This window comes from Theropithecus gelada, chromosome 2, assembly GCF_003255815.1.
Source record: "Theropithecus gelada isolate Dixy chromosome 2, Tgel_1.0, whole genome shotgun sequence".
Lineage (NCBI taxonomy): Eukaryota > Metazoa > Chordata > Mammalia > Primates > Cercopithecidae > Theropithecus > Theropithecus gelada.
In genome coordinates, this window is record NC_037669.1 from 186,584,727 (window position 1) to 186,728,905 (window position 144,179).

The following is a 144,179-nucleotide window of genomic DNA, read 5'->3' on the forward strand; positions in this document are numbered from 1 at the left end:
AGTTTCCTCATGCTGTTCTGGTGACGGTGAGTGAGTTCTGACAAGATCTGATGGTTTTATAAGCATCTGGCATTTCCCCTGCTGGCACTCATTCTCTCTTCTGCTGCCCTGTGAAGAGGTGCCTTCTGCCATGATTGTAAGTTTCGTGAGGCCTCCACAGCCATGCAGAACTATGAGTCTATTAAACCTTTTTTCTTTATTAAAAAAGAAAAGAAAAAGAAAAAGAAAAAGAAAAAAATCATGTTTTTGTAGATAAAGCTCATTTTTTTTAAGAATGACCTTATCAAGATTGAGATTTAAAACTCTTCCTTGCTGATTTAATGAAAACCATAGTTAAACTGCATGTGGAGTCCTTAGATGCTCTTTAGAGTCTCTGAGGCTTTTTGGAACCCCTGCTCCCACTTTGGCCAGAGCTCTTTGATTTTATTTGCATATAATGTATTAGAAAAATAATAAGATACTGCTACTTCACACTTTGGAAAATCTTAGCTTCAGAAAAGCCACGCATACTGCCAACACACCCCATAAACTCCAGGCAGGATCTGTGAAGAAGACATTTTTGAGGACAAAGAAAACAAACAAGATTTATCAAGGGCTCAGAGTTGAAAACATCAATGTTGTTCAACTGCACAAGAGTTTAGAAGTTGCTTTTACTTTTACTTTCCATTGCATTTCTGGTGTGTTTTTCTCCATTTCCATGGAGAAGAATATTATCAGTTACTTCTAGGTTATAGGTCAAGATGACCAAGAAAGCAAATCAGGCAACTGTGATCCAGCAGCAGAGTAGGAAGATGGATCTAAACACAATGGGGATTCAATGAAGGATCAGGGATAAACTCTGAACAGTAATGTTAAATCCAAGAGGCAAGTTGAAGAAACTTGGAAAAACGAAGGCAGAACCACTGGTCAATCAAACACATTAATCTTGGAACACTAGAGAAATAAGAAGGTGTCTTTATTTTGTGCCCTTCCCCTTAATCTCATCTATTCTTTTATAGTCTTTTCCATATCATTAAATCTCTCAACATACACCGAGTTGCTCAAACAACAACAAAAACCCTTAAAATTATTGTTGAGATCTATTTTTCCTCATACTCAATAGCTAATCCCTCAGCCTTGTCCACCGAAAATTTTTAAAATATCTCACTAAACCAATTTCTTTCTTTCTAATGTAGGCCACTACTCCACAACAAACAACCAATATCTCTCACTTGGTAAACTGCAATAGCTTCTTACCAGTCTCCCAGCTTCTATTCTTGTCCCCTGAAAATTTTTCTCCATACAACAAACAAAAAACTCTATTATTAAAAACGTCTTGGAGCTAATAAATAATTATAGTAGTTTGCAGGATCCAAAGTTACTACACAAAAGTCAGCTGCTTTTCTATGTACTAGCAATGAACAAGTGGACTTGAAACTTAAAATAAAATGCCATTTACATTAGCAGTCCCTAAAATGAAATACTTAGGTATCAATGTATCAAAATATGTACAAAATCTATATGAGAAAAACTACAAAACTCTGTTGAAAGAAATCAAAGAAGAACTAAATAGGTAGAATGATGGTCAATGTTCATGGATAAGAAGACTCAATAGTGTCAAAATGTCAGTTCTTCCCATTTTGATCTACAAATTTAAAGCAATCCCAATAAAACTTCCAGCAAGTTGCTTTGTGAATATTGACAAACTGATTTAAAAGTTTATATAAATAGATGAAAGACCCAGGATAGCCAACAAAATATTAAAGGAGAAGAACAAAGTTGGGGGACAACCACTAGTCAATGTCAATACTTACTATACAGGTACAGTAATCAAGACTGTGTGGTATGGGTAAAAGAATAGACAAATAAATATGTGGAACAGAATAGAGAGCCCAGAAATAGACTTATATAGATATATTCAATTCATCTTTGACAGTGGAGCAAAGGCAGTACAATGGAGAAAAGATTCTTTTCAACAAATGGTGCTGGAACAACTGGATAGTCATATGCAAAACATAATAACAAATCTAGACACAGACTTTACAGCCTTCTAAAAAGTTAACTCAAAATGGATTACAGACCTAAATGTAAAATGCAGAACTATTAAACTTTAAGAAGATAACATAACAGAAAATCCAAATGACCTTCAGTTTAGTGATAACTTTTTCAATACAACACCAACAGTACAATTCACGAGGAAAAAGAATTAATAAACATAACTTTATTAAGATTTAACTTTTCTGCTCTGTGAAAGGCACTTTCAAGATAATAAAAAAAGAAGCTACACTGGGAGAAAATACTTTTGAAAGACATATCTTGTGAAGAATTGTTATCCAAAATATACTAAAAAAATCCTTATTGGCCGGTCACATTGGTTCATGTCTATCATCCCAGCACTGTGGGAGGCCAAGGCGGGAAGATCACCTGAGGTCAGGAGTTTGAGACCAGCCTGGCTAACATGGTGAAACCCTGTCTCTACTAAAAATACAAAAATTAACTGGGCATGGTGGGGCGTGCACCTGTAATCCCAGCTACTCAGGAGGCCAAGGCAGGAGAATCACTTGAACCTGGGGGGTGGAAGTTGCAGTGAGCTGAGATGATGCCACTGCACTCCAGCCTGGGTGACAGGGCAAGGTCCTTCTGAAAAAAAAAAAAAGAAAGAAAAAAAAAAACCTAAACTAAACAAACTTAAAATTCAGCAACAAGAAAAAACAAAATAGCAGTGATTAAAAAGTGGTCCAGGCCGGGCATGATGGCTCACGCCTGTAATCCCAGCACTTTGGGAGGCCAAGGCACGTGAATTACCTGAGGTCAGGAGTTTGAGACCAGCCTGGCCAACATGGTGAAACCCCATCTCAACTAAAAATACAAAAATTAGCCAGATGTGGTGGTGCATGCCTGTATTCCCAGCTACTCAAGAGGCAGGAGAATCTCTTGAACCCGGGAGGCAGAGGTTGCAGTGAGCTGAGACTGCGCCATTACACTCCAGCCTGGGCAACAAGAGAGAAACTCTGTCTCAAAACAAAAAAAAAGTCCAAAGACCTTGACAGACATCTCACCAAAGAAGTTATACAGATAGAAAATAAGTACAAGCATAAGGAAAGATACTCCATGTCATATGTCATCAAGGAAATCCAAATTTGAATAACGAGATACCACTACACACCCATTAGAATGGCGAAAACCCAGAACACTGGCAATACTAAATATTGTCAAAGAAGTGGAGCAACAGGAACACTCATTCATTGCCAGTAGGAGTGCAAAATTGTACAGCTGCTTTGGACAAAATTTGGCAATTTATGACAGAACGAAACATAGGCTTATCATGTGAGTCAACAGTTTTGTGTTTCCTGATATCAACACAAAAAAGTTGAAATATTATTGTCCACACAGAAACGTGTATACAAATGTTGATAGCAGTTTTATTTATAATTGCCAAAGTTAAGCAGGGTGTTCTTCAGTAGGTGAATAGGTAATAAACTGTGGTATGTCCAAACAATGAAACATTATTTGGTGCAAAAATAAAAAAGTTATAAAGCCACAAAAAATAGAAGCTTAAATGTATCTCATTAATTGAAAGAAACCAATCAGAAAACGATACATACAGTATGATTCCAACTATGTGAAATTCTGGAAAAAATAAAACTATGGAAACAGTACAACCAGTAGTTGCCAAAGGTTAGCAAGAACACAGGGTTTTTAAGGCAGTGAAATTACTCTATGATACTATAATGGTGAACAGATGTCATTATGTATTTGTCTGAACATAGTCTATACAGTATCAATAGCAAACTTAAATGTAAACTATGGACTTTGGATGATAACAATGTGTCAACGTAGGTCCATCAATTGTAACAAATATGGCACTTCCTTAGGAGATGTTGATAATGGGGGAGGCTATGCCTGTGTGTGGGCAGGGAGTATTTGAGAAATCTTCATATCCTCCTCTCAATTTTGTTGTGAATCTGAAACTAACCTAAAAATAAAATGAAATATAAAAATATAGTATCTTAGAACAGAAAAGATATAGAAAGCCTACAGTTTTACAGGATTAATATGGCAAAACATTCAAAATAGTTAACTTATTTGAAAAATGTTGTTTTAAATACTAGTTGTTAGATATTGCTGAAATATAATGTGATTAAAACAAAAAGACACTATGAAAATAATTAGATAGTATTATGTACATATTTTTATATTAAAGGCAGTCAGAATTAAAAATATCTTTGGTAGAATTTGCCATGAACTTATCAAAAACTTCAGCATCAATTAACTGATCACTTTCTGACTTAAAAATATAGTTTCTAGAGAAGAGTCAATTGAAGTCAATAATTTCAAGTTAATTAATTATAAAAAAAAGTTTGGAAGAATGTTACCAGTAATTTTATAAAGTTAAAAATATAAATCCCTTGTGATAATGTTTGCACAACCCTGGAAATTTATTTTAAAATATTAAATTGTACACTTAAAACGGGTGAACTTTATGGTATATAAATTACACCTCAATAAATCTGTTAAACATTAAAAATAAAAGAAACCGCATTGAAAATCAGCATATATTCTAGGAAACAAAATTAGAAATATAATAGTAGAAGTAAAATAAGAAGACATTAAAATTTGTGAAAATGTATCAAAATAACTATTTTATTGTGTTTCTTCATATTTAATAAACAATTTAAATAATTATATTTTAATATATATGAATATATGTTATGTTGTTTTTTAAGAAAGAGGTTAATTTTAAAAAATAATATTTGAATTAACTGTCATCGTTCATTTATGAGGAAACCATTTACTGTGATCAATAAATAGAAATTTAAAAAATTTAAATACAAATATGATTATGTCATTGTCCAGCTTAATATTCTTCAATGATTTTTCACTGCAATTGAGCTAAAATATGAAATCTTCCATTTTTCTACAAAATCACGCATGATCTACCCAATGTTAAACTCATCCTACTTACTAGTCTATTTCTATTGGACAACTCTCCTTTTTTTTTTTTTTTTTGAGACGGAGTCTTGCTCTGTCACCCAGGCTGGAGTGCAGTGGCCGGATCTCGGCTCACTGCAAGCTCCGCCTCCCGGGTTCACGCCATTCTCCTGCCTCAGCCTCCCGAGTAGCTGGGACTACAGGCACCCGCCATCTCGCCCGGCTAGTTTTTTGTAATTTTTAGTAGAGATGGGGTTTCACCGTGTTAGCCAGGATGGTCTCGATCTCCTGACCTCGTGATCCGCCCGTCTCGGCCTCCCAAAGTGCTGGGATTACAGGCTTGAGCCACCGCGCCCGGCCAACTCTCCTTTTTTTTTTAACTTGCCCAAATATTTCCCATCTCAGATCCTTTCTATAGTCTCATTTTTTAGAAATTTCCCCTATCAATATTGTCAATTGACTAATTAATTGAAAAAAATGATGAATAAATACAGAACTAAAGAGAAAAGTAACAAATACTCAGCTGATATACAGCCTAAAAAACACAGGAAAAGCTTCCTTTTTAACCTCCATGCCTGATGCAACTTCTATCAATTTGCTTTCACTATCCCCTGGGAGAACAGTAGAAAAAACTGAAGTCCATTTATTTGATATCTCCTCACATATTTGAAAATAAGACTTTATCATTAGTAAGATTCTTAATAATTGAATTAATTTACTATATATCCCTTATGTGTCTGTTATGTGCAAGGGACTTACTTAATTCAGTGGAGAATGCATCAGATACCACACCCTTTACTCAAAGAAGACAATCGAGGGGACATAGAAACAAAAACAATTCAAAGAGAAAGGTGGCTTGTGTTATAAGAGACTTCAAAAGAACATATTATACTAATTCTAGCTAGTGGCCAGAAAATTCGTGGAAGAGTTAATATTTGAGTTCACTATGTAGGACAGGTGAGATTTCAACAGAATGAAGTTAGGAGAGAAACAACAGCACTCCAGAGAAAGAAAAAGAGTATGACATGATGTGCACATTTAGAAATACAGGACACAGTTGAGAAACAGAAAGGAGCCCAGTTTTCCTGCAACATATGTTATGAAAAGCAGTAAGACATAGACTGAAAGGAGAGATGAAAGCAATTTTTCAAGGCCAATGATTCCCAAGCTTTAGGTTCTATTTATTTACAGAGAATGGCAATCTGTTAAAGCTCTTTTGCACATGGTAGTAGCACATTCACAAGACTGGGACATATACATCAATTATATTAAGTAGGTACTCTGGACCCCTTGACCAGGAGCTTTTCAGTAAGATGGTTACTGCAATTGTCTTGGAAAATAGTACTATAAACCCAAAGTAGGATGTGGTATAGGTAATGGAGATAGTAAAGTTAGACCTCAGTTGTGATAAATGAGACATGTTCTATATTCTGTGAGGTTTCTCTGGTATAACTGAGCCTCGATTGCCTATAGTATTAACACGTTCCATAATACAATGTTCGCCCGCTTCCTTCCATTCTCTCTCTCATTTCACCACTTTCCTTACAGTTCTTCCTGGGATCGTCTTTCAACTATGCTGCTTGCACTCATATACTTGATTCAGGGATATGAGTGCAAGTAGCGCTTGATTCTGAAAACAATACCACCACCACCAACAAAAACTAACCTCAGTCAAATAACATTAATAGTAACAAATACAAAAATAAGAACAACTTGAGGGTGGAGGTTGGAAGGAGAGGATTAGCAATGATTTTTGACATTTCAGCAGAGTTGTAATTTTTATTATCTATACTTAGCTGAATCAAATCAACATAAAATATAAAGTATAATTTGAATTCATAAGATATGCAAATATGTATAAATGATGATGAATTGTAAAGATTTTACATATGTAAATATTGTACATCTCTGTTTTCACATTTTTAATTAAACATTATTTTTCTATCAAACTGATCATAAATCAAAGCAGATGAAGGCTGTGGTTCACACACATACCAATATAGCCCCAAACTGAATTCCAAAGGTCCTCTGAAATAACTCCACTTGTAATAGGGAAAGCTGAAGTATAAATTGCTCCCTTTTATTAAACATATACCAAATACAATCTCAATAGAATCTAAGTTCAATATAAAATCTGTAGTTATAAAGGGATAGGTAAAAATGAAAGTCACTGCTTCATCTGTAAGTGGGGAAGTAACTTCTGAACATAAAAGCAAATGAATAAATTACAAAATAAGACACTTAAATACTTAGCAACATAGATAAATTTCAAATATTAAAATTAAATATAAGTAATGAACTTTGAAAGTATGAAAACACATACAGTATTATTATTAATATAAAGAATTCTGACAAATTAATAAGATAATTTGAAGATAAATGCTTCAACTATGAAAGAAAAAAGGCATAATAGGGATTCTGAATGAAAAAATATAAATAAGTGTTAAACGTTAAAATGTTTAAATATTCCTATTTTAGCTTATCAAATTGGTAAAATCTAAAAATAATCCTGGCTGAAAATTCTATGAATCACCATTCTCATCTACTCTGAGAAGGAGTGTAAATTTATATGGATTCACAATCCCTCATCCACACTTCCAAAGTGCAAAGGTTTTTTCATAGCTCATTTGCCACTAAACACTGACTTGAATTCATATGATGCTACTCATAGTTTTTATTGCTTCTACTTTATGAAACTATCAATATATTTTGCTAAGGAGAGCACTTCCCTAGACTCCAAATAGGATGCTACTTAATAGATGTTAAAGGCAACACATTACCTTTCTAAAATCCAAAAGTTGGAGATCCTCAGGACCTTAATCTAAGGAAAAATAGTAGCATATAGAAATACTTATAAATAATGAGGTTGCTGAGTGTTATACATAATAGTAAAAAACCGAAAATAATCCATTCATCAACAAGAGAGTGTAAGACAAACAATGGTATCAATGAATGCTACAATATCATAGTAAAAACACACTTTCAAAAAAATTTGATGACCTGAGTCAGAACTGAGGTAATAATAAAATACCTATGCATACATGAAACAATAATCCCAACTACATATTTATAGAAAAAAGCATTTGAAGAAAAAGATTATCTTTGGGAAGTAGAATTATGAGTTGTTTTGATTTTTTAAAACCTTAACCCTTGTGTTCCATAAATATTCCACAAATTACATATTACTCCAAAAAGAAAAAAAAAACCCTTTCTTACGTTTAAATTTTGAGATGTTTTCACTTATTTGAGCTCAGAATGAGCTCTAGAAAATAGAGCCCAAGTTCAGAAATTTGGACTAATATTTGCATGGTTCAGACTCTCAGACTTGATGAAATTAAAGGCCATATGTTACCCTTTGTAGTTAAAAGAAAATATGTCTCTTTTCTTTATAATTTCATCTTTTACTTTAGATTCGGGGGGTACATGTGCAGGTTTGTTACCTGAGTATATTGCATGATGTTGAGGTTTGGAGTATGATTGATCCCATCACTCATAGTACTTAACAGTTCATTTTTCAACACTTGCTCCCTTACTCCTTGCTCCTTCAAGTTGTCCACTATTGTTGCTATCTTTATGTCCACGAATACTCAATGTTTAGCTCCCACTTATAAATGAAAATATATAGTATTTGACTTTTCATTCCTTCATTAATTCACTTAGGATGATGGCCTCTGGCTGCATCCATGTTGATGCAAATAACATAATTTTGTTCTATTTTTATGGCTGCATAGTATTCCATAGTATATATGTACCACATTTTCTTATTCAATTCACTGTTGACAGGCACCTAGATTGATTCCATGTCTTTGCTATTGTGAATAGTGCTGCAATGAACATACAAGTGCATGTGTCTTTTTGGTAAAATAATTTGTTTCCTTTTGGATATATAGCTAGTAATGGGATTGCTGGATTAAAGGTTAATTCTGAGTTCTTTCAGAAATCTTCCAACTGCTTTCCACAGTAGCTGAGCTAATTTATATTCCCATCAAGAGTCTATAAGCATATAAGCATTCCCATTTCCCCACAGCTTTGTCAGCATCTGTTTTTCTTTTTTTTTTTTTTTGAGACAGAGTCTCACTCTGTTGCCCAGGCTGTAGTGCAGTGGCACAATTTCAGCTCACGGCAAGGCTGCCTCCCTGGTTCACACCATTCTCCTGCCTCAGCCTCCTGAGTAGCTGGGACTACAGGTGCCTGCCACTACGCCTGGCTAATTTTTTTTTTTTTTTTTTTTTTTTGTATTTTTAGTAGAGACAGGGTTTCACTGTGTTAGCCAGGATGGTCTCGATATCCTGACCTTGTGATCCACCACTTCACTCTCCCAAAGTGCTGGGATTACAGGCATGAGTCACCGCACCCAGCCCAGCATCTGTTGTTTTTGACTGTTTAATAATAGTCATTCTGAGTGTGAGATGGTATCTCATTGTGGTTTTGATTTGTAAGAAAATACTTTTCATTTACCAATTGTTGACTCAGGGTATTTGTTATTCTTTGTTATTTATCAAAAAGGAATGTATAAAGAGCTTGAACACAGTTTAAACCGCAAGATTAAAAGTTTTAATATGTTAGAATATTATTATATAATGTTTATGTAACATTTGTTTGCAGTTTGTATACCACTAGAACATCTATTTTCTAATTATTTATGTGTGTGTATGTGTTTCTGGGTTTATAAAAATGGAGTTTAAAAAACACAAACACATACAAAGAATAACACATTTCTGAGTTCTCACACCCAGTATTAGTATCTATTAACATTCTGCCAATTTTTTTTTTTTTTTTTTAAAGGAACACCTTCTACTTAAAATTGAAGTCTTCTGGGCCGGGCGTGGTGGCTCATGCCTGTAATTCCAGCAGACTTGGGAGGCCAAGGCGTGCGGATCAAGATGTAAGGAGTTCAAGAACAGCCTGGCCAACATAGTGAAACCCCGTCTCTACTAAAAATACACAAATCTACTAAAAATACACAAATTAGCCAGGTGTGGTGGTACGTGCCTATAGTCCCAGCTACTCCGGAGGCTGAGGTGGGAGAATCACTTGAACCAGGAAGTGGAAGTTGCAGTGAGTTGAGACCACACCATTGCACTCTAGCCTGGGTGACAGAGTGAGACTCTGTCTAAAAAACAAACAAAAAAATAAAATTGAAGTTTTCTGTGACTTCCACCTTTTGCATTCACACACATATCTCACATGCAAGTATATGTATATACACACATATATCTTTATGAATAATATATAGTATTCTTTTGTATTGTGTGTGTGAGGGGTATTTAAACTCTATGTAACTTTCATTGTATATATTGTTTTTCCCCTTATTTTTGAATTCAACATTATATTCTTTTATCCATGTTGGGAAGAAATACACACACACACAAGTTTGTTATTTATTGCGTAAACTACAAAATTTTCTTGTTATTTGTTCTTTGAAATAACCCTCCCACACCCACTTTACAAATAGGATATTAAATGAGTCGCCAGGATTTATAAAAGAGACTTAAGTAGAATGGTTGTAAACTTAGTTAGGTGTCTGATATTCTCTCTCTCTCTTTTTTTCTTTTTGTTTTTTAGATAGAAAAGCCAGATTTACAGAAACATAGAAATTCATCACTGATTATCAATTTTTGTCATCCTGGAGAACATTTGGAGATTTGTATATTTTTGAGGGATGAGTTAGAAATGATGGCTTTAGCATTTACTAGTATAATTTGTATGTGAAACTTCTGGCATAAATGAAATATAACCGCATATATGTCTCCCACTGCCCTCCAAAGTTTCATCAGTGGAGCGAGTCCCCAGGGGCGTTGGATGACGCTCCCGCAAGCCTGTGGCTTGAACTCTTGGGTTACGGTCTTCTGGTGACTGTAAGTGTAAACACAGTCCGAATTTGGAAACTATAATGTGCTGTCCAAGATACCAGACAAAATCCTGGGCCTGATGTACCTGCTAATTGTCTCCCTGGTGGAGTGCGGGTCCACTTTAGACTGGAGGCCTTGAATGAGTCAAGGGTGAGCTGCAAGGGGCAAGGTCTTTTCTCCGTTTGCCCCCTCTCGGCTTGCTGTTTCACAAACTCGCTAGTTGTTTTCAGGTTTTATTCTCTGGAGGAATCTTATTAGGAAAAGGAGGAAAGACAAAAGGATAGGATATTTCATACTTGGTGGGGGGTTTTCTTTTCTATGGACCTGACAGACAAGTAAAGGTGCTGCTCCTAAGTGGGCTGGCAGATAAGAGTCAGATCTTTTCTCTTAGTGAAGCTTATTATTATTATTATTATTATTAGTAGTAGTAGTAGTATTTGAGATGGAGTCTCGCTCTGTCTCCCAGGCTGGAGTGCAGTGGCGCGATCTCGGCTCACTACGGAGCTCCACTTCCCAGGTTCACGCCATTCTCTTGCCTCAGCCTCCCGAGGAGCTGGGACTACAGGCGCCGCCACCCCGCTGAGCTAATTTTTTGTATTTTTAGTGGAGACGGGGTTTCACCGTGTTAACCAGGATGGTCTCGATCTCCTGACCTCATGATCCGCCTGCCTTGGCCTCCCAGAGTGCTGGGATGACAGGCGTGAGTCACTGCGCCCGGCCTTAGTGAAGCTTTTGTGACTTCTGTGGAGATTCCTTCCTGGGTCTCTGTCTTAAATCACCTTGAAGCCTCCTTTTCAGGCAGCTGTTTGTAATTCCTTTATCAGCACCTGGCTATCTGCAGTTACATATGCAGCGGTTTTTCACTGAGGTCTCCTTGCCCCTCCAGGCAACACCATCAGACCAGAGCAAGAAGGCCCTTTGTGGGCTTTCTCTCATGTGACCTTTATCTGACATTGGAAAGCCTCAGCTGCCCTACTTAGTGTGAGGTGACAGATTCCAATGCGGAAGCCCTCTTCAGGCTCTATCACCACAGCCAGGCCTGCTTTACCCTTCAGATTTTCTAGTGACAACTTGATAAAGCTTTCTCAAAACTGAGGCAAGCAAAGTGCTTTATATCTCCCGAATTACCGGAAGCAAATTTCTGAGGTCTTTCAGTCATTTCCTTGAAACCCCTCTGGCTATATTTAAAGTGAGAGGTTAGCCTTCCACCATAAATGGCTAGGGTGGAGATTTAGAGCATAACAACCTATTCCCCAAAAGAAGGCTCTGCAGACCCCCTGATCGTACCCTCTTATAGACTAGGCATCATTTTATGTATAAAACTGCACTGATGGGAAGGGGTCTGATTTATGTTTGGGTAACTGATGTTATTTTATCAACCCCTCAGTCAAAAATAAGATAGGAAAAATGTCTTTCTTATTTCCTGTATTACCTGACCAAGTGTCACAGGCACAATGTTTTAATGACTCTACAATTTCCCCACACTTAAAACAAGGATTAAGTGAGGTAGTAGCATACTAATAGTACTTAATTCAGATGGTTGTTGTGAGGATTAAAGGAATTAAAACAGTAGAGGCTGAACACATGTCTGGCTTGTCGCAGAACTCAGTAAGTATTAGTTGTATTGAGTTATCTTTCAAAATTCAACTCAACTCACATTTTCCTAATGAGCTTTTCTTAATTTTTCCTTTCAGTGTTACGCATACTCTCCTCAGTGTTCTCAAAGAATACCAGGTGAGTTCTTTTTTGCTTTTAACATTTATGTATCAAATTCCTACAAATTTGAGTGTGTATGTCTGTCTTCCCCCTTTAACCTCTCAAGCCAGGGACTTTAATCTATGTATTTTTGTTTCTCAAGCATTTATCGTGTTTGAGGAGTGAACAAATGGACAGGTCTGATTAGATGGCTAGACACTCGAGAACAGATAAATCAATTTGCTTAAGAGTGTCCATAAGGTTGAGCCAGAAGAATCACTTAAACCCGGGACGCGCAGGTTGCAGTGAGCCGAGATCACGCCACTGCACTCCAGCCTGAGTGACAGAGGGAGACTCCATCTCAAAAAAAAAAAAAAAAAAAAAAAAGAGTGTCCATAGATGGTCAACTTTGCTGAGGTAGATGAATGAATGAGTAAAGCTTGCAGAGCAAACAAATCTCTGAAAGCTTTCAAAAAGCACAGAAATATGCACAGTTTACACATAGCTGTGCCAATGTTTTCCTATTAAAGCCATAAGTATTTGTAACAAAAACAAACTAAGAAAGCATTGGATTCTGCTAGCTGTTTAATGATACTGGGCTGTGTTCAGAAAAAAAAAGCAAATATCTTTATAATTATTCCATTTGAGTAATTTACTGAAGGAATATTGTTCTAAAAAAATGATGGCCAGTGGCTTCCTATTGCTAGTAGATAATTCTAGCTGTTCATCATTCTTTAGGCCTCAAAGAGAAAAAATAGATATTTATAACTGATTAAATTAGTTAGATGATGAAACTGTTGAGTATCAACACTGAAAAGTATAATAAAATTAGAAATAATTCTTATTTATATATAGTTAAATATAGTATTACATTATTTTTTTCTTTTTATTTATATGTTTTAGTAGTAAATACATTCTTTAAAAATAATATTATGTTGATTGGGACTAAAAGGCACCCATACAGAAAGAAAATGGATTTCTTTGGCATTTTAAAACTATTAAGTTATTTTTCAAATGGAAACTTTCAATAGTTATAGAAGATAGCAGATGAAAGTCATTAGTAATCATCAAGAGAAAATAATAGCGAAGTTTTTTGCTTTTTTGTTTTCCCCTTTTAAGCCAAAATCTTCCATTTGTTTAGTTACATAAAATCTGAAGCATTGGGAATTTTTTTTTTTTGAGCCATGAAAAATAAAATTACCTTAGCCATCATAATTCTCCTTGGATTCCTCTTCAGAGTGTAGTTTAACAACAGATGTGGAAATTATGCTGGACCTTTGGATATGTCATCATTTTCCTGCCTACTTCAGTCCTCGTAAGATAAGCTGCCCTGCAAAAGTTTAGATGGTACAATGGGGAATGAAGACCTGGATTTGACTCATTCTTCTTTCAATGTGCTATTGAACTTTGGGCAAGTTATTCAACCTCAGCTTTAGTTGTAAAATGGTACCTCTGTTTAGCTATTAGTAAATTGGAGATGAGTACATTTACTTTCCAGGGTTATTTTGAAGCTCAACAAAGTCAACTTTTATTAAATGCCTTAGAAGTTTCTACATGCCCTATTTTTTCTTGCAAAGAACAGAAACTATTTTAAATAAGGGGATACTATTTTAAACAAAGGATAATACTCTTCATGGTTGGATGGGGGTGGGCCTACTGTCTTCTGTTCTCAACTTGGGACATACTAGCATTGTCTAGTCCAGCTTAGAGGGAATTAGCTCTTAATTCACCAGGTAACACCATACTTATTTTGGTCTATGCAAACTTGAAGCGTAGAGAATGTATTTAATTCATTCACAGTTTGGCTAGATGTTTAATTCTGAAGTACATGCAGAACAATGTTCCTCTTTATACAAAAGCAGCTTTTCCTAAGGAATCAGCAACTGGCCAAGGTACTGAGTCAGTTCTATTGAACACAGCTCTGGGCCCTTGAATGGTCCTTGTCAAGGTCCTCAGACCCTGGTGGTTTATGTGACGCAGACCATCAATGGTCCACTTTAACGAATGGTGTCTATAAGGCATCATTGCTCCCTTTGTGCTATCTTGACGCATCTTCCGTAGGCTTTCTTCTTCAAAACTGCTGTTCAGTTTCTTGTCCTTCATGGGCTTAATGACTAATCGTAAAGAATTTAATGGCCCAGTCACATGGAAATGCATGACTTAGCAACATAAAATACACTTTATGCCCTCATTCAATGTGTGGGGGTTAAATTCATAGAAACACAACTGCTGCACTTTTCTAGCTGGAGGAAAGGGAGAGTGATTTACTTCCTTCTTGGTACATGATCAGTTGGCAAGTAGGCTTCTTGGTAAAGCAGCATAAAGAAATAAGTATACAAATTCCCCAAACACAAGAGAGTTTCTCTGCCTTATGACACCACCAGCATTTGCCTGAATTTCTGAATTGGGAAATAAGGTACTATACTCAGGCCTCACAGAGAACAGAGCTGGAATACCGGATATGGAAGAGTTTAACTCTCAGAGGCCACACCATTTTTCCCATTGCTTCTCTTTGCCTAAGTTTGCTCCATTCCCCTCTCTTTGCACTCCAGCTTCCTCTGCATGTTCATCTTGCGCTTAACCCAGTATGACTGTGATCCCTTGCTATACATCATGACATCTTAGGTGACAGTCTCTGGGTCTCTTAGATCAGAGAGGCAATCGGCTTGGCCCAGATTAGTGGTTCTATCTATTTCCCACTCCCTGAAAATTCCATTAAGATAACTTGTTGGTCACCAAAATAATCTCTTGATAAAGCAAATCAGAGTTTATTGCTTGCTGTAATAAAGGAGTACAATGTCTTGACCATCTCAATAGCATCTTACAAAGGTGTGATGGATTTCAGGCATGGATTTGAGGATTCGGAGGTCTATTTTAAGGTGAGTCTTTCAATGCTGCAACCAACTTTGGATTGGGCAAGTTAGTTAAAGAAAAGTTTAGGGCTGGTCAACACAAGAAAGTGAGGGTTTCTCAGAGTCTTAAAGAGTAAACAGTCTTATGATGAGCCTACTAAAGTGACCTATTGTCCTATGAACAGGTAAGGAGAGCTAGTGGAGTATCTATTGTTCAGAGAAATGGTTTCTGGAGGAAGTTCTTAAAACAGACAATAAAGTCAGTTGGAACTTCTTCTTCCTGGGCTAGAGTTTTCTAAACTTCTGTTAATTTACTCAGTGAGCTATATGTTTTAGATTGTTTCTTTTCTCAATTCGCAATGCCATCTCTTATTAAAATTGTGTGGCAGAGGGAGGGCACATATTGTGATTTACCCCATTTCAAGACATGAAATTTTTATCTTTAGGGGAGGTGCTTGGCCATTGGTAAATTTTTTTTTTTTTTTGAGATGGAGTCTTGCTCTGTCGCCAGGCTGGAGTGCAGTTGCCCAGTTTTGGCTCACTGCAACCTCCGCCTCCTGGGTTCAAGCCGTTCTCCTGCCTCAGCCTCCCCAGTAGCTGGGATTACAGGCGTGCCCCACTATGCCCAGCTAATTTTTGTACTTTTAGTAGAGATGGCGTTTCACCATGTTGTCCAGGCTGCTCTCAAACTCCCGACCTCATGATCTGCCTGCCTCAGCCTCCCAAAGTGCTGGGATTACAGGCGTGAACCACCGTGCCCAGCCGACCGTTGGTAAATTTTTATAAAGCTTCCCAGGTGACTCTAACATTCAGACAGGGCAGCAACCCAATGGCCTAGATCAACAGTTAAAGCCAGGCCACATAACCCAATGGTTTTTGTGTGTGTGTTTGATCAGTTATCCATCTGTAATGGTGGTGGTAAGGGTCAGGTAAGGCACATAACATATAAGATCACTCCTTCTAGGGACTGTGGAAGTGGCAGGAAACTGAAAATGTGTCTATCACAGGTATTCATCGTCTCTAGGGAGTGCCTGGTCTGGGATGAATCACAGTATGTGCACTCCACCCACATTTTTAATACAGGTGTTAAAAGGCCAACACCCTTTGGAAATCATAGGGGTTTAAATTGCCAGTACGTGAGTACTTTGTCTAGAGCCTGTGTAGGCTGAATACACCAGGTGCCACTACTGTTGATGACTAGAAGTGGGTGGAGGCAGCAAACGGGATCTTGTTGTTCCTGGGCCATGGTCCAGAGGCTCCAAAGAGCAGACAGTGAAAAGATTATGAATCAGCTAATTGGTGTGGCAGTGTCAAATTATGGTCAGGAAAAGGCTGTTGGAAATATCAGGGAAATGCAGACGTGGGAAGAGGCTGGAGGCTTGTTGGTGCAGAGAAGGGACTGGCAGGAATTTAAACTAGTATACTACAGCGTTCTTGGTTGAGGAGGGAAAGCCCAGTAGGAACTGAAAGTGAGGCCCTAGGGAGAACACAAGGAATAATCTAGCCACATATTGTCAGAGAAGAAAAGGATCCAGTCCAGGTACAGCTGTTGGTGGTGCTTTGGTCTCAGGCTACTTGAAAAAAGCAGAACTGTAAGTGTTATATACAATGACCAACCACCACAAGCAGAGAATTCAGGATTAGTAGCATAAAGGGCATGGAGACAACCTCCCAGTGTTTCCCCAATGACAACGAGCCAAAACAGGAAAATAAAAATTAAGTCAGGAAGGGCGTGGTTGCTCACACTTGTAATCCTAGCTCTTCGGGAGACTCAGAAGGGCAGATTACCTGAGGTCAGAAGTGTGAGACCAGCCTGGGCAACATGGTGAAACCCCATCTCTACTTAAAAAAAAAAAAAAAACAAAAATTAGCCAGGTGTGGTGGTGGGTGCCTGTAATCCCAACTACTCGGGAGGCTGAAACAGGAGAATCGCTTGAACCCGGGAGGCAGAGGTTGCCGTAAGCCAAGATGGTGCCACTACACTCCAGCCTGGGCGACAGAGTGAGACTCCATCTCAAAAAAAAAAAAGTTAAGTCAAATGAAAAAGACAGACCTAGAGAAACATTGTTCTCAAGGAGGAATCTAAGGGGACCAAATCCATGGATTTAGTACTTATGGGCTAGGAGGAAAATTAGAACGAAAGATGAGCAGCCATAGATCGACCCTTCCAAAAACATTATGCAAATACTAGTGTGTCAAGATCATGGACACACAACGATTTAACATACTGCCAGTTTATAAAATGCCCTTCAAGAGGAATATATCCTAATTTACTAAATCAGAAAATGACCCAGCAATTTCACTTCTAGGTGTAACTTCCAGATAAATGTTTCCATGTGTATGTAAGAGGACATTTGCAAGTATGCTCATTGAAATGTTGATTGGAAACCAAAAATTTAGAAATAGTTATATTAGTTACAGAATAACTAAATTTATTGTGTTTTATTTCAGTAAGATAATACCATATGTCCATTAAATAAATAACTATAAGAATGGACATTTATAGATAATAAGTGAAAAAGCAAGTCAAAAAAGGATACTTTCAGTATGGCAAAATTCATATATACACATACACAAATATATAGAATGTAGCTGGGTGTCATGGCTGGGTATCAAACCTGTATTTCCAGCTATTTTGGAGAACTACTTGAGACCAGGAGTTCAATGCTGTGGTGTGTTATGATCATGCCAGCGAATAAGCCACAGCATACCATGACCTTGACTCTAAAAAGTAATGACAGTAATATAATTCATTTATTTTTACATACATATTTAGAAAAGGAATAAAAATATAGATTGCATATGCACCAAATCAATAAAAACAATTCCCTCTGAAGAGGGAATTGGGGTTTGGGATGGTATCACACAACACTATGTATAATATTTTATTTTTTAAAACACGAAGTACATTTGTTATAATATCATCATTTATAATTTCAGTATAGTGGGCTTGTAGGTGTTGTTTATATTTTTGCTGGTCTTAAACCAACCAAAAGTAAATATACAAACATTAACAGAAAAAAAAATCACATGGTGCTTTTTACAATATTTAATCAATGGTATTAATTCAATGTATCTAATGCTGTATAGGGTATTAATGATGTCAAGGATAACATTTAGTCCATGCTTCCAAGGAGCATCCGATATCTAAAGACAGACACACACACACACACTCACACACACACACTCACACACACGCAATTACAAGAGTAAGTATAAACTTTTATGAAAACACGTATGAAGAAGATATTACTTTTTGTTAGAAAAGGGAAGTCAAGAAAAACTACAAAGAAGAAAAACATTTTCGATTGGCCACTCAGAAAGAGTAGGATGTTCAGGAGTAGGGGACAGCAGGAATAAAGGCATAGAAGTATAAAACAAGTAGACATTTTATATAACAACACAATGTATTGTGTGATTGGATTATAAATTGGGTATCGATTATAAAGGTAAATGACAGAAAATAGACCTGGAAATTGGGGATAGTTAATAAAAGGCCCAGAATGTCCTATTAAGGAGTTTGGGCTACAGATGTACATCTCAGTAAAATAATACTGTTGCTGATATGGAGGATGATTGAACTGATGTGAGTCTGGAGAAAGGAACACAAGAATCTAGGTAAGAGAAACCCATCATTCATTACTAGATGATGGTCAATATCTAGTGAGTCACTTCTATATCACGTACTACAAATATAGTCTCAACAATTCAGAAATGAACTGAAGGTCAGAACTGGAATTATTACCCTGATGGTGGCTGGTGGCAACCTCAGAGAGAAGCTAATATGAGCCTCAAAACAATCAGAAAAGTTGAGTACAAAACTGCTCTTTACCCAATAGAGAAAGCTTTCTGTTGACCATCTATTACTCATATAAAGAATAAATATATAATCCACACTCTCCAGGCAAAGAAGGTTTATTTGTGAAGAAAAACCAGCTTTCTTGGATGGTTGTACTGTAAACAAGAGCCCCTTTTCACTACATGCTTAAGAGTCTGTTGAACCTGCCAAAGGGTGGTTCACCTTGGCTGCAGTAATAATGCAGACTGGCTCCTCCACAGGAAAATTAGGGATTTGCAATAAACCACCAAAGACCCTGAAAGCATTTGTGTGAGTGACCTACATATTTGCTGGAGTGACATTCTGAATGGAGACAGAGTTTTTTCTTTGCTCTCATTCTCACCCCACTCTCCCTACCCTGTGGAGATAACATTGGTCTGAATATCAGAGGCCTTTGAGTTAGTCTTACTTATACCTTTTCATCCCATGAGATTTTTAGAAAATTGCTTCTCCTCTCAGGATTCCAGGGCCCTCATCTGAGAGTAAATTTTTTTTTTTTTTTAATTTCTCTCAACTGACTACATCTTGACCTTGGAGCAGAGAATATGATAACTACATTACTCAGTCATTTTATTCAGCATGCTGATTCAGTGGCCTTTCAAATCCTTTCCACTAATTCACGCAAAGGAAGCACAATTCTGAAAAATATGTGTCTGAAAAACACGGCTGTTTACCTTCTAGCATTTCAGGGGAAAGATGATCTAAACATGGCCACTGATCTTCAGAGTGTCAGGGAAAGAGCAAGAGTTCAAGGCCCAGTTAGATGAAGATGAGTGCAACTCAGCTGACCCCAGAGGTCTGAGATCTTGAGTCCCAGTGACTCTCCCTGGCTTTTTCTACACTGCTCGGGGCAGAGGCTTCCTGTAGAATTCCTTCAGGGACAAATTAGGTGCTTGGCTACCACCTTGAACTATTTTTATGGTTCTTGTTCTATTTCTAACATCTGGTCCAATCAGATAATCTTCTCTCATTTGATGATGTTGGAGGCTTTACCCATCTTACATCTCAGAGGTTTGTGAGTCAATTCAAAGTAAGGTCTGTGCTTCTCTTTAAAGAAATAATTTGGAAAGCATAATGTAAAGGTCTTTTCAAGATCCACATTGTCACTCTTGCCAAAGGCTTTCATCTCTATGCTTGGGAGATGGAAAGCAATGTGGAAAATGTTGATAAAGGTCTTTTATTAACTGTGAAACCAGGGGTGAATTATTTACTTTACAGGATCCTCAATTTATTTGTAACTAAAATCAGAGACAAAATGCTCACTTACAAAATTGTTACGATCATCACTTGAAGGATAAAATTTGTGTAAGAGCTCTTGAAGTAAAGGAGATGTTCAGTACACAGTAGTTCATGTCACTAGGCTACTCAGGATAATCAACCAAGAAAAAAGTGCTATTGCATTTTAGTATTAATAGCAAATTAATTTCAAATTTCAAATTTCAAACTTCAGATTTCAAAACTGAATTTTTGTAAGTCATTTTTCTTTCAGTTTTCTTTTGAAGACAAGGAGTAACATTGTTGTGAATAGGTTATAGTAGGTGAGAACGGGGTAGAAGTGGGAGGTGGGATGGAGAGCTTACTTTCTTATTTACTGATCTCCTCATCTAACTACACCATGATGGACTACTGTCATGCATCACAAACTTATGCTTTGTACCTTTCTCTTTCCATTAATCTCATTTACAAAAAGATAACTTTGTTATTACTCTGTGTTCACACCTGAGTAGCCAAACATGGCTGAAGGAAAACATGGACTCACTTTATGTTTACAATTCACTTTAGATTTATAACCTCAGGGCTTCTAAGCAATTCACCTAGGTCTCATGATTTAACCTATTCTCCTCTCTGTAGACACCTATTTAGTATTTTCCCCATATCTGAAAACCTTGCTTACCTTCTCACTGACAGCATAGGACTTTGTTTTACGTAAATATTCGCTTGAAAAAAATAGAAGTGATTAGAACAGAGTTTCATCATCTTCCCTCCAGCAAACTGTAGCTGAGCTACATCAGAATTCATATTCTGTGCTGTACTTTCTGTTAAAATGATGAGCTATATCCCTTTTCCGAATTAAGATAAGAATTTTCACTTGTGCTCTGAAATCTACTTCTTGGCCAGGTGCGGTGGCTCACGCTTGTATTCCTATAACTTTGGAAGGCCAAGGTGGCTGGATCGCTTGAGGTCAGGAGTTTGAGAGCAGCCTGGCCAACATAGTGAAACCTCATCGCTACTAAAAATGCAAAAATTAACCAGGCATGGTGGTATGTGCCGGTAGTCCCAATCACTCAGGAGGCTGAGGCAGGAGAATTGCTTGAACCCTGGAGGCGACCTGAGATCATGCTACTGCACACCAGCCTGGGCGACAGAGTGAGACAAAAGAAAGAGAGAGAGAGAGAGAGAGAGAGAGAAAGAAAGAGAAGGGAGGGAGGGAGGGAAGGAAGGAAGAAGGAAGGAAGGAAGGAAGGAAGGAAGGAAGGAAGGAAGGAAGGAAGGAGAAAGAAAGAAAAAGAAAGAAGAAAGAAAGAGAGAGAAAGAAATCTACTTCTTATTATCTTCTCAAGAACTTTACTCTTACATCATAAATGTTATATTTTCTCTAAAATAATTTCTATCAGCGTAAATGTGCTGTAATATATTTTACCTTTAACAAACCCTTATGGATTTGATGTTTTCTGCTCTTCAGAAAGTAGTCCATACATTCTACCTTCACCTTTTTCCTCCTGTTAACTCCAAACACACTCTAATCAGGAATCCCTTCCGCTCTACACTGAATCCACTTACCAAAGTTACCAACAAACCTCATGAACCAAATCCAGTCATCAGTTCCCCGTCTTTATATTATTTAACTCAGAACAGAAGCAGCATTACCAGAGTGCATTATTCCTGCTTTGATAAGCTTCCTTTTTTTTTTTTTTTTTTTTGGTTTTCAATGCCTTGTCAGTTAGGCCAAAGATTCTAAGTTCCTAAGGGGCATCATTTCATAGTTGTTTTACATGTACATTTCCAGAGAGTAAGATCTTTCTCAAAAAAATTATTGACGTGGCTTTTTTTGTGGGTAAGTAGTGATATCGAATCTGTTTTCTGGGAAATAAACAAAATTTAAGATAGTTGAGGCCGGGCATGGTGACTCACTCTTGTAATTTTAGCACTTTGGGAGGCCAAGGCGAGAGGATCACTTGAGGTCAGGAGTTTGAGATCAGCCTGGCCAACATGGTGAAACCCTGTCGCTACTAAAAATACAAAAATTAGCCAGGCGTGGTTGTGCACACCTGTAATCCCAGCTACGCAGGAGGCTGAGGCACAAGAATTGCTTGAACCCAGGAAGTGGAGGTTACAGTGAGCCGAGATCATGCCACTGCACTCCAGCCTGAGGGACAGTGAGACTCTGTCTCAAAAAAAAAAAAAAAAAAAAATTAAGAGAGCTGTACTGACAAAAATACTACCAGCTTTTTAAACTTTATTTATTTGTTTATTTATTAGAGGGAGTCTTGCTCTGTTGCCCAGACTGGAGTGCAGTGATGCCATCTTGGCTCATTACAACCTCCACCTCCTGGGTTCAAGTGATTCTTTTGCTTCAGCCTCCTGAGTAGCTGGGATTACAGGCATGTGCCACCACACCTGGCTAATTTTTGTATTTTTAGTAGAGACAGGGTTTTGCCATGTTGGTCAGGCTTGTCTTGAACTCCTGGCCTCAAGTTATCCATCTGCTTCGGCCTCCCAAAGTGTTGGGATTATAGGCAAGAGCCACGGCACCTGGCCCATGTAAGTCTTTAATCCATCTTAAGTAGATTTTTGTATATGGTGTAAGAAAGGGGCTTTCTAGTTCTTTAAGATGCATCACTAAGTTATCGGTTGGAAGTTTTTCTACTTTTTTGATGTAGGTGCTTATGACTATACATTTACCTCTTAGTATTGCTTTCACTGTATTCCATAGGTTTTGATATGTTGTATTTCCATTTTCATTTGTTTCAAGAAATATTTAAATTTTCTTCTTAGTTTCTTCATCAATCCACTGGTCATTCAGGAACATATTGTTTAATTTCCATGTATTTGTAGAGTTTCCAAAATTCCTCTTGTTTTATTCCATTGTAGTCAGAGAAGATACTTGATATTATTTCAAGTTTTTTGAATTTTTAAAGACTCATTTCGTGGCTTAACATATGGTCTTTCCTTTAGAGTGATCTACCTGCTGAGGAGAAGAATGAGTATGCTGCAACTATTGGATGAAATGATCTACAAATATCTATTATATCCCATATTAGTCAGGGTTTGCTAGAGAAACAGAACTAATAGGATATATATGTGTGTGTGTATATATATATATATATATATGTTTACTAAGTGTTGTTTTGTTTTGTTTTGCTTTGTTTTTGATGGAGTCTTGCTCTATTGCCCAGGCTGGAGTGCAGTGGCACAATCTTGGCTCACTGCAACCTCCACTCCCAGGTTCAAGTAATTCTCCTGACTCAGCCTCTTGAGTAGCTGAGATTACAGACATGCATCACCACACCCGGCTAATTTTTGTATTTTTAGTAGAGATAGGGTTTTACCATGTTGGCCAGGCTGCTCTTGAGCTCCCGACCTCAAGTAATCTGCCCACCTCAGCCTCCCAAAGTGCTGGGATTACAAGTGTGAGCCACTGCACCTGGCCTATTAAATATTAACTTACATGATCACAAGGTCCCACAATAGGTTGTCTGCAAGCTTGAGGAGCAAGGAGGGCCAGTCCAAGTCCCAAAACTGAAGAACTTGGAGTCTGATATTCAAGGGCAGGAAGCATCCAGCATGGGAGAAAGATGTAGGCTGGGAGGCTAGGCCTGTCTTGTCTTTTCACGTTTTTCTGCCTGTTTTATATTCAGTGGAAGCTGATTAGATGATGTCCACCAGATTAAGGGCAGATCTGCCTCAGCCCACTGACTCAAAGGTGAATCTCTTTTGGCAACACCCACACAGATAGACCCAGAATTAATACTCTGTATCTTTCAATCCAATCAAGTTGACACTCAGTATTGACCATCACAGGTCCATTTGGTCTATCATGCAGATTAAGTCTGATGTTTCTTTACTGATTTTCTGGCTATATTATTTGTTAAATGCTCAAAGTGGGATGTTGACATTTCCAGCTATTATTGCATTGGGGATATCTCTCTTTAGCTCTAATAATATTTGCTTTATATATCTGGATGCTCCGGTGTTGAGTGCATATATATTTATAATTGTTATATCCTGTGGCTAAGTTGATCCTTTTGTTATTATATAATGACCTTCTTTGTTTTTTAATAGTTTTCATTTGTTTCAAGAAATATTTAAATTTTCTTCTTAGTTTCTTCATCAATCCACTGGTATTCCTGCTCTTTCTTGACTTCTATTTTCATGGAATATCTTTTTCCATCTCTTTATTTTCAGTCTATGTGTGTCTTTATAGGTGGAGAGTGTTTCTTGTAGGCCACAGATTATTATTCTTTAAATCCATTTAACCATTCTATGCCTTTTAATTGGAGAGTTTATTCTGTTTATATTTAATGTTACTGATAATTAAGGACCCCTGCCATTTTGTTATTTTTCTTACTGTTTCGTGACCTTTTCTTTCTTCGTTCTTTCCTTCCTGTCTTCCTTTTTAGTGAAGATGATTTTCTCAGTAGGTTTACTTCAATTTCTTGCTTTTTATTTTCTGTGTGTGTGTTTGTTTTTTATTTGAGGTTATCATGAGGCTTGCAAATAATATCTTATAACTCATGATATTAAAGTGAAGAAAACCTAGCACTGATTATATAAACAAACAACTAGCAAAGACTCAAAGAGAAAACTAATAAAAACTCTACACTTTAAAAATATGGACTACTTCACATAATTGCATGTTATTCTTTGACAGGGGCCATGGTAATCATCTCTGTATGATTCTACTTTTATTATATGTGCTGCCAAAGTAAACACTTTATTATTTATGTGAATAAATTAAATTCTCCAATCAAAAGACATAGGGTGGCTGAATGGATTAAATAACAATATACAACAATATAATTCCTGCAAGAGACTCACTTTAGCCTCAAGGAAAAACATAGCCTGAAAGTGAAGGGATGGCATAAGATATTCCATGCAAATAGCAACCAAAAGAGAGCAGAAGTGGCTGTACTTACATTAGACAAAATAGACTTTCAGTCAAGAGATGAAGAAGGTCACTATATAGTGATAAAGAGGTCAATTCATCAAGAGCATATAACTATTGTAAATATATAAGCATCCAACTTCAGAGCACCTACATACATAAAGCAAATATTAACAGAACTTAAGGGAGAAGGAGATAGCAATACAATAGTAGAAGACTTCAGTACCCCACTGTCAACAATGGATAAGTTATTCACTCAGAAAATCAGCAATGCAACAGCAGACTTGAATAACACAATAGATCAACTGTCCTAACTGACAAATACAAAACATCACATCCAATAGCAGCAGAGTAAACATTCTTCTCAAGTTTACATGGAACATTCTCCAGGATAGATAATATGTTAGGCCACAAAACAAGTCTTAACAAATTTAGGAAGATTGAAATCATATCAAGTATCTTTTCCAACCGCAATGTTATGAAACTAAAAATCAATAACAGGAGGAACTTTGGAAAATTAAAACATATGTGGAAATTAAACATACTCCTCAATAACCAAATTACTTATTCTGGTTCAGAGAAGAAATCAAAAGACAGTGAAAACAGACACACAACACATCAAAACTTATGGAATGCAGCAAAAAACTTCATTCCCTATGGGGGAAATTTATGGTGATAAATGTCTATGTCACGAAAAAGAAAGGTAGAAAGAAAGAAAGAAAGAAAGGAACAACCTTACTTTATATTCAAGAAACTAGAAAAATAGGGAAAATGTGAATCTAAAATTGACAAGAAGAAAGAAGTAAAAATTAGAGCAGAAATAAAGGAAACAGAGATTAGAAAAACAACTTAGTCTCCAGGAACACTCGGGCTGGTGGGCAATGAGGGTGTTAATCACATTTTCCTAGTCCACCTTAGAGAAGACTGTTGCCGCACTAGTTGAAATGGTTCCAATAGCCTCCCTTGCAAGACACTTCAGATTCAAAGAATTTTCTTTGTAAAAGCAGCAAGGGAGGTGTCACAGTTTTCCATTCAGAGCAACAACTTTAAATTTTTGCCATGGAAAATTCGGAGAAGACAGAAGTGGTTCTCTTTGCTTGTGGTTCCTTTAATTCTATCACCAACATGCACCTCAGGTTGTTGGAGCTGGCCAAGGACTACATGATGGAATAGGAAGATATAGAGTTGTCAAAGGCATAATCTCTCTTGTTGGTGATGCATACAAGAAGAAAGGACTCATTCCTGCCCATCACCAGGTCATCATGGCAGAACTTGCCACTCAGAATTCCAAATGGGTAGAAGTTGATACAAGGGAAAGTCTTCAGAAGGAGTGGATAGAGACTGTTAAGGTGCTAAGGCACCATCAAGAGAAACTGAAGGCCAGTAACCGTGATCACCAGCAGAACTCACCTGCGCTAGGAAGGCCTGGATGAAAGAGGAAGTGGACTGAACAAAGACAAGATTCTGATCAAAAGGAATCCCCTAGAGGCAAAGATGAAAGGTGCGCCAAAGGTCCATCTGCTGTGTGAGGATAGATTTCTTGGAGTCTTTGGTGTTCCCAGTTTGTGAAGAGTGAAGATATCATCCAAATCATGGCAGATTATGAGCTCATATGTATTACTTGATATATATTACCACGGGAAATTCAGATTAAATTGGAAATGATGCTCAGAAATTCATCTATGAATCTGATGTGTTGTGGAAACACCAGAGCAACATTCATATGGTAAATGAATGAATGACTAAGGACATCTCATTCACAAATCTGGAGAGTCCTCAGAAGGGACCAGAGCATTTACTAGTTGGCACCAGATCTTGTCCAATAATACACTGAAAAGCACAATTTGTACAGCTCTGAGAGTGAAGACAGGAATGTTGGGATCATCCTGCCCCTTTGCAGAGAAACACTGCAGAAGCTAAGGCATAGGAATTCTACAGCATGATGTTTTGGACTTCCCTTTTGGGGATTTGAAACAATCTGAGTATTGGTAACGGGGGCAAGAAATTGTGATCCGTAGCATAAAATAAAGCTTAAAAGTTTAGTAAAAATCAGTGGTAAGTTAAAATCAGGATTTATTTTTATTAGAAGTTGCTAAGATGAATGTTTTCCACATGTTTTGGTTTTTTTTTTTTTTAGAATGTACGAATCTCTTTATCTTTAAGCCAAGAGATTAGCAGCACACTAAAACCAGAAGAATTTTCAGTGAAACTAGCTAGAAATAAGAAGTAGAAAAGTACATTGAACTCTACCACATAAAAGACACAGAGTGTGAAAAGTAAAAGTTCATTTAAAATTCTAACTTTGGTTATGAAGGGAATTGACATTTTCTGGCTGCCTGTTGCTGGGTAATCAAGAGCCAGGATAGACAAAGGAAGGAACTCTTAGAGTGGTGATCTTGTAAAATGCACCATTGAGAAATCATCCCCAGTTATGCAAAATAATGATTGTGAATTTGCCTGGCAGAAACGTTGCACCAATAGTGAGTTTTCTGTGGCACACATCAGAATGGTCGAATAAACTTTGGCAAGACTTAACTGCCCAGAGCTCCACCTTTGGAGGCAGGGAGTGGGGTCCAAGCCCTTGTATGTTTAGAAAGGTATGTAGATATTTCTGATGCCCACCAGAGATAGAGAGTTGCTGCCTTACAGGTTACACACATTCACTTAGCCTTTTGTGAATCATGTTCTGGCCCTGGCCATCTGCCACCTCTTTATCTTCAGAAACAACTTCAGAGATAACATCATGCTGCCTTGAAATGAGAAAATTACAGAGAATGAGGGGTCTCATTCCAGGAATTTCTAAGTCTGAATGCTCTCAGCCTTTATTGATAGTTTAATCAAAAGATCTGAGTGGGGCACGGTGGCACATGCTCTGTAATCCCATGTACTTGAGATGCTGTGGCTGGAGGGTCTCTTGAGCCCAGAACTTTGAGACCAGCTTGGGAGAAACAGGGAGAGTTCGTCTTAAAAAAACTCGGGAGTTTCTGAAGAGCCCTGCTCTTTCTCTGTTCCAGCCCACTGTGAATCTGCCATTTGTGAATTTAAGCAGAAAAGGGGTCTGTTTTCTTATACTTTTCCTCTTCTTGCCCTTTTGTATGAAGTTTAACTAATAGTAGTACTCTCAAATCATTAGCCATAGCTGTATGATAAAAACTGGGTAAAATTTCATGGAAGTTCTACCAATTGGGAAAATGAAAGACTAGAAATAGCTTTTTGTAAAATAGTTTCAGGGTTTGTGAAAATAGTTCTGCGATAGAAACAGGACTAAAATTAAATTTCTAATGAAAATAGAATAATTTGCTTTTTTGTAATTTCTATTTCTTACCTATACCACCCCAGATTAAGGGTTTGAATTGCAGAAGAAAAACATAGAATTGTGCAATTGCATAGTCAGACCTGAATCTACAGTTTAAAAAAGGAAAATGTTAAATAAGGTTAAGCAAATGTTTATGCTATAGCTCCCAGCTTATTCCCACTAAAGCCATTGGGCCAACTCCCAAAGACAGGGAAGGCGAAAAGCCCCACACCTAGCAGGTTTCATTATCCATCTGCTGAGTGAATGAAAGATTGGAATCTCAAATTCTAGAGATGCAAGTCATTTTTCTACTCCTTAGCCTTTTGGAGTTTAAGAGTTGAAGCAGCACTGAAAAATAACAATTGAGCAAGATGAAGCTATTATAACGGAGCTTTAGTTTCTTCTGGGCAACTTCTAGTTCATCTGAAACTTCTCTCATGCTGTCATGCCTTCCTAGTTAGAAGTGCCCAGGCCCTGCTCACCTGTGACAGCACTGACCTCAGAACCTCACTGGATGAGGCACGTGCAGGAGGCCTGGTAATGGGGAAATGGAGCAACAACGTTATACAAAGGACAAACTGCTTGGCTTTTTCTCCCAGTTCTGAGGATGCTGCTGATGCTGCCACATAATAGTATAATTTTGGGTGTCCTCCTGAACAGAACTTCCCCTTTGAATAATGGAAATAAGAGCAATGAACTTCGTAGGAGAATAAATATTGATAACTGTTGTGACTTTCTTTAGGAAGAAGAAAATATGTCATTGTTTATTCCCTACTTCATCATCTACGTAATTTGCTTTTGCAATGTGAATTTAGAGGAAATATGTGATGCTGGTATTGTGTTTTGTTTGTTTTTTTGATGCTGGGGGTTTTATTTGTTGTATACTTTACTCTGTATATTGTGTAATTTGAATGCAACAAAGATGCAGGAAAAGTCCTTTATTGGCATCTTCAAAGACAATTTAAAGATCAACAAAACTGAGTTGGTTTCTTTTGAAATAAACAAAATTACCAAACCTTTAGCTAGACTAACCAAGAAAGAAGAGAGAAGCCTTGAATAAATGAAACTGAAAATGAAAGAGATGTTACAACTGATACCTCAGAAATACAAAGGATCATAAGTGACTATTGTGAACAATTATACTCCTAGTTTCTGGAACGCAAAGTAGCAGCGATGTCTTTATTAACTAGGACTAAATGTTCAATTACCCCATATGGTAATATACTTGTAAAAAGGATCATTGTGTGTTAATTGTTCTTGGCCAGAATATCAGGTGATGGAGAATAGTAATATCATCTTAAGAGAGTTGACGGCACTAAGAAAAAGATATTAACAAATGTTATTAAGATAAGATTATAATTTTTGATTTTATATTTATATCATTAAACTATAAATGATTTTACATTTATAGTTTCAACGGCTGTCATTTTAAAAATGTTTTTGTATCTACAGCTGAGGCAGCATATGTATTTTGGAAAGCAGAATACCATGCTTAGAAGTTAATAATGCAAACTTAGTCACTTACTAGCTCAGTGACATCTGATGACTCAATTAACCTCATTGTGCCTTGGTTTTCTCATGCATAAAGGGGAAAATAATAATAGTGCCTTTATCTTATGGAGATAAAGTAATGTTTTATGGAGTTAATACCAATAAAAATCTTAGAAGTGTGCCTGGCGTATAGTAAATGTTACACATACATTAGTTCTAATTATTTGTAGAGAGAACATTAGTATTCTGGTCTTAGCTCTGCTGCTCTCTGATTATCTGTCATCTTGGGCAATATATTCTGATCTCTGAGTAGCCTCCATTTTCTTCTGTAATAGGTGCATAATATTTCTTTATAATGTTTTAATGAGAAAATGGATACAAAACTATACATAAAAAATTCCACGATTTAAAAATTTATTTATTGCATAGTATAAAAAGAATATGTGATCTCCGGTTCCATCCATGTTGTTTCATATGACTGGATCTCATTCTTTTTTATGGCTAAATAGCACTCCACTGTGTATATATAACACATTTTCTTCATCCAGTCATTTGTTGATGGACACATAGGTTGCTTCCAAATCTTGACTATTGTAAACAGTGCTGCAACAAACATAAGAGTGCAGATATCTCTTTGATATACTGATACCGATTTCCTTTCTTTTGAGGATATATGTACCTAGTGGTGGGATTGCTGCATTGTATTTATGCTAAGTGAAATAAGCCAGGCACAGAAAGGCAAACACTTCATGTTCTCACTTATTTGTAGGAGCTAAAAATCAAAACAATTGAACTCGACATAGAGAGTGGAAGGATGATTATCAGAGGTTGGGAAGGGTAATGGGGGTCGGGGGGAGGTGGGAATGGTTAATGAATAAATAAAATAGAAAAACTGAATAAGACCTAGTATTTGATAGCACTACAGGATGACTATAGTCAGTAATCACTTAATTGTATACTTTTAAGAGCATAATTGGATTGTTTTTAACTCAAAGGATAAATGCTTGAGGGGGTGGCTACCCCATTCTCCATGCTGTGCTTATTTCACATTTCTTACCTGTAACAAAACATCTCAGGTACCCCATAAATATATGTACATCTACTGTGTACCTACAAAAACTAAAAAAAAATAAATAAAAAGAATGGGTGAAAATTATGGAGAAGAACAACAAAAAGAACGCTCTAACATATAGAGAACAGATCAAAGATGATATAGTCTTGATTGATAGTTTGAGATAGTTTTTAATTCCATTCCACCAACCATTTTTTAGTTCCTTCCTTCTTTCTTTCCTCTCTTCCTTCTTTCCTCCCTCCCTTCTTTCTCTCCTTCCTCTTTTCTTCCTCAGTAGATATTCAATAATTTATCACACATCTGCTGAGAAACTATACTCTAACAGGCCCAGTGCTAGCTACAAAAGCATTCTCCACACGTGGGAGAGTTCAGGCAGATAGTAAAGAACCAGTCACACTGAACATCCATGGAGGAGTGGGTAACACAGATAATTTAATCTTCAGGTTTGAAGTTTCACAAATTAGTGGCCTCAGGATAATTTGTGTGGCTTTTAAAAAATACAAATTTCTAGACCCCACTTCTTGATTCTACCAACGGGAATTCTGAAAATGAGGGAAGGGAAATTGCAGAGAGAAATGGTCTATACTTTCTAACGTTTCACCAAAGAATTCTGATGCGGCAGGTCCACAGACCTTGGCCAGTTTGAAAATTTATTGAAATATCTTATAGTTCATTCCAATGTAAGTATATGATTAATCATTTTTAAAAGATAATTTTATATAAACCAAAAAATACTGTCATTATTGCTTTCTTAATTTCAGCATGTGGGTATTGTGATATGGGTTCCTTTCATGATTTTCCAAATACAATGTCATCACTTAAAATGTAGCAATACTAATCACAATAGTAGAAAAAGAAACACATTCCAGCACCTTCTATACCTAGATCCAGAATTTTTGTCCAGTGATATCAATCACCTTGTTCCACAAATCTAAATTTGAGATAAATCCTCTTTTTTTGCTTAGGTGGTTTTGTTTCATTTTTATTCCACATCTGAATTAGTCCAAACTGTTGATAACAAAGGAAAGAGGTGAAGAAGTATAACTTGATTAGCCTAAATCCATTCCCACTATGAAAAAGAGCATGGAGCCAGCCTGTGAGCAATGGTGAGTAACATCATCGTTACTAACAAATGTGGGCCATTTTTAGGTATTCTAATCTTGGGCTTCAAAGTCTAAAACATTAAAAAATAAAAGAATAAAATTTTTTTGTTTAAAGCAATGCTGGTTTTCTAATGGCTCAAAGGTCAATCATCGGCTTATGTCTAGTAAAAATGAGGATTACATGTTATCTCTTTTAGAACCAGAAAACAAGGTAATATTGGAATGCAGATTGTTAGAAATGAGGCATTTTTGATGTGTCTGATTATTCTCTCATTCAACATATGTCTAACCTGTGTGATTCTTCTGTTAAATAATATCTAGGCCAACTAGAAATCTACACAATATTCCTAGGAATGATTATTTTCTACGGGTTTCAGAGCAAGTACCAAAAATGTATAAATATCTAACATTTATTTTTCATTTCTTGAATGCTAAAGCATGTGAGCATCTTGGTCTATTATATTTAGTCAAGAATATCTTTCCACTATTTCTGCATTAAACATTAATGAGTAGATTCCTTCGGAAATTTGGCATTTTGTCCTGCACTAGAATTAGAAAAAGTTTTCTCCTCAAATAACTGGAAACAGCGTGTGTTCTGTTTATTGCTTCACTTCAAAGCCAGCCTTATAATTCCTTTCTGATTTTGTCTGGACAAGTTCAAATTAGCTACTACATGACTAGCCCAGACAGCCTTTCATAATCAAAATTGGTTGGCAAATGGTAAGACCTTTGGCTACAACTGTGTTTTCCTGTGCTGTTATTAATTGTCTAGCTTAGAGGAAACGGAGAGTTGTACAACTGCTCGTTTTCTAATGAAGTTTCTTAAAATCATAAAATGGTATAGTAGAACAACAAAAAAAGGCGCTCTGAGGATAAATTTCATCCTGTGTTTCTGTGGAAATAACTAGATTTTGGTTGTATTTTTCCCCAATCTGTGAGACATCAATGCTTTTGAAAAAAAAAAATGAGTTACTAGATTTAAAGATACTAAAAATTAAGCTCCATGTTTTATTAAATTCAGCAGAAATAAAATTACTCTGTCAGAATGCTGTGAAAGGTTTTTAAACATTTGCTCTCACTTTCTGTACTCATTTAATCTCATATTAGTAACAAAAATTTTCAAAACTGGCATCATTCTGCGGGTCATATGTTGCATAATAGTAATACAGTTGGTTTCCCTCATTTAATATATGGTGTCTCTGAGACTCCTGGAGGAGTCTCAAAATCACAGAGACAATTGCTGGCAGAAATAGGGCTTGATTTTATGATCTTCAATGCATAGGCCAAAGTACTTTGTAGTAGAGTGAGCTGCTTCAACTACTAACTCTTAATGAAGATGTAAGGAGAGCCTAGAAGACTCAAATTCAGGCACCTGTGCAAGTCACTGCCAGAGTTCAAATTGATTTTCAGTCTTGTATAAATTCCAAAACATGTAGGTGTTGAGTTCCTGGACACTTCCCTCAGAAACTTTTGACAGATAAAAAAGTACTTTGAGCATTTTTAATATAAATTTTATACTTTATTTTAAAATTAGAAGCATTAACTTTGTAAAATAATTAATTTGGATGACTGTATAATCATTTCAAATTTTGACTTTGCCTGGAAATTCAAAGGATAGCAAGTTCATGTGATTTATGCATTTCTTTTTCTTCTTTCTTTGTCTTTTTTCTTTTCTTTTCTCTTCTCTTCTCTTTCCTTTCCTTCCTTCCTTCCTTCCTTCTTTTGTCTCTCTCCTTCCTTCCTTCCTTCCTTCCTTCCTTCCTTCCTTCCTTCCTTCCTTCCTTCCTTCCTTCCTTCCTTCCTTTTCTCTCTCTCTCTCCCTTCCTTTCCCTTCCCTTACTTCTTTTCTCTCTTTCTTTCTTCTTCTTTTTTTGATGGAGTCTCACTCTGTCACCCAGGCTACAGTGCAGTGGCACGATCTCAGCTCACTGCAACCTCTGCCTCGTGGGTTCAAGAGATTCTCCTGCCTCAGCCTCTCAAGTAGTGCACACCACCATGCCCTGCTCATTTTTGTATTTTTCGTAGAGACAGGGTTTGCCGTGTTGGTCAGGCTGGTCTCAAACTCTTGACCTCAGGTGATCCACCCGCTTTGGACTCTTAAAATGCTAGGATTACAGGCAAAGGACTGTGCCCAGGACTTTCTTTTAAAGAAAATTTCTGGATACAGACTGATATTCAAACTGACAGCACTGGTTTTGTCTTTTTAATTAAATCTTCCTTGGGAAATAGACTAACTGACACTGTTAATTTTTATAAATGTCGTTAACTATCAGAAGATTTTTGAAAAATGAAACAGCTCCACAGATAAGTCTGCATGCAGAAAATGTCTGAACTCTTAGATTACCCAGTCAAGCTCTAGTTCTCATCTTGATCTGCATGTTACTGATTGTCAAATTAGAAGAATTAAGTTAATTATGTTGTCTACCTTCTAGCATATACTCATAAAAGTATGTATAAGTATTTAGTTTCTAACTTACCAATACATTCATATATTAATGTTCTAAATGTTAGTTTCTGAGTAGTATATTTCTAACTTACTTTGTAATTTTCCAAAGGAAAAAAATTCTATAAATGGTTTCAAAGTACCCAAATTATTAAATAGACATATTTTATATATAAGATACCTCAATTATAATACATAGAGCATGATGGAAATTTACCATCATGCTTAGCAGTGTGTGAATGTTTACAACATGCACAGAATTCCAGGAAAGCAAAGATAAGCCTGACTCATTCTTAATTGAACCAGGGATTACTTCATCCCAATGGGCAATGCCTTTCTGTTAAAGTAGAATGAATTCTCTTTCAGTTCTATAACAATAGCAAATCTTATCACTTTGAAGGCTGTAGAGGGCAAATAGATGGATATCTTAGGCACACTAGGCTTCAGACCAATTAGTTGTAGTCATTTAATAATTATTCAAAGGCCTGTTAATCCCAAAGTCTGTGCTCTTGTCACCAGAAACACCAGAAAAACAATTTTTTAATAGTTGATTTGATAAGCAATAATTGCAAATCATTTACCTTATTTTATTAATTTTGAATACACAGTAGTCAATAAGAAGTTAGAATAAATAGTGGCCCATTGGGAAAAGTCACGATAATGGATGCTAAGAACCTGATCAAGAGCTTAAATAAACCAACAAGCGTGGAATCAAAAACTTCCATAAGAAAATCCTAGTTGATGAACCTATTTAGTTGATTTGCAAGGGTTATCGTCATTGATACCTCTCCCTCAATATGACAAAGGGTCTGTAGAATGGCATCAACTTTTCAGCAGATCAGTGCAGATTTATCGTGGAGCTGATGGAGGCAAATTTCTACAGACTCTTCCTAAGGCCTGGGAGGATCCCTTTTGCAACCATGTGGTCTTATGTTGTTATAAAGTTTACAAACTATTCTTATCCTTTAAACTTCTTTTTTGTTATTCTTCTGTTAATGAAATGTGCCCTTGGAGTGGCCATAGGGAAAACGAGTTGGGAACACATTTAGTTTGAGTTTACTGCAACATGTTTATGTAGGTTGCATTTAGTGGAAACAAAAGTATTTGAGTGCTATACACCAGTGGCAATGAGCATGCAGATCCAGCACACAGAAACCATCTCTGCCTAAAGGAATCAGGGTTTTTTGGACTTATGGATGGTATCAGGGTTGGGGCAGATATAAAGTAAGCCTGCTGAATAACTTTTTAATCAAGAACATAAAGTGCTAAAAAATATAGGAACATATACAGAGACTCGGGAGCCAGCTTGAAGGGGCTCCCAATGGCCATGTATGAGATAATTTGATGACCAAAAAATTAAATACAGTAATGAATTATAAATCATTGAATAAATATAAATTTATGAATCTACATGATAATAAATGAATAAGCTAGTAAGTAACTGGAGGAAAAGAAACATGCGCAATAATAAGGCAAGTGGATTAAAATATTAGCTGTGGGTAAATCTGGATAAGGGTCTCTACAGTTATTCTTTTACTGTGTTTATTTCAAAACAACTCTCTGTAAGTTGGAGGCTATTTTCAAATTAAAAGTTTTTTTTTTTTTTTTTCTAAGTAGGTTACTGCTAATTTCTCCTGTGCAGGAGTGATTTTCAGGAATACGCCTATGGCCACTGTGTCCACTCATCCAGCGATGTGACCTCATAGTGTGATAAAAATGGGTCCTGTATGACTCAGCACACAAAATATAGGCTAGTAGAAAGAAAAAAACATGGTTTAAAATGCATTAATTCAGAAGATAATGTGTAGGAACTTTTTCTATCAGCTGTAACAACTGACATTTAAGTTCTTATTAGTTCCTAATGCATAAGAAGATCTCTCCTTATAGAAATATAATTGGTATTGCGGGGTATGCAAGTATAAACATAATCTTTATTTCAAAGTTTGGTTAGAAACTATGCAAAATAGAATGTACTGTAATATCTGTGTTTGATGGGGTCAAATGTGAAGTAATGCTATAATAGTGAGTACATCTGTGAGTGAAAATGTATATCTTATATATCCTAACATATGGGATCATGTCTGCACATATCTCCTTTTACCTTGCCCTGACAAGTCTGGAACTTTCAGATAAAACAGCATGCAAAATTGCTTTTGACACAGAGAAATGGTCTGAAGAAAAAAAGTGTTCCTACATTTTGTATCAATGATTCAATTCATATAATATAGTTATTACTTGATCATACAATTAGGTAACCCAATACATCATGTCAGACAATTTCAAAAGCATTTGAGTTGCTCCTGTCTATGGCATATGGAATAGTGAGTTATAAAATTGAAAGAAACTCTTTTAAACTCAAGAATGAAAAAGCTTTGATCAATCACGCTAAAACAAATACTGAATTTTCCTTATATTTGGATTTTTTTTTTCCACACTTGTGCTGTTGGTCAGCTTTAAAAAATTGGCCAGGCATGGTAATCCCAGCACTTTAGGAGGCTGGAGTTGGAGGATCACCTGAGTCCAGGAGTTTGAGACCAGCCTGGGCAATGTAGTAAAACCTCTCATCTGTGAAAAATAAAACTAGCTGGGTATGGTGATGCACATCTGTAGTCCCAGCTATTTGGGAGGCGGAGGTGGGAGGATTGCTTGAGCTTGGGAGTTTGAGGCTGTAGTGAGCCGAGATCTCACTACTGTACCCTAGGTGACAGAGAGAGACTGTATCTCAAAATAAATGAATAAATATTTGGTAACTAGTAATTATTTCCTGATTCTAATAAATATTGTTTTCCTCTATCGGCAGACATAGAATGTGTCATTGTGACTCTTTTTGTGATATTGACAGTCGTTAATGATCAATGCCAGGGTACTTTAATTTGTTAGAGGGTGCAAGATTAGAGGATTTTAATTCACGTACACCTTAATATAATAGTACAAATCCTTCCATAAAGAAAAATTTCCCTCTAGCTATGGTTACACAGTAGTATACTTTTCAAAGGGAAAGTATGAGGGGTAATGAAGCTCATTTCATAATGATAAAGGGTTCAATTAATCAAGAGGACCTAACAATGCTACTAATGTATGCACCTAACAACAGAGTGTCAAAATAAAAAAAAAGAAAAACTAAAAAAACTGATATAAATGCAAGTAGAAATAGATAAACTCACAATTAGCTGGAAATTTTAATAACCCTCTCAATAACTGATCAAACAAGTAGACAGAGAATCAGCGACTATGCAACAGACTTGAACAATACTAATAACCAAATTCAACCAACTGACATTTATGTAACCGTGTACTTAATGAGGAGAGAATGCACATTCTTTGTAAGTGTACATAGAAAATTTACCAAGATATACCATATTCTGTGCCATAAAGCAAGTCTCAACAAATTTTAAAGGATTTAATTATACAGTGTATGTTATGTAACCACAATGGACTTAAATTAGATATTAATCAGTGACGGACATCTGAAAAAGTCCCTCATATTTGGAAACTAAATGATACACTTCTGAATAGGCTATGAGTCAAAGGAAATTTCAGAAAGTAAATTAGAAAGTATTTTGAACTAACTTAAATAAATACATACTCAAAATTAATAGGATGCCACATAAGCAATCTTTAAAGGGAATTTTATAGCACTAAACCTACATTCTAAAAGTCTTAAATCAATGACTTCCACTTTAACCCTTAGAAACTAAAATTAAGTACAGTACTTTTAACCCAAATTGAGCAGAAAAGATAAAATAATAAAGAGAACAGAAATTAACAAAATAAAAAGCACTTACAACTGTAATGAAAGTTAATGAAAGAAAAGCTATTTATTTTAGATGATTAATAAAATTTATAAACATCTAGCCTGACTGATCAGAGAGAAAAAAAAGATGAACAAAATTACCAGTATTAGCGGTGAGAGAGATGATATCACTACAGATTTTATAAAGAATAAAATAATGAAAAGAGAATGTATAACTCTACAATAACTTAGTTAACATAGTTGAAACAGAAAAATTCCTTGAGGATAGAATTATCCTGATACCAGATCTTGACAAAAACAATACAAGGAAAAATATATCTATTATATACACATTTACATTTATTTATTTTAAGGTAAAGCACCTCATGAGTTCATATTCATACTTCCAAAATAAAATTCAGAGCTATAGGTTGGGCGCAGTGGCTCACGCCTGTAATCCCAGCACTTTGGGAGGTCATCTGAGGTCAGTGTTCAAGACCAGCCTGGCCAACATGGTGAAACCTCGCCTCTACAAAAAAACAAAAATTAGCCGGCCATGGTGGGGGACGCCTGTAATCCCAGCTACTTGGGAGGCTGAGGCCGGAGAATTGCTTGAATCCTGGAGGCAGAGGTTGCAGTGAGCTGAGATGGCATCACTGCACACCAGCCTAGGTGACAGAGTGAGACTCTGTCTCAAAAAAAAAATAAAAAGTAAAAATAAAAAAGTACATAAAAATAAATAAATAAAATTCAGAACTATAGGATTTTTAGTGATTCCCTTATAACATCTTTATCTTCTTTCTTTAACATGTCAAATATCTTGGTTCTCAAGAACATTTAAGATATGTAATTAGAATGACACATCATTATGCCTTTGTTTTGTTCCATATTATACATTTTATTGTCTCAGAAAGCCATACCAACACTATCCTTGATATTATGATAATTGAAAATATTTAAATATTTTAGTGTGTTATTTCTTTATGTCTCCCAGATAATGCAGTAAATTTGTTCTCTCCTTGGAAAAATTAAAACGCCCACATTTTTCTGACCTGAAATAAAATGTAAGGTTTAAGCTGACACGCATGTGATATAAGAAAGATATTAGACTTTATAATTAGATACACTGTGATTGAATTTCTGCACTACCATTTCTAAGCTTTTGCATTTGAGCAAGGTCATTTATCTTTTTTGTTTTTGAGACAGAGTCTCCCTCTATCACTCAGGCTGGAGTGCAGTGGCAGCGATCTCTGCTCACTGCAAGCTCCGCCTCCCAGGTTCACGCCATTGTCCTGTCTCAGCCTCCCCAGTAGCTGGGACTACAGATGCCCACCACCACGCCCGGCTAATTTTTTGTATTTTTAGTAGAGACGGCGTTTCACCGTGTTAACCAGGATGGTCTCAATCTCCTGACCTCGTGATCGCCCGCCTCGGCCTCCCAAAGTGCTGGGATTACAGGCGTGAGCCACCACACCCCTCTGGTCATTTATCTCTTGAAACTGTTTTCTTCATCCGTGGAATGGAGATCATCTCTACATTTCATAACTGTTAAGTATTAACATTCATGTGTTACACTTAAAGTGCCTAGCATATGGTAAGTGCTCAATAAATAAAATTATTGTATCTGAAAGAAATATAAAGATAGACATGATGGCCGGAAATCACCTTGGATATATTACTGAGAAGTATCTTTCACATTCCTACTCTACAATGTGGCTATAGTTATACACAGGAATGACTCAGGTGAACATTTATTATTCTTAGTATGTGTTTACACACACGGCTATGTCAGAAATCCTGAGTCCTTTCACATACATTTACTCTCTAAATGCTGTCAATGAATCAGTAAGGTATTAATGTCTTCTTTTACATTTGAAGAAGAGTTGAAGTGGCTTTGAGGTCACAGTAATATATTCTTGCCCGGAGACAAGAAAGAGCACGGAGGTATAATGCCAAAGTGACCAACATCATGACTTTGGAATTAAAACTCAGCGCTCTGTCTTGTCTCCGGCACAAGAAGCTCTATATTCCTATGAAGTATGTATACAACCAAGGCATTACACAGACGGAGCAGTGCAAATGGTAGGAGCCTGTCTAATTTCCCTTTAGAAGTTCTAGTACTACTGCTCTCTTCCTCTTTATTTTTTCCGGAGCACACATTCTGAGGCCAAGACAATGTGTTTACAGAGGGACGTTATTGGGGACACATTCAGGAACATTTCAGTAGAGAGGTCTGGCCAAGAGGTGCTGGTATATTTTCCATGTGATCCATTTTTCAGCTGAAGATGTGATTGGAGGATTATCTCCCAGCAGTTACTGCTTGTTAAACTGTTTTAGTTTCTTCATTTGAAAGGCTTGTGGAATTAAGCTGTGATCCACTTGTAGTGGAATACAGAGTAGAGACAAACCAACCACTAGAAATGGGATACAGACTAGAGGAAAACACACTTGATTGTCTTAGTCAAGGATGCCGTTGGCTGGAAGAAGACTTAAATGAGTTGCTATCTGCCAGACCACAGCATGTGGCAGATAAACAGAAAACAATGAGGTCACGCAGAAGTAGCCCATTACGCTGAACACAAAAATAGAAGCCTGACAACCCAGCTTGGTGTGATGTTAAAAAGCACTGGACTGGCAGTCAGGACATGTGGGTTCCAGTCCTAGTGTTAGTGGCAACTTGATGTATGGTTTTAGTCAGTTCCTCCTGTTTTTGGCCTCAGTTTCTCTGCTTATGAACAAATAATGAAGGAATAAGATTAGATAACACCTATGGCCTTTCCTGGTGTGGCAATCAATAAATATACATTTATTTAACACCCACTATGTGCCAGGAATTTTATTATGTCCTGGGAAAACATTAGTAAACAAAACAGACTTGATGCCTGCCTTCATTTCAACATGAAGAAAGAGCCAACAAATGGATTGATCTGGCCTTCAGAGGCCTCAAATATCACCTAGGGAGTAAGAACACTCCAGGAGTTCTTTTGCTAGGCTTGAAAGGGGATATGTATTTGCATTAAAATTGCAACTTTACTGCCATTCTCTAGCTTATACTCTCATTACTTCTTGCTGCAATGGTAACAGTCACCTCCTCACCAGTCTCCTTGTTCCCACTGTCGGTCTTCATATAACCATGCAAATTGCTATCAGAAATTGTTTTCAGTGTTTTCAGAAACTGTCAATATCATTCCCCTTTTCAAAAGTCTTATTTTCCCTGGAACACAAAAATAAGTACAAATTTCTTAAGTCTAAATTCAAGGGCTCTTGTAGTCAGCCGGAAATCCCCTCTCTTATTTTCATCCATTACATGTATACATGTATTAGTCTATGCTTTGTTGTTTTTCCTTTTTTGAGACAGAGTCTTGCTCTGTTGCCCAGGCTGGAGTACCATGGCATGATCTTGGCTCACTGCAGCCTCCACCTCTTGAGTTCAGGTGATTCTTGTGCCTCAGCCTCCCTACTTGTGCCTACACCTGTAGTCTTAGGTACACGCCAGGCTAATTTTTGTATCTTTAGTAGAGACAAAGTTTTGCCATGTTGGCCAGGCTGGTCTCGAACTCTTGGCCTGAAGTGATGTCCCCTCCTCAGCTTCCCAAAGTGCTGGGATTACAGGCATGAGCCACTGCACTAGGCCTAGTCTGTGTTTTAAAGGAGACAAGCAACTTAACAGCTACAATCCCTATCACTACAATGTGAGTTGTCAGTTTCTGTCACTACACCAAGAGCTCTTGGAGAGCAGAGATGGCTCCTTATATGTCTCTGAGTCCCGGTGGTGAACCTGCCCTTGGTGGCACAGTAGGCACTGTAAGTGTTTGTGGAATTGATTGGTTGCTCTTTTAGCAGGATCTCTCCTACCTGTTTTGTCTCTCACAAGGCAAGCTCTCAATAAATAACTGCTGATTGTTGTCTAAACTAGTATGATCTTTGAACTGCTAGCATTGGCTTGATCTAGGAACTTGTTAGAAATGCAAATTCTTGAGACTTGATCCAAGCTTTTTTTTTTTCTTATTTTTTTTGGCAGGGTCTTGCTCTGTCACTCAGGCTGGAGTGCTGGAGTACAGTGGTGTCATCATACCTCACTGTAACCTCAACCTCCTGGGCTCAAGAGATCCTCCTGCCTCAGCCTCCCGAGTAGCAAGGACTGCCAGGTGCACACCACCACACTCAACTAATTATTTTATTATTCTATTTTGGAGACGGAGTTTCACTTTTGTTGTCCAGGGTGGAATGCAATGGCCTAGTCTTGGCTTACTGCAACCTCCACCTCCCAGGCTCAAGCGATTCTCCTGTCTCAGCCTCCAGAGTAGCTGGGATTACAGGTGTGCACCATCACGCCCAGCTGATTTTTGTATTTTTAGTCGAGACGGGGTTTCTCCATGTTGGTCAGGCTGGTCTTGAACTCCTGACCTCGGGTGACCCACCCGCCTCAGCCTCCCAAAGTGCTGGGATTACAGGCGTGAACCACCATGCCCAGCCTAATTATGTTATTTTTTTGTAGAGATGGAGGTCTAGCTATGAGGCCCAGGATGCCAAGTATCTTCGAGAGTGGGAATAAGGAAATCTCCAAAAGTCATCAGAATTGTTATGCATGCTAAAGTTTGAGAAGCACATTCCTAAACCATTACCAGGAACTAACTTATAGATTCTGGGAAGATGCTGACTCATGTTTCATTTAATAAAAACGTGGTTATTTAGCCAGTGCCAAAACACCAAGGCTGGGAATTCCATTAGTTGGTAGAATCTTAAGACATAGCCAAGATAAAGCCTGAGTATTGGCAAAGGTGGGACAAAAGCCAAGAATTTTTTAAAGTCGCTTTGCTTACGATGGCTCCAGCTGTAGGGTTCTGCTCCACTCCCAATGAAAAGTAGCAAAAATCAACACTTGCTAAGTTCACACAACTTAGTGAAACTCCCCTGTAGTGTAGTATTGATGTGTGTTAGGCAAGAGCTAGGGAGGTGTTGATATGCTAAGCCTCACAGAAAGTACAATTTTATTTTATAGGAACCTTTATAATATCAATCTTTTATTCACTAATTAGATCATTTATTATTTCCACTAATATTTATTGAGAGCCAATGATGTGTAATCTGTGTGCAAACTATTGTGGAGTTACAAAAATAAGTAAAAGGCACAGTCTTCATAGTTAAATCGCTGACAGTATAATGGAGGTAACACACAATGAATATGCAATTTTAAAACAATGCCATTTGTGTTAACTAGGAGTAAATAGCAGCTGTCAAACCACCCGGCACATGAACACTAACCCAGTTTAGAAGGCTCAGAGAGGCTTCCTGGAAAAATTAGTAGGTTAGTTGAGGCCAGCAGCATCAGTAGGAATTATTTAGGCGATGGGTGCAAGGAGAAGGAATGAAGTGGGGAATGGGGCGAAAGGATGTTGCAAGTAAAAGATATTACATTAATATAAGCCAGAAAACAGGGTGGGAACCGCGGCAAGGTGCCTTCATGGGACTGTAGGTTGTTCATACTGGACAAAACAGAGAGTACAAAATGGAGTGAGGAGAAATGAGGGTGGTGAGATACAGGACCAAATTGTGAAAGTCTCCCAAACCACAATAAAGTCTTCTAAACCATATTTGTCCTGGAGAAGGAGTGAAGGAGATTAGAGTGGGTGGGTGGCAATCAGCCAGAAACAACTGAAAGGTTTTAAAGCGGTGAAATAGCTACAGTCTATTTCTGCTGTAGAAGTAGTGTGGCTACAATGTGTGTAACATTGGAATGGGAGAAGACTGGAGGCAGGGAGGCCACATAGAAGAATGGTGACTTGAATTAAGTTGCAATGGAGAAGGAAGAGAGGTGGACTCAAGAGGGTAAGTACTAAGAAGCAACAGCTTGATGGTATACTGGATGTGGAATATAAGGTGGTGCCTAGGTTCAGCCTTGGGGAAAACAGTGGGTATGGGTTCACTGACGTAGGGAATTCAAGAGTTGTAGTGCAGTGGGGATCCAGGGTTGAAGCGGACAGAAGTTTCGAGACAGTGATGACTAAGTGACCTGCTTTAATTCCAAAGTGAGAGCATATTTGAAAGCTGTAAGCCTGTTGCTCTTCAAAAGCACACTGTGGGCCTGGTGTGTTGGCTCATGCCTATAATCTTAGCACTTTGGGAGGCCGAGGCAGGCAGAGCACTTGAGGTCAGGAGTTCGAAACCAGCCTGGCCAACATGGTGAAACCCCTTCTCTACTGAAAATACACAAAAAGTAGCTGGACGTGGTGGCAGGTGCCTGTAATCCCAGCTACTCGGGAGGCTGAGGCAAGAGAATCGCTTGAACCTGGAAGGCGGAGGTTGCAGTGAGCCGAGATTGCGCCAGCGCACTACAGCCTGGGCAACAGAGAGAGATTCTGTCCCAAAAGACAACAACAACAACAACAAAACAAAAACACACACACACACTGTGAAACTACCAGTTCTCCTCTGAATTTCCATGCTATTTCTGAATGAATATGCTTCATTGCACAGAGCAAGGGCGTGCTGGGCACGCTGGATCAAAGGTGAGGCTTAGCAATAACATCGCTTTTTGTCCCACTATCCCGTTCAGTGAGCCAAGGAAAAGATTGAAGACCAAAGACTCTGCTCTTGTGTTGCTCTATAACCTGCATTTTAATTTTTTAGTTTGTGAAGTGGGAGAAATATTAACTTATTTTTCACAGCTGACCTAAAAACTTTTTAATTAAATATAAAACATCCTAAAAATTGAATTTGATTATAAATGCCTAACAGCAAACTTGCACAACTTAATTTTTTTAAAAAATCCTAATCTGCAAAACTTAATCATTCTGGAACTGTTTTGAAGCCACAAGCCTTGAATTTTACTAACTTTTGTTTGTTTGTTTATATTTTTTGATATAGGGTCTTGCCCTGTCACCCAGGCTGGAGTGCAGTGGTGCAGTCACAACTCACTACAGCCCTGAGTTCCTAGGCTCAAGCATTCCTCCTACCTCAGCTTCCTGAGTAGCTGGGTCTATAGGCACATGACATGCCATCTAGCTAATTTAAAAAAAAAAAAAAAATTGTAGAGGTGGAGTCTCACTGTGTTGCCCAGGTTTGTCTCAAACTCCTGGGCTCAAGCAATCCTCCTATCTCAGCTTCTCAGAGTGCTGGGATTACAGCCGCGAGCCACTGTACCCAGCAAAATTTACACAATTTTGTAAACTGTGTGTTTGCCATGCCATCTCAAGCTCAGGGAGAATATAATATTCCATCTACATATTTAAAAACAGGTAATATGTTAACCTAAGAAAACCTTGCTTTGGGATTAGAAATGCAGAATACTTTTCATACATTGCTGCTGCATATCTAAGCTTTTGGCCACTGGTTCTACATACTCTTCTGTTTAATGATCTATTTTCCTACTTTGATTTGAAGATGATGTTTTGAAGGGGAAAAAAAAAAAAATCCCATGATTTGTTTCAGGGAATTGAGACTTGAATCTTGGCTTTATTATTGCCTAGCTGGGTGACTATGGGGTGGGTTTCTTTGTTGTTTATACCTCAACTATTTCATCTGGGCCTGTAAAAGTATTCCCTTCAGACACTCTTGATTCATAATCACTTTCTCAAGATCATCACTGGCATTCAACTTGGTCCTGTGCTACATTAGTGCAATCTCCTCAAGCCCGCATTTTTGTCCTGGTAACATCTCTGTTTTTCTTGACTGCTTTTTCCTCTATCCGCTCATGCACACACAAGCTGTTTAGTTGGATAATTGAAACTAAAAATTATAAATTCTGGAAAATCCTAAGATACTTCTAAATGGAACCTATTTTTTTTTTCCTCTTTCTGTACCCTACATCTGCTAAATAGCTTTCTGGAGCCCAACTTCAAATTAAGCATCTTGGAAATAGCAGAAATGTTTAAATTGCCTCTGAATTAGTTGTGAAAACAATAAGACATAAGATACAGGTATTTATAAAGGCTTCATTGATACTGCCAGTTCCTATAGAGTTCCCCGAATATATTGGCTCTTGCTCCAGTATAAAGAAATGAATAGTAGTAATTTACAATGAGATGAAATGACTATTACATTTATTAAATTCAGCAGGAATTTCTCCCTCTGGATTTAAGACCCACTTACCACGCAGCTCAAACTCTGTCATTAGTTCCATCTTCTATTAAACCCCAAGGCGCTGTGAGATAATATTGATTATGTGCTTCATTTGAATATGCCTTTGCATTCTCATTTCATGTCTATTCTCATGTTGATCCTTTGACTTGGCAGAATAATAGCCTGATTATTAACAAGAGTCTACATTTGCACAGGCATCTCCATGGCCTTTACAATAGCTGATTCCCATTTTGCAAAAGAAAAAAGTGAAAACTCAGGACAGAAATGCCACATTGCTAGAAAGTTACAGATCTGAGATTAGAAACTAGGTTTCACAGCTTCACCATGGTCATATTGCCTCTCCTGGTATGACTGAAACACAAGGAAAGGTACTTTTAATAAATGCAGCCACATATTATGTTGTTTAATAAATTATATAGGAACAAATATACACATATTCTGACCCAATATGTCAACAGTGCTGAGGCTGAGATTTATTGGTCTACACTGAGGGTACAGCAAACTTTTGAACTGGCATTCTAAGCACTGGTCTTTGAAATTACTAGCAGTACTATGTAATTTGCTGATGGAAGAAAGGACTGACTCCTCCACAAAGTGCTTTAATTGCTTCAAATTTTAGTAGAATTGTGACAAATTTGCTCATGAGATTTGAGGTTGAATTTTTTAGAATGAATTATATAGATTCTCAACTTTACTCTAGAACAGCAGTCTCAAAGACATCCACGCACCCTTAGAGAATCCTGAAACGCTTTTAGGCAGTATTAAAAACTAAAACATTTTTGTAATAATATTAGAATGCTGTTTCACTTTTATTTTCTTATGAGATTAGAACAAAGTTTTCCAGAGTCGACATGATTTGCAATATTGCAGCAAATTAAATTCAGAAGCCTATATGAGCATCCAGCTGCTTTCTATTAAGCCAGACATAAAAGAGATTTGCAAAGATGTATAACAACGTCACTCTTCTCGCAATTTTTTATTTTATAAAAATATAATTATATTACTAAAAAAATACATAAAACTAGCCGGGCGAGGTGGCGGGTGCCTGTAGTCCCAGCTACTCGAGAAGCTGAGGCAGGAGAATGGCGTAAACCCGGGAGGCGGAGCTTGCAGTGAGCTGAGATCGGCCACTGCACTCCAGCCTGGGCGACAAAGGGATACTGCGTCTCAAAAAAAAAAAAAATATATATATATATATACACACACACACACACACACACACACATATATATATATATATATATAAAAAATTATTTTTTGGCCAGGCACAGTGGCTCATGCCTGTAATCACAGCATTCTGGGAGGCCAAGGCAGGTGGATCACATGAGGTCAGGAGTTAAAAATCAGCTTGACCAACATGGTGAAACCCTGTCTCTACTAAAAATACAAAAAATTAGCCGGTCACAGTGTGCGCCTGTAATTCTAGTCATTCAGGAGGCTGAGGCAGGAGAATCGCTTGAATCCGGGAGGCAGAGGTTGCAGTAAGCTGAGATCGCACCACTGCACTTCAGCCTGGGCAACAGAATGAGACTTGACCTCAAAAAAAAAAAGTTATTGTTTATAAAAATGTGATTTATGTTAACATATAATGGGTTTATTCAATAAATAAATAAATAAATAAATACTTTGAAAAGTCCCCAGTTTTCATTTCTAATATAGGAAATAGCAATAGATGTAACCCACAATAACAGAAGCACTTTGGAATCCTGAATATTTTCAAGAGTTTAAGGAGGTCAAGAGACCAAAATGTTTGAGAATAGTTATTATAGTGCAGTGCTTCTTAAACTTTAGTATGTGTATTAAATTTCTGCATATGTATAATACGTCAAACCACATGCTGATTCTCTAGGTGTGATGGTTCATTTTATGTCAACTTGATTAGCACACTGGGGTGCCCAGATATTTGATCAACCATTATTTTGGGTGTGTCCATGAGGGTGCTTTTACCATTTGAATAATTGAACTGAATAAAGCATGTTGCCCTCTAACATGAATGAGGCACATTCAATCGGTCAAAGACCTCAATAGAACAAAAAGGCTGAACCTTTCACGAGTAGAAGTGAATTTCCTCCTGCCTGACTGTCTTGAGCTGGCATATCAATTGATGTATTCCTTTGAACTAAAACTGAATGAAGCATCTTGGGTCTTGAGCCTGTAGGCCTCACACTGAAACTATACCATTGGCTCTCTTGGGTCCCCAGCCTGCTGACAGCATGTTTTGGGACGTGTCAGACTACATAATTTTGTGAGCCAATTCTTCGGAGAACCCTGATTAATCCAGTACTTCTGGGGTGGTACCTGAGATTCTGCTTTCTATCTACCTCCCACATGATCTTGGTCCATGGACCACACTTCTAGGAGCAGAGGTCAGAGCATCAACGTAACCTGGGAGTTTATTACAAATACAGAACCTCAGACCCTGAGTTCAGACCCACTGAATCAGAATCTTCATTTTAACAAGATTCTTAGCTGGCCCATTTGCACACAAAAATTTAAGAAGCACTGTTCTAGAGTGGTGGTAATCAGTCCTGAGTATGGAGTAGAATCGCCTGAATAGCATTAAAAAACAAACAAATGCTGTCTAGACTCCACTCCAATTAAATCAGAATCTCAGAGAATAGAGCCTGGATGGGTTTTAAAAGCTGCACAGATGACATTAATGTGCAGTCATGAATGAAAACTATTGGTCAAAAATAAAGACTGAAGGCCAACAATGACCGTCTTTGAGGCTTTTAATGAAAGAAAATTAATTATCTAGACGCTAGGATGCAAGTCAAAGATCTCAAATAAATATAGTATTTCTGGAAATTGAATCAATAGTTAACCAGGCAGCCAAACCCTTGACTGAAACACCAAAGGAAATATAGCACTGCTGTGTATAAGAAAAAGACTGTACAATTTATTTTTTATATTTATTTATTTATTTTTTGAGACAGCATTTCGCTCTTGTTGCCCAGGCTAGAGTGCAATGGCGCAATATCAGCTCACTGCAACCTCCGCCTCCTGGGTCCAAGCGATTCTCCTGCCTCAGCCTCCTGAGTAGCTGGAATTATAGGCACATGCCACCACACCCAGCTAATTTTTTTGTATTTTTAGTAGAGACAGGGTTTCTCCATGTTGGTCAGGCTGGTCTCGAACTCCCGACCTCAGCTGATCCACCCGCCTTGGCCTCTGAAAGTGCTGGGATTACAGGCGTGAGTCGCTGCACTTGGCCATACAATTTATGTGTCTGATATTGTCTTCCTGGCATGAGGACTTAGCTTTGAATGTTAACTGAAAATTCTAAGTCTAGGGTTCTTAAGTTGTTCTGTGCTGTACTATACAAGTAAACCTACAGAGATGGAAGTGTTCTTAGAGATTATCTAGTCCAAGCACTTCATTTATAGGTAGAGAAACTGGTGCTCAGAGAGGGCGATTCACTCACAATAGCAGGCAGCATAATGTAGTAGCAGCAACAGACCTGAGTTAACTAACTCACAGCCCTTGTATTTCCCCTGGAGTCAACCCTTTGTTCCAACAACAAGTTACACACTTTCATCCGTACTGCCTGCAGCCTTTAAGTACAGTGATCACAATGCCTCCTTGAAATTCTGCTCACTGTTCATTGACTATTATATATACTACGCATTTATTTATTTATAATTGTTTTCCTAGTCATTCATTCAACAGCTGTTTATGGAGCCTCCACCACACAGCACCAGGAAACTAGTACACATGATTGAAAGTACTTATTTCATCACATTACCATTATTTGTAGAATTGTTTAATAGATTTCAGGTCTTCTGATTTCCACTGCAGTGTTCATTTAACTGCATGTCCTGCTGTCCTCCTTGGCACAGGAAGATGGCTGAAAAAATCGAACTGTTCACCCAACTGGGCAAGTAGGACTAGGACCTAGATTTCGGGACCCGTTACATTGTCCTCTCTACAAACGAACTATGACTTTAAGAGCAAACATTGATGCTGGAAATAATTAGTAACTGAAAGCTCCTCCCAGCTTTTCCTCTTTTCTCTGAAAATAGAAGTATTTAAAAAGAGAGAGAGGGAATATGAGAGAAGAAGGAAAGAAAAGAAAAGGCACACTGTTTGATGTACTGTATGTTGGAAAGCTTTGGAAAAATTTATAATGTGCTCTGTACTCAGAGACAAAATTTTCCAAGAGGACATTTATACAATTTCTTCCAAGAGTCTGCATCCTGTTATACTCTGGAAGAAGTGACCTCATGGTGTTTGTATTTGTCTCTCTCACAAAACCTCTTTTATAGTATTAATGCATGTGCAGATCTTAGGATATGTAATCCATGAGGCCCTGACTTGGGCAGGTCATTCTGAGAACATACTGCTACTTTCATAATGGCATCATCTTGTTTTATAGTGGCAGAGGGGATGGGCGGAGGAGAGCCGGCTAGGAGAAAGTTCTATGCCAAGTCATTTGGAAAATATAAGCTACAAGCAATTGAGGGAACCTAATAAAACTTGAAGGATATTAAAACGCGATACACGTTACTAGTCTCAGAAGAATTAACAGTAATCACTATAACCCCTTACAGCATATTAGAATTACAGTAGCTCCCTCTTACCTGGGGTTTTGCTTTCCATGCTTTCAGTTACCCACAGTCCAGAAATAATAATAAAAAAAATTCTAGAAATAAACAATGCATAAGTTTAAAATTGCAAGCTGTTCTGAGTAGCATGACAAAAATCTCACAGCATCCCACCCAGGGCGTGAGTCATCCTTTTGTCAAGGGTATCCGTGCTGTGTATGCTACGCACTCGCTAGTCACTTCACCCTTTTGGTTATCAGATTGCTATAGTGTCAAGTGCTTGTATTCAAATGACCCTAATTTTACTTAAAATGGTTCCAAAGCACAAGAGTAGTGATGCTGGCATATTGTTATAATTGTTCCATTTTATTACTGTTGGGTTTACCTAGTTTATAAAGTAACTTTTATCGTAGGTTTGTATGTGTAGGAAGAAAACAATATACAAAGGGCTTGGTGCTGAGGTTTCAGGCACCGACTGGGGGTCTTGGAACATATTCACTGTGGATAAGGGGGGCTGCTATCCACGGTGATTGTGTGCATCCTACCTCATTTGTACATCAAGTTTCCAGTTTATAGAGTGGTCATCCCTAGAGGATCTTGATTGTTTCTTCCAACATCCATGTGAGCTATTCAGGACCAGCATTATCCCAAATTTATAAGTGAGAAAATGGAGGCTCTGAAAGAAATACAAATAGTAATTAAATTTTACATAGTATAGGGCATTAAAAGCTCTTATATATATGAATTCCTTTGATTTCTACTGAAAATCCCTGTAGTAAACAAAATGATTATAAATCCCATTTTGCATATAAGCAAGTCAGTAGACAGAGATTAAATGACAATGCAGATTTCACAGCAAATAAGTGGCAGAGAAAGAAGTTAGATCCAGATTATCTGACTCCTCAAACAGTGCTCTTTTCATTACATAAAACCGCCTGTTTATAGAGTGCAGGCTTTGGAGTCAGCCAGATTTTGATATAAAACTTGGTTCTTACACAGGTGGACTGTAGGTGAAGCCTGGGAAACCACTTAGCCTCACTACTACACCTTTCTAATTGGTAAAATAGGAAAAGTAATTCCTACCTCAAGGAGTGAGCTAATGTTTGTATAATACAATGTTTAGCATAGTGCTTGACATACTCGAAAGGGCACAATCACTGTTATTGTAATACATTTTATCTCTGTTCCCCATTAGTACACAAGCCCATTAGAAAATGGCATTTGTTTTTTCTAGGTGAAGCTGTAGACTTCTATTGGAACAGTGCAGAAAGATCTGCATTAATCTCTGGAATAGACGCAAATATTTGAAGTGCCATCACTTTCATCTTCCTTCTTTCATGTCTCCTAGAACCCAGGCAATGCACGCGCTCTCCTTTCCAGCCTCCATAGCCAGCTGTAGCAGTCAGTGACTGGAATGAAGCGAAAGTACACTCAAAGGGAAAACAAACTGGGGCTCTGTCAAAACATATGGTTGAAATTCCAGAGCCCAGGACCCCACACGAAGAGGCTCCTCCCTGTCCTGCATCTGGGGCATCTCAGTTAGCCTCAGCTGTCTCTACTGTACCTCTACTCTAAGAAGTCAACCACTCAATTCTTAAAGCAGTTTTAAGACCAAACCCAGCACTTGTAGATAAGGAATAATTAAAGTTTGCAACTATCAGCCTAGGTCACTTAGTTGTTAAACACATGGCTAATTCTCCTAGGAGACAGAAATGACTAGGTAGATACTACTATTAGAGATAATACTTCTCGAGCCTTTCCCCATCTTCCATGTTGAGGCAGGGTGGTGTTTGTGACCTGGCTCCTGCTGGGCTTTGCAGCCTCAGGCTCTAACGTTACCTCATATACACCTTACAGCCCACTTGTCCTAAAATACTTTGAGTCCTTGAAACGCACCTTGCTGTCATATTTTAGTACTTTTGCACAGTTGTTCTTTTTTTTTTTTTAGACAAAGTCTCGCTCTTGTCACCCAGGCTGGAGGGCAGTGGCGTGATCTTGGCTCTCTGCAACCTCCACCTCCTGAGCTCAAGCAATCCTTCTGCCTCAGCCTCCCTAGTAGCTGGGATTACAGGTGCCTGCCACCACGCCCAGCTAATATTTTATATTTTTAGTTGAGACAGGGTTTTGCCATTTTGGCCAGGCTGGTCTCAAACTCCTGACCTCAAGTGATCCTCCCGCCTCGGCCTCCCAAAGTGCTGGGATGACAGGTGTGAGCCACTGTGCCCAGCCCACTTTGTTCTTTTTACCAAGAATTCTCCTTTATTACTTGAACTATGTTTGCAAGGTGAGTTCCTGTTCTTCTTAAAGATGTAGGCCAGGCAACTCTTCTTTTCAGAAATGACTCCTGCTTGCTCCTATTCCTGAGGAGTTGTCTGAGGTAACATTGGTACACTGGTAATTTTCTCCTTTGTCGCACCTCCTCTTCTATGGCCTTTAAATGCTGTATTTATATTTGATATTCACACATCTATTTCTTCCAGAAGTCTCTGATCTCACTAAGGGTAATTTTTTCTTTTAAAGTATAAACCCCCAGTGCCAGGCACGTCGTAAGGATTTAATGTTTCTTTAAGGCAGTAAAGAGTTTAGGAGTTTTTGAATTTTAAATATTTTTATGCCGGGCGCGGTGGCTCAAGCCTGTAATCCCATCACTTTGGGAGGCCGAGACAGGCGGATCATGAGGTCAGGAGATCAAGACCATCCAGGCTAACACGGTGAAACCCCGTCTCTACTAAAAATACAAAAACTAGCCGGGTGAGATGGCGGCGCCTGTAGTCCCAGCTACTCGGGAGGCTGAGGCAGGAGAATGGCGTGAACCCGGGAGGCGGAGCTTGCAGTGAGCTGAGATCCGGCCACTGCACTGCAGCCTGGGCGGCAGAGCGAGACTCTGTCTCAAAAAAAAAAAAAGTAAAAAAAAAAAAAAATAAAAAATAAATATTTTTATATGCTGGTCACCTTTGGCTGCCTTGGACCTCCAGTACTACTGTGATTTTTTGTCATCATTCATAGGTAAAGAAAATGCTAAATTTTAGTTAAGTATTAGCATAAAGTAATACTTCTTTTTTTCCTGATCCAGGTTAGTGGAGTAGAATTCTTTCCTCATGTCTCTGAAAGTTTGGGATTTTAAAATCAAACTGATTGAGATTCAAGTATCAACATCCTTCTACACTGCATTAATATAAGCTTTCCGAAATTCTGTTTCAGATTGTTGTAATACCTACCTGTGTGAGTTGGCACGAGAACAGACAATATCTGTAATAATATCTAGCCGAAGGTCACTGCTAAATAAATATAACATATTGTTAGTTTATTCAGACTTTATGGACAATGCAAGATGCAATGCAACCCAACGCCCTGCATTTGAATCCCAGCATTGCTTCTTCTTATGAGACCTAAGCCACTTTAAATCTCAGTTAACGCATCTGGAATACGAGGGTGATAATATTAATACCTACTCTTCAGCCTTTTTGTAACAAGTACACAGTCAGAAATGGGCTAGCATGACCTGGAAAACAGGAAATACTCAATAAACAATTAATTGAATGAATGAGTGACTTACATCTCTAAATAAAATCAATTCTACTTCGACTCTCGCAAATTTCAGTTCCAGTTGAAACTAAAAATTATCCAAAACATGACATGTATTTTATCTACTCATTCAAAATCAATGAAAGATAAATAATATATTGATTATTTTAAAACAAAAAGTTAGCATCTGAAGACAATGTTAATTCTTAAGTTAATAAACTCCTTCTGCAATATTTTTACAAACATCTTTTTACCAGATGCCATACTTTTTCTGAAATAATCTGAAGAAGTTGGTTAAATAAGCAGAGCATATTTCAAATGAGAGATCAATGCAATTACAAGAAAAAAATCTTTTAAATGAACAGATGTAATTACTTGTTTCTTAGTAAATTCTATTTTTATGTATCAAAAAATGCAAGTTTCAACATATTAGCTGAGGATGCATAGTTTAAAAATAAACTTAAACAAAAATAAATAAAAAGTTTGGGGAAAAAAACACCTAAAGAAATGCTAAGTGCTTAATGAATGCGAGGACTAAATATTTATTAAACAGAGGTCCCAGTGATACACAACGTAGTGGGACCAGCTAGATTTCACCATCTGATTGTTCAGGAGAGAGACCCAATTGCTCAAGCATACCCCAAATCTGCCCTTCAATTAAGTGCTGACTATTGGATTTCTTTCTCGCTTGCCTGTTAGTGCCCCCAGAGTCTGAAAGGCCAGCGTGGATGAAATGTGTTGCACATGTGTGGCACAAGTCTGGCCACCCCAGAGAGCTCTTCCTCAGTCTCTAGCTGATGTTTAACAGGAGAAGAAAACATTAACAGATGCTGTGTCTTAGCTTTGCCTGCTGTCTTACTGTCTTCTCTAATGGGTCTCTGTTGGCCAATGATCATCTAACTTTTAACTTTGGAAAGCTTCCTGGTAGCGTCAAAGGAGGGAGAGCAGGAGAGACAAAAAGAGAGAGAAAGGGAGGGAGAGAGGGGGATTAGAAATAGGAAAGAGAGCAGAGATAAAGAAAGGGAGAAAGAAGGGGAAAGAGAGCGAGATAGAAAACTATGTGGTGTCATGCTGAGAATTAAGACAATTGGAATGTAGTTCAATTGCAGCCTCTAATTTGCTGTGAAAAATTGAGCAAGTTACTATTCTCTATGCCTCGGTTTTCTGATCTATAAAATGAAAGTCCAGGGAATTAGGCAGCTTCAGATCCTATCTAGGGCTAACATAGTGGTGTGCAATGCTTAAAAGGCAGTCTTTAATTACAATCTATCCTGCACAGTTACGACCTTCCCAAAACAATAAAACCTCTCATAATAAGTCTAGTCTAGGCATTTAGAAAGATGTTTTATTATAGCATCAATAATATGCAGAAGGAAATTAATAACAAGTTTGCTATCTGCCATAGATTTTCCTACAGTTCTGCTTTTACATGATGACAGACCTAGAAAGTAGCCTATTTCCGTTTAAGGAAAGGTAAAATTAAGTTCACAGGTAAATAACTTGACTAGGGTCAGAATATTAATTAGCAAAGTGAGGATTTGATTCTTTCAATTCATTTGTTCCTTCCCTCAATAAATGTTGCTGAACACCATGTCAGGTAGTGCTCTAGGAGAACAGATAGAGCAGGGAACAAAGTATTTCAAAGATCATATTTCTTTTTCTACTACACTGAAGATATGTTCCTGCCAGAATTTCTTGAGAATGTCAAGAAATCAGATAATTTAAATTTTCTAAAACACATCAAATATTTGGGAAAAGAGACCTCCAATTCTCTATTATGGTAGTTTTGTGACATTTAGGCTCTAATTTTATATTTCAAATGTGAATTTCATCATGAGAAAAAGTGGATTTTATTAATCTCTTCTCTATACAAGCAAAGCATACATACACTTTTCTCTCCTTTTTTTAAGGGAGCAAAACTAATACCTTACAATTTTTACTATGAAATGATGGAGCATAAATATAATTTTTGGAAAAAAAATTAATTATTTCATGTAAAAAGGCAAACAGAAGGCCAATATTATTAACAGATTAGTAAAATTATTAAAATGAGCAATTAGAGAACATTAAGATAGACAGTTTACCACATCTACATCCTATTATTCTGTGCACTACACGTTAAGCCAAGTACAATGGAGGTTAAAAAGCTCAGAAGAATCCAGATCGTACCAAAAGACTTGGCAAGTTCCCTTGACTTGTTTCAAGATTGCTACTACTATTGAAAACAATGATTACTGTTTATTGTGTTCTTAGTATTTGCCTGACACTGTGTTAAGTGTTCGAAAGTATTGTAGCATTCATCTTGATAACTCTGTCATGTAGACATGATCATAAATTCATTTTATAAATGACAAAGTCTGAGAATTAGAGATACTGAGTTACCTGCATAAAGGCAGAGAAAAAAATGTGGTAAGGCAGATATTCGAAGCCAGATTCTTCTGAGTCCAAAGTGAATCTCCCAGCATCTAATGTAATACTTATTTTGAGATTTCAATTCTAAGTAATTAACAGAAAGATTATATTGTTAATATAACATACCTTACATACCTATTCTGCTTTTTATTGTGCTTTGCTTTATTGTGTTTTGCAGATATTGCTTTTTTTTTTTTTTTTAAATAAATTGAAGGTTTGTGGCAACCTTGCATCGAGCAAGTTTACTGGTACCATTTTTTTTAAAGCATTCACTTCATTTTTCTGTGTCACATTTTAGTTATTATTGCAATTTTTCAAACTTTTTAATTGTTATTATATCTGTTAGGGTGACCAATCCTCCATTACATTAGGCAAGATAGTATGAGAGATTCTAGAATATTTCTTTCTTCTTCTTCAAACTTTTTTGAGTGTGACCTGCAGTATGAAACACATTTTTATCGCAACCTAGTATACATATAGATGCACATATTTAGCTGAAACAATATCTCACAGAAGTAATATTTGCCTTTACTATATTGTTAAACTCTGACATTTTACTACCATATAGTATTTTTTTTTTCGCTGAATGCAATGAACTAAATTGGTTTCACAACTCAGTAATAGGCCATAACTTACTATTTCAAAAGTATTGGCTGAAAAAACATTAAGAGAGCGAAATGCTGATAATCTATGTGCCCTAGAGGAAGGACTCAGGTAAAGTACAGGCCATGTTAGATGATTGTTAAAAATATGAGGTTTGGGCCAGACATGGTGGCTCACACTTGTAATTCCAGCACTTTGGGAGGCCGAGGTGGGTGGATCACCTGAGATCAGGGGTTCCAGACCAGCCTGGCCAACATGGTGAAACCCCATCTCTATTAAAAATACAAAAATTAGACATGCGTGGTGGGGCACACCTGTAATCCCAGCTACTTGGGAGGCTGAGGCAGGAGAATCACTTGAACCTGGGAGGCAGAGGGTGCAGTGAGCCACAACTGTGCCACTGCACTCCAGCTCCAGCCTGGGCAACAAGGGCAACAGAAGTCTGAATATATGTATATCCTCAGGAATAGGAGCAAGCAGGAGTCATTTCTTTTCTTTTCTTTTTCTTTTCCTTTTTTTTTTTGAGACGGAGTCTCCCTCTGTTGCCCAGGCTGGAGTGCAGTGGCGCGATCTGGGCTCACTGCAAGCTCCGCCTCCTGGGTTCACGCCATTCTCCTGCCTCAGCCTCCCCAGCAGCTGGGAGTACAGGCTCCCGCCACCACGCCCAGCTGATTTTTTGTATTTTTAGTAGAGATGGGGTTTCACCATGTTACCCCCAGGATGGTATCGATCTGCTGACCTCGTGATCCACCCGCCTCGGCCTCCAAAAGTGCTGGAATTACAGGCGTGAGCCACCGCGCCTGGCCAGTCATTTCTTAAAAGAAGAGTTGCCTGGCCTACATCTTTAAGAAGAACAGAAACTCACCTTGCAAACATAGTTCAAGTATATGTGTATATATACACACACACACACATATATCTATATGTATATATACATGTCAAACCTCATATATATGTATATATATGTGTGTGTGTATGTGTGTGTACATATATATATATGAGGTTTGACATAAAAAGGAATGAGATGATGTCCTCTGAAGGGACATGGATGGAGCTGGAAGTCATTATACTCAGCAAACTAACCCCGGAACGGAAAACCAAGCACTGCATGTTCTCATTTATAAGTGGGAGCTGAATGATGAGAGCACAAGGATACAGTGAGGGGAACGACACACAGTGGGGCCTGTCTGGGGTCAGGGTGGGGGTGGTGGAAGGGAGAGCATCAGGAAAAACAGCTATTGCAGGCTTGGCTTAATACCTAAGTGATAGTGTAACACTCACTGCGAAGGTCCGCGGCTTCACTCCTGAAGTCAGGAGACCACGAACCCACCAGAAGGAAGCACCTCCGGACGCGACGGAACGTCAGAAGGAACAAACTCTGCACACACCATCTTTAAGAACTGCTAACACTCACCGCGAGGGTCCACGCCTTCTTTCTTGGAGTCAGCGAGACCAAGAACCCACGGAAGGAAGGTGAGTTTACAAACCTTTAGCTAGACACAGAGCGCTCATTGGTGCATTTACAATCCTTTAGCTGGACGGAAAAGTTCTCCAAGTCCCCGCCCTTCCCAGAAGCCTAGCCCGCTTCACCTCTCACTGGCACTGGCTGCGGGACTTTGCGGCTCTTAACCCTGGCACTCCAGCAGCCCAGAGGGAGCTGGTCTCAGACAACCAAGAGGAAAAGAGGGGAAGCGAGAAAGAGAGGGAGACCCACTGGAAGGAGCCAATTCCGGACACAATAGGTTGATAAGTGCAGGAAACCACCATGGCACACGTTTACCTATGTAACAAACCTGCACATCCTGCACATGTAACTATAAATAAATAAATAAATAAGGCTTTAGAATGAAATTGAGTTTAGGGCCATGAATACAGTTTGGCGGTTAAGGGCACAGAGGCGATGTTTGACATCAGAGTAGATAAATTATTTGAAGAGAGAAAAACAAAAAGAATAAAGCAGAAGATGAAAAATTAAACTCTACTGAGTACCCACAGTTCTGCAGTGAGTACAGAGGAGGAATTAGAGAAGGTACACTGTATATATAGTGGTTGTATATGTATATGAATGAAGGATTTAGTAAAGTATCATTTATGATCATCGTTTTTGGAGTCAGAAATATTTTCTTTATTTTATAGTGAAGTTTTTGTTTTAAGATAAATACTATTGGCCGGGCGTGGTGGCTCACACCTGTAATCCCAGCACTTTGGGAGGCCGAGGCGGGCGGATCACAAGATCAGGAGATCGAGACCATCCTGGCTAACACGGTGAAACCCGGTCTCTACTAAAAATACAAAAAAATTAGCCAGGCGTGGTGGTGGGTGCCTGTAGTCCCAGCTACTTGGGAGGCTGAGGCAGGAGAATGGCATGGACCTGGGAGGCAGAGCTTGTAGTGAGCCGAGATCGTGCCACTGCACTCCAGCCTGGGCTACAGAGCTAGACTCCGTCTCAAAAAACAACAAAAAAAGAAACCTCCTCCACAGAAGCACTCATATTGGTGTTTGGGAACTGTAGTCTAATTAAATTGACACATCACAGCTCTGTTGCTGGTTCTTGTTATGCCTCTCTCTCTATGTCTCTACTATTGTCAGTATGCTGGTTCATTGTGGAGTATAAAATTATTCTTCTCTACGAGCAAGTCGTGATCAGTTTCTTGTCTAAATATGTTCCTATAAGTCCAGGAAAGATGGCTTATTCTGCCATCTTGTGGCTTGTTTTATTATGTTATCACTGTTCTTTGAGAAGTAATGGGTTAAAAGAAAACCAAACCAAAATTTACCCGAAGGTATATTTTAATTATAGTACATACTAAGTGTATTTTGGAGGCAATAGAGCTAGGAAAATAAAAATATGAGGTATATCCTTCTCTTAAGGTTGATATTGAGCACCCATTCAGAATATTCCTTCTCATAAAGTTCTAGGAAAAAGAATAATAAACTAAGTAGGAATAAGCCTAACATGAAATGAACAAGATATTTATGAGGAAAATTATAGAACCTTACTAACGAACATAGAATAATGAAGGGATATATTGTAATTGTTAAAAGAAGATTTATTATTATAATATGCATACACCTTCCAAAGTAAGCTACAAGTCCAAAAATATCACAGGCAAAACCCCCAAATAATGTTGTTTGTGTATTTGAATATCATAACTTCGTAGTAGAGTTCAAATGAAAGAGAATATGTGAAACGATAACAAAAGAAAAATGAAAAAGAAAGAGAAGAAAAAGGACTTGCTTAAGATATAAAATGCACCATAACATAACAGTCATTAAAAGATACAAAATATGCAAAAGCAAACAAGTAGGCCAATTGAATAGCATTACAAGTCCAGGAAGAAACTCATGAAAAGTATTGACACTCAGCTGATGATTTCAGTGACATTTTAAGTTGGCGGGGGAAAAAGAGAGCAAGTATTTCATGAATGATGTTTTAAAAATTTACCATGCATTAGGAAAAAAATAGAGTTATTTTCAACTTTAAGCTATATACCAATATGAATTTCTTACATTTTGAGAGGTAGATGTGGAAAAAAGTCTATGTAAATATGATATGGCTTGGCTGTGTTCCCACCCAAATCTCATCTTGAATTATAGCTCCCATAATTCCCATGTGTTGTGGGAGGGACCTGGTGGAAGGTAATTGAATCATGGGGGCAGTTCCCCCATACTGTTCTCATGGTAGTGAATAAGTCCCATGAGATCTGATGGTTTTATAAGGGGAAACCCCTTTTGCTTGGCTTTCATTCTCTCCTTGACTGCTACCATGTAAGATATACCTTTCGCCTTCTGCCGTGAGTGTGAGGCCTCCCCAGCCAAGTGGAACTGTGAGTCCATTAAACCTCTCTTTTTCTTTGTAAACTGCCCAGTCTTGGCTATGTCTTTATCAGCAGCATGAGAACAGACTAATACATTAAATTGGTACTGGTGGACTGGGGTGCTGCTGTAAAGATACCCAAATATGTGGAAGTGGCTTTGGAACTGGGTAACAAGCAGGGGTTGGAACAGTTTGGAGGGCTCAGAAGAAGACAGGAAAATGTGGGAAAGTTTGGAACTTCCTGGAAACATGTTGAATGGCTTTGACCAAAATACTGATAATGATATGGGCAATGAAATTCAGGCTGAGGTTGTCTCAGATGGAGATGAGGAATTTGTTGGGAACTGGAGTAAAGGTGACTTGCTATGTTTCAGCAAGGAGACTGGTGGCATTTTGCCACTGCCCTAGAGATTTGCAGAACTTTGAAATTGAATGATATGATTTAGGGTATCTGGCAGAAGAAATTTCTAAGCAGCAAAGCCTTCAAGATGTGACTTGGATGCTTTTAAAAGCATTCAGTTTTAAAAGGGAAACAGAGCATAAAAGTTTGGATAATTTGCAGCCTGATAATGTGATAGAAAAGAAAATCCCAGCCAGGCGCAGTGGCTCACGCCTGTAATCCCAGTACTTTGGGAGGCCGAGGTGGGCAGATCATGAGGTCAGGAGATCGAGACCATTGTGGCTAACACAGTGAAACCCCATCTCTACTAAAAATATAAAAAATTAGTCGGGCGTGGTGGCAGGCGCCTGTAGTCCCAGCTATTTGGGAGGCTGAGGCAGGAGAATGGTGGGAACCCGAGAGGCGGAGCTTGCAGTGAGCCGAGATTGTGCCACTGCACTCCAGCCTGGGTGACAGAGCGAGACTCCGCTTCAAAAAAAAAAAAGAAAAGAAAAGAAAAGAAAAACCCATTTTCTGAGGAGAAATTCAAGCCAGCTGCAGAAATTTGCATAAGTAATCAGGAGACAAATGTTAATCTCTAAGACAATGGGGAAAATATCTCTGGGGCATGCCAGAGACCTTTTCAAGCAGCCACTTCCATCACATGTCCAGAGGCCTAAGAGGAAAAAATGATTTCCTGAGCCTGGTCCAGGACCCTTCTGCTCTGTGCAGCCTAGAGACTTGGCGCCCTGCAGCCTAGCCACTATAGCCATGACTAAAAGGGGCCAAGATACAGCTCGGACCATGGCTTCAGAGGGTGCAAGGCCAAAGCATCGGCAGCTTCCAGGAGGTGTTGGGCCTGTAGGTGCTCAGAAATCAAGAACTGAAATTTGGAACCTTTGCCTGCATTTCACAGGATGTGTGGAAAAGCCTGTATGTCCAGGCAGAAGTTTGCTGCAGGGGCAGGGTGCTCATAGAGAACCTCTTCTAGGGTAGTGTGGAAGGGAAATGTGGGGTTGAAGCTGCCACACAGAATCCCTACTGGGACACTGCCTAGTGGAGCTGTGAGAAGAGGGCCACTGTCCGCCAGACCCCAGAATGGTAGATCCACTGACTGCTGGCATCGTGCACCTGGAAAAGCTGCAGACACTCAACACCAGCCCACGAAAGCATCCGGGAGGGAGACTGTACCCGGCAAAGCCACAGGGGCAGAGCTGCCCCAAGACCGTGAAAACCCATCTCTTGCATCAGCGTGACCTGGGTGTGAGACCTGGAGTCAAAGGAGGTCATTCTGTAGCTTTAAGATTTGACTGCCCCACTGGTTTTGGACTTGCATGGGATTTTAGCCCCTTCATTTTGACCAATTTCTCTTGTTTGGAATGGGTATATTTATCCAATGCCTATATTCCCATTGTATTTAAGAAGCAACTAACTTGCTTTTGATTTTACAGGCTCATGGGTAGAAGGGACTTGACTTGTCTCAGATGAGACTTTGGATGGTGGACATTTGAGTTAAAGCTGAAATGAGTTAAGACTTTGAGGGACTGTTGGGAAGGCATGATTGGTTTTGAAATGTGAGGAGATTTGTGAAGGGTCAGGGGGAGAATGATGTGGTTGACAGTGTCCCCACCCAAATCTCATCTTGAATTATAACTTCCATAATTCCCATGTGTTATAGGAAGGACCCAGTTGGGGGTAATTGAATCATGGGGGCAGTTTCCCCCATATTGTTCTCGTGGTAGTGAATAAGTCTCATGAGATCTGATGGTTTTGTAAGGGGAAACCCCTTTCACTTGGGTCTCATTCTCTTCTTGTCTGCCACCATGTTAGTTGTGTCTTCTGCCTTCTGCCATGATTGTATGGCCTCCTCAGCCATGTGGCACTGTGAGTCCACTAAACATTTTTTTCTTTATAAATTACCCAGTCTTGAGTATGTCTTTATTAGCAGCATGAGAACAAACTCTAATACAAAGTGTTAAGGAGAAAATGCAGAATAGTTTTTATAACCATATGGTTGGAGAGCCTAAGCAAAACACAGCCCTAGAGCCATGAAGAAAAGGTTTAACACACTTAACTACATATAAATTTTTAATTCTCTGTGATGAAAGACACCATAAACAAAGTTAAACAACAAATGACAGACTGGAAATGATGTTCAGAATATACAAGTGGTTCTACACACAAATAAAAAACCAGATCAATAGAAGATGGGCAAATTATTTTGACTGTGATTCACTGAAGAAGTACAAATGGCCCAAAAACTGACAAAAGATATTCAACCTTAATACTGATAAGAAATGCAGATTAAAATTAAAATAAGATATTTATTTGTTTTTAAAGTTTATAATATTAGGAGTGTATCATACTATGGGAAAATAGGCACCCTCAAATACTCTTGTACAGTAATGAATTGGTGAAGCATTTTTGGAAGGCAGTTTGACAGAAACTATAACATTTTAAAATGCACTTATTTTTGACATAGCAATTCTACTTCTGGAATCAATCCTAAGGAAACATTCACATACGTGCACAAACATGTATGTTCATTGTTTCCATTATTTTTGATAATAGTGAAAAAGTGGAAAATACATTTAAGTAAAATAACTTTCTTCACTTGCTTTCCAAAGCAATATTTTCCTGACTTTCTTCAATGACTCATACTGAGTCTATTTTCTTGGTTCCTGTTCATATTCCCCACCTCCTGTTACAGTTCCCCAAGGCTTAGTTCTCATATCTTTATACTTATTCCTTGGTGGCATCCTTTGGTCTCTTGGTTCTATGACTCAGCGTCCACTGTTCACCACTTGACTCACTCTATGCTGATGACACCCCAGTTGATATTTCTTTCTCAGACTCTTCCTCTAACTTACAAACTCTTACATCTACCTACCTGCTTGATATCTGTTTTTCTATACCTAATATTTATCTCAAACTTTACTTGAAAAACAAACTTATTTTTTCTTTTTCTTTTTTTTTGTATTATACTTTAAATTCTAGGGTACGTGTGCACAATGTGCAGGTTTGTCACATATGTATACATGTGCCATGTTGGTGTGCTGCACCCATTAACTCGTCATTTACATTAAGTATATCTCCTAATGCTATCCCTCCCCGCTCCCCTTACCCCACGACAGGCCCCGGTGTGTGATGTTCCCCACCCTGTGTCCAAGTGTTCTCATTAGTCAATTCCCACCTACGAGTGAGAACATGTGGTGTAGGTTTTCTGTTCTTGCGATAGTTTGCTCAGAATGATGGCTGCCCTTAACATTTTTTCCTTCATTTCAACTTTGGTGAACCTGACAATTATGTGTCTTGGAGTTGCTCTTCTCGAGGAGTATTTCTGTGGCGTTCTCTGTATTTCCTGAATATGAATGTTGGCCTGCCTCACTAGGTTGGGGAAGTTCTCCTGGATAATATCCTGAAGAGTGTTTTCCAACTTGGTTCCATTCTCCCTGTCACTTTCAGGTACACCAATCAGACGTAGATTTGGTCTTTTCACATAGTCCCATATTTCTTGGAGGCTTTTTCATTTCTTTTTACTTTTTTCTCCACTTCTCTTCTTGCTTTATTTCATTCATTTGATCTTCAATCACTGATACCCTTTCTTCCACTTGATCAAATCAGCTACTGAAGCTTGTGCATGCATTGCATAGTTCTTGTGCCATGGTTTTCAGCTCCTTCAGGTCATTTAAGGACTTCTCTACACTGTTTATTCTAGTTAACCATTCACCTAATCTTTTTTCAAGGTGTTTAGCTTCTTTGTGATGGGTTTGAACATCCTCCTTTAGCTCGGAGAAGTTTGTTATTACCAATCGTCTGAAGGCTTCTTCTCTCAACTCTTCAAAGTCATCCTCTGTCCATCTTTGTTCCATTGCTGGCAAGGAGCTGCATTCCTTTGGAAGAGAAAAGGTGCTCTGATCTTTAGAATTTTCAGATTTTCTGCTCTGATTTCTCCCCATCTTTGTGGTTTTATCTACCTTTGGTCTTTGATGATGGTGACATACAGATGGGGTTTTGGTGTGGATGTCCTTTATGTTTGTTAGTTTTCCTTCTAATAGTCAGGACCCTCAGCTGCAGGTCTGATGGAGTTTGCTGGAGGTCCACTCCAGACCCTGTTTGCCTGGGTATCACCAACGGAGGCTGCAGAACAGCAAATATTGTAGAAAGGCAGATATTGCTGTTTGATCCTTCCTCTGGAAGCTTTGTCTCAGAGGGGCACCTGGCTGTATGAGGTGTCAGTTGGCCCCTACTAGGAGGTGTCTCCCAGTTAGGCTACTTCGGGGTAGCCTAAGGGCTACCCTCCTCAAGGGACCCACTTGAGGAGGCAGTCTGTCCATTCTCAGATCTCAAACTCCGTGCTGGGAGAACCACTACTCTCTTCAAAGCTGTCAGACAGGAACGTTTAAGTCTGCAGAAATTTCTGCTGCCTTTTGTTCAGCTCTGCTCTGACCCCAGAGGTGGAGTCTACAGAGGCAGGCAGGCCTTCTTGAGCTGCGGTGGGCTCCACCCAGTTCAAGCTTCCCAGCTGCTTTGTTTACCTACTCAAGCCTCAGCAATGGTGGACTCCCCTCCCCCAACCTCACTGCCACCTTGCAGTCGATCTCAGACTGCTGTGCTAGCACTGAGCAAGGCTCCGTTGGTGTGGGACCCTCAGAACCAGGCGCAGGATATAATCTCCTGGTGTGCCATTTGCTAAGGCTGTTGGAAAAGTGCAGCATTAGGGTGGGAGTGTCCGGATTTTCCAGGTACCATCTTTAACGGCTTTGCTTTGCTAGGAAATGGAATTCCGCCACCTTTTGCGCTTCCTGGGTGAGGTGATGCTCCGCCCTGCTCCATGGCCTGCACCCACTGTCTGTCAAGCCCCAGTGAAATGAACCCAGTACCTCAGCTGGAAATGCAGAAATCACCCGTCTTCTGCATCGCTCACGCTGGGAGCTGCAGACTGGAGCTGTTCCTATTTGGCCATCTTGGAACCTCCCTGAATTTTTGATCCTCTCTTCCAAATCTGTTCTTACCTTAATCTTTTAGATCTTAGTCAATAGAAACTTCATCATTCCAGTGGCCCACGCCAAAATTCCAGATATCATATTTGAAATTTCTTTCTCTCATGTCCTCCATCCAATTTGTTGGCAATGTGTAGAGCCCAGTTATTGGCTGTGCTTTCAAGATGTATGAAGAATCCAATCCTCTCTCATCTCCATTCTTACTACTGTGGTCTGAACCACCATCATCACTTACCTGAATGACTGAAACAGCCTCCTAACAGGTTTCCTGATTTCCACCCTTATCCCTCTGTAGTTTGATTTTAGTAGAGCGGGCACGGTCGCCTGCGCTCTTTCAAATTCTCAGAGCCTGGAGGCATAGTCTAGACATAGGGCCCATGTTCTTCCTCTTTCCTCAGCCTGTATTTTGTCACTCATTATCTCACTTATTTTAAACTTTTACTCAAGTATTACCTTCATATTGAGACTTCCATGACTACTCTATCAAAAATTACAAGATTCATCACCATGTGATATAGTATATATTTTATGCATTTCTTTTTTTTTTTTTTGTATTTTTGTTTATTTGTTTTTTAGATAGAATCTCGCTCTGTTTCCAGGCTGGAGTGCAGTGGCACGATCTTGGCTCACTGCAGCCTCCGCCTCCCTACTTAAGCGATTATCCTTCCTCAGCTTCCCGAGTAGCTGGGACTACAGGTACGCACCACCATGCCCAGCTAATGTTTATATATTTAGTAGAGATGCGGTTTCACCATGTTGGCCAGGATGGTCTTGATCTCCTGACCTTGTGATCCACCTGCCTCGGCCTCCCAAAGTGCTGGGATTACGGGCATGAGCCACCATGCCCGGCCTGTGCATTTATTTTCTGTCTCCTCTAACTGGATATTCTTTTGGCCAGGTTTTTTTTTTTTTTTGGTTTGTTTGTTTGATTGGCAGGTTTTTGCTTACTATTGTTTATTAATGTACCTCCCATTCTTAAAACAGTTGTTTGGAACACATTAGGTGCTCAGTAAGTATCTGCTGAATGAGGGAATAAGTTCGTCACTAGGAGAGTATCATAACACAATGATCTTTAAAATTTTGTTCACATATTCCTTGTAAGAGTTTTGTGAAAATATGACATTTACTTTATTTTAATTTCAATGCTATATTGTAGAATGTGTCACTTCCGATGTTTTTAATATTTACATATTCTTTAAATATATTTTCATCAAAACCTAGGTGCTGTACATTTACTTACTCAATTTATGGAAATGCCATATAATTTAAACAGCAAAGACAGTTCTAACTTTGCATCAGACAAATTTGACTTCATTTTCAATTCAAATAAATATAGGTTTCAGTGGCAACCATCTCACATCTAAATTCCAAATCTAAGCTATTTCTATTGCCTGAATGAAATAAATGTCACCTCCCAATATGTTAAAACTGTATGTGCCTTGCTCTTCTTGGCCCTTTCCCCCAGGAGCTATGCATTCTCCACTGTCCCTTGATTTGCATTTTGAGATCTTTTACACCTCAAGTGATTGCCTCATAGGTCATATTAAGGATTGGTGAGAGGTGTGCTTTTCATCTGCAATGGTGACTGATTGTAAAAGTGAATGGAGAAAAGGAGAGTAGTCAGACCACAGGAGCATTCTCAAGCAAATCAGTTTTAAGGAGAAGTAAATTTGAAAGTTGAAGATCTGGAAACTAATTCCTTGACAAATTTTCATTCCCATATAATCCTTGAAAGTGTAGGAGCAGCTCTGGATACTCAGGCACTCACAACCCATTCTAAAAATAAACTGGAATTCTATGCAACAAGAATAAATAAAGGGTATATCTGTATGTAATTATGCGACCATTGGTAATAAACAATTTTAATTGACAAAAGCAAGTGGCATAACAATGCTTCCCATTTATCTTTGAAAAATGTTTTTAATCTACATGCACCCATATGTCAGTTCATAGAAGGGAAGTCAAGGAGACATAAAAAGCCATCGATAGTGGGTATCTCCAAGAATGGGTTGGGGGACATGGAAAGAGAGATTCACAATTTTCTCAGTTACCTTTTTGTATTTTAAGTTATTTTTTAAAATGGCATATATTAGTTAAGAAAAATTAAGATTAAATAAAAATCTACTAAGAAAAAAATGTAGCAGATTCTGATATTGTAGTGTTGATAACAACTTTTAAAATATTTTCTTAGAGCAGTATGTAAACATTACCAATAGCTTTACAAAAGTGAAAATCAGTTGCAAGAAACTCTTACCTCCCTCTTTCCTTTTTACATTGGGTATTTTTCTTTCACTTTTGTTTGATAGTTATTTTATCATGTGCTCTGTTACAGTTCTCTGTGCCTGTATTTGTCTCCCTCACTAGACACATGCTCCTTAAAGGAATACATCTTTTCCAACTTTGCAGTGCTTTCACACAATGCCTGGGGCACAGGTGGATTACAATGAATTTTTGATGGAATTAATGAGTGAATAAATCAATGGAAGTGAATGGCTTATCCCTGTTTTCTTGTCTCCTTGATTTAACAAATGAATTTTGTTTTATCTTGCTGCTTAATGTTCTATTCTATAGTTATTGGATAGTACGTTCTAGATATTTTAATACATTTACAGACATTATCTCACTTTTCTTCTGTATTTTGTGGTGAAGAGCCATGAGTAAAAAATAGACTCAGCTTATACATGGGGAAGTAGAAGTCCATATAGACAAAAAACCTATTTCTAAATTCACAGTCATAGATACCATAAGCATTAGATTATAATTATTTACCTAGCAGCATGAAGATCCTTAGATAACTTTAATACTTAGCCAACAGCTGGTCTAATAGGCTTCTAATGTGCTATTTGAAGTTTAAAAGGTGTTTAAAAACAAAAACAAAGACTGAGATTGGGTGCTTTTTCTTTAATAATTAAATATAATTCATTAAATTATGCTTCGGAAGGTATTTAAACAAGCCTTTAGCTAGTTCTTAAAATATTTTAATAACATGCCAGAGAGAGAGAGAGAGAGTCATCTCAACAGATATGTTTGTCAAAGAAAAAAGCAGGAATGTAATTTTTGTGATATGGACATATGCTTATATATATATATTTATCAAAGTGAAAGCAAAGTGGAAATTTACAAAAGCAGAAAATTTTTCTTTGTGTTTGAGTTCTGTAGTGATTTTGTTATTGAACATCATTAATAGCAGCAGTTAATATAATCTCAATGAAGCAAGATAACAAAGCCAAGCGGGAAAATGGTAGGAAATTTCACTGCCATTACCCATGCTCCTTCAGAGATACGGAATTTTGCTGAAGAGAAGCAATAGAGTCATTTCTGAACTATAAATATTACGAAGCATTGTGTGGTGGCCAGGGTCAGGACAAACTCTTAGGTATCTAGGTAGGGTTGTATTTGCCATACTTATTTCAGTCTTTGTATACAGAAATATCATATTTTCAAAGACAGAATTTAATAGAAAGTAGACTATCATACTCCCAGTAACATATAGAGACCCTAGACCAACAAGTGTGGTCCATTTCAGTAACAGTTTTAAGTTTTTCATTTTTTGAAGACTTAATTACTCAACTGAAATATAATAATTAACTCCAAGTTTTCCAGAAATATTTTCTGCTACACAAAGACAAATGAGCCAGAAGCCAGAAAATATTAAAAATAAGCTTCAGATTAATTTAAAAGAATACGATTTTTCTAGTAATCAATTAGAGAGAAGAAGGAATCTAGGTAAAAACACTCATATAATATACATTTTAATGCTAGACCTAGGAATTCTCATTTCAAAACAAGAATGAGAAAGCAGAAAATAAAATAAAACAAAGAAAATCAAAATACAAACACTAAGAAACATTTCACAGGAACTAGAAAAATATTATCCAACATAAAGTAGGCAAACAGCTACTGAGGTGCTCATGTATCTCTTTGGAGATCAATGATGTAATATGGCTTATCAGTGCAGTGGAAGATACAGTAATATAATCACCTCAAATTTTGCTAAAAGGGTATGGTAAACATAATCTTATTTCTGATAAAACCTTTTAGGAAGCTAGAAATATAAGAGTTGTTATTTTGTTTTAAGAATGCAGATAGAGAATATAATAAAATATCTTCCCATCAAAACTAAACCCATTAAAATGATATAATTTGAATAAAATGAAAAAATTCTTAACCACGCTCAAAAACATATAAGAGAGCTCTTTATAAATAAGAATTGGAGAGGCATTTCTAAAATAGTAATGCAAAGTGAACACCACAGCAAAGGCTGCTTCTTTACTATCATGAATCTGAAACTGGAGCTGCATTGCTTAGAAACAAATTCTGAGGCTTCCTTGCCCAGTAGACAAGTCTAAAGCTAAGCTGCCTTCAAGGTTAGTGTTGGTGCTATTATAACATCTCACTATGGGAAATTCGCATCATAAGGTATGAAAATAAGACTTCTTTTGCAAAAAACTAAGAAACTTAAATAATTAGGTAATACCAAATCTTTCCAGAAGCACAATAAACTCAAACGTTAAGAGAACTTATGGCCAAGAAAGTTGGGATAATAATACAAAGTAAAAAATGAAATATTGAAATATTTCATAGTCTCGAAGAGTCAAAGGAAGTAACTTCTTCCAGTAAGCAAGAACCACACATTACAAAAAAGATAAAAAACAGTTATGACAAACTAAGAATTCCAAAAAGTGTTTTAATGTACTTTTATTTCAAAAAGTTCAATAGAAAGACAAAAAATATGCTAGAAAACTGAGCTGAGAAATTTCCTGACAGAGTTCAAAAAAAAAGAGAAAAATATTAAGAAAAAAAAGAAAAATAAAAATATTAAGGAAAAACTTTTAAAAAAACTTAAGAAAAAACTTAAAAAATTAAGAAAAAGAAAAATATTAAGAAAAAACTTAACAGACTGCTAAGATTCAGCTAAAAGAAGCCCCAGAAAAAAGAATGGAGAGACTAAAGGGGAAAGATATTTAGAGAAATGCATGGTCAAGAATTTTCCAAAAGTAAAGAAAGATGACTGTATACCAACAGTGAATAATCTGAAAAAGAAATTTAAAAAGTAATCCTATTTACAATAGCCAAACATAAAATTAAAAACCTAGGAATTAACCAAATAAGTGAAAGATCTCTATAATGAAAACTATAAAACATAGATGGAAAAATTGAAGAGGACACCAAAAAATGGAAATATAGTCCATGTTCATGGATTAAAAAAAATAAAATTGTTAAAATGTCCATATTATCTAAAGTATTCTGCAGATTCAGTGCGATGTCTATGAAAATACGGATGGCATTCATCACAGAATAGAAAAAAGGTATTGCAAAATTTATATGGAACCACAAGAAAAAAATAAAAATAAAAAAGCAGAATAGCCAAGGCTATCCTAAGCAAAATGAACAAAACTGGAGGAATCACATTACCTGACTTCAAATTATACTACAGAGGTATGGTAACTGAAACAGCATGGTACTGGCATAAAAACAAGCACATAAACCAATGGAACAGAGTAGAAACCCAGAAACAAATTCATACACCTACAGTGAACTTATTTTCAACAAAGCTACCAAAAACATACATGGGGAAAAGACCATCAGGGAAAACTAGATATTCACATGCAAGATCATGAAACTAGACCCCTGCCTCTCACCATATACAAAAAAAATAAATCAACATGGATTAAAGCCTTAAATCTAAGACCTCAAAATATAAAACTACCATAAGAAAACATTGAGGAAAGTGTCCAGGACATTGGTCTGGGCCAAAATTTTTTCAGCAATACCCTGCAAGCATGGGTGACCAAAGCAAGAATGGACAAATGGGATCACATTAAGTTAAAAGACTTCTGCATAGCAAAATAAATAATCAACAAAGTGAAGAGACAACTCATAGAATGGGAGAAAATATTTGCTAACTACTCATCTGACAGGGGATTAATAACCGGAATATATAAGGTGCTCAAATAATTCTAGAAGAAAAAAACTAATAGTCTGATCAAAAAATGGGCAAAATATTTCAATAGACATTTCTCAAAAGAAGACAAACAAATGGCAAATGGGCATGTGAAAAGGTGCTCAACATCACTGATCATCAGAGAAATGCAAATCAAAATTACAATGGGATATAATCTCACCCCAGTTAAAATGACTTATATCCAAAAGACAGGCAATAACAAATGCTGGCAAGGATGTGGAGAAAATGGAATGTAAATTAGTACAACCACTATGGAGAACAATTTAGAAGTTCCTCAAAAAAGTAAAAATAGAACTACCATATGATCCAGCAATCCCATTGCTGGGTATATACCCAAATGAAAGGTAATCAGTATATTGAAGATATATCTGCACTCCCATGTTTGTTGCAGCACTATTCACAGTAGCCAAGATTTGGAAGCAACCTAAGTGTCCATCAACAGATGAATGGATAAAGAAAATGTAGTACATAGACACAATGAAGTACTATTCAGCCATGAAAAAAGAATTCGATCCTGTCATTTGTAACAACATGGATGGAACTGGAGATAATTTTGTTAAGGGAAATAAGCCAGGCACAAAGACAGACAAACATCACATGTTCTCATTTATTTTGGGATCTAAAACTAAAACAATTGAACTTATAGAGAGTAAAAGGATGGTTACCAGAAGTTGGGAAGGGTTGTGGGGGTTGGTGAGGGGTTCCCGGGGAGATGGGAGGATTAGTGGGTCCAAAAAACTTAGGAAGTATGAAAATGACGTACTATTTGATAGCACAGCAGGGTGACTATAGTCAATAATAACTTAATTATACATTTAAAAATAGAGTATAATTCAATTGCTTGGAATATAAAGGATAAATGCTTAAGGGGATGGATACCCCATTATCCCTGATGTGGTTATTATGCATTGTATGCCAGTATCAGAACATCTCCTGTACCCCATAAATATAATCACCTAGTATGTACCCATAAAAATTAAAAATAAAAAAATTTTGAAAGCTTCAAAATAAAGTTAACACAATTACTTATTTATGATACAGAGTCTTGCTCTGTCACCCAGTCTGGGGTGCAGTAGTGTGACCTCAGCTCACTGCAACCTCCGCCTCCCTGGTTCAAGTGATTCTCCTGCCTCAGCCTGTCAAGTAGCTGGGATTATAGATGCCCACCACCATGTCCAGCTAATTTTTGTATTTTTAGTAGAGACAGGTTTTCACCATGTTGGCCAGGCTGGTCTCTAACCCTGACCTCAGGTGATCCGCCCACCTTGGCCTTCCTAAGTCCTGGGATTACAGGCATGAGCCATCCTGCCTGGCCAAGTTAACAAAATTTTAAAAAGAAAGATGATGGCTAAAATTAAAGAACTTTTTAATTGCCAAGCACCATCAATAAAAAGCATAAGAACAAATATTCACAACTAGAAATAACAAAATGAAACCTGAAGAAATAATTTAGCTTCTAAGGAGAAATTTTACACAGAAGAAAAAAATAAACATAAAGAAATGAGAACTAGAACAATATCAGTAATATTGTATTCAAAAAGACGAAGTAGCAATATCTTTATACAATTGAAACAAAATAATTGAATATAGAATTTTATACTCAGCTAACCTATTTTATCTGAGTCAGTAATTTTATATATACAATGGTTATAAAGTTGATGATCCTCAGATCCTGTCTGAAAGAGCAAAAAACTAACATCGTCTACCAAGAAAAAAAAAAAGTTAATAGTAAATATTAAGATGCATTAAGGATGAGCAAGCAAGGAAATAAGTAAACAAGATTAATAAATCTAAATATTATTTGTCTAAGAAATGGTTTTAAGTGACAAGGGTGTAACTACACCTTTAGGTAATATCAGCATGGGGTTTGGATACACGTAGAGATAAATAAGATTCTGTCATAATAGTTTTAAGTGTGTTTGTCAGTTGTGTAGTTAGGTTGTTAATTTGAGGTCTTTCTAACTTTTTGATGAAGGCATTTAGTGCTATGAATTTTTATGTTAACACTGCCTTAGCTGTACAGGTCCCAGAGATTCTGCTATGTTTTATCTTTGTTCTTATTATTTTCAAAGAACTTCTTGACTTCTGCCTTAATTTCATTATTTACCCAAATGTCATTCAGGAGCATGTCATTTAATTTGCATGTACGGCTTTGAGCAATTTTCACTGTGTTAACTTCTATTTTTATTGTGCTGTGATCTGAGAGTGTATTTGGTATAATTTCGGTTATTTTAAATTTGTTGAGAATTGTTTTATGTCCAATTATGTGATTTATTTTAGAGTATTTGCCATGTGACAATGAGAAGAATGTATATTCTGTTGTTTTTGGTTGAAGGCTTATGTAAAGGTATGTTAAATCCATTTGATCCAATGTTGAGTTTCTGTTCTAAATATGTTTGTTAATTTTCTGCCTCAGTGATCTGTCTAACATAGTAAGTGGATTGTTGAAGTCTCCCACTATTATTGTGTGGGAGCCTATGTCTCTTTGTAGGTCTCTAAGAACTTGTTTTATGAATCTGAGAGCTCCTGTGTTGGGGGCATATGTACTTAGGATACTTAGGTCTTCTTGTTGAATTGAACCCTTTACCATTATGTGATACCCTTCCTTGTCTTTTTTGATTTTTGTTGGTTTGAAATCTGTTGTTTTCTGAAATTAGAATTTCAACCCCTGTTTCTTTCTGTTTTCCATTTGCTTGGTAGATTTTCCTCCATCCCTTTGTTTTGAGCCTATGAGTGTCATTATGTGTGATATGGGTCTCTTGAAGGACAGCCTATCATTGGATCTTGCATTTTTATCCAGCTTGCCACTCTGTGTCTTTTAACTGGGGCATTTAGCCTGTTTACATTCAAGGTTACTGTTGATATGTGTGGATTTGATCCTGTCATTGTGCTGTTAGTTGGTTATTGTGTCAGCATGTTTGTGTGGTTGCTTTACAGTGACACTGGTCTGTGTGTTAAAGTGTGTTCTTTTAATTAGCTGGTAGCAGTCTTTTCTTTCTGTAGTTTGTACTTCTTTCAAGATCTCTTGTAAGGCAGGTCTGGTGGTAATAAAATCCTTCAACATTTTCTTATCTGAAAATAATCTTATTTCTCCTTCACTTAGCTTAATTTGGCTTGATATGGAATTCTTGGCTGAAGATTTTTTTCTTTACAAATGTTGAATATAGTCCCTCAATCTCTTCTTGCTTGTAGGGTTTCAGCTGAGAGGTCCACTGTTAGCCTGATGGGGATCCCATTGTAGGTGACTTGCTCTTTCTGTCTAACTGCCTTTAACATTCTTTCTTTCACTTCTTTTCAGCCTTGGAAGGTCTGATGATTATGTGTCTGGGAGATGTTCTTGTGTAGATTCTTGCAGGAGTTGTATGTATTTTCTGAATTTGACTGTTGGCCTCCCTAGCAAGGTTGGCGAAGTTTTCATGGATGATATCCTAAATTATATTTTCCAAGTGGTATGTTTTCTTCTCTTCCCTTTCAGGGATGCCAGTGATCCATAGATTTGGCCTCTTTACATAATCTTATACTTGGAGGTTTTGTTCATTTTTTAAATTATTTTTTCTTTATTTTTACCCGATTGTCTTATTTCAGAGACCCAGTCTTCAACTTCTGAGGTTATTTCTTCAGCTTAGTTTATTCTGCTGTTAATTGTTGTAATTGCATTGTAAAATTCTATATTAGGTTATTTTTTATACCTGCTATTTTGTCCTTCAGATACTGTATCATTTTATTGTGATTCTTATTTTGCTTGGATTGTGTTTTGTCATCCTCCTGAATCTCAATGATCTTTGTTCCTATCTATATTCCGAATTACATTTCTGTCATTCCAGCCAGTTTGGCCTGGTTAATAACTCTTGTTGGAGAACTGGTGCTGTTGTTTGGAGGGCATATGACACTCTGGACATTTGAATTACCCGAGTTCTTGGTTGGTTCTTTCTCAACTCTGTGTGAGTGTTCCTTTTACTGCAGTGTAGATTGAGTCCACTCAATAGACTTCCTTTCTGGATGTTTTCACTGGGCCAAGGCTTTGTGTAGGTTCTTTATTTGAAGCTGACTTTTCGTCTCTGGTTTCAGTGGGGGCTATGTTAGTGAGGTATTTTGGCATTGGAGCTTTAGGATATGATCCAGCAGTTGACAGGCTTATTGATCAGTGGGTAGATGCTTGCATGGTTGTGCGGCTCTCCTGTGTTTCCTCACAGTTGTAGTTGTGTTCCCTCTCAGTGCTCTGAAAGTGGGGGTTCCTCTGCCCCTTGAGTGCTGGCAGTAGTTCATTACTTGGGACTCCTGGGCTGCCCACTGTGTTTATGTTCCTTCCCTAGCTTAGAGGCAGCAGAGTGAAAAATCTTAGTAGTGGCTGTGGCCAAGGATCGTTTGCTTGACTTGTAGGGGCTCCACCCCAGAGAGATGCAGGTCAGCAATCACTCAGTGCATTCAGCCCCGATGGAGGGTTTGTGCTGTGGGCTCAAGCCAAGGGTTCCTTGTCTGGTGACAAGCTGTGTGTGTGTGTGGGTGTGCATGTGTGTGTGTGTTGGGGGGTGGGGTGAGACCTATGGGGAGATGGACTGGCCTCCTCTCCTTGGGTCAGCTCGCAGCTTGTTGGAGTTATGGATGAGGCACTTAGGATCTTTGCTTTTTCCTTAGTCTGAGAGTGGCAAAGGCAGTTCCATTGCAGAAGCAGTGGTAGAGAGGCTTTCAGTTGTCCCTGGAGGCTCTGTTCAGTGAGCTGCTGAGTTGTTAGTGGCCCAATTGTTCTGACATGAGGTGACTGGAGAACGAGAACTGTAGGACTTGCCTGGGGATGAGATATGGCAAAGGGTACCCATGTAATAGTCTGGCCACTTTTCTGTAGGGCTGCTGTAATATGCTTGGGGCCTGCTCCAGTCCCTAGTCATCCTGGATTTTCCAGGACCTGGAGATGTCACTAGTGAAGGCTGTGAAACAGCAAAGATGGCAGCCTGTCTCTCCCTCTACAAGCTTTGTCCACGGACCTGTTGCTGGACCAAAGGTACCTGTAGGAAGTAGCTGGAGGCCCTGGTTGAGGCATCCCTCCCAGTGAGGGGTAACAAGGTTGGGACCACTTAAAAAAGCTGTCTGCCCATGTTTTGGTAGAGCATCTGTGCTGTGCTGGGGATTCACTTCAGCTTCTGGTTGCCTCAGACACTCTGAAGCCCAAAGGCTAGAATGGGTAAATCACAAGAATAGCAAAGATGGTGGCCCACCCCAACCTCTGGGAGCATTGTCCTAGGGGGAATTCAGGTTGCTGTCAGCTGGAGAGCTTGGGCAGGGGTGGCTGGAGGCCCCAGTTGGGAAGCCCTGTCCAGTAAGGAGGAATGGGGCCAGACACCTTCTTAAAGCAGCAGTCTGGCCACATTTTCGTAGCACAGCAGTGCTGTGCTGTGCTGAGGGATCCCTTTCTCTCTGGGTTGGCTCAGACTCTCCAAAGCCTGAAGACTGGAGTGGCTAAGGCACCCAAACATCAAAGGTGGCAGCTGTTCCTCCTGCTGGGAGATCCTTCTTAGGGAGGTGCAACACCGCTACCAGTAGTTGGCTGGAATTCCGAACCAGTGGGTCTTATCTTGTGAGGTGCCCTAAAGTATGGCCTGTGAGCTGTTGCTGCTCAGCTCCTTCCTAGGGGTATGTACGGGAATCTAATACCCTACTTTGCCAGAGCTGCAGCTATTTTTGCAGGAAAGCCCGAGTGTCTAAATCTCCAGGGTCTCCACACATGTCTGGGTGGCGGCTCTGCTGAGATTCCAGGTAGCTCTGTCTGTCAAACTGAAGACTGAAGGCCCCGGTGGAGGGAGTGCACAAGGAGATCTCCTGACCAGAGGGGTTGCAAAAATCTGTGAGAGAAGCGTGGTTTCCTGGGGTTGCTCATTTACTTGCCGCTTCCCTGGGCAGGGGAAGAGCCCCTGGCTCTGTGTTGCTCCAAGGTGGGCCATTGTCCTATCTTGCTTTTCTTCATTCTCTGTGGGTCAAGTTGTTTTTTTTGATTAATCCCAATGCAAGTACCTGGATGTTTCCATCGAAGGTGTTGTATTTACTCGCTCTTTCTGTTCTTCTCGGTGAGAGCCACACACACCAGCTGCTTCCAGTAGGCTGTCTTGGCCACTCGCCCTAAATTATTAACATGCATTTATTTATTTAATTTTATATGGACTCTATTTGCAATCATATTTTACAGATTAAGAAACAGAATTTGTAAATTTAAGTAGCTTACCTGAATTTGTGCTGTTCGGAAATGAAAAAGCCAGTGTTCAAGCCTTAATGTTTCTTGCTACAGAATCTATGTTTTCAACTCTCTACAGGTATGATCATGAAAATGTTAACTGCGATTATTTCCAATTGCTCGTTGTCCCAGCAAGCTTTGTTCCAGGGAGATACGGACCTGTTGTTTGAACTTTGCTGAGCTTATTCCTTCATGAATGTATTTATTCACTCATCAACAGTTACTCAATTCATTTATCTGAAAACAATTATTTGGGTTTTTACCATGTTCGGTGTTGATACTAGGCAGTGTGTATTTTTGTACACATAGCTAGTTGATTATACCCTTCCTCATTCCAGTGAAAATTAGGAACAGCAAAAAAATAAATAAATAAATAAAAAAGAAAAGAAATAGGTGGCACTTGTTCCCAAGTAGATCACAGTATGGATATAAACTCAATAATTATCATATATAAATATTAAAAGGACCTTAAAGATGTACAAGTGAAATGTGTTTGGCATACAGAATAGAAAAAGAGCACATCTTGGCTCTGAAAATCAGAGAAACATCGATGGAATGGATGTAACTTACCCGAGCCTTGATGTGTCATCATAATTTTTAGAGGCCGAAATGCCAGGAAAACATTTCAGGCATTCTTATGCAGTACTAAGGGGATTGATTCTTGAACCGCAAATCTTTCAGCTCTATGTCAATGTGATCCCTGAACCTCAGCCACTGATTTGCATTCAAATTGGTCTCAGTTCCTTTTTTCTGTCTTAGTTTTGACATCGATCCAATTGAGAGGAGAGCAATGCTTTAATTCTGCCCTATTAGAAGGATTAACTAATAAAAATGGCTTCATAAGATTTATATTCTATAAAAGACATTATTTTGTTGTAAATATTTATGGTTATTGTCTATTTTGTAAATATTTATGGTTATTGTCTAGTTTCAGCTCAGCTAATCTACTTAAGGACAAGAGTCACATATTTCAGCATCGCTGAAAATAGACTCCAAAGTAATCATAGCAAAATTGGATTTTAATACGACTCGTAGAGTGTGTGGTCTTGTTAAATTTTTATTACCATGTCTCAACCATACAGGGTCCTTAATGTAGCTCTTAAAAATAAAATCAGTAGTAATTTTACAGAACTCCAATATTTACAAGCTAAGTAGTTCATCTCATTATTCAGAGCAGAGTGGAACACATTTTCATGGAAGAATATAGTTCTCTCAGCTTTGTTCCACGGCCTGACCTGTCAGAAACCAACTGACACTTGAAAAGCCTCAATGAAAGGATGTGAAAGATAATCTTTCCGCCAATAGATGGAGCTACATGAACACAATTTTAAAATAATTTACGGAGTTACTTATTTAATCTCAAATAATACTCAAGCGGATACATCTTTTTCTTGTTTTATTTCTCCTTCTTTCCCTCCCTCCCCCTCCCTCCCTCTCTCTCTCTCTCTCTCTCTCTCTTCCTTCCTTGCTTTCCTCTCTCTTTCTTTCCCTCCCTCCCTCCCTCCCTCCCTCCCTCCCTCCTTTCTTCCTTCCTTTCTTTCTTTCTTTCTTTCTTTCTTTCTTTCTTTCTTTCTTTCTTTCTTTCTTTCTTTCTTTCTTTCTTTCTTTCTTTCTTTCTCTCTCTCTCTTTCTTTCTCTCTCTCTTTCTTTCTTTCTTTCTTTCTTTCTTTCTTTCTTTCTTTCTCTCTCTCTCTCTCTTTCTTTCTCTCTCTCTTTCTTCTTTCCTTCTTTTCTTTCCCAAGAAGACAATTTCTCTCTACCATTTTTTGTTATTTATTTTTCTTTCATTGTTTCCTTTCTCATTTGTTCATTATTTTTCTTTTCTCCTTTCTTAATTAAAAAATCACATAAATATATGTTCTTTTACTACCAAATTGTCAGAATCAGAATTTTATATTTTAAGGTGTTTTTGGTGATGTTCTAGTCTAGTCCCTTCTGCATGTGTTCCTAGGACCAAAATCTTAGGGATTTCAGGGTTCTACAAAAACCTTGCTTTCCAATTTGACTAGGTATATAGCCAGAACCTTGAAAAAAATTATTTTTCTTTCTCTCCTTTTTACAAAATAAGTCGGCTGCTTTCTGCCCCATCAAGACAGTGTTTTTCTCTCCATAATAAGAATACTAAACATCATAGCACTATTCCTCAATGCTAATTATCTCACAAGCTGCTCACCTTTCCTCAAAGAAAAAATAATAATTTGAGGGTAGGGTTATAATGATTGTAGTTCAATTATTTGCTCAACAAACACTTTTTAAGCACATTCAAGGCACCAGCAATTTATGTTGGGCATTTGTCTCTAACAGCTTTTTCTTCTAGCAGCTATTAAAGTAGCAGCAGCAAAAGGAGTGAGCTGATGCCACTGAGCAATGTGATAGGAACAAACGGTAGCTAAAGGAATTAGAGAAAATAAAAACAAATCTACATACTTAGACTAAAAAGAGGGAGGGTATTAGAAAATGGCCTTTGTCATTTAGGCTGTCTAGACTTTAGGACCTCAATATCACTTAAGTTTTGGCCTGCCTTACCTGAAATGTGTCAGTTTAGTTTCCCAGAGAAGTCAGAATCTTTCAGATCTCTAAATACAAAAAAGAAAAATTCCTGAAGTGACATCCTGAGGGTTCAGATTGCAACAGACATTGCATATGTATTTGTGGCAAATTATCGTGGAAGTAGAACACATTGTCTTTGTTCTTGAGGAACATGAAAGTGAAGGCGGAACCAACCCTATTGGAAAGACATAAGGACCCAAAGATTCTCATGGAAACACAGCACACAGCCTTATGCAATTGTGGTTGCCCTGAGATAGACTCAATTTATTCACCCAAGTTAAATGTCTTTATGGAAGGCTAGTTATGGGAGGTGATTCGCGGTGTTCAGGAAAAAAAGGGCTCAACTCACTGACAGCGAAGACTAATGAATTTGAATGGAAAGTCCAGAGTTTGCATGGGCAGTGTTCTCTGCTAAAGTGAAGGACCACAGGTCAGCTCTAGAGACGAATCAGCTACTCATTTACAAAGGAAAGTAAATACTGTTTCTAGTCAGAGTGTAGGATATGAGTTGGGACGTCGTGAGACAAAATGTTTTGAAAAAAGTAAGTGAAATTAAGAGGAACTAATGTTGTTTTATAATGACGTAAGTAGTAATTTGAAATTCCTTTTATATTTTATTACAGAAATTTCTAAACCTACACCAAAGACAAACAATACAATGAACCTCTCTGTGCCTATTACTTACCTTCTGACAAATTTCAATATTTTATCAAACATTTGAATGGGTATTATTGCCCCCAAATATAGGAATTATTTAGGCTTCTGCTGGTGATGTATAATTGAACAGATTATCAGACAGGAATCATTTGAAAGGTGTATTTTTAAGCCAGGATGGATTTAAACATTCCAGGCAAGTCAGATGAGTTCTGCTTTCAAATTGGCTCCCCACAGACCAGAAGCAGGAACATAGTGAGAGTCAGGTTTTTTATATGAATGTCTTGCCAACGGAGCTGACAGGAAGTAGAAAAGCACCCATTGGATAGTTCCTCTCACTGGCACAGATAGAAATATCATTTAATTATAACTAAAGAAACCATATACTTCCAACAATAATGGCTGGCTTGTAAGCATGTTTCATATACTGAAAATGGAAATAGAACTCTACTGGATGCTGTCCTGGATATTTCACCCATGCTATTTTATTTAAATCTCACAAAACCCACTGAAGGAAACTATTGTTTTCCCATAGTACATATAAGTTTACTGAGTCACAGATTTGTTAATTCACTTATTCATGCCACACAACAGCAGTATTGGATCTAGGGCTGCAATTCGTTCAGTCTGATTCCAAGTCTGTGTGTTTCTCCACATAATCGGGAAACTAGAGAGAAAAAACAGGTCTTACTTTACATCACACTGCCCAGGGACCCGAAGTCAGAATGACTTTTAGGAGTGATTACATGGACCATGCCAAGCAGTTTAGGGTGTTCTGATATTCAGAAGATGAATATGCAGCCCAGATAGGAAATTATCTTCTTCATCAAGAAGGTGGACTGGAGCACAATTAGGAGTTTGTGCCATTTTACCTCACCACTTAATGTGCTTTTTATCTTTTGTGTTTGGTTTATATTTTCCATCAATTTTCTAATAAAGTGTCAACTTGGTGATGAAAATGAATTTGTCCACGCGTTGGTCAACATAGAAGAGGCCTCAGAAAGGAGGTCCCAGATAGTGACAGAAGCAGTTCCTGGATGGATGGATAGACCTAGTGAACCGGACAGGTTCAACCGGGAGCAACCTAAGAGTTGGGGAATGAGGACAGCTAAGCCTGTGGCTCCATTCTCAGCTGGACTTTTCCAGTTGGTCTTCGTTCACGTTCCCTGTTATGAGGACGGCTTCCTTGTGAACTCCAGACAGCTCCAAACAGGAAACCTCGTTCCCTCAAAATGTGGCTTTTTTATAAGTGGTGACATATACGATTTTACATGTATATGGATAAGTTAAAAATAGTGTGGATATTGCATTGGAAAACACATAAAACATGCCTGAGCAAGATATTGATTGCCAAATAATGATAAATTGGAAGACAAGGAAAGAAATGATGGGGATGTGAGTGTGGAAAGATGGAGAATGAAACTAGAAAAGCTAATATCACAAGGTGGCAGCCATTATGTAAGTGGCATTTCATAGAACTTTCTCAATATGTAAGTGAAATATCTGAGGTCTGGAGAAGACAATTACCCAGGTCACACAAGAAGTTAGTTATAGGGCAATGACTAGAACTTGCGGCTTTGCTTCATAATTGAGTGATTTTTTAAAAATTCAGCTTCTCCCTTCTCCTTAAAAAAGAAATATTTTGTTACATACAGGTAATGCTGTACACTTTCAACATTATTCAAACATTTATTTATATATTCTTTGTTGTTTTCAACTTGATTCAGAAAAAAATTTGTCTGGAAGTTGTTTTACTTCATTTGAAAGAGTGCATGAAGAGATCCAAATGATTAAAACCAGTTTTAAAAAATAGTTCATGTAAGTAAAATATTTTTGAAAGAGAAAAGGTGAGGCTTTGACAGAGAGACAATGCTGTTTAATGATAAGACGAGAGCAGAGTATCACGGGGACTCAGTTAAATCCTGGTCCTCTGCAACCCACAGAAAGACTTTAAACAATGTACTTAGATTCTTGGGGTCTTGGTTTCTATAACACCGGGTCAAGAATAACCTTCTTGTCAGATGTAGATCAATATTACCGATATGTATATCAATATTACCAATACAATAAAAATTACCAATACAACTGCTGACACCTCATAGTAATTCAACATGTGTCAGCTATTGTTATATGTGTGATGGGGGCTCATTTATAGCAAGAGAGAGGAGAGAAAAGCTGTGGAATGGTCTCAAGACCAAGAACGGGAAGCATCTGATGTGGTACCATCAGGAAGTGGATAAGTAGGAAGGGATGGGTGAGTTTGGGTTTTTAGAATCACTTCCAGAGGAGGTGGGAGGCATGTGAGTTCTCCTTATACCAGCATTCTCAGTCTGAAAAATGAATCATTTTTATTCTCTCAGGGTATTGACTTAAGATTTCTGAAGAATACTGAGAATTTAAAAAGAAATTTCTTAGGCCAAAATCTAAATCCTAGTATCTGACTTTCATGCAACTAGTGTTGACAGCTTGTAGTGAACATTTTCAGCATCTGGATTATGTCTTATTTCAGCATATCCTAGAACTTTTATCTTTTCCACATTGAGAAAATCAATTTTTAATAGTATTGTTTCATGTGTCTATATTTCTTGGCATAGCAGAACACAGAAATGCACATTGCTTTTGAGGGGAGTGAGTACATTTAGGACTGATGCTACAAGCACACTCCTCTCATTTAAGGTACATTATTTTCAAAATAAATACAAATACCTTCTTTACACAGATACAGCTCTTATGAGTTTGCAAAGTAATTTCATTCACTTTTCATAACAATACTGTGATGTAGGTACTACTATTCTCACTTTCCAGATGAGGCAACAAAAGCTCAGGGTTGAAGTGGTTTGGGGTAACATGGCTAACAAGTAGTTGATCGAGATCATCTGACTCCAAATTAAATATATTTTTTACTCTGCCTCTTTTTTTTTTCCTCATTTCAAATATTCAATGTAAAATGAAACTGAAACATGTTTGCTCCTGCCCACAAGGAATTCTCAATTTCATTGGTCATGAAACACACACACACACACACACACACACACACACACACACACACAGTCGAGTGAAACATGAACAGGGAACTAGATTGAGATCACTATGAGTGGAAATGGTCAGGGACATACTGTAGATTAGGGAAGAAGAAAGGCAAGAATATTTTTAGAGAGGAGAAAAGCAGGCGCCCATTTTGGATGATTGTAATAATCAAGTTGTGCTCCACCTCCAGGCTCTAACTCTCATCCGTAAACATGCCAGAAGGAACAGGACATTGAATTCTTGGCTGGAAATGAAACAAACAAATGAATCATCTAAAAATTCAAGGTTGGAGTAGGTTTTCATCTGATTAGAATGAGAGATATCTACATTAATGGGCTCCCTGCTGACGGAGTATCCCACAGTAACTGAATCTGGGATGTCTGCCACCTTTTATACTCTTCTACTGGCAGCCTCACTCATAACCAGAGTTTGAAAAACCAAACCATAACTTTTTTTGAGCCATTATGGAAGGCATGGTGAAGGAGGAGACAAAGAAAAGGGCAGTGGATTAGAATTCAGATCTGCATTTTGTCTTTGTGTTGTAGAACTGGATGAGTGTAACTTTGAGCAACTCACTTCATCTCCCCACATTCCAGTTTCATCTCCTGTAAAATGGGGCTAATGATACCTGCCTGGCCTACCTTTTCTTTTAGAAGAATGATTGAAGCCATATGTGAAAATGCCCTGAAAATCATAAAATATATAAAACATTACACAGATGTACAAATATACTGAAACATTTTTCATGATATATGATTTCCAAGGGATTCTTCTTATAAAACTCCTTCCATTCTCTCTTGCAATTAAACAAGCGACCCCTTTAAAAATATTTTTGCCTCAGTATAATTCCCAAATTTCTGATATATGCAGAGATAATTGTGAAAGTATTGTATGTAAAAACTGGTGAAAAAGAGTCACTGTCTTCAAAGCCCACTAGTCTAGAAATTGTTGGTTGTTGTTTTTAGTAGGGCTCACTATGTTAGGTGAGCATGAGCCTTCTTACCAGATATATGGTTTAATGTGGAGAGTTAGGGTAGAAGTCAGTGAAGGAGGGGGAAAATTAAAACATAAAGGCTAAAGAATATTGTTTCCTGAAAACCTGTTAAAATAAGTAAATAATAACCAATTCTGTGTGACATTTTACTCTCTACCACCATGCTATTCAAAACGTGCTTTGTGCATGGGCCACCATTGGGAGCTTGTTAGAAGTTCACATTCCCAGGCCCTGCTCCACACCTACCAAATTACAATCTGTATTTTAAGAAGATCTTCATATAGTTTGTATGCCCAGCCTATTCAAGTTTGAGATTCGCTGGCCTATGAGGTACATCCAGCTACATAATGCCACTTACTTCTTAAGACTATTTTATTTAAAACAATGTTGTTAATACCTTGCCTTCCACGTGGCCAAGTGTGGTAGCTGAGGGATTTAAAAGTTTCTGCCGGGTGTGGTGGCTTACACCTATAATCCCAGCACCTTGGGAGGGTGAGGTGGGCAGATACTTGAGGTCAGGAGTTCGAGACCAGCCTGGCCAATATGGTGAAACCCCATCTCTACTAAAAATACAAAAATTATTTGGGTGTGGTGGCACGTGTCTGTAATCCCAGCTACTCAGGAGGCTGAGGCACGAGAATCACTTGAACCTAGGAGGCGGAGGTTGCAGTGAGCTGAGTGAGGTTGCACCACTGCTCTCCAGCATGGGCCATAGAGCAAGTCACTGTCTAAAAAAAAAAAAAAAAAAAAAAAAAAAGAAAGAAAGTAGACTTTCTGACTCTAAAGCCTATGTTTTTCCCATACATATGTCTTCTGTTAAATTCATCTCTCTTGGATATTACATTATGAGGACCTACCTTGAAACCAGATGTGACCTCCAGTAATCCTTTCTGACTTTAAGATCCACTAATTTATTTAAGATACCCTACTTATATAACCCTATCTCATGACTCAGTAAAACATCATAGAAGCAGAGGAAGAACTGCTTCCTTCTGTGGGACATTCAGACCCTTTGGGTTTGTGCCAAGATGTCAGGGGAAGTTCCCATTTCATATTCTTCTTCTTTTGCTTGGATAATTGAGGACCTTAAATGATGTCAGACTTTCTGAGGTCTTTCTGTGAATTCATTCTTGGCTGATCTCATCATCATAATGCCACTATTATAAGGTACCACCCCTGGAATTGCTCAAACCTAGCAGCTGACTAGACTTCTTTAGGGTGCCCCAAGGCAGCCACTTGAAGGGCCACTTGGAGCAAAGAGGCTATTTCTGTTCTTAGGTGATGGCCTGATTCACTTGCTTACTACAAGTGCTTGAAATATGCTGCTGGATGTCCTTCAGCTTTTTCTTTCTTAAGAGATTCCCAGCCTTATCACAGAAAATATGTTTGTGATAGCAGTAAACAGGCAGTGGTTGGCAAAACTGTATCATCAGTGATTTCATACAGCAGAGAACTGTGGGATTAACCACACCCAACTTAATGTAAAATACATACTGTATATGGGCAAAAAAAAAAAAAAAAAAAAAAAACACCAAAAAGTGAAAACTCCAAGGAATAATAAAAATACTATGATTATACCCTGAAGCTTCCTGGCATAACAGATGTGCCAAACTTAGTTTTACTTAGCGATGAGGTACGTATCATGTCCCTTAAAATCCTCATGAGTTAGCTCAGTTGGCTTTCCAGATGGAGACCAGTGGCCCTAAAATATCTCACCTCCTTCATCTCCATCCCTAGGATGTAGCACAGAAGACACCACAAGTTCAAGAAAGCTTTAAGGTGAGATACCTATGGAAATCCTTAATGAGTAGGTAGACTCAGAGTCACTCACAAAATGGGAACAAGTCCCCAGATGATTGTCTCTGTTTAGTGCATTACAGTGAGAAATGTCATTTTATTCCCCACTAAGTCTTTCTAGCCTTCCCTGGAGCCCCAGCCCCCTATGTAAAATGCATTTAACTGTTGCACTTTTATTCTTCTTATCTACAGATGCCCACAGATCTTTGCTTATGGGATTCTTCTAGCCTGAATGTTCTTCACAAACTCTGCCTTTCTAAATCCCTGGAACCTTTCCATGCAGTTCTTCTCTGAAGCCTTCCTTGGTTACTACCATTAAATCTAACACCACATTTATAGCTTATGTGTTTCCTAGAGCACTTGGAAGTTCTGCCTGTTTTAGAGTTTTTTTGTGTGTTATTGTTAGCCTGTCTTACTGGCCACATATCAATCTGTTTTACTAGATTGTTTTACTTGTTTGTATGAATTTACAAGCTCTTATAATACCAATTTATTATACATTCTAAAACAGATGGGTGCACTAATAAATCGTCATTTGACTGGGGAATGTTTCTCCTAAAGTTAAGAAAAAAATGTCAGGCCTTGCTCCTCCAAAAATGTCAGGTGGATCACCTGAGGTCAGGAGTTTGAGACCACTCCTCCATTGTGGAGTAGACAGCCATGGTTATAACCCTCAAACCCTGTGGTCCTTTGAGGTTGCCACTGTATCCCGGGGGTGTGGCCAAACCAGTAGGACTTGCTCTCTGGCCTCCATGAAAAAGAGTTCTTTACTTCAAAAGTAGTTCCACCCTTCCTCATTTCACAAAACTTAATGCTTTGCTATAATATAACATGATATGTATAGTACACTCCAAAAAGATTTCCTTATTTTTAAGAAATTAATACTTGTGACACAAGTGATAAAATAAAAAATTAAAAGAATGGGTAGTTTTATAAATCTCAATTTATCTACATGTCTATATTTTAAGTATTTCCCTATATTACTACGCAGAAAAAATATTTCAAACAATTCTGACAAAAACTAGTAATTGTTTCATGACTGAGACTGTTACAAGGAAGTTGACTTGAAAGGGCAGGTCCTAAAAAACATAAAAAGTTTCTGTAAAGTGTTCTGATGGGGCAGAAATGGCAAATTTATTTTATTTTATTTTATATTTGTTTTTTTTGTATTTTCTTTATATATATATATATATTTTATTATACTTTAAGTTCTAGATTACATGTGCACAACGTGCAGTTTTGTTACATATGTATACGTGTGCCATGTTGGTGTGCTGCACCCATTAACTCGTCATTTACGTTAGTTATATCTCCTAATGCTATCCCTCCCCACTCCTCCCACACCACGACAGGCCCTGGTGTGTGATGTTCCCCACCCTGTGTTCAAGTGTTCTCATTGTTCATTTCCCACCTATGAGTGAGAACATGCAGTGTTTGGTTTTTTGTCCTTGCAATAGTTTGCTGAGAATGATGGTTTCCAGCTTCATCCATGTCCCTACAAAGGACATGAACTCATCCTTTTTTGTGGCTGCGTAGTATTCCACGGTGTATATGTGCCACATTTTCTTAATCCAGTATATCATTGTTGGTCATTTGGGTTGGTTCCAAGTCTTTGCTGTTGTGAATAGTGCCACAATAAACATACGTGTGCATGTGTCTTTACAGCAGCATGATTTATAATACTTTGGGTATATACCCAGTAATGGAATGGCTGGGTCAAATGGTATTTCTAGTTCTAGATTCCTAAGGAATTGCCACACTGTTTTCCACAATGGTTGAACTAGTTTACAGTCCCACCAACAGTGTAAAAGTGTTCCTATTTCTCCACATCCTCTCCAGCACCTGTTGTTTCCTGACTTTTTAATGATTGCCATTCTAACTGGTGTGAGATGGTATCTCATTGTGGTTTTGATTTGCATTTCTCTGATGGCTAGTGATGATGAGCATTTTTTCATGTGTCTGTTGGCTGCATAAAGGTCTTCTTTTGAGAAGTGTCTGTTCATATCCTTTGCCCACTTTTTGATGGGGTTGTTTGTTTTTTCTTCTTGTAAATTTGTTTGAGTTCTTTGTAGGTTCTGTATATTAGCCCTTTGTCAGATGAGTAGATTGCAAATTGAAGTTCTTGCCCATGCCTGTGTCCTGAATGGTATTGCCTAGGTTTTCTTTTAGGGTTTTTATGGTTTTAGGTCTAACATTTAAGTCTTTAATCCATCCTGAATTAATTTTTGTATAAGGTGTAAGGAAGGGATCCAGTTTCAGCTTTCTACGTATGGCTAGCCAGTTTTCCCAGCACCATTTGTTAAATAGGGAATCCTTTCTCCATTTCTTATTTTTGTCAGGTTTGTCAAAGATCAGATAGTTGTAGATGTGTGGTATTATTTCTGAGGGCTCTGTTCTGTTCCATTGGTCTATATCTCTGTTTTGGTACCAGTACCATGCTGTTTTGGTTACTGTAGCCTTGTAGTATAGTTTGAAGTCAGGTAGCATGATGCCTCCAGCTTTGTTCTTTTGGCTTAGGATTGACTTGGCCATGCGGGCTCTTTTTTTGCTTCCACATGAACTTTAAAGTAGTGTTTTCCAATTCTGTGAAGAAAGTCATTAGTGGCTTGGTGGGGATGGCATTGAATCTATAAATTACCTTGGGCAGTATAGCCATTTTCACGATATTGATTCTTCGCAAAATAAAAGGGCTTTTGCAATAGTCATATTCAAAGGCACTCTAAAGACCTAACTCAATTTGGGAGACTGAGGCAGGCTGATCACTTGAGATCAGGAGTTCAAGACCAGCCTGTCCAACATGTCTCTACTAAAAATGAAAATAAAAAAATTGGTTGGGCGTGGTGGCACACGCCTGTAATCTCAGCTACTAGATGGCTGAGACACAAGAATTGCTTGAACCCAGGAGGCAGTGGAGTGGCTAGAGATAGTTGAAGTGGGCCGAGATAGCACCATTGCACTCCAGCCCCAACTAATTCTAAGGTGATGATGGTCCGTGCTTGAGGTGCATATTGTAAAGTTAAGAGAAAATGGATACATTCTCTTTGATTTCCTTTTATTCTGTCAATAAACATTTTAAGACCAGCCAGACTTGTGAAAATCTAGACTTTGTATATTTGTCTCCAGAAGGAAAGACAGGAGGAATAAATTTTTATAATTAAACACATGAGTAGTAACTAGAAGGATGCAAATTATAAGTTAATATGAAGAACACTTTCTAGCTTTCTTTAATATAGAACATTGTACAGCCTTTTATGGCAATTGACATTTTTGAAGTTACTGTCTTCTCCATCTTTTTTGTTTGTTTTAATAGAATGTTACTCATTTTGTGTTTGTCATCTTTCCTCATGATAAGATTCAGGCTATAGATTCTCAGCTAGAATGCAGCATATGTGATACCGTGTTTTTCTTCACACATATGGAGGCACATTATGTCCAACTTTCTGTCATAGGTGATGTTAAAGTTGTTCTTATGGTAATGATGCTGTTGATTTCTCTACTGTATAATTACTGTTTATGTTTTCTCCCTTGTAACTAATCAGCAGTCTGTAGGGAGACACGTTAAGACTATGCAAATATCCTGTTTCTTGTCAAAATTTTCCCCTAGATTTAGCATTCATTCAGGATTCTTGCCTGAGCTAATCTTTACCATGATGGCTGTAAAACCTTGTTTCATATAATGCTCATTATACAGAATTTGGAATATATAGAAACATAAAATGCATAAAGGAAAAATCTAAAAGAAAGCTGTCAACCTATTAAATAAATAAATGTATGTGAAGCAATTTTCATGTGTTCTTTTTCTGTCTGCTCATTAATGTGTACATAAACAGAATCATATATTTTGTGATGTGAATGTGTGACTCCAGCTCTTGCTGCACATTTACCAGTTCGCCTTTGTTATTCCATTGTAAATAAGAAATCCATCCCTTGTTAATCAATTAATCTATTTTTAACATGGAATCTTAAATATTAATTTTAAAGATTTATAATTTATTATTGTTCTTATTTATTTTAGTGCTCAAAATTGTTTTATGTCTGGCCTTTGGGAGCTCCTTCAGTTTCGTTCCTGTGTATCTCTAACATGCAAGATCTTTCTTCCTTCCTTTTTGCCTCTCTCCCCTCTCTTTTTCTTTGTCTCTTTTTCTTTATTTTTTTCTCTTTTTCTCTCTCTTCTTTCTTCCTTTCTAGAACTTTAATAATTATGATACAATAAGATGTTCCAGACTCATCTCTCACACTGATACTGTCCTAGCCCTGAAATCAGCCATGTCTCTTAGTATCTCTGGTTTCATTTAGTGGAAAATTGTATTAGTAATCACGTTCTGCGCACTAAGTATGTTCATTGCTATGGAGTAGGATCCTTTGTGGCCAATGCTGTCTTATGCAGGGCTTAATGTGGAGTGACAACAAAAAGAAGGTTCCCCAAGGTCAGAGGCAGGATAACATCACTTGATATAAGCTATTTGTTAGGAGACAGAATTTTCAGAGTGAAAATGAGGCTATTCTGGCAAATGTAACTTATAAAAATTGATGTGATCAGCCATGTGTATAACTGTGTGTCTCAAAGTTTTAGCAATGTTTCACTCCAATCTGGGTGATCTGTGTGCTACTGTAGAGAGGCAGTGTGAAAACGTAATTGTCATTTTAATCAGCAGAAACCTAAGTGATTGCTTGTCATGTTTAGAGAAACTATGAATTGAAGAGTATAGCAGTATTATCTAGATCAGCAATCTCCAACTTCTTTGATTGTACATCCTAGAAGTAAAAATATTTAAATATGCTTCTGTGGTACAATACTAAGATTCATCAAAAGAGGCCACAATCATTATTATTAAATAGAATGAAACTTCGTAAAGTACCAGGTCAAGAATTAATTGCCTTTAACATACATGCATTTTCCAGTCACTGAAAGAAAAAGTATACAGAATATTTTCATTTTATATATGCTTAGTATTTAACTTCTTCTATTAAATAAAATTTATAGGGGGCCATTGATTTGAACTGGGCTGCTGCACCAGGCCAACAGACCAAAATGGAGCCACTCATGCTGAAGTTCCACATCACCAAACTGAAACTAAGTTGTCTATCAGACTTTCTAAGAAGTCAGGAGACAGAGAGAGATAATAGCCAAATCCCCAAACAGGCCAGTTTTAGCCAGCATGATTTTTAAAAAGTCTCCTTTGTTTATCTTTTACAAAAAAAGTAACTTTGAAATGACCAACCCACTTTTTGTGTTCTGTTTCTGCTTTTCTCAGCCCTTTTCTGGCTTTAAAAGAAAACTCTGCTCAGCTCATCAGAACACTCATTCTATTTTATGGAATGAAGTGTTGCTTGATCTGACATTTGCAAATAAAGCCAGTTAAGATCTTTAAGCTAAATTTGTTGTAACTTTGTCTTTTGACACTTTCTAAACATGATGGTTCCATACTATCAGCAGTTAATATCTCAAGACACATTGTACACTTTGGGCAATGTCTACTACTAAGAGTAGTGTAAGTTAAATTTATATATCAAGTTCTCTACTATGATAGCCTATTTTGGCTTGTCAGTTATAATAAGATGATGTAAGAGAAAAGAAATAGTTTTCTCTCTGCTCTTTGCAGTTCTTAGTTGGAATGAACCCTTGTAACAAAAGAGAGATTAACAAGAGAAAAATGTACAGAAGTTTAATAACATGTATATCTCATGTATACATAGGAGCTCCAGGAGAAACCAGTAGATCTCAAAGAAATGGCTTTGAGTTCAGACTTAGATTTTATCTCCAGGTGAAACAAAGAAAGAATGGTGTGGGAGAAGGCCAGTTATGAGGAAGCATCTAGGAAAAGTAAGGTAAACAGAATAAGATATTTTAAGTTAGTAGGTAGAATTAAGGCAGATTTAAATCTAAAGTTACATTTAAGTTGGTGCCACCTCTATTAATATAAGAGTATCGGTGAGTTAGATCATCTTTCTCTCTCTTGTAGAGAGGGAGACACCTTTACAAATGGAGATTTCTTCATAGATATAAATTTCTGTTACATCTACTCATGTTTTCAGAGCTTCTTCTGTGTCCGCAGTCTCTCAAAATAATCATCTCAAAATAATGCTTATGCCAAACAGGCATATTTTGAAGTGGGGTATTATAATTTCTTATTATCACATTTTAAGGGAGCATATATTTGGTCTCCCACAATCATAAATGTTTCCCTGTCATAAGGTGATTGATGAAGATCTCTTACTTTAGTTAGAAGTGTTGATGCTACTGTTGTCACCTGTGTTTTTTATTTTGCTTTTTAATCAAATTTAAGATGACATTGATCAAAAAACACATCATTCTTTTATGTACACTAAAAAAAAGTTGCTAATTAAATATAAAGTGACACTATTAGAAGAATTCTAATTTTAGAGATATTAAAGTGTGAAAAAATGTGTCTTAGAGTTGATAAATTATAGTATTATTGTTAATTTTTTTGCAAGAACCTTATAGAGCCCCAAAGTGAATAATGTAATCCGTTTATTTCCTTAACTGGGTTTATTTAGACATATATTAAAAATGAATGAGTTAGGGCATTATAGTTCCTCTGCAGATTGCAGAACTTTCATTCTTCCCTCAAGACATCTTTAATAACTCATGGAAAACATGAAGTACGGGTCATACCATGTTCTAACATACAGGCCTACTGAAGATATCTGTGTTAGTTTGTTCTTGTGTCACTATAAAGAGATACCACAGACTTTCCAGGAAAGCAGCAGGAGGAGACAGAACTAACGTGCAGCTCCCACTTGGATGGAAAGAGCAGCATATGGAGATTCACATTGTGGACTTTTTCTCCAACAATTGCCACAGGAACATACCAGGAAAACCTAAAGAATTCACAGAGCCTTTGAAAGAAGAGGCTTGCTGTTGCAAACTGAGACAGCTGAAAAACTGAGTTCCCAAAGTGTGAGATGGAGAAAAGTCCATCTTTGAACACACATCTCCACTGGGGAACTTGAAAATCCAGATCACTGGAGAGCATTTAACCTTGCCCAGAGCTGAAACAAATTTAGGGAGCCAACTGAAAAATAAAAGTAGGAGAAGCAGCAGGAAGATCCCTGTAGGCACTCCCAGTCCTCAACTTGAGCCTAGGAAAGCCATTCCTGGCCTTATCTTGCAGGGATCCTTGGAGAAGGGAAGGCAGCCAGTGAAACTGGGGAGGGGCCACAGAGTGAAGGAAGCGCCTAGCTAAACTTTGTAATAATTTTGACTGAGCACAAATTTTCCTGAACAGAGTCTGGGGGGTCAACAGAAGGGCAGATATGAGCACAGAAGCTACAGTTGATGGTGTGGGCAGGTGGTGGGGTGGGGGGGGGGTGGTGAGACCTGAGAACCCTGCTTGCTTTCTCAGTTGGGAGGCTTGTAGCCTGGGACCAGATCTCAGCCCCATTCACCTGCTAGCTGAATATAAACTCAGTGCTGTTGGGAGGGGAGGGCACAACAGGAGTGTTACTGGTCTTGCTATCTGCATGGGAGCTAGGTGAGACCTGTCACTGCTGGCTTTCCCCCACTTCCCTGGCGACCTGTATGACACTGCAGAAGCAGCCATAATCCCCTGGGAACATAACTCCATTGGCCTGAGAAGCATCCCCCATACCCCACAGTAGCTGAAGCAAGCCACTTCTGAGTCTGAGCTCAGACCCACCTAATCCTGCCTCCACCTGATGGTTTTTCTCTACCTGCCATGGTAATTGAAGACAGAAGACATAAACTCTTGGGACCTCTATGGCCCTGCCCATTGTCTGAGAAATCTGAGTACTTATCCCGGCCAGTGTAGGGCAAGATTATATCCCCTTCCTGCCGCTGCAGCTGGTGGTAAGTGCTGCTTCCTGACTGGAGGCCAACCAACTGAAACCACTATAGCAACTCATAACAGAACAACCTTGCTCCAAATAAGGAGGAAACAAAAGCTAATTCCATGCCTGCAACACTCTGGCTAAGCAGAAGACCTGAGTCTGTCCACATGAAATCTTCACTGCTAGCATAATTTGCATTTGAGAAAACCAGTGCACTAAACTACTACCAAGGACTCCCACAGAGTCCCCTTCACTCCTCTGCCATGGTGCATGGCTGTGAGACCAGAAAATGAAACATCACAGGACTCTTTGCAGGCATTCCACAGCACCAGCCCAGAGCTCAGTAACCCTGCTGGGTGGCTAGACCCAGAAGGGCAATAACAATCACTGCAGTCTCGCTTTAAGGAAGCCTCATTCCTAGAGGAAGGAGGAGAGCACTACATCAAAGGATGACTTTGGGAGACAAAAGAATTGGAGTGGCAGCCCTTGAGCTCCAGATCTTTCCATTCAAACAGTGGAGAAGGAGAAGAATCCAGAAAAGTATTTCTGGTAACAGGACAAAACAAGGTTCTGTAACAACTCCAAAAGATCATACTAGCTCTCAAGCAATGGATCCAAGCCAAGAGTAAACCTCTGAATTACCAGATAAAGAATTCAGAAGATTGATTATTAAGGTACTTTCAAGGAGGTACCAGAGAAAGGTGAAAACCAACTAAAAGCCGGGCACGGTGGCTCACGCCTGTAATCCCAGCACTTTGGGAGACTGAGGCAGGCGGATCATGAAGTCAGGAGATTGAGACTATCCTGGCTGACACGGTGAAACCCTGTCTCTACTAAAAATATAAAAAATTAGTCGGGCATGGTGGCGGGCGCCTGTAGTCCCAGCTACTCGGGAGACTGAGGCAGGAGAATGACGTGACCCCAGGAGGCGGAGCTGGCAGTGAGCCGAGATTGTGCCACTGCAATCTAGACTGGGTGACAGAGCAAGACTCCGTCTCAAAAAAAAAAAAAAGAAAAGGAAACCAACTAAAAACAAAAACATAATATGGATGAAAAAGTCTCCAGAGAAATAGATGTCATGAAGAAAAGACAATCACGATTTCTGGAAATGAAAGACATACTTAGAGAAATGCCAAATACACTGGAAAGTTTCAACAATAGAATTGAACAAGCAGAAGAAAGAACTTCTGAGATCAAAAACAAGGCTTTCAAGTTAATCCAATCCAATAAAGACAAAAAATAGAATTAAAAAAATGAATAAAGCCTCCAAGAAATTTGAGATTTTGGTAAATGACCAAACATAAGAAAAATTGGTGTTCCTAAGGAAGAAAAGAAATCTAAAAGCCAGAAAACTTATTTGAGGAAATAATTGAGGAAAACTTCCCTGGTCTTGCTGGAAGTCTAGACATCCAAATGCAAAAAGCTCAAAGAATACCCAGGAAATTAATCACAAAAAAATCATCACCTAGGCACATAGTCATCATGTTACCTAAAGTCAAGATGAAGAAAAGAATCTTAAGAGCTGTGAGGCAAAAGCATCAGGTAACCTATAAAGGAGAACCTATCAGGTTAACAGCAGATTTCTTAGTGGAAACCCTGCAAGCCAAAAGGGATTGGGATTCTATATTTAGCCTCCTTAAACAAAATAATTATCAGCCAAGAATTTTGTATCCAGAAAACTAAGCTTCAAAATGAAGGACTGATAATGTCTTTTTTCGGACAAACAAATATGGAGAGAATTAACCACTACCAAGCCAGCACTACAAGAAATGCTAAAAGGAGTTCTAAATCTAAAAACAAAACTTCAAAATACACCAAAATAGAATCTTATTAAAATGTAAATCTCACAGGGCCTATAAAACAATAATACAATGAAAAAAAGAAAACCACAAGTTATTCAGGCAACAACTAGCATGATGAATAGAATAGTACCTCATATCTTGACACTAATGCTGAAGGTAAATGGCTTAAATGTTCTGTTTAAAAGGCACAGAATGGCAGAATGGATAAAAATCCACCAACCAAGTATCTGCTGTCTTCAAGAGACTCATCTAAAACATAAGGACTGACGTAAACATAAGGTAAAGAAGTGGAAAAAGATATTCCATGCAAATGGACACCAAAAGCGAACAAGAGTAGCTATCCTTACATCAGACAAAACAGACTTTAAAGCAACAACAGTTAACAAAGACAAAGAGGGACATTCTATAATGATAAAAGATCTAGTGCAATAGGAAAATATCACAACCCTAAACATATATGCACCTAACACTAGAGCTCCCAATTTATAAAGTAATTAATGCAGAAATTGAGAAATGAGCTAGAAAGCAACACAATAATAGTGGGGGAATTCATTACTCCACTGACAGCACTAAGCAGGTCATCAAGACAGAAAGTCAACAAAGAAAAAAATGGACTTAAACTGTACCCTATAAAAAATAAACTTAACATATATTTACAGAACATTCTACCCAACAACTGCAGAATATACATTCTATTCATCAGCATATGGAACATTCTCCAAGACAGACTATACGAGAGGCCACAAAACAACTCTCAAAAAATTTAAGAAAATCAAAGTTATATCAAGTATTCTCTCAGAACCCAGTGCAATAAAATTGGAAATCAACTGCAAGTGGGACCCTCAAAACTATACAAATGCATGGAAATTAAATAATCTGCTCCGGAATGATCTCTGGATCAACAATGGAATCAGGATGGAAATTTAAAAATTATTTGACCAGAATGATAATAGTGACAGAACCTATCAAAACCTCTGGGATACAGCAAAAGTGGTGCTAAGGGGAAAATTTATGGTATTAAATGCCTACATCAAAAAGTCTGAAAGAGCACAAATAGACAATCTAAGCTCACACCTCAAGGAATTAGATAAACAAGAAAAAAAAAAAAAAAAAAGAAACCCAAACCCAACAGAAGAAAATGAATAACAAAGATCAGAGCAGAACTAAATGAAACTGAAACCAAAAAGATATATGAAACAAAAAGTTGGTTCTTTGCAAAGGTGAATAAAACCAATAGACTGTTCGTGAGATTAACCAAGAAAAGAAGAGAGAAGATCCAAACAAGTCCAATTAGAAACAAAATGGAGATATCACTACTGATACTGCAATAAAAAGATCATTCAAACATACCATGAATACCTTTATGTGCACAAACTAGAAAATCTAGGATGTATAAATTCCTGCAAGTATACAACACTTCTAGATTAAACCAGGAAGAAACAGAAACTCTAAACAGACCAATAACAAGCAGCAAGATTGAAACAGTAATAAAGAAAATTGCCAACAAAAAAAGTCCAAGACCAGATGGATTCACAGCTGAATTCTACTGGACATTCAAAGAAAAATTGGTACCAGTTACACTGAAACTATTCTGAAAGGTAGAGAAAGAGGGAATCTTCCCTAAATCATTCTATGAAGCCAGCATTACCCTAATACCAAAACCAGGAAAGGATATAGCAAAAAAAGAAAACTACAGATCAATGTCCCTGATTAACAGAGATGCAGAAATCTTCAACAAAATACTAGCTAGCCAAATCCAACAGCATATCAAAAATATAACACTCCATGATCAATTCGGCTTAATACCAGAGATGCAGGGTTGGTTTAATATATATAAGTCAATAAAAGTGATACACTACATACACAGAGTTAAAAACAAAAATTATACGATCATCTCAATAGATGCAGAAAAGATATTTGACAAAATCCAGCATCACTTTATGATTACAACCCTCAGCAAAACTGGCATAAAAGAGACATACCTTAAAGTAATAAAAGCCATCTATGAGAAACCCACAGTCAACATTATACTGAATGGGGAAAAGTTGAAAACATTCCCCCTGAGAACTGGAACTAGACAAGGATGCCCACTTTCTCCTCTTCTAGTCAACATCATACTGGAAGCCCTAGCTAGAGCAATGAAACAAAAGAAAGAAATAAAGGACTTTCAAATCAGTAAGGAGGAAGTTGTTGTCCACCGATGATATGATTGTATACCTAAAACACCCTAAAGACTCATGTAAAAAGCTCCTGGATCTGATAAATGAATTCAGTAAATTTTCAGGACACAAAATCAATGTCCATAAGTCAGTAGCCCTGCTATACACCAACAGTGACCAACCTGAAAATCAAATCAAGAACTCAACCCCTTTTACAACAGCTGCAAATACAGTACAATACAATACAATACAATACAATACAATACAATACAATACAATACAATACAATACAATACAATACAATACAATACAATACAATACTTAGGAATATACTTAACCAAATATACTTAACCATTTGCTCATGGATGGAAACACACCTCATGCTCATGGATGAGTAGAATCAATATTATGAAAATGACCATACTGCCAAAAGCAATCTGTAACTTCAAAGAAATTCCCATCAAAATGCCATTGCCATTATTCTTAGGACTAGAAAAAGCAATCCTAAAATTCATATAAATCCAAGAAAAAGAGCCTGCATAGCCAAAGCAAGACGAAGCAAAAAGAACAAATCTGGGGGCATCACATTACCTGACTTCAAACTACACGAGGGTATAGTTACCAAAGCAGCATGGTATTGGTATAAAAACAGGCAAAGACCAATGGAACAGAATAGAGAACCAAGAAATAAAGCCAAATCTTACAGTCAACTAATTTTCAACAAAACAAACAAAAACATCAAGTAGGGAAAGAACACCCTATTGGTGCTGGGATACTTAGCAAGCCACATGTAGAAGAATGAAACTGGATCCTCATCTCTAACTTTACACAAAAATCAACTCAAGATTGATCCAAGACTTAAATTTAAGACCTCAAACCATAAAAATTCTAGAAGATAACATCAGAAAAATGATTCTAAATATTGGCTTAGGCAAAGAGTTTATGACCTAGAACACAAAAGCAAATGCAACAGAAACGAAGATAAATAGATGAGACTTAAACTAAAATGTTTCTGCATAGCAAAAGAAATAATCAACAGATTAAACAGACAACCCAGACAGTTGAATAAAATATTTGCAAACAATGCATATAACAAAGTACTAGTATTCAGAATCTGTGAGGAACTCAGCAAACCAGCAAGAAAAAAATGAACCCATGAAAAAGTGGAATAAGGACATGAATAGACAATTCTCAAAAGAAGATATACAAATGGCCAACAACCTTATGAAAAAATGCTCAACATCACTAATGATCAGGGAAATGCAAATCAAAACCACAATGCCATACCACCTTACTCCTGCAAACATGGCCATAATTAAAAAATTAAAAATAACAGATTTGGTATAGATGTGATGAAAGGGGAACACTTTTAAACTGCTGTTGGGAAGGTAAACTAGTACAATCACTATGGAAAACAGTATGGAGGCTCCTTAAATAACTAAAAGTAGATCTACCATTTGATCCAGCAATCCCACTAGTGTGTATCTACCCAGAAGAAAATAATTTATTATATGAAAAAAGATACTTGCACACACATGTTTATAGCAGCACAATTCACAATTGCAAAAATATAGAACCAGCCTAAATGTTCATCAAACAATAAGTGGGTTTAAAAAAATGTGATGTATGCATATTCCACAGAATATTACTTAACCATAGAAAGGAATAAAATAATGGCATTTGCTGCAATCTAGATATAGTTGGAGATGATTATTTTAAGTGAAGCTACTCAGGAATTAAAAACCAAACATTGTATGTTGTCACTTGTGAGTGGGAACTAAGCCTTGAGGATACAAAAGCATAAGAATGATGTAATGCAGTCTAGGAAATTGGGGGGAAGGGCAGGAGGCGGTTGAGGGATAAAAGACTACACATTGGGTGCAGTGTACTCTGCCTCAGTGATGGGTATACTAAAATCTCAGAAATCACCACTAAAGAAGTTATTTATGTAAACAAATACTACCTGTTTTCCCAAAACTATGGCAACAATAAAATAAATAAATAAAATGGATACTATACTTATAAAAAATACATACCGGAAGCTGAATTTTTTATTTTAAAATACGGTTTAATTGGCGCACAGTTCTGCAGGCTGTACAAGTATGGCCCTGGCATCTGCTCTGCTTCTGGTGAGGCCTCAGGAAGCTTTTACTCATGGTGGAAGGTGAAGGGGGAACAGGCACATGGCATGAGAAGAGAGGGGGTAAGAGAGAAAGAAGGAGGAGGTCCCAGGTTGTTTTAAACAACTAGATATGTGAACTAACTAAGAGAGAACTCACTTTTCACCAAAGGAGTGGTGCTAAACCATTCATGAGGGATCCATCCCCATGATCCAATCATCTGCCACTAGGCGCCACCTCCAACATTGGGAATCACATTTCAACATGAGATTTGGAAGGGACAAATATACAAACCATATCAACACCAGTGTCAATATGTGTTTTAAATGTGAGTCCACATTAATTTTCTCATTTAAAAAAATTTGTATCTAATTTTGACTGCTAACAAAACTATGCATGAACCTGTTGCCAGAGTCCTATAGTGAGACAAGGCCTGTTATGAAAAATGTGGTCTCTCAATTCCTTCCTATTTTATACTCCTGAAAGGGGACAATCAGGAATTTTTTTTAGCTGATTCCATCATTTTTCCTCCCAGTCTCCCTATGAGATGCTTATATTGCCTCTATAATCTGACATATGGAAATAGATGCCCCTTAATAAACTAAAGTGAACACTAAAGAAAACAAAACTTACCTATAGGTTGAGGGTTCAAGGCTTGGCTAGCCTGGAAGCTTTCTAATTTTGTATGCCTGCAAGAAAAAAAATACACTTTTTCTAAACTCTCTAACAATAGCAGCTTTCAGACAAATTTCTAACTTTGATTTATTTAATACCACCCAGAATACTACAACTCTGACCATATAGAGGACTAGCTTTACCATCACTTGTTTCTGAGAAGCAACTGCAGAACTTAAGCCAGTTTTGGACAGCTTAGAAGAGTGTGCAGAAATGGTCCTTGTGTTTTATAATTCACCTTTTCATAAAAAGTCAATATTACTTCAATTTAGTGCTAAATCTCCACCCCAAACTGAACATAGAATGTATGTTTGCCTATTGCACATGTGTTTTTCTTCCCTCTTAAATATGTATGGTTTTTCCCCAAACCTGTTGCATAAAAATGACTCTTACTGTGTGATGCAGACACCATGAAGCATAAACCCCAACCTGCCCTTTCTCTCTTCAAGGGGAGCACCTTTAGCCTATACCAGAGACTGTCTCTTTAAGGTTTGCAAACTGATATTCCAATAAAATTCTCCTTTTTACTAGTTAGCCATCCTGGTCTTTTGGAAATCACTACTGTATTAGTCTGTTTTCACACTACTGATAAAGACATACCCGAGACCGGGAAATTTACAAAAGAAAGAGGTTGATTGGACTTACAGTTCCATGTTGTTGGGGAGGCCTCACAATCATGGCAGAAGGCAAGGAGGAGCAAGTCACATCTTATGTGGATGGCAGCAGGTGAAGAGAGCTTGTGCAGGGAAACTCTCATTTTTAAAACCATCAGATCTTGTGAGACCCATTTACCATCATGAGAACAGCATGGCAAAGACCCACCCCCATAATTTGATAATCTCCTACCGGGTCCCTCCCACAACACTTTGGAATTATGGGAGCTACAAGATAAGATTTTGGTGGGGACATAGAGCCAAACTATATCATTCCACCCCTTACCACCCCCAAATCTCATACCTTCACACTTCAAAAGCAATCATGCCTTCCCAACAGTCTCCCAAAGTCTGAACTCATTTCAGCATTAACTCAAAAGTCCATAGTCCAAAGTCTTATCTGAGACAAGGCAAATCCCTTCTGCCTACGAGCCTGTAAAATCAAGAGTTAGTTACTTCTTAGATACAACGAGGGTACAGGTATTGGGTAAATACAACCATTGCAAATGGGAGACATTGGCCAAAACAAAGGGGCTACAGACCTCATGCAAGTCTGAAATCCAGCAGGGCAGTCAAATCTTCAAGCTCCAAAATGACCTTTTTTGACTCCAGGTCTCACATCTAGGTCACACTCATGCAAGAGGTAGGTTCCCATGGTCTTGGACAGCTCCACTCCTGTGGCTTTGCAGGGTACAGCCTCCCCTCCAGCTGTTTTCACAGGCTGACATTGAGTGTCCATGGCTTTTCCAGGCATGTGATGCAAGCTCTTGGTGGATCTATCATTCTGGGGTCTGGTAGATATTGGCCCTCTTCTCACAGCTCCACTAGGCAGTACCCCAGTAGGGACTCTGTGTGGGGGCTCCAACCCCATATTTTCCTTCCACACTGCCCTATCTGAGGTACTCAATGAGAGCCCCACCTCTGCAGCAAACTTCTGCCTGGATATCCAGGTATTTCCATACATCCTCTGAAATCTAGGCAGAGGTTCCCAACCTTGATTCTTGACTTCTGTGCACTCATAGGCTCAACACCACATGGAAGCTGCCAAGGTTTGAGGTGTGCACCCTCTGAAACCATGGCCTCAGCTCTACACTGGCCCCTTTCAGCCATGGCTGGAGTGGCTGGAATGCAGTGCACCAAGTCTCTAGAGTTCACACAGTACAGGGATCCTGGCCCCACCAACAAAACCACTTTTTCCTCCTAAGCCTACAGGCTTGTGATGGGTGGGGCTGCCACAAAGGTCTCTGACATATCCTGGAGACATTTTCCCCATTGTCTTGGTGATTAACATTTGGCTCCTCATTACTTATGCAAATTTCTGCAGCCAGCTTGAATTTCTTCTCAGAAAATTGGATTTTTTTTCTATTGTATTGTCAAGTTGCAAATTTTTCAAACCTTTATGCTTTATTTCCCTTTTGAAACTGAATGCCTTTAGCTGCACCCAAGTCACCTCTTAAATGCTTTGCTGCTTAGACATTTCTTCCACCAGATGCTGTAAATTATCTCTCTCAAGTTCAAAGTCTCAGAAATCTCTAGGGCAGGGGCAACATGCCAAAGTCTCTTTGCTAAAACATAACAAGAGTCACCAGTTCCCAACAAATTCCTCATTTCCATCTGAGACCACCTCATTATCAGCATTTTGGCCAAAGTCATTCAACAAGTCTCTAGTGAGTTCCAAACTTTCCCACATTTTTCTGCCTTCTGAACCCTGCAAACTGCTCCACCCTCTGCCTGTTACCCAGATCCAAAGTCACTTCCACATTTTCTGGTATCTTTTCCTCGGCGCCCCATTCTACTAGTACCAATTTACTGTATTACTCCATTTTCACTTGCTGATAAAGACATGCCTGAGACTGGGCAATTTACAAAAGAAAGAGGTTTGTTGAACTTACAGTTTCACATGGCTGGGGAGGCCTCACAATCATGATGAAAGGCAAGCAGGAGCAAGTCACATCTTATGTAATTGGCAGCAGGCAAAGAGGGGTTGTGTGGGGAAACTCCCATTTTTAAAACCATCATATCTCATGAGACCCATTCACTATCACGAGAACAGCGTGGGAAAGACACACCCTCATAATTCAGTCATCTCTCACCGGGTCCCTCCCACAGCACGTGACAATGATGGGAGCAACAGGATCAGATATGGGTGGGGACACAGAGACAAACCATATCAACTACTTAAAGATTTTTTTTTCTTTCATTTGGGGTATTATTTACTGCTTCCTGATTAGGGAAGATGAGGACTTGGCTGACATTTGTTCGTACTCCACATCATCCCTTTACAGCATATGATCTCTCCATCTGCCCAGTACAGGTGTATCACAGGCTATTGGGATCTATGTTCAGTTCTTACACTGTTATAACTGTGTACCTTTAGTACAAATTATGATTACTTTTTCCTTTTCTATACCACTTGTTACTTTTTCCTAGAATTAATAATTCCCTTTCTCTCTTGGGAGAAATAATACCTTTCTCTCTTTGGGGAATTAATAATTATCTTGTTTTCTAATAATTTATTATTCATTTGGCACCACATTTTAAGTATTATACAATTTCCCTCAATGTGTCCAAACACATTACATAGTCTACCAATTTCATCTTTCTGAAAATGTTTCTAGAAGCTTTCTATCTTGTTTTGAATTAATACAATTATTTTCTCTAAGTTTTTGGGGTACAGGTGGTTGTTGGTTATATGAATAAGTTCTTTAGTGGTTATTCATGAGATTTTGGTGCACCCATCACCCAAGTAGTATACACTGCACCATATTTATAGTCTTTTATTCCTAGCTACCCCTCCCACTCTTCCCCCAAATTCCCACAGTCCATTGTATTATTCTTATGACTTTGCATCCTCATAGCTTAGCTCCCACATATCAGTGAGAACATACAATGTTTGGTTTTCCATTCCAGAGTTACTTCACTTAGAACAGTAGTCTCCAATCTCATCCAGTTTGCTGCAAATGGTGTTAATTTATTCCTTTTTATGGCTGAGTTATATATATATATATAACTCATATATACACATACACACGCCCACACACACACCCCACAGTTTCTTTATCTACTTATTGATTGATGGGCATTTGGGTTGGTTCCATGATTTTGCAGTTGTGAATTGTGCTGCTAAAGCATGCATGTGCAAGTATCTTTTTTGTATAATGACTTCTTTTCCTCTGTGTAGATACCCAGTAGTGGGATTGCTGGGTCAAATGGTAGTTCTACTTTTAGTTCTTTAAGGAATCTCCACACTGTTTTTCATAGTGGCTATACTGGTTTACATTCCCACCAGCAGTGTGGAAGTGTTCCCTGATCACCACATCCATGCCAACATCTACAGTTTATTTATTTATTTATTTATTATTATGCCCATTCTTGCGGGAGTAGGGTGGTATGGCATCATGGTTTTGATTTACATTTCCCTGGTCATTAGTGATGTTGAACATTTTTTCATATGTCGTTGGCCATTTGTATATTTCTTTTGAGAACTGTCTATTCATGTCCTTAGCCCACTTTTTGATGGGATTGTTTGCTTTTCTCTTACTTGTTTGTTTGAGTTCATAGTAGATTCTGAATATTAGTCTTTTGTCAAATGTATAGATTTTGAGGATTTTCCCCACTCTGTGGGTTGTCTGTTTACTTTGCTGACTGTTCCCTTTTGCCATGCAAAAGCTCTTTGGTTTAATTAGGTCCCAACTATTTATCTTTGTTTTTATTGCATTTGTTTTTGGGTTCTTGATCATGAAATCCTTGCCTAAGCCAACGTCTAGGAGGGTTTTTCCAATGTTATCTTCTAGAATTTTTATAGTTTCAGGTTTTAGATTAAGTCCTTAATCCATCTTGAGTTAATTTTATTATTAGATGAGAGATGAGGATCCAGTTTCATTCTGCTAAATGTGACTAGCCAATCATTCCAGCACCATTTGTTGAAAAGGGTATCCTTTTCCCATTTTATGTTTTTGTTTGCTTTGTTGAAGATCGGTTGGCTGTAAGTGTTTGGGTTTATTTCTGGGCTCTGTATGCTGTTCCATTGGTCTATGTGCCTATTTTTATACCAGTACCATGCTGTTTTGGTGACTATGACCTTACAGTATAGTTTGTAATCAGGTAGTGTGATGCCCCTAGATTTGTTCTTTTTGCTTAATCTTGCTTTGAATATACAGGCTCTTTCTATGCAGAGTCCCTACTTAGTGGGCCCAAATCAATAAATTCAGCCTGATCCAACTCTATGTTCCTTCCACCATTTTCCCATACCCTTAATATCCATTCCCATGCCTGTTCCCCAGATTTCTTCTTACATTAATTAGAGAACTCAAACAGTTCTTTTCAAGTGTAGCACACCTCCTCGTGGGTCGCATTCTGAACCTCACCACTAGGGGCCCACCGGGACTTTAGTTTAGTTACAGGTCTAGAGACAAACAGATGTGTTGGGGGTGGCTCCTGAGGAAAATCAACATTATCTTGCCTGGCAATTGCCTCAGGGGAGGCCATCACTGTTGCTCAGGAAGCACAGGGTTTCTCTCCTCAGATAAAGATGGAACAGCTGATGGCAGCATGGGTCGGGGAGGGGATGTTGCCACTACTGGAGACAGGGAAACTGTTCCTTCTGGCTAAAAAGTTTCATCAGAGTTTACAATCTTATTGTCCCCAGCTCCATCAGGGTCCTCCCACACATCCCCATCCCAAGTTTCAGGGTCCCATTATTTTCCAATCAATGCCCTCACTTTTATTATTATTATTATTATTATTATTATTATTATACTTTAAGTTCTAGGGTACATGTGCATAACGTGCAGGTTTGTTACATACGTATACTTGTGCCATGTTGGTGTGCTGCACCCGTCAACTCGTCAGCACCCATCAACTCGTCCTTTACATCAGGTATAACTCCCAGTGCAATCCTTCCCCCCTGCCCCCTCTCTTTAATAGGCCCCGGTGTGTGATGTTCCCCTTCCCGAGTCCAAGTGATCTCATTGTTCAGTTCTCACCTATGAGTGAGAACATGCGGTGTTTGGTTTTCTGTTCTTGCGATAGTTTGCTGAGAATGATGGTTTCCAGCTGCATCCATGTCCCTACAAAGGACATGAACTCATCCTTTTTTATGGCTGCATAGTATTCCATGGTGTATATGTGCCACATTTTCTTAATCAAGTCTGTCACTGATGGACATTTGGGTTGATTCTAAGTCTTTGCTATTGTGAATAGCGCCACAATGAACATACGTGTGCATGTGTCTTTATAGCAGCATGATTTATAATCCTTTGGGTATATACCCAGTAATGGGATGGCTGGGTCGTATGGTACTTCTAGTTCTAGATCCTTGAGGAATCGCCATACTGTTTTCCATAATGGTTGAACTAGTTGACAATCCCACCAACAGTGTAAAAGTGTTCCTATTTCTCCACATCCTCTCCAGCACCTGTTGTTTCCTGACTTTTTGATGATTGCCATTCTAACTGGTGTGAGATGGTATCTCATTGTGGTTTTGATTTGCATTTCTCTGATGGCCAGTGATGATGAGCATTTTTTCATGTGTCTGTTGGCTGTATGAATGTCTTCTTTTGAGAAATGTCTGTTCATATCCCTTGCCCACTTTTTGATGGGGTTGTTTGTTTTTTTCTTGTAAATTTGTTTGAGTTCTTTGTAGGTTCTGGATATTAGCCCTTTGTCAGATGAGTAGATTGCCAAAATTTTCTGTCATTCTGTAGGTTGCCTGTTCTCTCTGATGGTACTTTCTTTTGCTGTGCAGAAGCTCTTTAGTTTATTTAGATCCCATTTGTCAATTTTGGCTTTTGTTGCTGTTGCTTTAGGTGTTTTAGACATGAAGTCCCTGCCCACGTCTATGTCCTGAATGATATTACCTAGGTTTTCTTCTAGGGGTTTTATGTTATTAGGTCTAACATTTAAGTCTCTAATCTATCTTGAATTAATTTTCATATAAGGAGTAAGGAAAGGATCCAGTTTCAGCTTTCTACTTATGGCTAGCCAGTTTTGGCAGCACCATTTATTAAATAGGGAATCCTTTTCCCATTTCTTGTTTTTCTCAGGTTTGTCAAAGATCAGATGGCTGTAGATGTGTGGTATTATTTCTGAGGACTCTGTTCTGTTCCATTGGTCTATATCTCTGTTTTGGTACCAGTACCATGCTGTTTTGGTTACTGTAGCCTTGTAGTATAGTTTGAAGTCAGGTAGTGTGATGCCTCCAGTTTGTTCTTTTGACTTAGGATTGTCTTGGCAATGCGAATGCCCTCACTTTAACAGTAAACAGCTGACGAGGCTGTGCATACATTTTTGTTGCAGATCAGCCCCTTGCATGATAAGAGCTTGTGTCTGCTTTTCAACAGTTTCAGCTCTTTCTGAAGATAAGACTCTGAAGATAAGACTTATTCTGAAGATAAGACTTTCTGAGAGATAAGACTCTCACTCAGGGCAATCTTAGCAGAGGTGAGGCTCAGTATCTGCTTCTGAAACTGAGACAGAATCCTAAGTTCATCATTTTCTTTCATCACTTCGTCCATTGAACTTAGGAGGAACCAACCAGCTTCATTGTTTTCCTTGGTTTTCCACATATGGTCAAAGGTATTATGTACAGAGTCACTAAACTCCTTACCTCTCACAAGTGGTGAATCAGGAGTGTCAAATGCATTTATTTTGCATAACTCTCTAAACAGTTCATGCCAAGAATTATCAGTATTCTCCATACTATTAGAAGTAGATTCCTTAGCATTTTGGGTTCTAATCTTATTAAGCAGCCTACTCCAGACACCCCAAAATTAACAAAAGAACTTCATCCTTAATATTCTGTTCCTCTAGAACCACTCCTGGTACCATAATATTAGTCAGGGTTCTCCAGATGGACAGAACTAATAGGAGATATATATCCATATCTATATCTATATGTTAGGATATATATATATAATAGAATATATAGATATATAAAAAGGGAAGTTTATTAAGTATTAACTTACATGATCACAAGGTCCCACAATAGGCTGTCTGCAAGCTGAGAAGCAAGGAGAGCCAGTCGGAGTCCCAAAAACTGAAGAACTTATAGTCCAAAGTTTGACAGCAGGAGGCATCCAGCATGGCGGAAAAATGTAAGCCGGGAGCTAGGTCAGTCTCTCTTTTTCATGTATTTCTGTCTGCTTTACACTGGTTGGCAGCTGATTGAATTGTGCCCACCCGATTGGGGTGGATCTGCCCTCCCCAGCTCACTGACTCAAATGTTAATCTCTTTTGGCAACACCCTCACAGACACACCCAGGATCAATACTTTTATCCTTCAATCCAATCAAGTTGACACTCAGTATTAACCATCATACCTGCTAAATTTGAATTTCAGATGAAAATGGATACTTTCGCTTAGCATAAGTGTATTTCATGCAGATATGATTTGGTTTTGGGTCTCCCCCAAATCTCATGTTAAAATGCAATCCCTGGCTGGGCACCGTGGCTCGTGCCTGTAATCCCAGCACTTTGGGAGGCCGAGGTGGGGAGATCATTTGAGGTCAGGAGTTGAAGACCACCCTGACCAAGATGGTGAAACCCTGTCTCTACTTACTAGAAAAAAAAATCAAAAAAATTAGCTGGGCATGGTGGTGCACATGTGTAACCCCTGCTACTCGGGAGGCTGAAGCTGGAGAATAACTTGAACCTGGGAGGTGGAGGTTGCAGTGAACTGAGATTGTGCCACTACACTCCAGCCTGAGTGACAGAGTGAGACTCCACCTCAAAACAAACAAAAACAGAATAAAATGTAATCCCCAGTGTTGGATATGAGGCCTACTCTTAGGTGTTTGGGTCATGAGGAAAGAAAAATCCTTCATGAAAGGCTTGGTGCCCTCCTGAAGTAAGCAGTGAGTTCTTGCTCTGAGTTCATGTGAAATCTGGCTGTTTAAAGGAGTGTGGCACCTTCCTCCTCTGTCTTGCTCCCACTGTCACCATGCGATGGTCCTGTTCTCCCATCGCCTTCCACTGTGATTGAAAGCTTCCTGAGACCCTCAACAGAAGCAGATACCAGCGCCATGGTTCCTGCACAGCCTGCAGAAACATGAACCAAAATGAACCACTTTTCTTTTAAAATAATCCGGTCTCAAGCATTCCTTTATAGCAATGCAAAAATGGCCTAACACAAATGCAATATTTGGGACATATTTGTATGAAAAAAAAATCAGTTATTCCTTATCTGAAATTTAAACTTATCTGTTTGTCCTGTGTTTTCATTTGCTGAATGTGGTAATATTAGTCCAAACTGTTTTAGGATATTTAGCAGCCTCCCTGGACCTCTATCCACTAGATGCCAGTACCAACCTCACAGCCTAGCTGTGACAACTAAAAATGTCCCCAGATACTGCCAGATGTCCCCTGGGAGGCAAAATCTCCCTTGGCTAGAACTATTGCCTTAGAAAGTGTTAGAAATGCAAAGCATGAGGTTCCACCTCAAACCGACTGAATGAGAAATTCATTAGGGAGGGATTTAGCAATCTGTGCTTTCACAAGTCTTAACAGCTGTTCTGATGCAACTTAAGTTTGAGAACAAAATTGGTCTTATCTATTTCTCAGGCAAGTGTATCTCAGAGGACATAAATTAGATTTGCTTAGTGTAGAGACCCATGGATTATCTATACCAGAATCACTATTGTTGTATATTAAAGAAACATCTAAGGGTGCACCCTGGAACTTCTTAATCAAAATTTCTAAAAGGACAAAGAAGGTGAGAGTGTAGTGGAAAACAGGGGTCCAGAGTTCTACTTTTATTTTTTAAGTAAACATACCCTGTGACTCTTGTATACACAGATATTTGAATACCACTGTGGACTCTTCCGACTTTCTTTGTTTATATCACTAACATTCCCAATTCTAGTTTCATGCTTCCAAAACAAATTTTTGAAGATAAATTGGCTTCTGGTTTATACTTACCTACAGCAGTGTTTCTCAGCTCTGGTAACATATTTGAGCCACCTAGGGAGCTTTAAAAAGATACCAATGCCCAGTCACCATCCACAACAATTAAGCCAGAATTTCTGGGAGTGGTGTTTTCTGATTCCCAGATGATTCTAATACGCAGCTAGGTTTGGAAACCACTGGCCTATGGGAGAAAATGCACTAGTCTTATCGATTCTAACATTCCAGTCAGTTTAATGTCTATGTTCCTCATTACACATTTAAAAATTAATATTCTGGTTCAAATTTCATACTCTTTTTTTGTGTCTCTTAAATCCATTCAAGTTCTGTGGGTCCTAAGCTAACTAGTTCTGAGTACCACAGATAAATATCAGATCCTGGAGTACAATTGTATAATTGGGATATTCTCCTCCTCCACACCCCGCATGCTGGTCTTTCCTTTATTCTGTCTACTATCTCTTGTAGCATACTCAAAATCCAACTAATTTTCAGGGCTTTCTTCAATTAATTATTAATATGATATAGAAATGACTACGAATGTCTATCATGAAAAATAGAGGAACTTCGATGTTAACATATTCAGGCCTTTAGGTCTAACTTCCAGTTCATAGGGAATATGGAAGATAGAGAAAAAAATTAAGCACCCATAAGCAAGGACTCAGACTAATCTATAAGGTGGACATTTTATAGAATAATTTGCCTGTCTTTTCAAGAAGTCATTATTACGAAAACAAAATAATACATGAAATAATACGTTATGGCATTAAAAGGGAGAATGTTTTAAATTGAAAGAGATTTCAGAGATATAACAATCAGGGGCAATATATGGACCTTGATTAGATCCCAGTTGAATAAACCAGTCTAAAATGAAGTAATTACAGTGATAGAATTTGAACACAGTTTAGGTATTAGATGATGTTAAGGATCCATATACATTTTTTAAGGTGTGGTAACAGTATTCTGGTTAGATAAGGGAAATATCTTTATTTTTAAAAAACTGCATAACAAGGACAAAACAGAATGCGATCTGTAATTTACTTCAAGTTACTTTAGTTAAAAAATGGATGATGCAAATATACCAAAGTATTAGCAATTGTTCGATCTAAATTATGGTCATAAGTGCTTGTCACATTGTTCTCTTTTTTCTTTTGCTTGAAATTTTTAATAGTAAAAAATAGAATAGTAAGAAGAAAAATAAAGTGAATACACGAAGGCAGATTGTTTAGTGGAGAAACCTCTGCAATGGAAATAAAACCACATGAGCCTGGATTTGGCTCTGAATCATCCCCTCTGAAGGCCTCAGCTGCCTCATATACCACATGAGGGGTTAGAATAAGGTTGTTCTTGCTGTAAGCCTGTGATGATTGTCTTTATCCACAATTTTATTAGCTCATATTACAGATGAGAAAACTGATGCACGGAGATGATAGACCACTCAGCTGGTGTGACAGAGCTGGAACTTGAACTAGGAGCCCTAACTCCAGAGTCTGCCCTCTTATGCCATATCATCACTCAACAATTACAGCACCTGCCAATTCTAAGAGCAAACTATTGCGCCCAAATTTGATTTAGGACATCTCTGGGTGATGGTAAAAGTGCATGAATAAGTTTTTTGGAAAATATTTTTATTGCTCATATTTCAATAATGAATATGTTAGCATTTTTCTTTGAAGTTTGTGGAGGACTAGAATCCTGCGGCCAAAAGTAGCAAGCCTGAGAACAAATTTCCTTTTTAAAAAATATCTATTTCAGTAGTTTTTGGAGTACAGGTGGTTATTGGTTACATAAACAAGTTATTTAGTGGTGATTTCTGAGATTTTAGTGCATCTAATAGCTGAGCATTGTACACTACCAGATATGTAATCTTTTGTCCCTCATCCCCCTCCCATTCTTTCCTCCATCCCAGTCCCCAAAGTCCATTATATTGTTTTTATGCCTTTGCATCATTTCTTATGTGAAATTCTTCAGAGTAGAAAACACTCAGGGTGCAGTCATGTCTGAAATATGAAAAAACTTAACACTTTGTTTTATTGCAGACAGTGATATAAAGAAGGATACAGTTCTCTTAGGACCATTGTTCTTCATCAGGGAATCAAGAACAGGTTGCTATAAAGTTCTCAAGGTGGCAGGATGCGGTGGCTCACGCCTGTAATCCCAGCACTTTGGGAGGCTGAGGCGGGGGAATCACAAGTTCAGGAGTTTGAGACCAGCCTGACCAACATGGTGAAACCCCATCTATACTAAAAACACAAAAATTAGCTGGGTGTGGTGGTGCATGCTTGTACTCCCAAATACTCAGGAGGCTGAGGCATGAGAATCACTTGAACCCGGGAGCGGAGGTTGCAGTGAGCCAGATCACGCCACTGCACTTCAGGCTGGAGTGCTGTAATCTCAGCTACTCAGGAGACTGAGGCATGAGAATCACTTGAACCCGGGAGGCAGAGGTTGCAGTGAGCCAGATCACGCCACTGCACTCCAGCCTGGATGACAGAGCGAGACTCTGTCCCAGAAAAAAAAAAGATAAAATTCTCAAGGTATATAGAAGCTTCCTCAGGAGGTGGAAAAGCGCGCTATAAAAGACTCGATGTCATTTATTGGAGCCAGTCCTCACTAAGCACCTCCTGGGTGTCAGCTGTGTGTGGGGGATCTGCAAAACACATACTTATTGGCTATCCACTGTGTGTCAGGCACTCTTGTCAGCACGGGAGCATTTTATAGTCACTGTTTCAGGTGGTGATCAAAATAGAATCCCTCTCCTCTCGGAGTTTAGTTTATAATGGGAGACATGGTCTGTACATGTGTAGATATGTAAGTAAATCAGAAACACGTTAGCTACTGAGAAGTGCTATTTTCACAAAACTGGAGAAATATGAAAAAGCCTGGGGGAGGCTCTTTTAGGGGGTGGTCAGTTAAGGTTAATTTAAGAAGATGATATTTTACTCGAGACCCGAAGAAGAGGACATCAGTAATACATGGAAACATCAAAAGATCCTGACTGCTTACTATGTGTCAGACTTGTGGGCTCTCTACTTTTATTAGCTAATTTAAGCTTTCCTGCAATGCTATGATAGAGGTACTATTATTTATTGTTTCCACATTACGGGTGAGAAAACTGAACCAGCAGAAACAGCAGACCGTTCCCCAGGTATGATGGAGCTTAGACTTGAACTTAGAAGCCTAGCTCCAGAACCCGCCCCATTATGCCATATCATCACTCAACAATCTAGGGTAGCCGTATATTCCAGAAGAAGAAATAGAAATTGCAAAGGCTTTAGTGCAGAAAGGCACCTGGTGCATTTGAAAGACCAAAAGAAGGATAATGCAGCCTTTCAAGGAGGGAGTGGAAGCAAGAAAGGTAGGCGGGATCCTGATTATGCAGGGCTGTGTGAGATTTTATTTGAGGATTTTAAGCAAAGGAGTTGTATTATCTGGTTTCCAGTTTCAAATGATCACTGTGCTGTACAAAAGATGGATTATGAGGGGGCAAAACTGAGGCAAAGAGATCCATTATGATGTTGCTGTCATAAAATAGGCAAGAACTCACAGTGATTTGGATTAAGGTTGTAGTGGTGATGTGGTAAGACATAGTTGGATTAGGATTTAGTTTTAAAGGAGACATTCTGATGTGTTGGATGTGAGATATGAGGGTAGGAGAGAAATCAAGAATAACTCTTAGGATCTTGGCCTGAGCAACAGGGTGGGTGTGGTGGCATTTACTGAGATAAAGAAGCCTTAGGAAGAAGTAGCGTTGAAGGAGAAGGAAGAAAGGGAGGAATCAATAATTCTGTTTTAGCTATGTTAAGTTTGAGTTGCTTGTTATACGTCAGAGTCTAGGTTTTAAATTTAGAAAAAATTGCTTGGTTTAGCAAAGGAAAAGATGAAAATAAACATTTTGCTGAGCGTAATTTCTTCTGAAATAAATTCAGGTTGGACAGTCAAAAGAGATATATGTGGCCCCTTGGCCACATATGGAGTAAGTTCATTAGTCTAGATCAAAAGCTGTAAACAGGTGGTTCCAGAGTATGTTTTCTTTAGACTTTAAAAGGTTTTAAAAATTAGGATATTTCATATAAAAATGCTTTTGACTTCTCTTAAATAATAGGAAGGCTAAGTAATATTGGGCCAGCATTTTCGCTCTCTGGTCTTTATAGGCGTTCGAGTTCATAGCACAAAAACTAGATTCCAGTCTTGACTTTGCCACTTATGATTTTTTGGTATTTTTCTATCATTTAATTTCTCTGAGCCTCAGGTACTCAATCATAAACTGTGGGATGTGACGAGCTCACAGTGTCTCACACTAAATAATGGATATAAAAGCATCTCTTATATCGGTAATGTGTTCTAAAAGTGTAAAACATTATTTTCTTCTTAACAGTGAAAGTTCAGATTATTGATTAATAACTGCAAAATCAGTGTGGGAAATACCTAAATTTAATTATTTGAACAATTATCAAATTACTCCTAAAATATAGTCTAATTTAAAATAAAAGGGATAAAAGAGAACTGGAAAGGAATTGGTGCATCAAATTGAGGAAAATAAATTCTCTGAGGAAAGATATACCCACAAAATACTGAGAATTTTTATTTTATTTTATTTTATTTTATTTTATTTTATTTTATTTTATTTATTTTTGAGACGGGGTTTTGCCCTTGTTGCCCAGGCTGGAATGCAATGGCACAATCTCAGCTCACTGTAACTCCTTCTCCCGGGTTCAAGTGATTCTCCTGCCTCAGCTTCCCGAGTATCAGGGATTATAGGCGCCCGCCACCACGCCTGACTAATTTTGTATTTTTAGTAGAGACAGGGTTTCTCCATGTTGGTCAAGGTGGTCTCGAACTCCTGGCCTCAGGTGATCCTCCCGCCTCGGCCTCCCAAAGTGCTGGGATTACAGGCATGAGCCACTGTGCCCAGCCAGTACTGAGAATTTAAAACATTCGAGTGGGGCAAAGACCAAAGGGCAGAATAGAAGAAAAACAGGGCAAAGAAACTGGAGTTAGAAACCACAGATTCTTGCCCCAGCTTCACAGCTTCTTATCTGTGTGAATTTATGAAAGATGATCATAGAAGTGAATATTTCAGTGCTTCACATATATCATTTCACTTGGCACCACAATCTTATAAGGTAGATAGTGCTAGCACCCCCATTTTAGAGATGGAGAAATTGAGGCACAGACTAGTTAAGTAATCTGTGTGCAGTTATGCAGCTAGTGAGTATGATATGTCAATTCTCAGTTTCTTGAAATAAAATGTGAAAAAATAGAAATTTATTTTATAAAGATGTTTTTAAAGGACTATAGTGATAGATGGAACCTATTATAAATGCCAAGAATGAAACCTATTCTTATCTACTTTATATAGAATGCCTGTAATAACCTAGAGGCCATACCCATGTGTCTCATCAAAGTTTGATTTCCAATGAAAGTATACACACAGATACCAAGCTGTTTATAGTTTAATTTAACTTTGTTAACATACGCATCCACCTGACATGTATGTGTGTATTCCAATATTATTTCGCAGGTATCTTTAGCTAATGTAACCTTCATCTATGCGTAGCGCAAAACCACACAATGAAGCACTTTCTGTGTCCGTAGTTATTGAGGCTTCAAAATATGTTGGTAACAGGTAGATCCCATCTCTTCAACCTCCCTAGCATTCCTTTAATGCTAATATATCCATTTTTTGACAATCAGTAAGTAAAACACAAAGTTGTAAGATAATTGATCTGAGTTCTAACACCTGCTCTGCCACTAACACTTTGACTGAACTTTGGAAAGTCAATATCCCTCTCTGAGTTTTACTTCTTTCATCTATAAAATTATTGGGCCTAGTGACCTCCAGGTTCCCCTTCTGCTCTTATACTCTGGAGTTTTATGAAATCTAGCTATAAAACGAATAGTGTCCTTTCATTGTTATTAGCGAAATATTAGTTGAACTCCCCATTAAAAATAAACGAGTCTTTACAAGTTTCCAACAGAACTAACAGGACAAAAACGAACCACAGGTCACTCATTCTTATTCCTGAAGTTGACATGGTTTATGCCTGAATGCAGGCCTTATGTGCTTTACGGGCTCCCGAGTGCTGCACTCCAGTTGCTGAACTGAATGCTAATCGGTGACTCCGGCTGTGCAGGGTGAGCCTTGTCTGATTACATCAGCAGGGTGGGCTGGGACGCTCGATTCAGTTCAGAGTAGTTATTCAGCAGTTCAGTGACACAGAGAAGGTCATGGACTTCAAAGAGAATGCTGAATGCAGAGATGAAGGCCTGTGCAGAATGGCCCAGTTAATGATCACACTTCATAATTTCACGGTGTGCTGATTCTCCCAGACACGGTGCTCAGTCTGACTTTTGCTGGTTTGGCTGAAGAATCAGGAGTCTTCACTCCAACATCCCTCCCTTGATTTCTCAGCAGGTTTAACTGAATATCTTTCTTTCTGTAATTTTTTTCTTATGCACGAGAACTTAGGAAGACATAATCTTTATCATTTTGTAGGACCTTGTTCCATGGTTTTTCAAGGGTTTTTCACATCCTTTATTCCATTTAGCAGCTAACTTAGCCTGTGAGGTACACAGGACATACACGATGACTTAGGCCTCAGAGATGAAAAAACGTCAGAGCGGGGAGAGCTTGGCCTGAAACGCATGGCTAGGAAGCGACACCTTTACCCTCAACCAGTGTTCTTTCTCCCCTGCCGTAACCCATCAATCTGACAGTGGGGAAAATATTTTTAAGGTTTTGCATCTTTTATGTACTCTGGAGGAAGGGGTATAATTTCTGCTTTTAAAAAATGGATTTAATAACATTTAATAATGACCGTTTCTTGCTCCCTTGTGCTATGCATAAGGTAGGTACTATGCTAGTGCCTATCTAGTTTCATTTTATATACAGTGGGGTTCGCTGTTCTGTAGAAGACTGGAAGTTTCTCACAGGCCTCTTGAGACCATCACTGTGGTTAGGGGAAGAGAGATGAATAAGTCGGACTATAGACATCATCCCTGCTCCTGATCCAGCTGGAATATCTCTACCTTCATCTGTTTTACATATTGAATTTTTTCATTATATTGTTCTGTTGCTGTTTTTTTTTTTTTTTTTTTTTTTTTTTTTTTTTTTTTTTTTAGAGATGGAGTGTCACTCTGTCACCAGACTGAAGTGCAATGTTTGATCATAACTCACTGCAGCCTCGAGCTCCTGGGCTCAAGTGATCCTCCCACCTGACCCTCCCAAGTAGCTAGGATTACAGATGTGCATCACCACATATGGCTAATGTTTATTTTAAATTATTTTATAGAGATGAGGGGGGTCTCACAATATTGTCCAGGTTAGTCTCAAACTCCTGGCCTCAAGCAATCCTGCCTCAGCCTTCTCAGCTGCAGGAACTACAGGCATGAGCCACCACACTCAGCCTCATTATATTGTGAACAAAGGAATCTCTAGCCAAAATGTTTGAAAATGACAGAATTATCATGTTCTTTTCAAAAGGGAAGATACTGAATTACAGCCATAAGCTTTAAAGAGATGACAGGAAAGGGCACTAAACTTTGCAATCAGGCAGGTCTGTGAGAAGACCACAGCTCCCTGGCTATGAATGAACTTGTGAACCCTCTCTGAGCCCTGGTTTCCTCTGCTAAGAAGTGACAATAATAATACTTTCTGTTTTAGTTTGCTAGAGCTTCCATAACAAAGTACCACAAACCAAGTGACTTACACAATAGGAATTTATTGTACCACAGTTTTGGAGGCTGAAAGTCCACAATCTAGGTGTTGGCAGGATTGGTTCTTCCTTAGGGCCGTGAGGGAGGAACCTGTTGCAGGTCATTCTCCTTGGCTTGTAGATGACTATCTTCTCCCTGTGTCAATTTACAGTATCCTCCCTCTATGTATGTCTTTCTCATTATCCACATTTCCCTTTTATATGAGAACACTGGTCATGTTGGATTGAATCCACCCTACTCTGGTCTGACCTCATCTTAACTAACTACATCGGCAACAACTCCATGTCCAAACAAGCTCACATTCTGAGCTACTGCGGGATAGGACTTCAAGATATGAATTTTGGAGGAACACAGTTTCACTCATAACATCCTCTGTATAGGGTAAGGATTAGATGAGATTATATACTTAAAGCATATTATGGATTATCTAAGATACAACAGGTATTTAACAAACATGAGTTTCCTTGACTTTCTACAATGCAATCCCTATTGCTAACTTTCCTTTTCAAACATTCATTTCTTTCTCTCTTTGCTGTGATCTTTTCTAACTTTATCTTTCCCTATAGCCTCCTATTATGATTTTTGGAGTTCTTACCTCTTCTGCCTATTTCCAGGGGAATTTCCACAACTTGGGATGAGGTTATGTCACCCTGAGCTGCACCTTTCATGGGAGACCATCCTTGAAATGAGCACTTGTCTGATATTTTGAGATCATTTTTGTCCTCTCTCTCTAAGCTAAGGTTGACTGATTTGGCCTCTAGTACTGCTTTGTCTGAGGGAGGCCCTGCTGGCTAGAATAATAGTTGTGAATTCATGAAGTTTGGCCACAGGGAAAAACTTCTGAAAAAAATTTCCCAGAGAGGTAATATCAGAATTTTCTGAGAAAAGTTTATAAACATGTCTGAGCATGAGGGGGTGGTTTGAGCAGCAGATGCCAGATTCCAAAGAAAGAACAGTTCTGGTGGAACAAAAGTTCACTGGGGCAAATAAAGGAAATACAACTGCATTTCTTTTCAATGTTGTCTAAAACCAACATGTCAGAAGTACCTCCAACCAGTCTTTGGTTATTCACTGCTCGCTTGAAATGTGGCTAACTCCAGCAATCAATCTGGCATATTATTTACCGAGAGAATTGCCTTAAAGTGGCACACTTCAAAACTTCTGTAGGTAGTTACAGGTACCACTGTCTTCTAAAGAGCAACACAGACTATCGGCGAAATAAAGAAGTTAGAGGGCAAAGACTGGGCAGCTCCCAGGCCTGCGTCTGATTTGCGGAATACACGTAAAAGGGCCAGAAAGAAGCATAACATTATGGGGGGTGGAATTGCTTTTTGCTTTTAATGCATGCAGGGAGCCTCAGGACAGAGAGAAGGAAATTGATGCTGAGGTAGATGCATTTTCGAGATGAGACACACACTGAGATAAGAATTTCCTGAATGAATGCTCAGGTTGCTGTTTGAGAAAGCTGAATCACTGGATTGGGAAGCCTGTCCCTAGGATCTTGAGATCTGTATGCCTAGATCTCTGGATGTCTGTAGGTGGGAGTGGATGCTTTGGAAAGGCAAAAGGAACACTTAGATGAAGGGATTGAGTGGGTGGAGTTGAGGTTGGAAGCTAATCTCTTTATGCAGGTGTGTGAGTGTGTATGTGTGCGTGAGTGTGCTGACCAGGGCTTGGCTAGCTCAGCTGTTGTTTTGGAAGGCAGAACAACAGCTCTAAATTCCCCAGGGTATCATCAGCCAGTGTTCCAGCTCTACAATGGTGGTGGTCTTGGGAATCACAGCAGACCACCCACAAAGAAAATAAATGAACACAACATCTAGCCCTTCAAGCAGGTTTTGCACTTATAATCTCAAAACATTCAGAAGCAGGAAATATTTTACAGTTTGTTGTCATGAAGCCCTTAGAAGAGGCATCAGTGTTCTGAAAGAAGTAAAGCTAAACCTACCTGAGGCATAATAGTATCAATAGTGTATGACAATAACAATAGTAATTTATACTTTTTATCCTTCTTTGAAGAAGTTTTTCCCACGGAGGTTTCTTGAAGACGAAAATGCCCTTGGTTTGGAGTGACTTAAATTACTGTTTTGACTCTGGCATTAACTCTATCATTTTGTACAATTACCTTTACTTCTGGAGTCATATTTTCTCATCAGTAAAAATGAGGATGAGATGAATACTGTCTACGCAGGGCAGCCCTCATGATTGATTAATCATATATTTATATCACACTTTGATAAACTGAAAAATGGGAAAAATTAAATTGTACTGTGATGTTTATTTTGCAAAAGTCATGAAGAATCTCACAGAAATAGAAGAGTAACAACTTATTTTTCTTCTACTTTAGAAAACCAAGACTCTCTACAGAACAGCTTACCCAAATTGCAATTGGATTTTCATAATCAACATCAACAAAACAACCAAATAAGTAATTTTCACTACACTAGAGCTTGGAGTAGTTGCAAAGAAGTACGGCAGACTAGCTGGAGAGGCAGGACATTCACACAAGAATCAGGCAGGTTGGAGCAATATTAATGTACAAACTCATATTGATATTTCAGTGTGAAGATTCCTCGTGTCTGATATTGGGCTCAATTTGAAACCCTGAAGACAATATATCCTCCCATGATTCTCCACATAAACACCTCCTTTTACATATTTCAGAGGAGTTTTTGAGCATTCATGGTTCCTACATTGCACACTCTTCCAGACAGATCAAAATGGCAAGTTTCATCCTGGCATGTCTCCAATCAACAGTCCTCAGTGGCTTTATTATTTATTTATTATTTATTATTTCCCCCATCCCACTTTTGAAGGAAGTATTATGGCAAGAATAGAGAAAAAGAATGGTAATAGCTTACCTGCAGAGACCTTGAAACAGGGAGAAGAGGTGCTATTTAGAAATATATACTGCCTTTCTACACAAAGTTCTGAGATTTTAAGTCTTCACTTATCATCACTATCTCTAAACAAAAAAGTGGGAGATAGCAAAAACTCTCCATTTTGCAATTCTGCATAAAACATGGCCCAAGCATATCAAAATAGCCAGGTTCATCCCCCGTGATGGCTATAAGCCCCAGTAAACACTGGTTTTAATCATCCTCATGTGGGGGTACCATTGGTATGCAATGAAACCTAAAGCTTTTCCACACCCTTCCCTCGCTCTTATAAAAGTGGTTGAGAGGGAGGGTGGTGGCAGAGTGTAGTGGCTCTCACACCTTAGTGATCCAAATGAAAACTTGTTCCAAGTAAAGATGGCTGGGCTCTATCTCCAGATTTTTTTTTTTTTTTTGGTAGCCTTGGGGAAGGTTCTAGGAAACCAATTTATTAATACATATCCCAGGTAAATCTAATGCAGATAGTCTGGATACCATGCTTTAAGGAATACCACTCAGTTATAAAAAGGAACAAAATAATGTCATTGCAGCAACTTGGACGGAGCTGAAAACCATTATTCTAAGTGAAGTAGCTCAGGCATAGAAAACCAAATAAATACCATATGTTCTCACTTATAAGTGGGAGCTAAGCTATGAGGATGCAAAGGCGTAAGAGTGATATAATGGATCTTGGGGACTTGGGAGGTGGGGAGATTGGGAGGCAGGTGAGGGACAAAAGATGACATATTGGATACAGTGTATGCTGCTCAGGTAACGGGTACACTAAAATCTCAAAAATCACCACTAAAAAACTTGCCCATGTAACCAAAAATTACCTGTACTCCAAAAACTACTGAAATAACAAAATGCAAAAACACTCAAGAAAGAAAGAAAGAGAGAGGAAGGAAAGGAAGGAAGGAAGGAAGGGAGGGAGGGAGGGAGGGAGGGAAGGGAGAAAGAAAAAGAAAGAAAGAAGAAAGAAAGAAAGGAAAAAAGAAAAGAAATACTAGCATGAGATCTAGGAGCTCAGGATTTCAAGTCAGAAAAATCTAGGTTTAAATCCAAAAGCCTGCGATTCTCTGATCTTAACCATTGGGCAACTTGTTCTACCTGCTTAAGCCTTAGTTTTGTTAAAAGGCAAAAAAAAAAAAAAAAAAAAAAACCTAGACAAATTTAAATTTAACTGAGTTTATTTGAGGGGAAAAGGAAAGCATTCAACAAACAAACAAAAATGATTCACAAATCAGGTAGCCCTCAGAAGCAAAAGGTTCTAAGAACTCCTGATCTGCAACGTGTTTAGGCGATTTTTATGGATAGAAAATAGAAGTGAGGCAAAAAGGATAACTTAATTGTTACAGTTTATTTGAATTAGCTGGCCCCCTACATTTGAGGAAAGCTCAGCTACTGTAACTAACCAGGATCCAGCTATCAATATATGAGTATCCTCCCAAGTTAATTGGTTTTATTAGCATGAAGGACTCCATATTGGTTTGATCTGTTGGGCCTAGTACAAGAACTTAGTCCAAATCAATGGCCTCCTACAAATTTTATTCAACATTTTTTTTTCAACTATAAAATGGGAATAGTGACACCTCAGAGTGGTGGTGTAAGTTTTAAGGGGTACTAGGTATATAGTGATTTTGGTTCTGTGACTGCCACATAATAGGCACAAAATCCATGATGAATATTATTTGATATAACTTCAAGCATAAACTATGGCGACTCTTACAAGGCTTTACATCTTGAAGTCTCTAAATTTATTCCTAAATTTAAAAAACAATAATGGCATTATTTTCCTTACAATAATGGCAAAGAACAATGATATAATGAGTTCTTTGTGTTTTTTCCCCATCACTACAACCAACTACACTGAAGAATAGCAATTTAATTTGAACACTAGGACATGGGATATTTGTCCTTCAGGAATCTGTAGTTTCATAAGTTCTGTGCCAATAAAGGTTTTTGAGACAGTGATGCAGACATGTTGAAAAAGATTCTGACAGTCATCATAATATGAGCTAGTGAATATAACCCAGCCATCTGAGTGTCTGTTCTGGTGTCCAGGGCCAATACCAGCTCTGCAGTTCTGTCTTTTTCCCCCCGAAGGAATGTAAGAATCAAATGAGGAAATGCAAGTGAAAGCAATTTGAAACTTGTACAACACTGTGCAGATAATAGAATTGTTATGAGGCCTCTGTTCTGAAAGCCAGAAAAGATAACACAGTAAAGAAATAATAGGCCATCTCATAAAGAAGTTTCATTGTTTTGGACTGATGGTAAGTATAGTTACGTGCCACCATCTGTTGGGTAACTGAAAAGCTGATGTCCACATGGCAAGAGGAATCATCTGATTCAAGAAGCAGATAGAAGCCCCAGATCAGATCGTTTTTAACGTTTCCTGCTATTCAGATATGGGATGTTTCTAAACAAACAAAAAAAAAATCTAATGAAACATTAAAAAAAATAGAGATGAAAAAATTCTCCCAAATTTTGCTATTGAACTGACACACTTTCTAGAAATAAATTCAAAGTAAAATATGTAGTTTTACAAACCTGTATTTTTCAGGCAACAGAGCAATCAAATAAGAAAACAAAGCCAAAATTATGGACCAAGTTGTTTACTAAATGAAAATTCTAGCCTTCATTATGGCTGTGGGATTTGGCTCTCCCAGAGCTATCACACCTGGCTTGTTGAGCAATAAATACCTGTGGCACCATGAGTCAGATGGGGCATTCACTGGCAAGTCAAGAGAACCAGGCACACTACTGAAGTGACGTCTTTCCACCTGCAAAGGTACAACACTTGCTGTCCACAAACTAATTAAGCATGATGTGGATAGATAAGAGCAAGGAGGAGGGACTGGGAGCTTCTTGGCAGAAAATATTTCTGTCGACAAACCTTCAGTCTGTTAGGCTCCACCTCGTGATCTTTCAATACTTTGCATGCCTCTGTACAACGCATCAGGTCTGTGTTGCATATCTTTCTCCATGAGGCAGGAAATGTGTCTCATTTTTCTGTATCTTTAATGACAAACCATGTCATTGCATACAACTCAGCATAAGGCTATTAAGTGAGTACAATAGCACAGATTAAAAAGTATCTCCGGTTCAAAAATTATTGCCAGTTAGTGGTAGAAAATCCGTGTCCTGCTCTAAACTTCTGGGAAAATGAATATACATTAACTTTAAGGACGATAATCAGAGATATTGTAATATAGGACTACTGTGAAACCTGGCAGGCAGAGCCCAGAGTAGCATGAAGCTCCTTCAATGCTGGAGCTCTCTCCTTGAGCCAAAGAGGAGGCATCACTGCTGGCAGCAAGACAAGGACACCACTCCAGTCTTTCTAGTTACCCTGCCCAAAGAGATAAATGATAGCACTTCCTAATATGAGAAGCAAGCCTCAATCCTTAACTGAAGTACATGGAATTCTGGCTTCTTCCAAAACTGTATCTTCCAAATTGTATTAGGGGGCATATTTGGCCAATTCTCAGTCAACAATTTCCCTGATCTATCTAGATCATTGATATTTGCTGACCGTTGCTTTCTTTCTGAAATCTCGAATCCCTTATGTTCTATGAGAACATTATCTCCTGGTATTCTACTTTATAGGTGGACGTTTTCTGTGACTACTTTGAGGTTTCTTTCTCCTCTCACCAAGACAAGATTATTTACCACATGGCTCAGTGTTTGACTCTTATTTCTTTCCTCTAAACAATTTCCCCGTTAGTAATTCAATCTATTCTCAAGACTTTAACTACATTAGTGTTCAAGAAGTGAGCATGTCTATCCATGGCTATCCCTGCCTCTACTTTAGTTTCAGTTTTACAAATGTTTGCAACACACCTTTTTGTAGATGCTCTGTCATCAGTTCATTGCCTTGTCTTGCTCTGCATACCGTGTGCACAAATTTGGAAGGTCTCTCCTTTGGTCTGCATCTCAATTTTTCACAAATTGACTTAGGTGGTAGAAGAAATTATTTAGAAATTCAATGAAGCTTTTAAAATTCAGAGTAAAAGATTCTCTCAAATGAAATTCACAGTTTTTCCAATGTTCTTGGCAACTATACATTTCTATCATTTTTGTTACCATATTTCTAATGGTTCAAGCTAAAAACCAATATTCAAATTTAATATTCACCCACCAGTATTTAAATGATCCAGCCTGATACGGTGGCTCACGCCTGTATTCCCAGCACTTTGGGAAGCCAAAGAGGTGAATCACTTGAAGTCAGGAGTTTGAGACCAACCTGACCGACATGGTGAAACCCCCGTCTCTACTAAAAATACAAAAATTAGCCAGGCATGGTGGCACATGCCTGTAATCCCAGCTACTCTAGAGTCTGAGACGGGAGAATTGCTTGAACCCAGGAGGCAGAGGTTACAGTGAGCGGAGATCACGCCATTGCACTCCAGCCTGGGCAACAAGAGGGAACCTCTGTCTCAAAAATAAATAAATAAATAAATAGTCAGACAAATCTTTTTATCTTTATCTATTCTAGTATTTGAATGACCATTGTTAGAATGGGCTAAAAGAAGATAAGACTTGAAGTCTCAGAAGGGAACGTCTGGACTCTATCACTAATAAAAATGGTTTCATGCTCTGCCTTACATTTGATTTATTCATATGGCTCTGTCTTTCCAATTAGATTTGAGGTTCTAGAAGGAAAGACTGATATCTGATTCATTTTAGTGTTATATAAAACAGTGTCTAATATTTTATATGTGCTCAATAAGTATTGGTTAAATTATTGCAATTTCAAGTACTATGCTTCTTACAGATGAGACACTGAGGTGTAGAAATATGTCGTGTGCCCATGACCAATATGAACTTCTCTCTAACTTCCCCCCTGGCGCTAGTCCTCTTCACTGCATGTCTCAGATCCTGCAAAGGCTTTTTGTCTCTACCTCCAGCCTCTTCCCTCTCACTCATCCTTCACATTGGTGCTTGATGTCACGCAAGCATCTCCACTGGCTTGTTCTTGTCCATGCCATCATAATGAAATATGTCACTCATGTGGCTTTTCACAACCGCTCTCCTGACCTTTTTCGAACTTGTCTCTCACTTTGATGCAGAATGCTTGTGTATTTCAAATGATCACTCTTTTCCTCCCTCTGCCACAGCCGTGAGAGGTTTTTTGGTTTAAGAACGTGGTGGGGTTCCTGAAGGTAAAATCCACAGAAGTGTGGGGATACCCTTGACTAAAGTTCCCCCAATTTTTTCAGAGTACTTTTGGTTTCAACTATGACAATATGAAGAGCTATTCAGCTTCCAGCAGTTCATCAAAATTCCCATTTAATTGTTCCTATCCATTTATAGCTTTAGTAGCTTCTGCCCCCGGTAAGTTGATCTTGGCTGTGTCTCCCTGAATTCATCTGTCTCTTCAGGGTAATGTAATGTTTTGTCCACAGTCTCACTTCTCTAATAGATCTAAAAAAAGGCATTGATTTTCAACTTGTTCAACTTTTTCTTGTCATAGGGGCAGGAGTGATGACTTCCAAGCTCTTCACATTGTCAGAGTTGAAACCAAAAGTACTCTGAATCCCTCCTGATTAGTCTAACATTGTTGGATGTGGAATGGCATAAGAATGAGAAATATATGGACTGTATCTTATTTAACCTCACATTCAGCTCTGGGAAGGGCAGAATAGAGTTAAGGCTCAATATACTGCAAAGCGTTAGTGTCGAGTCAACAGAAAAAGACAAACTGTCTCACACATCAGAAAACTGCTACACTTCAGTTAATCAGCAGAATCAGTAAAGATTTCCAAGTGTACTAATTGCATAAATTATAGAAGAGACTTGTAAAATTTAAAAAGCATAGTAATGTTTTGCAGTGTTAGATGTGTGTGCCTGCATTCTTGAATAAAATTACAACCTTAGACACAGCACGTAATTATTCACACTGCTTATAAATCTGAAACTTAAAAGGGAAACCTATAAATTTTCAACAAACAATAGCACCCACACACCTACTTCATATGTCTGCTCATTCCCAAGCACCAGATTTTATACAGCTGCCTGAAATTTTGGCAAAGGGCATCCTAGATGCTGCCAAGATCATGAGAAAGGAAACAGATCTTAACCCAGTCCATTCCAACTTTAAGTATTCAAGATCATACATTTCTGAGTGTTCAGGGAACAAAGATTTTGATGGTGAGAATAATGTCTGAGAAAGAGAAAATTTCATACAAAGATTAAATTTGTAATATACTTTCAGAGTTATTTTTCTGATTTTTAACAGATGGGTTCAGAAACAGTGTAGATAGTGTAGGGGAGAAAAGATTTCTTCCTTTTATTATTACTATACTTTAGGTTCTGGGATACATGTGCAGAACGTGCAGGTTTGGTACATGGGTATACATGTGTCATGGTGGTTTGCTGCACCCGTCAACCCGTCATCTAGGTTTTAAGCCTTGCATGCATTAGGTGTTTGTCCTATTGCTCTCCCTCCCCTTCCCCCCCATTCACAGACAGGCCCTGGCATGTCATGTTCCCCTCCCTGTGTCCATGTGTTCTCCTTGTTCAGCTTCCACTTATGAGTGAGAACATGCAGTGTTTGGTTTCTGTTCCTGTGTTTGTTTACTGAGAATGATGGTTTCTAGCTTCATCCATGTCTCTGCAAAGGACATGAACTCATTCTTCTTTGTGGCTGCACAGTGTTCTGTGGTGTATATGGGCCACATTTTCTTTATCCAGTCTATCTCTGATGGGAATCTGGATTGGTTCCAAGTCTTTGCTATTGTAAATAGTGCTGCAATAAACATATGTGTGCATGTGTCTTTATGGTAGAATGATGAAAAGATTTCTTTCCTTACCCATTGCTAGGCTCATGGCAGAGGCACTTATAACAAAAGACAGATTAACAAGATAAAAACACACACTATAAGTTTTATGTGACACATGGACGTTCAGAAATTAATACCCCCCAAAATAGGGAGACCTGTGTAATTTTATGCTTAGACTTGAAAAGTGGACGGTCATGCAAAAGTATGAGTGGACAAAGAGGGCGTGATCTAATGGTGATAAATTTGGGGAGGAACTTAGTAAAGCCTCTTTGTCAAGATTCTTCTGTGTCTTCAGAGATAAGAATATTCCTTCCTTTGGGGTATTAGGAGGGTACCTGTTAAATGAGTGTCTTATCGTTACTTTAGAGAAAGAAAGATTGTTCTTTTATGGCCGTCTTCTGGGAAGAAGAGCATGAGAAGGTCAAAGAGACCCTCCTGCGTTTGTTGTTTTCTCAAATGCCAAGGTGCCATTTTGGGGGGTAGCATGTCCTAAATCCCATCAATAGAAAGAAGACACTTGGACGGAATCTAAGATATGACCCCTCACTGCATCTCTGAAGCATTCCATTAGGAATCCAGTAAAGTCCCCGAGAACGTATGTTAAGCAGTCATTGATTCCCAGCGGCTGTGGAAGGAAAAAGTCTGACTGTAACTGTAGGAAATGCAAAAAACTGGCTTGAGGAAACAACTTAGGAGCAAACTTTAAAGGGAGTTTATTCTTCCAGGAGAGAGATTTTTTCTCACTATAAAGCAAGACCAATCCCACAGAAGTTAGAAATGTCCAATGCCTTTTGCACTCACACTTCAAGTTGAAAAAATATTGGTGACCTTTATTCTAGGAAACGAACATATTATATCAAAAGAGTCTAGATTGGGAATCAACAAAGACTAATGTAATCTCCAATCAGATAAATAAATACCACATGCTGGCATGATACAAGTTCTCTGTATGCTCTTTTCTAGTAATCACAAATACCCTGTCCCTGAAAGGTAATTTCTGTGTAACTTACGGGATAATTATTTCCTTGCTTTCTTCACAGTTTTGCCATGTAAATATATGCCCCTGAGATGTAATTAAATTTTGTTGTTACTAAACTTTATTAAAATTGATTAAAACTGTATATATTTTTGGATTGCTTTTTTTTACACAATATTATGTTAGTCACATTTATTTATATACTATCTATAATGTGGTTTGTTCGTTTTTTGTTGTAAGACTTTCCATTGTGTGATAATAGCACAATTTAAATATCTATCTTTTATTGATGAACAATTATTTATCATAAACTATGTCCCAGTGAATAGTCTTGTACATATAGCCTGTTGCAAACTTGCAATAATTTCAAGTCTTATTCTTTATTAGCTTTTCAAAGATCAACCCAATGAGAAAAGTAAAAGCTGTTTACTCAGAGATTGCTGTACCAAGGAAGTCAGCCATCATCAGAGTGGCAGAGACTCAAAGGCGGGTAGAGGAATAGGAAAGCTTTGTAGTGGAAAAGGGGAAGGCTTCCAATGTGCTCCGATGGAAGGCTGTGGTCACAGGGCAGCTGTAGATGGGCTAACTAGAAGTGGGACATCCTATGTAATTTATTAGGGGTATATATGTAGCTTTGTCTCTTTGGTCCTAAGTTAAAAGTGGTGAAAAAAATTAGGGAAACTGTCAGTTATTAATCAAGTCCTGCCCATTTGGGGCTGGTTATTACAAAAGTTAGTTTTGAGCTTTTTGGATTGATACTAAAGATAGCCATCTAGCCTTCTTATAGCAGGCTGGCTTCCTGGTCTGTTTACTGTACAGAAGGGTGGACTTTCTGTGCAGGTTGCTGCAAGTTGTGGTTCAAAGTTCTATTTTTATATTTCCTCCAGCCATTGTTCATTTGTATATTCAGCATCTCACTTTTGTGATTTTTGTCATCTGGCTTTCCTGAACTTCAGGATATAATAACAAAATGTATTTCATATTACTTTTTGTGATAGTTGGATAATATTATGATATATTTGATATCTATCTCACTGTTTGACACGTAATTGTTCTTTCCTCTTTACACCTCTTCCAGTTTAATAGATGCTTGACAAGTGTCTACCAGTGAACCACAAGCAGCATTGCTTGAAATGCGGATGTTATGAAAAAAATTTCAAACACCAAAGTACTGGAGTAGCCGTATTGATGCTCCTTTCTACCCTGAGAATCCATGTCTATGTTGCTAGTTGTAACATCTCTGTGTTCCTCCCAAAGATAAAAGTCCTTAGATAAATTAGTACATTTTCCTAGTGTCACATACTTAGTAAGTGGAAGACCTAAGATTTAAATCTAGGGCTGTCTGATTCCAACGTACATGCTTTTATTTGCTTCTTTTCCTCCTATATGTAAATGCCTCCCAGTATTTCAGGGCATTTTCCTAATTTATCAGACCACAGGGATATTTTTTTTTTTTTTTTTTTTTCAGACGGAGTTTCGCTGTTTTGCCCAGGCTGGAGTGCAATGGCACGATCTCGGCTTACTTCAATCTCTGCCTCCCGGCTTCAAGCGATTCTTCTGCCTCAGCCTCCTGAGTAGCTGGGACTATAGGCATGCACCACCATACCCGGCTAATTTTTGTATTTTTAGTAGAGATAGGATTTCACCGCGTTGGTCAGGCTGGTCTCAAACTCCTGATCCACCCGCTTTGGCCTCCCAAAGTGCTGGGATTACAGGCGTGAGTCACCACGCCCGGCTAGGGATACTTTCAAGGTTATAATGTATTAATAGAAACCCAACAGAAAATGTTCAGAGATTCAAAGAATAAGCAGAAGTTTATTGCATAATAAGATTTTGTAATTTATTGTGATTGCCATTTAATATGAAAAACCTATTTTATACATATTTGTTGTAATAAAGAGAAGCAAATGAACTCCACAGTAACTAAGCTGATGGTCTTGAATTAAGCTATTCCAAACATCATTAATGCTTACATCTTGAAAAGCTCATCACCATCTCTACCGCCAGTTTTTAAAACAATGACTGTTGTTATTTAATTTTACTTTGAGGTTGTGGTTGTTTTAATTTCACTGGATTTTTGCTTATATCGTTTGGTCACAATATGAGAACCTCAATATTTTTCCCCACTTAACCGCAGAACTCGTTTCATATAGTTTGGTTGTTCAAAGTCTACATAGAGTATATTACGTTTTCTAAACAATAAAAAGATGCAAAATGCATTTGATATATTACTAATATAGTATTCAAATTAAATTATAAATGAAAAGTATTGCTTTTATCTGTTTTTAAATAATATTTAGTGTTTCCTGGAGGGTGTTTTAGGAAATGCTATTAAAGTAGAGCTAGGCACTATGCACTCAGCATTAGCGACAATTAGAATGCATTGAACTTTTTCAATTTTATCATTCTTTTCAGAGCTAAAATTTCTCTATTTATCTGACCAGTTGTCAAAGGTAAGTTGGTTTTTAAAAACAATGATAAACTAAAAAGAAAGAGGCTTTCTATGTCTTTAAATATTCCAAAGGGAATATCTACCTGTTTGTGCTTTTAGCATGTAGTAGTACTACAGTTAGCTGATATTCATATCACCAAGGGTTTTCTTTACCTCATCACTTTTAGAAAACTATTGCATGCATACCTGATCTACAGAAATTATAGTGCATGAAATTATGGAAGTCTTTGTTTAGCATATTAAAGCTTGCCACGTTGTTAATACCCTTTCGGAAAAATTCAGGCCAGCTACTGTCCAACCCCATGGGCTCAGGCCTGCTTATTCCAGTCACTTCTTTACAAAGTCTGGCAGAGACTGTAGCTCAGAAAGGTCCTTTTCTTTAAAATGGCATTTGGCTGATGTAAGCTCTACTCAGGTGTGACAGATAATCCATTGCTATTGCTCATATATATTGGAGTGCAGTGGAATTATTTAACTGAAAGGGATGAAAATTAAAGAAAGACACAGCTTAATTTTATCTTGCTGTATAGAGGTTTAAGAAACAATACGAGGTTTATTGAGGCTTTGTTTTGGTATACAGTATTGTTGAAACAGGCAGTTACAGAATTAAAAAATGAGACTATATTGATGTATTATTTTGCAATGACATCTGAGAAATAATACATTAATATAACCAGTAAAAACAGAACTGAAATTTAGTGTTCAAGGTAAAAGGAATATACCTGAAATTTGTGGAATTGGGTTTTTATCTTAGTTTTTCCTATTAAAAAAGGTCTGATTCTACACAAATCAGATCACTTCTGTGAACAGCAATTTCTTCTTTTATATAATTGCATTATAAGGTCCCTTTTGTCTGTATCACAAAATTTTAGAAAGAACTTACAACGCAATTCAAGGGAATATTATAAAATGTTAGTGAATACAGAGTATATAGCAAGCATTTTGCTGGGTGCTTTCTACATAATGTATACACAAATACATTGTATATTGTGAATTACCATACAAATGTATGGAAATATTGTGATATATAGAATAGTACTTACAACTGAGAACATGTGACACTTGATTTTCTTTCTGAGTTATTTCCCTTAGAATAGTGGCTTCCAGCTTTATACATGTTGCTGTGAGCTGGGCTGTCTCTTGAAAATATGTCTATCCTTGTACATAATGTCATGAGTATAATTACCCTGACTATAATTAAATGGAATAAAATTGTTTGGAACTAAAGAGATAGGAAATGAGAAATGAGTAGATGAGGGTTGATGAAGAAAGCAAGGAAGATTGGGGAAAAAATGTGACTGATTGAGAGGAGGGTGAAGGATTTACCTGGAGTGAAAGGGAAAGAGTAAAAAAGAAGAGTTGAAGTTGTTTGTCGCTGTTCTTATGTACATCAAATCATGCATGAGATTCAAAAGAAACTGAATTTTAGTGGCCAAAGCTGTGTAGAATTAACAAGATGATACCAGCAGAGGAGTCCTCCAAGATGCTAAGTTTGGGCTGGATGTCTAAGCCAGTCTGTTTTGGTTGCTATAATAAAATATCATAAATTGGGTGGCTTATAAACAACAGATATTTATTTCTTACAGGTCTGGCGTCTGGAAAGTCTAAGATAAGGCACGAGTAGATTTGGTGAGTACTAGCTTTCTGGTTCATAGATGGCTGTCTTCATGTTACACCCTCATGTGGTAGAAGTGATGAGGGGTTTCCTGGTGTTTCTTATATAAGAGCACTAATTCCATTGGTGGAGGCTTTGCATTCATGACTTCATCAATTTTCAAAGGCCTTACTTTCAAATATTTCCACACTGGAGAATAGATGTGAAGCTATGAATTTTGGGAGAAACATATATTTAATCTATAATATCTATTCATTAGGCACTAATGCATTGACGTTAACTATTAAGTGAGGCCAAGGACTTAAGAGTGTGTGTTGGCACTCCCTAGCCTTCACCCACAAAGGAAGAATCTACTTAGTCTCTTGCCATTCCATTTCCTGCCTACTTCTCTCTTATCCTTAGAATCTGACATAGTCAAGCCACTCTTGTCTAGGTGAATTTTTCTCTTATGTGTTTGCCAAAATAATAATTCTTTCATTTCATCCAAATATACTTTATAGTTAGCTAAAATGATACTTCTTATCCTTGGAAGACCATTTAGCATTAGACAGAGCTGGTTTTGAGCTCATGGATAACTTAGAAATGTCAGCATCTCACAGAACATCCCCCATTCTTACCACAACTATGTGGGTATGAGGACGCCCAGACTAAGTTCTGCAGAACTCAGCTAAGAAAGATTCTCAGGGCTGCCAGTCTGACAATGAGATATCACAACTGTATCTGGGTTAAAATAATAAATATAAAAACTATAACCTCTGTGACAGTCTTTTCTCCTTCCCTTCAATTTTCAGTTGGTTACTTCATTCTTCTTCTCCTTCCTTTTTGCTTCCTTCTTCCTTTTATCTTTCTTCCTAATTTGCCCTCTTATTTTTCACTAATTTAGTCAGACATTCACTCAGCCAAATAGTTGGCACTATGCCACTGTTGTGAGTACTGCTGAGCATTATATTCAATTTTAGAAAAAAGTGTTCCTGCTCTCATAGAGTTTAGGTCTAGTGACAGAGAAGGAAATTCATGCAAAATCATATAAATAAAGATCAAGTGAAACTTTGGTAAGTGCTGTAGAAAGAGGTGGAAGATAGTTTCAGAGCATATAATAGGGAGAAGAGAAGGCTTTTCTTAACAAGTAATGATAGAGTAGAAATCTGAGGCACTGTAAGAGTTAATTAAGTTTAAAGAAAAGTGTTCTTTATTTTTAAACTTTATTTTAAGTTCAGGGGTACATGGTCAGGTTTGTTATAATATATAGGTAAGCTTGTGTCAGGTTTGTTTTACAGATTATTTAATCAGTCAGGAATTTAGCCTAGTATTCATTGGTTATTTTTTGTGATTCACTCTCTCCTACAACTCTCCACTTTCCAGTAAGCCCCAGTGTGTGTTGTTCCCTTCTCTGTGTCCATATATTCACATTATTTAGTTCCCACTTATAAGTAAGAACATGTGGTATTTGGTCTTCTGTTGCTGCATTGGTTTGCTGAGGATAATGATCTTCAGCTCCATCTATGTCCCTGCAAAGGGCATGATCTCGTTCCTCTGTATGGCTGCATAGTATTCCATGGTGTATATATACCACATTTTCCTTATCCAATCTGTCCTTGATGGGCATTTAGATTGATTCCATGTCTTTGCTATTGTGAAGAGTGCTGCAGTGAACATACACATGGATGTGTCTTTATGACAGAATGATTTATATTCCTTTGGGTGTATACCCAGCAGTGAGATTGCTGGATTGAGTGGTATTTCTCTTTTTAGGTCTTTGAGGAATTGCCACACTGTCTTCCACAATGGTTGAACTAATTTGCACTCCCACCAACAGTGTATAATTGTTCCTTTTTCTGCACAACCTCTCCAGCATCTGTTATTTTTTGACTTTTTAGTAATAGCCATTTTGACTATTGTGAGATGGTGTCTCATTGTGATTTTTATTTGCATTTCTCTAATGATCAGTGATGTTGAGTTTTTTTCATATGATTGTTGGCTGCATGTATATCTTCTTTAGAAAAGTGTCTGTTCACGTACTTGCCCATTTTAAATTTTTTTTCTTATAAATTTAAGTTCCTTCTACATGCTGGATATTAGACCTTTGTCAGATGCATAATTTGCAAAAATGTTTTCCCATTCTGTAGGTTGTCTGTTTACTCTGTTGATAGTTTATTTCGCTGTGCATAAGCTCTTAAGTTTAATTAGATCCCATTTGTTAATTTTTGCTCTTGTTGTAATTGCTTTTGGCATCTTTATCATGAAATCTTTGCCTGTTTCTATGTCCAGAATGCTATTGCCTAGGTTGCCTTCCAGGGTTTTTATAGTTTTGGGTTTGACATTTAAGTTTTAATTCTTCTTGAGTTGATTTTTGTATGTGGTGTGAGGAAAGGTTCAAATTTCAATCTTCTGCCTATAGCTAGCCATTTATCACAGCACCATTTATTGAATAGGGAGTCCTTTCCCTATTGGGAAAAAAAACTTCAGTTTTGTCAAAGATCAGATGATTGTAGGTGTGTGACTTTATTTCTGGGCTCTCTGTTCTATTCCATTGGTCTGTATGTCTGTTTTTGTGGGAAGAGCTTTCAAACGGAAAGAAGAACATGTGCATACACCCGTTGGTAGGAATATATATGACACATTCAAGAAACAAAAAGAAGACCAGTGCAGCTAGAGTGCCAGGAAAAAAATAAGCATGGAAGCATATGATATTGGAAAACTAGGTGGGGACCAAACAATGCAGGTTAACATTAAGAATATTTGTCTCTATTCTAAAAGAATAGAAGGACATTAAATGTTTTAAAGATGAGGATACTTACACTTCTATTTTGAAAAGATGCCTTTGGTTGCAGGAAAATAGAGAATGAATTGGCAGTTTGTAACTAAGATTACAGAAATGACCCAAAGTATTAATTTCAGGGAATTAGTTACCTAGTTTATGAAGTGGATTAAAAAGTCAAAGTGAGGTAAACCAGAGTTAGCAGCAGCTTGATGTCCCTAACATGCCCAGGCTGGGAGGGCAAAGGAAAGAGGCGACGGACTGGTGTCCAGGGCCCATGGTTTTCTAATGGAAGCTGGAATCATAAAAGGTAAGCTCTATATCACAGAAAAGATAGAAAACAGTGCCATGAAAATAGCTGGCTCATCCCTACCATCCTCCAATATCCTGCCACTATCTCTCATTGGCAGAATCATCAGGAAGCCAGCTGACACATATCTGGGTTATCAAAGTGTGCAATGGTTAATCTCCCTACAATGTCAAGCAGCACACAGGAAGAATGAGGGTCTGATCTAAGGCCGAATCAGTCTAGAACTAGCAGAAAGAGCAGGAGTGAATGGTGAGGTTGGCGGTGCATATTTGGAGGTATTGAAATAATTCAGCAGCTTATACTAAACTACTGGCAGAGAAAATGGGGAGAAGTGTATTTAAGACATATTTAAAAGAAAAAATCAGTAAGACTTGGTGACGGATTAAATTTGAGAATTAAGGAAATATGAAGTATAAAAAATTTCAACTATTTTCTTTGATTGGGTTAGTTTTGTGGTTTCTGCAGAACTATAAAGCTGTCACTCAAAAATAATCCCTGAGTGTTTAACCAAATTGCTACTCCAAGTTATACTAAGAAAGGGTAGCCAGCAATTGGCTCGATGGCATGCAGCAGAGAAAGAGGGAGATTGGCTGCTACCATGGAAACATTTGTTATTGTCACCAGGAGGCACAGGAGAGAACAGCAAGTTCTATTAACTGAGGAACAGAGGAATAATATTAATAGATCTCCCAGATATCTCTTTTACTGATAATAAAAACCAACTCACTACAGAAATTTAAAAGATACCATACCAGATATGATAATAAATGCTAGGGCTGTGTGTCTGTGTGTGTCTGTGTGTGGTGAAGTAGTTGAAAAATATCTTGAGAATTTCTACAAAAAGCCATGTAGGTAGTCCAAAAAATAAGTCTCTCAAGGCATCAGAACAAAGGTGAAGATGAAGCTGTGGCATAGAAGAATTCATGGGCCAAAACATGAATGGCTGCCAACTTATCCTGTGCATTTGCAACTGCATTTAAGTGGGTGAGGTGGAGTGGACAAGAGAGCTTAGTAGTCATTAGACCTGTTCTCAACAGCTTTTGCCTGGTTCATAAGTCCTCGGGGGAGAGTCAGGACCTTGACACACCATGCTTCCACTTATGATAATTTATACATTTTTAACTTTAGTAATAATGTAAGCAAAAGATAGCTAAAGCAATTTTGTCAATAATAACCTAGCTATATGATGATGCACTACTTCCATGGCTCAATGAGACATTAATTAAGTGCCTAACATATGCATGGCTTTGTGCTAGTTTCTTAAAGGACTACAAAGAAATACAGAGCACATTTCAGCACCAATGCAGCAAGATTCTTTCATTTTTAATTTTAGTAATACAATTTATTAGCTCTAGCAACACTGAATTCCAAGCAAATCCACCTACTAGTATCCACCTACTAGATACCTACTACAATCTCACATATAATAAAACCTCAATCTAAATTCATGTGAAAGAAAATCTGTTTTATGGATCAGAAAAGTTAATGTGTATGTGTAAAAGCCATAGGATTTGAAAAGATCCTGTGGACATTATCAAATAAGAATGACATGAAGTGTTTGAGGTAGACAAAAGCACTATTAAACAGGTAGTTTGTTTTGGAAAAGCCTCAAAATGCCATTCTGACAAGCACACAATCTCTGAGGATCAACAAAATAATTCTGGAAGATACATTTTTTGTGCCAGCAATTAGATTATAATCAGGCCTTTTTCACAGAAAAATAATTTTAAAAAATCATCAAGGAAACAAACAATCAGGTGACTTGCCAGAGATAGAAAACTGAAGAGCAAGATGTAAATGTCTCGATAGAAACTGTATGAAGGGCAAGTTTACCAAACTGTTGAACTTGTGATCTTTGATTTTGTGGAGGTTACTCAACATCCAGCTTTAATTCTACATTGCAGAAACAATAGAATCACATTGGAAGACAATGGAAAGCCTTAGAGATAAAACCAGGCCTTTGCCTAAGATACTTGATACCTACTTTTAGGGTTCAATCAGAAATTTTGGCAACCTAAAGAAGAAAGAAGCAGGGACTCAAATTGAAAGAATTTATTTTGCAGCGAGACAGGATCGAGGGAAAAAGGAAATGGTGGAGCTACTGAGCACACTGAGAGTATTGTGCAATTCTTCCTCACTGAACAGTTCCCTGACCTTGACCCTGAGTTTTCAGCTTCATTCAACTCCATAGACTGTCAAGGGAAGGCATCTGTTCTGGAGCTTTGCTCATCTTGTTGATAGGGAGGGATAAGAATGGCAAAAGGAAGGTGTAGAGGATTTACTGGTTTGGGAGAGGACTCTTTAAAAATCATTGTTTTGAAAGTTGGAGCTCTAATTTCCAGTGTTAGATCAAAGCCTGGTACGTCTGATAGGAATTAATCTTCTACTTACTTTGTGTTGAAGAGTGGCTTCCTGTGCCCAGAAATAAGTTGGAGTCATGGACGACTGAGTGGTGTTTCGAACTGTAGAAAAGCATGACCACAAAATCAACTCAGCTGCACGGAGTACTGGCCATGTGGTCATTATGGGTGCTGAGCATGTCTTCCCCGTCTATTAGACTTTAGCCTCTCTATCTCTTACAAAGTAAACTATCACCTTATATTGTGGATGTCAGCTACTCAGTGACTCTATTAATATGTGAAAATTCAGAATTATGAAGGGAAAAATTCGGAATCATCCTTTTGACTGAGGATAGTATATTGGCTCACAAGTTTACAATTTGCCAAAATTCAGACCCCTAAGGAATGCATGCACAGATAATCCCCAACTTCTGAAGGTTTGACTTACAATTATTCAACTTTACAATGGTAAAAAAGTAATACCCATTCAGTAGAAATTGTATTTCTCTTGCAATGCTGGGCAGTGATAGTGAGCCACAGTTCCCCATCAGCCATATATTTTAAATTTATGATATTTTCAACTTGTGATTTGTTTATCAAGATGCAATTCCATTTTTAAGTCAAGGAGCATCTGTATTCCACAGAGAAACACAATTATGTTTTTAGGAAAATAAAACATTAATGATGAAAAAATATGGAATTTTAAATAGAAAAATTTATATGGACTATATTAACAAAGCAAAGTTAAATACAAGGCTCATCTGATTATTATAAACTCAAACATTACTGATGGCAGTGTAGTTGGGCATCATCCGTTGGATAGCAATTTGACAATACATATGAAATGTCAGAAAAAATTTAGTGATCCTATTTATTGAAAAGTGCCAAAGAAAATGTAAAAGAAAGGGGCTGTATGCAAGAAGATTATTATCAAATTAAATTAATTAAAATGTTCGATTATAAGACAATATTTCAGTAAAATAGATCTTATCTATTTAATGGACTATTGCCTATGTAATAAAATAATAATTATAGCTACTAAGCAGTACCATAAATATGTCAATATAAAAATGTTGAATGGGAACAACAAAATTCACTAAATTAAGGGTATACACACACACACACACACACACACACACATACATATATATACACATATATATATTCTGGTTAGAGTAATAAAAAATTATCTGTGCATGGATAGACACTGAAAGATACGATGGAGAGTCACTTTTTTCTATTGTCTTGCTTTTATGTATCAAAAGAATGTTTTTATTTTTAATTTTGTGGGAACAACGTCTGCCTTTTCTCTATTTTTCTCACTCTTTTCTATACATAGATGGACAGAAGACTAATCCGATTGGTGAGTTTGGGGGAAGGGGTCACTGCACATCTACATCCTTGCCTTTGCTCTTTTCTGGGCCTTGAAGACACAGGCTGCAGACATTTTTGCCTTTGCTCCAGCATCCTTCTATGGGTAAGGCTTCTGGGACAGGCCTGTCCCTTGCAAAGCACTCCTGACATTTTCCAACTTCACTGACTATGACTAGGTGCATATATCAATTCTGTGGGATTAGGAATAAGATGTTTTTTGGTGGTTGTGTCTTTATCTGGTTTTGGTATTATGGTAATGCTGGTCTTACAGATAAGTTCAGAAGTATTCCCTCCTCTTCATTTATTTATTTTTTGGAAATAGGTTGTGTATAATTGGTATTCGTTCTTTAAATGTTTGGAAGAATTCTGCAGTGAATCTGTCAGTTCCTAGACTTTTTTTTTGATGGGATTCTTTTTATTACTGCTTGGAGTTTATGACTTACTTGTCTGTTCAGGTTTTCTAATTCTTCATGGTTCAATCTTGGTAGATTTTATGTTTCCAGACATTTATCCATTTTTTCTAGGCTTTCAATTCTGTTGGCATGTATTTGTTCATAATTGTCTCTATTGATTCTCTGTATTAGTATAGTGTCAGTAGTAATGTTTCCTTTTTCCTTTTTATTTATTTGGTTCTTCTCTCTTTTTTTCTTAGTCTAGAGAGATAAAAGTTTGTTGGTTATCTTTTTGATAAAATAAGTTTTTGTTTTGTTGATCTTTTTCTTAGTCTCAATTTTATTTGTTTCTACTCTGAACTTTATTATTTCTTTTCTTCTACTATTTTGGGTTGCTTTGTTTTTGCTTTTCAAGTTCCCTGAGATTATCATTAGGTTGTTTATTTGGAGTCTTTCCATTTGTTTTTCATATAGGCATTTATTGCTATAAACTTTCCTCTTAGTACTGCTTTTGCTGTATCCCCTAGGTTCTGTTATGTTGTGTTCCTATTTTTGTTTCCAAAAAATTTTTAAATTTTCTTCTTAATTTCTTCATTGACCCATTGGTTGTTCATAAACTTGATGCTTTATTTCCCAGTATTGTTCAGTTTCCAAAGTACCTTTTGTTATTTATTTCTGTTTTTACTTTATTATGGTCAGAAAATATACTTGTTATGATTAAGAATTTTTAAAATTTTTTGTCTTGTTTTGTGGCCTAACATATGGTCTACACGGTGGAAATGCTGAGAAGAAAAATGTATATTCTGCAGCAGTCAGACAAAATGTTCTGTAAATGTCTCTTAGGGCCGTGTGGCCTAGAGTATAGTTTAACTCCAATGTTTCTTCATTGATTTCCTGCCTTGATGATCTGTTCATTATCCAAAGTGGAGTATTGAAGTATCCTACTATTTTTGTAGTGTAATCTATTTCTCCCTTTAGATTTATTGATATTTGCTTTATATATCTGGGTACTCTTGTATGGAGTAGATAATATATTTATTATTGTTAGATCCTCTTAAGGAATCATTATATAATGCTTATATAATGACCTTTATCATTATATAATGACCTTCTTTGTCTTTTGTTTGTTTTTGACTTAAAGTCTGTTTTTCCAATGTAGTACAGCTACTCCTGATCTGTTTGGTTTCCATCTCCATGTAGTATCTTTCTCCATCCCTTTACCTTCAGTCTGTGTATGTCTTTATATGTGAAGTGATTTTCTTGTAGGCAGCCTAGTTAGGTTTTATTTTTAATTTATTCAGACACTCTATGTCTTTTAATTGTAGAATTTAGTTTATTTACATTCAATATTATCTTTAATAGGTAAGGCTCTATTCCTACTATTACTTGTTTCCTAGTTTTTGTGTAGTTCCTCTCTTCCTTTATTACTCTCTTTATACGTGGTTAAGTGATTTTCTTTGGTAGTATATTTAAAATTTTTTTTCAACTTTTGAGTGTCTTATACATTTTTGCTTTTTTGTTACCATGAAACTTACTAAAATCATCCTGTAGTGGCTGAGCACAGTGGCTCACGCCTGTAATCCCAGCACTTTGGAAGGCCGAGGTGCATGGATCACCTGAGGTCAAAAGGTCAAGACAAGCCTGGCCAACATGGTGAAACCCCATCTCTACTAAAAATACAAAAAATTAGCCGGGTATGGTGGTAGGCACTGGTAATCCTAGCTACTTGCGAGGCTGAGGCAGGAGAATCACTTGAATCCAGGAGGCAGATGTTACAGTGAGCCGAGATCATGCCATTGTGCTCCAGCCTGGGTGACAAGAGTGAAACTCTGTCTCAAAAGGAAAAAAAAATCATTCTATACTTATAACAAACATTTAAAACTAATACTGACTTAACTATGAATGCAACAACAACAACAAAAAAGAAATCAAACAACTTCCCGAACAAAAACTTGGTATATATACATTGTGAATTAATTCCCTTCTTCCTCTACATTTTGAATTTTTTGTGTTACAATTTACATTTTTGTATGTCTTGTTGTTTTACAAATTTTTGTAGTTATTCTTACTTTTAATAGTTTTGTGGTTTGGTCTTCTTACTAAAGACACAAGTGCTGTAAACACTACAATTACAATATTAATATTACAATTGCATTAGCATCCTTTTCTTTCAGTTTGAAGAACTGCCTTTAGCATTTCTTGTAGAATAGGTCTGGTAGTGATAAATTCTCTCAGCTTTTGTTTGTCTGGGAAAGTCTTTATCTCTTCCTCATTTCTGAAGGATAAGTTCGCACAGTGTTCTTGTTTAGCAATTTTTTTCCCCTCAGAACTCTGAATATATTGTCCCATTCTCTCCTGGCCTGTAAGGTTTCAGCTGAAAGCCTTTTGCCAGGCATATTAGATCTTCCTTTATATGTTTTTTTTCCTTCTTTTCTCTCACTGCTTTCAGGATCCTCTCTTTGCCTACCATCTTTGAGAATTTGACTGTAATATTT

At 37.9% G+C, this 144,179-nt stretch overlaps 1 non-coding gene and 1 pseudogene across 1 annotated transcript; one reads left to right on the forward strand and one right to left on the reverse strand.

Moving 5' to 3' along the window:
* Positions 1–24,975: 24,975 nt before the first annotated feature.
* LOC112619838 lies at positions 24,976–25,082 on the reverse strand. Its single transcript, XR_003118339.1, has one exon. It is a non-coding gene; the product is annotated as a U6 spliceosomal RNA (small nuclear RNA).
* Positions 25,083–26,313: 1,231 nt separating this feature from the next.
* Positions 26,314–83,438, forward strand: LOC112619433 (annotated as a pseudogene).
* Positions 83,439–144,179: the final 60,741 nt, after the last annotated feature.